The sequence below is a fragment of the Gossypium hirsutum genome, chromosome D05 (genome assembly GCF_007990345.1).
Source record: "Gossypium hirsutum isolate 1008001.06 chromosome D05, Gossypium_hirsutum_v2.1, whole genome shotgun sequence".
In the NCBI taxonomy this organism is placed as follows: domain Eukaryota; kingdom Viridiplantae; phylum Streptophyta; class Magnoliopsida; order Malvales; family Malvaceae; genus Gossypium; species Gossypium hirsutum.
In genome coordinates, this window is record NC_053441.1 from 2,595,330 (window position 1) to 2,734,184 (window position 138,855).

Genomic DNA, 138,855 nt, shown 5'->3' on the forward strand with positions numbered 1-138,855 from the left:
GTTAACTAATAAATAAATTTAAAATATGAATAATTCAAGCCTTGTAATGTAATATATATTATGATAAAACAATTGCACTTGAATTAATTAAATTAAGCCTAATTATCTATTTTTAGTTAAATTTCTTCTACATATATATATATCATTACTGTTGCCTTCAAAAGAACATTTACGTTATAAAATTGAAGATATCAACTTGACAAAAAAGATCTCTAATTTTGTTGCTCAAACTCGTATATGTACTGAATATATATTTAATTTTATATCTCCAACTTGCTTATAGTAAACTATTGACAGTGGACCATTTCCTTTCCCCATATAATTGTTTTTATATAATCCAGTTCTTAACACATAATTCCCAACACACAAGCCAAGAGTTGCCTTTTTCGTGAAAGAATTTTCTATATAGCTTCTCCATGTGCTTTGTCCGCCCTCTTCACCTCCGCCCTCAGTGTCCATCATGAGTCTAATATTTTACAAGTGCATTTTAAATTTATTGGATACCACTTTTATGATCTTTGAACAGTCAACAGTCCCGGAGATTCATTATAATTATATATAGTTAATTAAGTAGATATCACTAATTCCACATCAATTTAGTTAGAAATAATATAAATAAATCAATTTTACAAAATAAAATAATACATTAGTAGAGTTATATAAATAATTTATTTTTTCTTCTATTAGTTGACACAAACTTCACCATTTAAGGTTTCAAACTTCATTGATAATTATTTACATTTTTTATTTACCTTTAGCAATAATTATTATTTGTATTATTGCACATTTCAATTTATTTTTTTGTAATTATATCCGATTGTTTTTTTTTAATTTTCTTTATCCAACCGCTTATGTGAATAAGAACTTGAACAATGTAAATTACTTGTGATTGTATTAGTGTTACGAGACTAGAATTTTAGTCTCACAGACCATACAGCCTTAAGCGATTTTAAAAAAAATAATTCTAAGTTCGCTTAACTCTCACAAAATGAGAATTCTCGCAAAAATTTTCTAAGGCATTAAAATATAGCGAAAGCAAACTCGAACGAATGGGCAACGAAGAACAAAAGACCAAAGGAAAAATAGCACACACCAAATGTTTGCGTAAATACTCTCAAATATATTCACAACTATGAATGGAATGAATTGAAGTAATCACCCCAAACCCAACAAATAGATTGAGTTACATCCATGATCGAGATTAGAGTCTATCTACAATTGAAAGTCATAAGGGATTTAAATTTATACAATTTGATCCCTTTAGGGTTTACACTAATAACTCTAGATTTACGAGAGTATTTCATTGGGCTACCAAAACTTCAAGTAGATAAGCTTCTTCATGAGTTCTACAAGTCGAGTTACTTCAAGCGGGTCATGAGTTCCCATTTCATCAATTAAGCTCTATGGAACATCATTTGCACAATCGTCAGTGAACTTTAATGCGCAACCCATGACCTTAGTAATTAGTAATTAGTTAATATTTTTTTCCGCTTAAATGTGAGGCCTTTGCCAACTAGGCGATCACGTAGGGCATTTAATGAATGTTGTTTAGAGATTTAAAGGATATGTTGACGACCCGACCTCGTAATTTGATGAAACTCTTTACACATGCTTCACCAACTTCATAATTTAGCAATGAAACTTACTGAAGCACATCCCATTTCCATTTGAAAATAAATTACTAAGAACGCAATGCATTCAAATAGTACTATTATCAGTTTCCTTCACGTGTGGAACCCTAATCGGACAATTTCGATAAAGGACGAGACAAGAGACGGTTCCGTCCGGTAATGCAACAACAATATATTGAGAACGTTAATTTTCCATGGGCTTTTATATCATTAGGTTTCACCATTGTCAATATGTTGCAAATAAGTTGATTACATATACAATAATTAAATTTATTTAAAGGTTGAGTTATGTACAAATGATTAGACATGATCTAGATATATATTTTTTTTAAAAATAAGTTTAAAAAAAATCATCATATAAATCTAGATTGGGTAGCTAACCAAATTATTATTTAATAATAAAAATATATATATTTTAAACAAAAAGTTGGATCATTGGGTTGAGCCAAGAAAATGGGAGTTGAAAGAATGGAAAAGAGTGGACAAAAAATATTAACCAGATCGAAGAGTGAAGGAAGCATATTTAGACAAAATTCAGAATAAAAATTTGATTCCCACATATCTCTCTCTCTATAATATATCCATTGAATTAAGGTAGACAAATTCCAGGAATCTCTTAATATGCCTCAAGGGAAAAAAATGGAACTCGTGTCCTAATTCTCCACCATGTAATTACTAATTAGACACACCTACCTCTTATCACCATCATATCACATGTCAAACAGTTTTAGTTAAGACAGCTCAATGAAGCAGCTTTGGTTGGACCTTTTTTTTTTTCAATCCTAATTTCTTGGCAAAACATGGATGCAGTATAGAGATAAGAATCCTAAATAAATTGTGTCCACCACCGACTTTAAACCTGATTGGTATAAGTTCAATGCCTGGATCGGAGGCAGAACTGATTCAAGATGAAATTCTTATTAAATAAACAAATAAATCATAAAATCATTTTTAAGACATAACATTCAGTAAGTTCAGTAAGTTTGGAGTTTGGTTCCCCATGTTTATTTTGTTTTTAGACAACGACCTCAGAATTTCGTACAATATATTCATAATCCAGAGTCTTAGTCAGCTTGTATATAATCAAACCATGTTAATTAATATTACATTCATGGTGTAGGTTTAGGGTTATTTTATTTTTAGCCATTGAGCTCAATGAATTTCCTATAATATAGTATGCACCATGTTTATATAACCAAGTTATATTAAATACTAATATTTCAATTAAAATAAAATTTTATTAGAGCTCAAAAAGGTACAACTAATCAAAAGGTTAATAAAACATAAACAACAGGAACAAACTTATTACACCATAAAAAAGGGACTCCTTTTATATAGGACACACACCTAAGCATGATAAAAAAAGAAAATTTACACAAATTGGAAGATAAAATACAAATACTCTAACACAACCTTGCAGTAAATTTATAAGTAGTATATATTGTCAATTATAACAAGCCACTTTGTAAGTAGTATATAGATGGTCAAATATTTGCAATTTCCCAAAATGGGTTTGGGCTTCAGGCAGCAATGGACATATATAATTCTTCATGTTTGAAATGGGTTTCTATAGATATCAGATTCGAAATGGGTTAGACTTTAGATACGATTTTTGTAATTTAGGACTATTTTGATATAAATTGCTATTTAACACTACAAAAAGTTTGTCAAATACATATACTGACGGAAGGAAACCGTCGCTAAAAAAGTCTTATATCGAGGAATTTAATCTGTCATTATTGGTAATGATTTATACCGTCAAATAATGTATCTGTCAATATACCTTATTTCTATACTGACGGATTTTATAAGTACATTGGCAAACCTCATACTATAATGATGGATTTTTAAAAGCATGCTTGGTTTACTTTACTATCTTGACATAGTTAGGATAAATTGATGTTTATATTGCCATGATCTTAAGTTGTTAGAATTTAGTTTCATAAGTAAAATGATTGTGCAATAGTTTAGTATCTAATAGTATGTTTTAGGTGATAGTTACGTATCGTTTTTATACTAGAAATAGTACATTTTGGACCATTTGGTATGTAGGGTCTTGAGACACATTAGTTAAGTCTTGATATAATATGAACAAAAAAAAATTAAATTATACATTTCTGGGTAAATGTCTTGAGATTTGAAACTAGGCAAAACTTATTTAGATTCAATGTTTACTTGTCTCAAGGGACCATGGGATGCATGTCTAAACCATCAGTAAAGCAATGAATTAATTGTTGGGTAGCAATTGTTTGACATTGCCTTTACCAATGGAGTATTTTGTAGTATAAGGTGAAAGGAATTTATCAATGGATTGTTTCCTTCAGTAGAATTCTATACAGGCAATACTTTTCTCGACAATCAAAATTTTGTCAAGGTAAGCATTTTTCCTTCGATATCAAACTTAAGGTGTTATACTAATTGATTTTTTGATTATATTATCGATGAATTTGGCAGTCAATAAATGACATTGTTTTGTAGTGTAATAAACAATTTTTTTCTATTTAAATTTAATTATGAATTTAATATTAATATTTATATAACTTTTGAATTTATATTTTCTTATCAGTTGGATACTTAAGTCGCATATTATGAATTTTCCATATGTAGTCTTCAATGATTATATGTTTATAAATAATTTTTTCCTTGAAGTTGAAACTTGAAAGTCAAAAAGTGTTAATTTTCTATTAAACTAGTGAATTTGTTTGCCACTTGTATTGCAAGCTAAGCTACTATTAGCTATCCAAGAAAAAGCAGAGGAGCCGGTTTATAGCCCAATCCACGATCCAGTGCCCATATTTGGAAAACGGTGTCGTATTCACAATGGAAAATTCGAGGGAAAAAAATAAAATACTTTAGCAAACGCCGGTACTTAGGTTAGTTCAGTTGTATTAACCAAAACCGATGAGAGAAGTAGCCATTGCCATGGCTTCAACATCGCCGTTGTCTATCCTCTCCGGAGGCCCCCATGGTTCTCCACGTTTCCAACTGTCGAAGTCTCCTCAATTCTCTTCGCCGGCACCTCTCCGACTTTTCTCGGCCTCTCCATGGCTTCGCCTTCCTTCAAGGACTGCCGAATCAGTCATTTCTAATTAGTTCTCATCCATACACGCTTTCTTCGATGTTAAATTTCTTGGATTAATCGATCGATCAGGGAGGATGAGATCAAACGCGCTATTGCACCGATCACATTGAGCTTTCCAGGTACTTCGGCCGTGCCTTGCTCTTTATAAACTTAAGTTATAATTCAGTACAATGCAATAATTAAAATTTAATTATAATCTATTCAATTTTAGGCTTCTCTTATGTGTTTGCTATGAGAGAGTGCTACTGTAAGTTCTTACGTTAATTTTCATGTTTTACGCTTTTTCTTTGCTAAAATCACGTTTTTTTAGATGCTAGAGCTTATTGAATCTAGAAACTTTTGAAGTTGATAAACTTCCATTTTTACTGAATTAAGGACATTGCAGCTGGGAAATTGATTCTATTTGCACCTAGGTTACCTGCTGATTATGCTGATTGGATGGGGGATATAAAGCTACTGTCTTATTTCCGGATAAATATTCTATAGATGTTGTCGTGTTCATTATGCCAGGTGATAAGTGCTTCTTATGTTTACATTCTTGTTGGCAGGAAAGGTATATGGTTACAGGTTACTGGTTAGCATGACCTTCTATATTGATGAGATTGCTCAAATCTTGACAGAAACACTTGTTGTTCCTCTTACACAGGCTTAACTCTGATAGCAATAATTTCTCAAAACCTGCCAAGTTCAAGGTTTAACATTTCACCGACCATTCTATTCTCATTTGCCTCTTGCCTTTAGAACAGTGCGATATTATTTCTCAAATTCTGGTGTACTTTTGTATTGTCAGACTGAATTAGTGCACCGACTTTGATTCAATTTTTATGATGTTATGTAAACGTGCTGCATTGTTTATTTAGAGGCTTATATTGTTTTTTCCTCTTCTACTGTTTTTAGGGAATGTAAAATTTTGAGACAGATTTGACAAATTTGCATCCGATATTGACTGAGTGCTGTGTCTTCAAGTCTGACTTGGAGCTTACTCTTATTCAAGTTGCCAATGATGTAAGTTCTGAAGCTCATGTTGAGGTACTAATAATTATATTTCATTGCTTGAACAACAATTGTGTATATATGTTTTTGCGTGTATAAGCAAATGATTTCGGCTATAATATGTCATTCTACATGTTTTAGAAGTTACTTTTTGGCAATTTCGTTCTTTCTTTACATCTTCTTTTGCTTCACCTTCATTATTGATGTTGTAGCAGAACTGTTTCCTAAGTGTATTGCTAAATAGCGACAATTTAATCTTTACTTGCTATGTTCCATTCTGTGAGGTTATTAGAAAAACTAAAGCAGGCAAGAAAGAATATCAGTTTGAAAGTATGTTTCAATCACACCTACATGTTCATACACGTGCATTTGCAGTAGATGTGAAAATAGGAGTGCCTCAGTTTCTGATTATTTCTTGTCCAATACATGCAATGCATAATAACAGCACATTAATAGTTTTTTCGTGCCCATTTGTTCAGGATTTACCTTTTAAACTAAACATCCGAGAAAGGAAATCTAAGATAGCTGTCGTTGTTAGAGAATTCCGGTATAATGTATCATTAGGAAAACATTTTGAATGTCAAGAAGTGATGCTCAGTTTCTCATTCTGTATGATTTGAGACATATATTGCAGTTTATATTTTTGGAAGTTTCACTTGTTGTATGGTTAATACATGAGAGTGACTTTATCGATATGAGATTCCATCAAAATATTTATGTTTCTATTGTGCAATTGTCTTTTACATTATGGACATGCTGCATCTCCAAATGATAGGGTATTATTTTCAGCCATTTGTCTTTTCGTGATTGTAATTTACATTAGTCTCATCTGAACGAGAGAAACATGATCTCATTAGGTTTATGACTTGTGTCGTCACAAGGGTTCCAAATCACTGCATTCATGTTATTCTGATAGAAACTGCAGATATTAGAAGATAGAGACATGACCTTGCTCGAATTGGGACCTGAAGACAGTTTATGGATGTGAGACATTACATGCACATTCCCTGTGAGTACGTACATTATCTATTTTGCAACTTATTTCTATGCTTGCGTGTGGAATGCCTGATGGGGCTTTTACTTTTCAATTGATGCAGGTGAATGGGAAGTTTACTAATCACAAGCGATCAAAGCCTTTGTATATAACGTAACTAACTTTTCTACTTTCGGACGAATAATTGACGTATCAAGTTTTTCCTCTTATAAAAGAACCCATTTTGGGTTGCCTACTGAAAGGAAAGAACGAACCCTTTCAGTTTTTGTCGTTTTGATCTTTACCTTTTTTTTTTTACTTATTTGGTTCAGTTCTGTTTTTATTTACAAATTAAAATGTTGTAATTATTCAAATTGAAATGAAATGAATATTCCATTTCTAAAATAATAAAAAACCAGACAATATCATGAAAAGATAATTTCAAAACCTATTAAACCAGATTTGGACAAATGGAGTTTGGTTCGGATTTCTTTGTTTGATTGGAAATATGATCCTATTTGATTTTGGTTTAATTTTCTTTTTAAAAAATAGGAACCATTGCTCTTCAGTTATAAGTAAAACGACGCCGATTGATATCTTAGAAAAAATCTTTTTAGGAATTCTCGTACCTCTTAAAAAATAAACGGAGGCAGGGCACCACCAGCAAATATATAGACACATAGCAAGAATGCAAGCAAGCAAAAGCGCTCACCTTCCTCCCAAGCACAAGCAAAAAGCTCAAACGAAAGCCCTAATCTTCTCATCGCTTCTTCCTCCACAAAACCCTAATAACTGTCGTACAAAAGAACATGGGTCGCTGCAAAAGCACCAACACAACTCAAACCTCGACCAACTCTTCGAACAATTTCGAAGGAGCTAACATTCGCTTCCGAGACGCCGACGACAAGGAAATCGCCAGCAACAGCTCCAATCTCGATGATTCAATCGTCGCCGTTGACAAAGCTAGTGAAGATGTTTCCATGGGAGAGCCCGACGTTTCGTTTTTCGGTTGCGACGGCGAAGATGATAAAACCAGTGCTGATTATTACTTCGATTCTTACTCTCACTTCGGTATATTTTCTGCTTCTCATCCTCTTTTCCAAGATTCAATTTTGAAGATTTTTTACTGATTTTTCTTGTTGATTAGAAAACAATGAGAATGTGAGGATTTCTTAGTGTTGGCTTTCACATTTTTGTGAAGAAGGTTCGAATGTGAGAAGAAAGTTTCTATCTTTGCAAAAGTTAGAGCTTGTTGAGTTCAATAGTTTATTTATATGTAAGTAATTTGTGGTTCACTGGTTGCATGTTTATGGGGCTAGCATGTCGGTATTAGGTAGGGCATTGGGTTCGCTGATGTTTCAAGTCATACATTCTTGTATTTATCTCCAGTGAGCACTTTCCTCTAAATCTTTGACCCCTCTTTTGTGTATGTGCAGGTATTCATGAAGTAAGTGTGCAACAACTTGGACATTTGAATCTTGTTTCGTTTTTGTCGACTTATTTATGGAATAGTTCTGCTTCAGTCACCATTATTTTGTGATCTATTGGGTGCCGAATATCTGTGATTGGAGGGTTGGTTGTAATTTTTCTGTTTGTTTAAGCTCATACAGGAATTAATGCATCACAGTTACTATCCAAAAACTGTCTTCTTTTTTTAACTTAATCTTTTACTTAAATTTCTGGAAATGATTTCTGCGTTTGTTTTCTTGGTTTCAGTAGAAGAACTTGGTACGGTTGCATAACTTTTTCATTTCTTCTTTTTTTGTAAAATGTTTTTCCTCTGTGTTAACCTGCCATTCCTTGTATTTCAGGAAATGCTTAAAGATGTAGTGCGAACAAAGACATATCAAAATGTTATTTATCGGAATAAGTTTCTATTCCAGAACAAAGTAGTTCTTGACGTGGGAGCTGGGACTGGAATTTTGTCCCTGTTTTGTGCAAAAGCAGGGGCGGCACATGTTTATGCTGTATGACTTCCAGTTTACATCTTCCTTCTGTTTCTGTTTTATGTGTTGTTGATAATCTGTCTGACCAAATTCTTACACTCCTGGCATCTATCTCTTATTTGTCAAATGCTGTTCATATTTTTCCCTTTCCTAGGTTGAATGCTCCCATATGGCTGACATGGCTAAACAAATTGTTGAAACAAATGGCTTGTCTGATGGTGAAGTTTTTAAAATTGTTGTGTCTTCTTGTATTGCTTCCTCTCCTTTTTAGCGCATTGTTTACCAAAGAATTATTTGATTGTTACAGTTGTCACGGTCTTGAAAGGAAAGATTGAAGAAATTGAGCTTCCTGTTGCAAAAGTAGATATTATAATATCTGAGTGGATGGGTTACTTTTTATTGTTCGAGAATATGTTGAACACAGTGTTATATGCCCGTGATAAATGGCTTGTAAGTTGCTGCTATACTTGATACCATAAATATTTGTACTCAAAATATTTTCATGGTTGGAAATATGTTTTTGCACTTTTATCATGTAATAGGAAGTTCCTTGATGAATCATTTATGTGTATGCTATATTAACTGATATTCAATCTAGTATGGCTGTTATGGAGTAATGTTTATGGCTTTGACATGAGTTGTATAAAAAAGCAAGCTATGATGGAACCTCTTGTTGACACGGTTGACCAGAAACAAATTGCCACCTTCTCAAGGTGAGAAAATACACAAGCATATTCCTGTATGTATGTATATATCATTGGGTATCTATATATATAAACACTTACTGGAAATTATTTTACAAAATAATGTGTTTGGAGTACAACTGAATTATTTATTTTGGTTTTCTGGTTTCAGACAATGGATATTTCTAAGATGGTTCCTGGGGATGCTTCTTTCACTGCACCTTTCAAGCTTATTGCAGAGCGTGATGATTACATCCATGCTTTTGTTGCATATTTTGATGTTTCGTTTACCAAATGCCACAAATTGATGGGTTTCTCTACAGGTTTGTATCTACATCAAAATTCTCCATCCTTTGTCCTTTCCATTTTATCTACGAATAGAAATCAGCAAGCCAGCCTAGAAGAACTTTGCCTTGGCTAATGGCAAATACAAAATACAGGACCAAGATCGCGAGCTACCCATTGGAAGCAAACAGTCCTATATCTAGAGGATGTGTTAACCATCTGTGAAGGGGAGGCAATAATTGGGAGCATGACTGTTGCACCAAACAAGAAGAACCCCCGAGACGTTGATATAATGGTTAAATATTCATTGAGCGGACGACGTTGTGTGGTTTCGAGAGTTCAATTCTATAAGATGCGCTGATTTTGTTGCAGAGTATTTCATCACCAGTACTAGCTGTAGGAGACCTTGTTTGCATGTTTCATAAACGTTTCACCAACATTTTTTTAATTCCTTTTCTACTTTCTTTTTTCTCGAAAGGTTTTCCCTGAGAAAGAAAAACACATAAGATGCATGTACATTAACTCAATCCAACTGTTTTCTTCTCATTTATGCTTCATATTGAGTCTTGTGTTTTCTTATCATAGAGAATACGATAGACTTTTCTTCTCAAGATTTAGCCTTACAAAAAACGTTGAACAAAAACATATATCTTACAGTTGTGATGTTTACACAAGTTTAATCCAAATTTCTTGAATTAAAAAAAAGAAGTTTAATAACATTTCTCATGATCCCCACATCATATACTATATTATAAGGTAAAGTAAACAAATTGTAAAGTATATTTTATAAAAAAAAATTGTGGTATCATACAATTATGACGAGCGAACACTTTCGATACTTGTTAGTTCATCATTATAATATTAGTATAATTGTTGGGTTTTTTTTTATATTGGAAAAAATTTCTGTTTAAATCTCATTTTAAGTTTTTACTTTTAAAAAATCCATTTATAATTGAAATTTACTTTAACTCTTTTATTGGAAAAATCTATTTCTTATAACAATTTAATCTTTTATTCATATTATTTATAAATCCTTTTAATTTTTTTAAAAAGATTTAATAAAAATATATTTTAATTGTATCATATATATATAATATACCAAGGTACATACCTTATATTTGCACCAAGTGGCGCACTCTCAATTTTTTACATTTAATTCTATTTTTATTCTAAATTTTTTATCAATTTTTAAAAATTATTTTCATTTAATATATAAGTTTTAAACATAATTAAACGGTAAATATATTAAAAGATTGTCAATTAAAATGATTTAAAAAATAATAATTTTACAAAAAAATTATAATGATAATAATAATTTTTTTAAAAAAAAGAATGTAATAAATTGTCATTAATTCCTTTATACTTTAAATTTAAATTTGAAAAAGCTTTAAAAATTTTAAAAACAACCCTAAAGTTTTTAATAGATAATGATAATCATTATTTTTAAAATTAAATAATCAATTTTTTAAAAATTAGATAAATATTTAATTAATAAAAAACAATTAGATAATAATAAATTTTAAGTATATATTAGATTAGATTTTCATATTATATTAATATTCATTATCTTTTACTTTCAATAATCATAAATCAATCATAATTATCTTTTAATCATAATTACTCTTTTGTAACTATATAAATACTATTTTTCTTTAAAAAAAATGAACTTACAACTTTCATTTTGGGATGTAGACTTTTTTCTTCTTATAGCTTTGTTCTTTTATAGAACTATATAAAAAATTCAAAATATAGATTCTTTTTCAAAAACAAGATTTATTTCTTAAAAAAATATCAAATATATACTTAAACAAATTTATTTTGAATTTTTAAAATATAGTTTTAATCTTAAAATTTGAAGATCTAGAATTATCATTTATTTATTATTTTTAATCATTTTTATTTTGAATTATATTCTACCTTTAAAATTTTTTATATAATAATATGTATTGATTATCTCAATTAGTATATCCTAAAAGTAATTTTGTAAAGACACATTTTCTTTAATTACTATCAAAGTTTAAAATATAAAAATAAAAAACTAATATTATCAAGTTTTCATTTCCCATAATATTAAAATAAAAATATCTTAATTTTTATTTAAATTATTATTTTTTGACGTAAAAAGTATATAAATATTTATATAATCTTGATGTGTTTTAAATTATATATATTTTTATAAAAATTTTCATAAATAAATATGTATAACTAATCCGTGGGAAGTAAAAGTAATTGTTAAATATAATAATAAACCCGCATGGGACTAATACATATGTAAAGTCAAGATTGGTCAACATCAAGATTTAGTTTTAACCTCACAAAAGTTTAGTCGTTTAGTGACCAAGTACCTAACTTCAATCTGATACATTCTCCCCACCCCCCAAATAGTCAGATTTGAGGCGGGGGTGTCGGAGAGTCCCCTAAAAATGGCGGCTATAGTGGTGGTTTTTGACTTTGATCGGACGTTAATAGACGGGGACAGCGACAGTTGGGTGGTGACGGAGATGGGCCTCTCCGACCTCTTCCATCAACTCCGATCTACCTTTCCTTGGAATTCCCTCATGGTTTGTTTTGCATTTGATTTAAAACTTCCTTTTTCCAGTTTCCATTCCGTTTGCTTTTTCATAGTTACACTAAACACTTCATTTTAATCGTCGTTCACAGTTTTCGAGGTAAAACTAAATGTATTGATCACTAGGAATAAATTGGAGTGATAGGCTTTCTAAAATCCATGCTAATAAGTTTTTACTCTACTGTGAAATTTACCCGATTGCTTTGTATCAAATTTGCTATTTGTGTTTATTAAACACTAAGATATCATAATTTACTGTTAACTGTGATAAAGGTTTGTACTTTTTCTAAGTATTGCTGAAAAAGTGTATTAGAGGCTTTTCTCGTTTCTTGAACTTAATATTTGTTTTTTAAATTTAATTGTAGGATAGGATGATGAAGGAGCTTCATTCCCGAGGGGAAACTGCTGACGATATTGCAGAATGCTTGAAAAAGACTCCGGTACATCCAAGAATTGCTGCCGCCATTAAAGCCGCCCATGCTTTTGGGTAGTTATTTTTGGACATCCTTTTTCATGGTTTGTTCTTTGTCAAGCTCTAAGGTTAATGTTGGTTATATGGGGAATTTCAGATGCGACTTGAGGATACTTAGTGATGCAAATCAGTTTTTCATTGAGAAAATTTTGGAGTATCATGATCTGTTGGGTTGCTTCTCAAAGATCTATACAAATCCAACCTTCGTAGATGAAGAAGGAAGGCTTAGGATCTTCCCTTATCATGACTCTACCTTATCTCCACATGGGTGCAGCCTATGTCCTTCAAATTTGTGCAAGGTAAAAAAGTTCACTGATTGAGCATATTTATAGAAAAATTCATTAAGTTTTTACTTTATGTTGATTGAAAATTTGGTTGATTATCTGGAATATTAGTTTACGTGAAGCTTGAGGATTGTTGGTTCTGCATTTGCATTTTGTAGGCATGTAGTGGATATATTGCCTGTGGAGTTTCCTTTTCTGGTAATGTTCTTGATACTCCTAGTTTCAGGAAAGAATTAAAGGGGAATATATGGAATTGCTAAGATACATGCTCATTCTTCCTTGTTTATAATGCATCTGAATTTGTTGATGCAAAGTGTTTTCTGGGTAGTGGCCATGAAGTTTATGCACTTTCAATATTCTCCTACTCCCAGAAGTAAGCAAGATGCCAATGTGTATGCCTTGGAATTTGCCTGCAAAATATTGGATTGATTTATTCATGTCTAAGTTTGATTTTGTTGATTCGGGATTTGGTTGCTTAGGTAACATATTTTGTGGTTAAGCATAACTGATGTGGTTGACTTTTGCCAAGTCATCATCAATCTTCAAAGTACATTCCCCCAGAATCGTTTTAGTTTTGCATGCTGTAATCCATGTTCCACTAGTAAAAGGGAAAGAGTAACCCTAAAATATTTAAAGTTAAGTTTTCATCAGAATGCTACCTAATAGCTCAAAAGGCATTGTAGTTTAGTTTCTCAGTTACTGCTGCCTATATACTACGTTACAGGATCTAAGAGTTTGGGAATTAAATAGTCACTGTGTGGTTTCTATTGTAGGGTCAAGTACTTAACAATATCCAAGCTTCTGCTCCTGAAAGCGAAAGGCAGAATTTTATCTACCTGGGAGATGGGTCAGGTGATTACTGCCCAACTTTGAAGCTTGGAGACAAGGATTATGTGATGCCAAGGAAGAACTACCCTTTATGGAACTGTATTTTTAGTGACCGAGCTTTTGTCAAAGCAGAAGTTCGTGAATGGAGCAATGGTGAAGAGCTTGAAGGAATCTTGCTCCACCTCATTAACAGAATATCCTCAGAACGAAGCATCTTGTAACATTTTTTCTCAATTGAACTCATCTGATTGCAAGCTCCATATTTCAGTGTCTTCGCCCAAAGCCTTAAACCATGGAGGTGCTTATATTGCTTCTATACTTACAATTACACCATATGAATGCAGAATTCTTGTTTCATCCCTTAGGCTCAAAATTCTCTGGCGTTTACATTCATCACAACTTATTCTTGTCTCATTTCATATCGGATCAATGTTTGGAAATCACCTTCCAGGCTTAAGGTATATTGGTGGATAACTGAGAACCTTAGTTTGCATAAAATTATTAGATCAGGCAGACATATTCTATAAGAATCTGTTCTGATTCAGTCGTTTATCATTATTCCTGAATTCTAATAATGTTGTTAGATGACATGTTAAAGATTATAAAGAATCAATTTGGGAAATATCATGGACTATATATACATGGTTTTCATAGAATTCATCCTTCCCTCTTCATCTCTATAGAAACTTGCAATCCTACTTCTGTATTTATTATTATTATTACAAATAAGAAGAGAAAGAGGCATTTTAGTTTTTTTTTATCATTTTCAAGAAAATATCGTAATTTGAGAATACAAAGTATAGGTCGCAGCCGTCGGGTCTTTAAAAACGACTGCATGAATTATTTCAGCTGCTTTCATTGATATTAAAAGAAACAGAAAAGGTATCAGGAGAATAGGCGCATTTCATTCCACAGTCACTCACCAATGGCCAGTGGCCACCAAACAAGTTGGAACCAATTTAAAAAGAAAAAACCAACAGCCAAGATTGACTATAAAAGAGCCAGTATAATTCCGGAATTAAATATCAGCAGGTCCACAAAACTCGTTAGTCAATTACCTTCCCTTCCCTTCCCTTCGCACAACTGGAATCTAATTTATACTGTACCAAACCACACCAAACCGAAGGAGCCATTACATGTGCTCCTCTGAATCTGAGGCTCTGAAATGACGGTTGTCTCACAACATATAAAACTCAACTCAGTACTGACCCCCATCAGATAGTTTTTCCCTTTTCTTCTGTCTTTTCCTTTCCCACCCATGCTGTTCTTTTAATAACTAACCATCTTCTTTTACGAAAAATATCACTCTTTTTTCACTCTATCTGCTTAAAATGGCAAACAAGTGAGGAGAAAGAGATATGGGTTTGTTCTTTGATGGGATCATAGAGTCCATGCCTTTGTTTGCAAAGGAATTGGTTGCTGGAGGTGTTGCCGGTGGCCTTGCAAAGACCGCTGTTGCTCCACTTGAGCGTGTCAAGATTTTGTTTCAGGTATTCCTTTTTCGATGCTTCACAGTTTGTGCTCGATTTATTGCTTCTTGATTTACTTTGTGTAACTATTTGCTCTTAGCCGCGATTGTACTTGTTGGACTCTTTGGTTCTTCTTTGCTGTTTTTTTATTTGGTTTTTTGTTTTCTTTCTTATATGAATTGGCATCCATAATTGATTTTCGAGCTTACAATAACTTGTTGGTTTTGTCAATGCAATGAAGTTTTGTTGCTAAAAACAATGTTGGCTTTGAGATTATTTAATTTTGATATTTTGATAGCCTTCTTCATTCTAGGAATAACAAAGTGATATGTAATTTATTAAAGTAAGAATGTAGATTTCAGTATTGTGCCGCCAACTTCCAGGGGACTGCAACATTTGGATATTCACCGTGCATTTGCAGATGAACTTATAATTCGTTGTTCTGTTCCAGACTAGAAAAGCAGAATTTCGCAGCATAGGCTTCTTTGGATCCTTCGAAAAGATTGCTAAAACAGAAGGCATCAAGGGTTTCTACAGGTGGATATCCAATTCATTAGCTTTTTTACTTAAGGATTTCCCCGAAATATATCTTTAATTGCTTACTAAGTTTATGAGATGACTATAGAGGAAACGGTGCTAGTATCGCTCGAATTGTTCCCTATGCAGCACTTCACTATATGGCTTACGAACAATACCGTAGATGGATCATCAAGCGATTTCCTGACATTGGAAGAGGCCCTGCACTTGATTTTGTTGCTGGATCATTTGCTGGAGGAACTGCTGTGCTTTTTACTTATCCTCTCGATTTGGTTCGGACTAAATTAGCTTATCAGGTAAATAGCGAAATAATCTAGAGGCTCCGAGGAGGTTCGGGGGCAGTCAGTGTCGACACTCACTCAGCTTGGCTCCTTCTTTCTGAGATTTTCTGTTTGTCTGACCAAGTTGCATTTGCTAGAGCAGGTTGTTGGTCCACCAGAGATTAATGTCGTGGGAGTCGTTAACAGAGAACAAGTTTACAGAGGAATTCTTGATTGTTTTTCCAAGACTTACAAAGTGTCAGGGCTCAGAGGTCTCTATCGGGGTGTCGGTATGGATTTCAAAACTAATCATGCTGCGGTTAACTTGTGTGTTGGTGGTTACATTATCATGGGGTTTTCTTATTCATATGTGAGGATAATTTTCAGCTCCATCGCTTTACGGAATCTTCCCGTATGCTGGTTTGAAGTTTTACTTCTATGAAGAGATGAAGCGTCAAGTCCCTCATGAGCAGAGGAAAAACATAATGGTGAATCTAGTATGTGGATCTGTAGCTGGTCTGTTGGGCCAAACTTTCACATATCCTCTTGATGTCGTGAGGAGGCAAATGCAGGTATTTTACTTGGACTCAAATCCATCAAAGGAAAAGTGATCAAACCAGGAATTTTAATGTAATGAATGAGAATTGTGTTGTTAGGTCCAAAGGGTATTGGCATCTAATAGTCCTGAGTTGAAAGGAACAATGGAAACACTTATTATGATTGCTAAAAGTCAAGGCTGGAAGCAATTGTTTTCAGGGCTGAGCATCAACTACCTGAAGGTATGAAAAGAATGTCATGCATTTTTATCTATCATTTCTTGTTAAACTAATCTCTGTATGTTTTCTCCAGGTTGTACCATCTGTGGCAATTGGTTTTACAGTTTACGACATCATGAAATCAAGCCTGAGAGTTCCATCCCATGATGAAGCTGTGATAGAAGTGGTAACAAATAAAAGAAATACCCGAACATCACCTCTTCGGTCATAATAATAAGTAATATCTGTCTCATTGATTGTTCGAGTGGCCATGAAGGAGCTTCACTTCACCTTTAAAGCTCTTATGTTATAATATGGATATCAAGTCAGGCCATCTAAGTTGTACATTCCATTCTTTTAAGCTGTATGTTAGCCTTAGAGCAGCTTACAGATAAGTTTTCATGCCAAGAGACTCGAATTTTATTCATATATTTGAAATCGATTCGGAATGGATGCGGGTCAACTTATCTTTTAGGTTCCCGGTGTTGGGTTTTGGAGCTTTGTATTATAGCTTGTTGCATGTACTTGCATGAGAACCTGTCCAAGAGGCTCTGGTTTGCTTCATAGATGTTTGATCTAATATTTTTCTGATATTATATACGTTAGTCAAAGTGAAATTGCTATTAGTTTAATCTCATTTAATAACATATTTGTTAGTTTTATCCTTTTGTGTTGCCTTTTTTGACTGCTAAAATAACCATGTTGGTTTATTGAAGATGTTTGTTATTCGGATTTATTTAATCCTATTTGATATTTGTATTCTCACACACACGCATATATATATATAAACTTAAAAATGACCATTTCAGGGTAGATGCGTATTTATAGTTGATGCTGATCTGTTCATGCATACTTATTGAAATCGAACGCATACCTTTGGTTTCTGGATTAATTGTTGAAATCATACGTTCAAAGAAAATCAATGCAAACATGGTCCTTTTTGGAAAAAAAAAAAAAAACCCAGTCATGGTTTCCATGGCAAGCCGTTTTTCATTGGTTGAAATAAAGCCAATAATAGCATCCTGCATGATAGAGGTGGCATTTAATGAAATATATCGAATAGAGGTGGCGTTTAATGAAATAAATCGAATGAAAGAATTTCGAGTTAGTCGAGTTGATAAGTGATATTTTATCTTATTAATTCAATTTGAATTTTTTTAAATCGAATCAACTGAAAATGAAAATTGAGTCAAATAATTTAGTGTGATAAACTTGATTTGCTAATTTACTTATTTAAGATCTCAAATTTATTATTTTAATTTTTAAAAAATAATATATATAAATATAACATTTTTATTTCTTTGATTTTTTTATATTTGTTTACAAAATTTGAAAGTTTGTTATATAAATATTTTGAAAATTGTTTTGACTTTTTAGTTTTATCCATTTTTGAAATTAACAGGAAATCAATAAAGTTATTTCAAATTATAAAATTAAAATTGAATTGAACTCAAAAAATCAAATTACTTATTAAATTAATTTTAAAAAAATGGAAGAAATTCGATAATCAAATTTCTTTAAAAATTTTCAAGTTGGTGTTTTTCTTTTTTTCAGGCATACAAGTGCAACCCACTTTCTTCCTCCTTTTTCCCTTTAAAGAGCTACTTATCATTTGCTGCCCTACTACTGTCTCTTTTATACTACTGTTCCTTCATTTACACTAAACCATTTTAAATATAATCCGAAAGAGGAAAAAAGAAACGAATATGCTAAAATTTATAAATGAATTATTGAAATGTAAAAATTACATGAAGATGGCATTTTTCTTCACGTAAATGAAAACCCAATGCTTCAAAATCAGTGACATTAAATTATTTGAAGAAACAAAGACATGAAAGTGGTTTGCACATTAGACATTCAACAATGGCCTGCAGTTCTTGATTTTAGAATTTAGATTATATATGATGTATGATGTAATCTCACCCTTCTTTAGTTTCTTTAGATTATTATTGTCAAGTATTGGAAGTAAGTGATAAAAGAAGCAAAGTGCATGCATCCTATGTTATTAGCTAGTGCTTCATGTCCTTCAATTGAAAGCAACATTTGTGGTGCCTATGTCACTGCAATTATTGCATTTTTTTCCCACTTTCTAATTACTACTTCATTTTCTTCCTTTTTTTTTTCTTTAAACCATCACAATTTGTTTGAATTTATTTTTGGTAATTAAATAAGTTTCTATCTTAGCAATTTATATATTTATTTATGATGAGTTAGTCCAAAATGGGAAAACAAAGGCGGATTTGGAGATTCCATTTGCAAGTTGATTATGATTTTTAAGCAATCAAATCCATGAAATATTGACATATATATACCTTTTCTTAGCAATTGGATGATTGGGAGCATCTTATCAACATCCAAAAACTTTAATACATTATGAGACATGCAATGATTCTTTTATATGTAGAAATACAAAATAGATTTATTTATCATATTCAAATTATGTTAGGATAAAAATTGATTTGAGAAAGTTGTAATTTCATTCGATTTATGGATAGATTTAATTAGAAGACTTCAAAATTAAAAACACATTAAAAGCTAAGACAAAGGTTATAAAAAGACATTATTATAAGTGATAACGACAAGCACAATACATGTTTAATTATCAAAAATTAAAATTAACTCAATATAAAATATAACAAGCGAACCCAAATTAGAATACAAAATAATCTAAAGGAGAATATACACATGATATTTTGTGTATGATGAAACTCAAATATCAACGACTTTTAACAACACAATAAAAAAAAATCGACTTTTAGTGTAATAATAAATAAAAGAAGAAAAGATGATGTTGTGATAGAGATTGGTTTGATTATTGTAAGTTGATTTGGTAAAGGAGAAATGCAAGTAGGCTAAGATAGCTATAAACTAACACATTTATTATTAGGTATATTTGGATTGTGATTAAAGACAGTTCCACCCTGAAATTTGATTTTAAGAATCTACATCCAACGTATAATTAATGTATTTAATACCTAAAACAACATCAAAACCTCAAATTTTGGTTTGGGGGGGAATATTCTATTGTTTCACTTCCAAATATTCAGCTTCAGCGCCACTTATCTGTCCAATACAACCTAATAAATTTCAATTCAAGTCTCAACAACATACACTCTCTTCTACCGCGTCCTAATTATATCATTACTCCTCCTTTTCTAAATATTAAGTTTTATTAAAGAATGCATTTCTCATTTTACATCTCTAAATTATAGATTTTATATCAATAAGGTCATTCTGTTATTAAAATCGTTAATTTAACCATTGAATGAGACCTCCGTGACATAATTTAAATTTAAAATTTTAAAAAATGAATATTGTAAAAGTGAATTTAAAAATCTTGGGTTTTTATTTTATTTTATTTTTAAAGAATTCATAAAAACGATTCTTCACTCTCTCTTCTTTTCTTTTTTTAGTTTTTAATTTTAAAAATTATCTTTAAAATTTTTATTAATGGTTAAAACTCAATTGATATAATATGTAAACCGTGCCTAGAAAATTGGAAAAGATATATTGTGAGTTGTCAAACAGTTTGATATTTGTTTTTTTATTATTATTACTAATTTATTTATTGATTTGTCTGCCATCAATTTCTTTGAACCATAGTTTTTTAAAGTAAGAAGAAGAATTAGGTTAGAGTTTCTTTTAATATAATAAATGGAATAGTTAATTTATTAGCCGCCCAGTAAGCACGTCAGGTAAGTCCCCAAGTAAACGACAAATGGGAAAGGTTTGAATTTTGCTAATCAATTATTTCAACTATTTGAAAAAAGAATGTGAATTTATATCCTTTTTCAATAAATAACGAATTTTAAAAATTATATATTAAAATATTTGAGATAAATTTCAAAAATATAAATGAAATTTAGTTTAATATACAATTTCACATATGAAATTTTGATTTGATCCAATTCTCATAAATTATTAGCACAATTATTGATTTAGCATCATTTTATGTTTATATATTGCATACATAAATATTTATATTTATCTAATATTTAAAATAAATTCATATTTATATTTCCTAAGTCATTTGGTGAAAATAATTATCGAAAATCTCATTAAACATTTTCAAAGCATTTCAAAGACTTTCCTCTTGATCTCTATGATTTTAAATGTGTTTTAATTTATCTAATATTTTTGAGTCAATCCAAAATGTTATTAAGTGTTTTAAATTCATTTATACAAGTCTAGGAAGTTGTATCGATACTTGGAGAAAGTTCTACCGATAGAAACAAGTTAGAAAGAACCCCAAGCATTCCTCCATACTTCTACCAATACTTAAGGGGACTTCTACCGCTAAAAGTCCACTTCTACCCATACATCTTGTGAGTTGTATCGATACAAGTCTATCTGCAATGCTTCCAACAACTATAAACAATCACAAAATTTTCCCTTGTTCTATATACAATAAGGAGCACTTAAGATACAAGAGATGAACATCCAATCATAGAGATCAAGAGAAAAGTCTTCAATTCTTTATTTGCTTCATTTTTCTCTTGTACATAGATTCATCAAGAGCTTACTGTAATACATTTCCATCTTTGTATTTAGAGTTTCAATTTGCAAACACACACCAACTAGAGGTTCATTGTTAGTTTGCTAATCTTCTCTTTGTTGTGAAGTGCATATTTAAGGTTTTTGTGGTATAAAATCTTAAGTAGATTGTAAAAGGTTTTCAACTTAGCCATAAAAGCTAGAGGGTTTTAATTAAGTCATAAAAATTAGGGAATTGAGAAATCCTTGGTTGAGGTATACTAATGTAGTGGAGGTAGTCAGTTGGGGCCAAACCACTATAAATCGAATTGTCCAAGCTTTTCTTCCATTTTTTATTTATTTATAGAAGTTTGTAGAAAATTTTATAATACCAATCCACTCCTCTCTTGATATTTTCGGGCCTAACAATATTTTTCTTTAAATGAGTATAGTTGGACCAAAATTAAAATTTTATCTATACATTAAATTACAATCAAAGTTTCATGTGTATAATTGCACTAAATTTAAAGTTCATATATAAAATTGCAGTTCATGTATATTTTTGAGATTTGTCTCAAAAGATTTTTGTTAAATGAAATTATTTTATGAGAAATAAAAAATATATATCCAGTAATTCATTTTTATTTCAAAGTTTTGGTTTTTTTTATATTTAGGGTTAAATATAAAATTGGTACTTGAACTTGTCCACTTCTCCCAGATTGGTACTCGAACTTTTTTTTCGTCCACTATATTGATACCCAAGTCTAATTGATGTGATTCCGAGATCAAACACTAAGTCAAATTTTGATGGGCTGATGAATGATGTTAATGGGCCTAATCATCATGGTCCAACCATGCATGGAACGTCCAAAGCATTGCTCGATCCTTTGCAAATGCCAATTGGACCAATTACAAGGACCCGAGCAAAATAATTCAAGGAGGCTCTTAATGGGTTGATGCGTGGACTCTGGATCAAGCCCAAGACAATCTTGTTCAAATTGGGTCGAGCCCAAATCCTATTCTAGTTCACTATTCCAAGGTTTGAGTAACTTTGCAAGTAAAGTGAATTAGGTTCAATATAACTTTGGTTCATTATCCTGCAAGTACTTCAGGTCAAGGTTTCCACCCATTTGTTCCTAAATCAAGACAATCCTTAAAATAATTGTGAATTTCTCTTACTATCGAATACGGGTCTCATCGATTTATTTTTGAGGTTCTATTCAGGTTCGAGAAATTGCATCACTAATGTCGTTAGTTTTTTGCTAATGTGGTAGCGCTAGCCACTCGTGTGCCGCCTCGTGCGTACCCTCTTTGTCCATCTTTTTATTTTTATTTTCTTTCTCATTTCCCCATTTTCTTTTCTTCTTTTTCTTTTTCCTACCTTAGACACCGGCCAACCTCCTCCGGTGAACTCTCCAACCAACGACGACCACCGTCTGACCTTCTTTTATCTACTTTTGTCTGTTAATACTATTAATGAGACTAACGTTGTGCTGAAACTGAAGCTTGCTTGGAGATCTTAGGATTTGAGTTTTAAGGGGGAAATGAAAGGTGTTGGTGAATAAGAAAAAAAAGAACGAATCTAAATAAGAAGAAAAAGCAAGAAAATTTAAAGGTATAAGGTTTTGAGAAATGGGTTAAACGACACCAAAGGTCGTCTCTTTCACCTTTCTTCTTCTTCTTCTTTGCTTCTTTGTTGTGTTCTTTTTTTTTTCTTGATATTCCACCAAAATAGAGATACAAATAAATATTCTATGGGGATTGCAAACAGGTAAAAATCGGAATGAAAAAGGGGGGAGAAAGTGAAAATTTTCACATTGCATAATGCATACATATTCGCCAAAAGAAAATGAAAGCTTTTATTTTCTCTCTCTATTTCTCTCCACTTCATCTAAATATTGAATAGGTACATATGTTTGCCCCACTTCAAATTGGGAATTGGGTATTTTTCATTGTTTTTGTTGGTTGTGCAACTAATACTCTTTCCCCCCATAATTTCCCTTGTGTCTCATAGTTGAACTGGATAATTTTTAATCATAGAAAATTTTATTTTCATTTTTGGTCAGTCTCTTGAGTTACCCATAATTGCAATATTTCTGTTGTTTTCTGAGCTTTTTTTTTATGTTATTCTTGTCAGACATGGTAAAGTATAGGAGAAAGCTTGATAATCTCTGGTTCTAGATAGTGAACTATTGAAAGGAGAGTTTAGCTCTATCTGATTTTACAATGTCAATTCCCCTTTCTTCATATCCCACACTTCCAACATTATACACTCTTTCCATTTGTATATTTTTTTTATCTCTCTCTTTCACCATTTTGGTGCCTTCTATTCACCTAATCAAATAAAGAAGGTCGGACAACGATCGTTGTTGGTAGGAGAGCTCACTGGAGGAGGTCGAATGGTGGCCAACTGTGTAGAAGCAAGGAGTTATAGTAGGAAAAAGAAAAAGAAGAAAAGAAAAGAGGGGAAATGAGAAAGAAAATAAAAAGAAAAAGAGGGCCAAAGAGGACACGACACGTGGCGGTGCACAAGTGGCCAACATTGCCACGTCAGCAAAAAAGTAACGGCATTAGACTCGGGTACTAATGTAGTTGAAGAAAAAAAAGTCTGGGTATCAATTTGAGACAAAAAAAACTATAAGTGCCAATCTGGGAGAAGTGGACATGTTCAAGTAAAAAGTTTATATTTAACCCTTATATTTATTTAATTTATAAATAAAAAAATTGTAACACCCCTAACCCTTATTCGTTACCAGAACAGGGTTACAGAGCATTACTGAACTTTACAAATTAAATACGAACATTTCTCAACCTTTGTTACACATATTAAGAATCAATAATATAACACTCATATTGTCCCTTAGATGGACTTTAGAGGCCCAATATTCACTTTAGAAGTGAATCGGGATTAAACCGGGTACTCAAGGAATTTTTCCCAAAATTTTAAAAATTTTCTTAGAAGCAGGGGACACATGTCCGTGTCTCTGCCCGTGTGGACGAAAATAGGTCATTTTAAGGCCACTTTTCTCACCCATTTTGACATTAACCTGCACTCAACATTCACATACACCAATATATCCCAATCAAGCAATCAACACAAGCTAAAACATGTTCTCAATATGATTAACATCACAAATATTTCTTTTACTTTTACCTACCTATTTAACTCATATAATTGATTTATCAAATTCTACTACTAATTACATGCATACAAACATTTAATATTCACAACCACAATTCAAACTATTTCATTGTCAAACCAACCCTATACATGCCATATAAACCAAAATTTACATTGCAAAAACTACCGGAATAAACTGGATAGTGTAGCTTGATGTGTTGATCCGATCTTCCAACTACACGTTAATCTACAAGAACATTAAACAATACGAGTAAGTTTAATGAAGCTTAGTAAGTTCAATAGATTAAACATTGATCTTATCGAACTTAATATAATATAATAAATTAAATTGTAAATAAATCATACATTTTTCCCTGTCAAATACAATATAATCAATAAACACACTTCCTTCAGGTTAATATCAATAATAATCTATAAATCTTTCAATTCAATCACATAAGTCTCTTACTATTTTTTACTGAATCAAAGAACGGCTTACGGATATGAGTACATCGTTCTTTTTGTGCCATAGTCCAACTATGGTCTTACACATGCATTGTCATGGCCCTGCCATGATTTACATTTGTAGTGTCATAACCCAGTTATGGTCTTATCATTAAAATGCCATAGCCCAGCTATGGTCTTACACATGTATCTATACTGCCATAGTCCAACCATAGTCTTACGTTCAAGGTGTCATAACTCAGTTATGGTCTTTTCATTAAAATGCCATAGCTCAACTATGGTCTTACATTTAAACATTGCCATGGTCCAACCATTGTCTACTCATTCTTTTCCACGGAACGATCGTACTTAATCCTGCGTTCTACTCATTTTAAACATTCAATTCAATTTTCATACTTTTACAATAATCTTAATTTCAACAACAAAATATAAAAAAATATATATTATACCATTCCTAAATTAACACATAATCATGAAAGTTTAACCATATGAACTTACTTGGGTTGGATTGTAAAATTGGTAATAGTTTAGAGACTACTCGACTAATTTCCCTTTTTCTCGTTGATCTACGAGCTCTTGATCTAGAATGTAAAATTTTTCATTCATTAGCATATATATCAATTTCATTCCCCTTCACAATTTATACCTCTCAAATTTCTAAATTACACAATTACCCCAACTTTTAGAATTTTTGCAATTTAGTCTCTCACCAATTAACTTATCAAATGAGATAATTTTTCTCAATTAACATTTTATCTAAATATTATAAGCTATTAAACAGCCCTTAATAAATATACTTTAATACCAAACCCTAAGATTTAATCTTTTTCACAATTTGGTCCTAAAATCAATTTCTATTGAAATAACTTGATAAAATCTTCATATAACAAAATTAAATTTTCAGATATATGTTAATTCATAATAAAAATCTAGCACTCATCAATGGTAACTTTCAAAATTACCCATAGAATCAAAAACTAATGAATTAGATAGTTGGACCTAATTGTAAAAGTCACAAAAGCATAAAAATTTCAAGAGAAAAGTAAGAGTTAAACTTACATGAAGTAAAAATATAAAAATCAGCTTAAGAAGCTCTCTAATGGCTGTTTTTGGCTGAGAATTGAAGAAGAATTACTTAGAAATCTTTAGATTTCTTTTTATTTAAGCTTAATTTTACCAAATTTACAATTTTGCCCTTAAATCACCTAATTCCAAGATTTTTTCTGCTTATGCCGCCTCAGCCATTCCTTGGGTGTCTAATTGCCCTTTTAGTCCTCCCTTATTTACCATTTATGCTATTTAATTAGTTAGCAAGTTTTGCACCATTTTCAATTTAGTCCTTTTTAATTAATTAATTATTGAAACGATAAAATTTTCTAACAAAACTTTAATAATACCTTAATGACACTCCATAAATATTTATAAAAATATTTACAACTTGGTTTATAAAATTGAGGTCTCGATACCTCGTTTTCAAAACCAATTATTCTAACAAATATTTCTAAAGTATAATTCACTAATTCATAAGCCTTCCTAAATTCACAATCGACTCATAAACAGTATATAATAAAATTTACGAGCTCACTTGTCAGATTTAGTAGTCTTGAACCACTATTTCCGACACCACTGAAAATTTAGGTTGTTACAACTCTCCCCCTTTAGGAAATTTCGTCCTGGAAATTTGTTACCTGAGAATAAGTTCGGATACTGTGATCTCATCGATTCTTCTGTTTCCCAAGTAGCCTCCTCCGAACCATGACAGTGCCATAATTCTTTAACTAATGGTACTTGTTTATTCCGTATTTCTTTAACCTCTCGAGCCAAAACTTTATCAGTTCTTTCGAGTACGTCATATCCGGTTGTAGCTCAATTTTACTATGAGGAATCACATGTGAAGGATCTGATTTGTACCGTCTCAACATCGATACGTGAAACATGTTATGAATTTTCTCAAGTTCCAGAGGCAAAGCTAACCGATAAGCCACAGGGCCAATTCTTTCAACAATCTCATACGGTCCGATAAATCTTGGGCTCAGTTTCCCTTTTCTACCAAACCGCAATACTTTATTCCACAGTGAAACTTTTAAGAATACTCGACCACCCACATCAAATTCCATTTCTCTTCTTTTCAAATCTACATATGACTTCTGACGGTTAGAAACAGTCTTCAAACTATCCCGGGTGATTTGAAATTTATTTTCAATTTCTCGGATTAAGTCAACTCCTACTAGCTTGGATTCACTCAATTCAGACCAATACAGCGGAGTCTTACATTTTCTTCCATAAAGAGCTTCAAATGGTGTCGTTTTTATGTGGATTGATAACTGTTGTTATATGCAAATTCAGCTAACGGTAAATACCTTTCCCAACTATCTCCAAACTCGAGTATGCAACACCTCAACATGTATTCCAAAATCTGAATCACTCGTTCTGGCTGCCCGTCAGTCTGAGGGTGAAACGTAGTGCTGAAATTTAGCTTTGTACCTAGAGCTTCTTGCAATTTACTCTAAAATCTCGATGTAAACCTCAGATCCCAATCTGAAATAATGGATGTGGGAACCCTATGTAACTTCACAATATCTGATATATACAATTCCGCTAACTTTTCAAGCGAAAAGTCTGTTCTGACCGGGATAAAATGTGTCGATTTAGTCAATTTATCAACAATCACCCAGATTGAATCTTTCTTTCTCGGAGTCACATGTAATCCAAGTACAAAATCCATTGTGACATGCTCCCATTTCAACTCAAGAATCATGACAGGTTATAACAAACATGTTGGTACATGATGTTCTGCTTTGACTTGTTGACAAATCAGACACTTTGCCACAAACTCACAAATCTCTCGTTTCATGCCCGGCCACCAATACATTCTTTTCAAATCACAATACATTTGTGTACTACTCGGATGAATGAAATACATGCTACTGTGAGCTTTAGAAAGAATGTCATTTTTCAAATCTGAATTATTCGGAACACAAATTCTATTACGATAACGCAACATACCATTATCATCAATGGTATACTCTGAACTCAACTTGTCCCGAACCATTTGTCGTTTCAACACCAATTTTGGATCATTATCTTACAACTCCCGAATTCATTGAAGGAACATAGGTTTCGTTCTCAATTCTGCTAATATAGAACCGTCTTTATTAAGAGACAAATGAGCATTCATCGCTCGAAGTGCAAACAATGATGACTTTCGACTAAGTGCATCTGCAACCACATTAGCCTTTCCCGAGTGGTAGTCAATAACCAGGTCATAATGTTTTAGTATCTCTAACCACCGTCTCTATCTCAAATTCAACTCTTTCTGAGTCATCAATTATTTCAAACTTTTGAGATCTGTAAACACATAATATTTCTCGGCGTATAAATAGTGTCTCTAGATTTTCAAAGTAAACACAATTGTAGCCAACTCAAGATCATGTGTAGGATAATTCTTCTCATGCAGTTTTAACTGCCGAGAAGCATAGGTCACTACTTTTCCCGACTGTATCAGTACACAACCCAATCCATTTAAAGACACATCATTGTAAACAACATACGGTACACTCGATTCTGGCTGAGTCAAGATCGGAGCTCCTGTTAGCATTTTCTTCAACTGATCAAAACTCTGTTGACACTCATCAGACCAAACAAATTGTACATTTTTCTGTCGTAATCGAGTCATCGGTGAAGCAATCATTGAAAAGTTCTTGACAAATCGGCGGTAATATCCTACTAAACTCAGAAAACTTCGCACTTCTGTTATATTCTTTGGAGTTTTCCAATTCACCACTGCAAATACTTTACTTGGGTCCACTCGAATCCCTTCGGCTGATACAATATGACCCAGAAATCTGACCTCATGAAGCCAGAATTCACATTTATTAAACTTTGCATACAATTGTTTTTCTCTCAAAATCTGCAAGTTCTCAAGTGTTGTACATGCTCGGATTTTGTCTTGGAATAGATCAGTATATCATCAATAAACACAACCACAAATCTATCCAAGTAAGGTTGAAAAATTTGATTCATTAGATCCATAAAAGTAGCAAGAGCATTGGTCAAACCAAATGGCATTACCAAAAACTCATAGTGACCATACCGAGTTCTGAAAGCACTCTTCAGCACATCACACTCTTTAACCTTCAACTGATAATACCCGGATCTGAGATCTATCTTCGAAAATACTACAACACCTTTCAGCTGGTCAAACAAATCGTCAATATGAGGCAAAATATATTTATTTTTAATTGTGGCCTTGTTCAACTGTCCATAGTCTATACACAGTCTCAAAGAACCATATTTATTTTTCACAAATAAGACAGGTGCACCCCAAGGAGACATACTCGGTCTGATGAACCCTTTGTCCAATAACTCTTGCAACTGTGTCTTTAATTCCTTTAACTCAGCTGATGCCATACGGTATGGTGTTATAGATATAGGAACTGTTCCCGAAATTACATCAATTATAATTCAACTTCACGATCAGGTGGTAAACTCGACAACTCCTCAGGAAACACATTAACAAACTCATTAACAATTAGTAACTGTTCTAGCTTCGATTTAGAATCCTGGGTATCAAGAATATAAGCTAAAAATGCCTTATTACCTTTCTGCATTAGTTTCTGAGCTGAAAAAGCTTAAATAATTCTAATAATTTCTTTTGGATTCTCAAACTTAACAGTAATCATTTCACCTGTCTGATATTTCAGATCAATCCATTTTTCTCTACAATTTACTATAGCATCATGCTTTACCAACCAATCCATTCCCAAAATAACATCAAATTCCTGAAAAGGTAGCAACATCAAATCAACATGGAATTCACAGCCTTTTACTTTCAGTGGACAATTTCGACACACTAAATTTTAAAGATTCTTTTCCACGGAACCATGATCTACTCATTCTTTTCCACGGAACGATCATACTCAATCCTACGTTCTACTCATTTTAAACATTCAATTCAATTTTCATACTTTTATAATAATCTTAACTTCAACAAAAAAAATATAAATAAATATATTACACCATTCCTAAATTAACACATAATCATGAAAGTTTAACCATATGAACTTACTTGGGTTGGATTGTAAAATTGGTAATAATTTAGAGACTACTCGACTAATTTTCCTTTTTCTCGTTGATCTACGAGCTCTTGATCTAGAATGTAAAATGTTTCATTCATTAGCATATATTTCAATTTCAATCCACTTCACAATTTATACCCCTCAAATTTCTAAATTACATAATTACCCCAATTTTTACAATTTTTCAATTCAGTCCCTCACCAACTAACTTATCAAATGAGATAAATTTTCTCAATTAATACTTTATCTAAATATTATAAGCTATTACACAGCCCTTAATAAACAGACTTTAATAACAAACCCTAAGATTTAATCTTTTTCAGAATTTGGTCCTAAAATAAATTTCTATTGAAATTACTTGATAAAATCTTCATATAACAAAATTATAACTTCAAATCCATGTTTATTCATCATAAAAATCCAGCACTCATCAATGGTAACTTTCAAAATTACCCATAGAATCAAAAACTAATGAATTAGATAGTTGGACCTAATTTTAAAAGTCTCAAAAATATAAAAATTTCGAGAAAAGTAAGAATTAAACTTACATGAAGTAAAAATATAAAAAAAAAACAGCTTAAGAAGCTCTCTAATGGCTATTTTTGACTGAGAATTGAAGAAGAATTGCCTAGAAATCTTTAGATTTCTTTTTATTTAAGCTTAATTTTATCAAATTTACAATTTTGCCCTTAAATCACTTAATTCCAAGATTTTTTCTGCTTATACCGCCTCAGCCATTCCTTGGGTATCTAATTTCCCTTTTAGTCCTCCCTTATTTACCATTTATGCTATTTAATCACTTTAGCAAGTTTTGCACTCTTTTTAATTTAGTTATTTTTAATTAATTAACTATCGAAACGTTAAAATTTTCTAACGAAACTTTAATAATATCTTAATGAGACTCCGTAAATATTTATAAAAAAAATTTAGAGCTCAGTTTATAAAATCAAGGTCACAATACCTTGTTTTCAAAACTAATTAATCTAACAAATATTTCTAAAGCATAATTCACTATAATTCATAAGCCTTCCTAAATTCACAATCGACTCATAAATAGTATATAATAAAATTTACGAGCTCACTTGTTGAATTTAGTGGTCTCGAACTACTGTTTCCGGCACCACTAAAAATTTGGGTTGTTACAAAAATGTCCTTTTATTTTCTTTCTTTTTACAAAAGTCAAATATTGTTTCATAATTCTAATTTTTCATTATAATGAAATAAATGAAAAATGTTTGATAATAAAAAAATAGTCGAATTGACATTGACAATTTTTTATTTTTAGAATTAATTCACAATAACATTAAGCATATAAATTATTTATTTTTTATGCGAGAGAAACAAATACCACATATATTTATTAATTCGTTTAATTATCATACTCTGTTGGCAGCAAGGGTTTTATTTATCATTGAAATTCCTTATTAATTTATGTTGGTTCAAAGTTTGAAACACCTGATTTTCTAAGATATTTCTTATCCCTTTCTTTCTCAAGTCCACACCTCCAAACTATTGGAGGACCTTCGTCTTCCCCTTTCTTTCTCTCGTATTTCTTTTCATTATTGTCTTCATGTTTTGTTAGTTTATAGGAATGAACACACACTATGTATTTTGTTAGAGTCAGCAATTAGAGAGAAATTATATGTATATGTATGTGTATCGATGTATATAAATTATTTAATTTAATATTGACCTAAATATCACTCTCGACTCAAATAAGATTAGATTTAGATCATAAAATGGAAGAGAATACCTATGGTTATCAGTGAAGAGGAGTAGACAAGGGCAAGGCATGACCCCTTAAAATGAAGAATTACAGCTTTAGACCTCAAAATACATAAAATCCTAAATTAATATATGATAAAATAATAGTTCCGAGATGTTAGAATTTCAAGTTAATTCTTTTGGATACAAGAATTTCAAGTTAATTCTTTTGGATACAAATCAATACAATGACGAAATTACAAATTAACTTAATCTCATCCCAAATTTTGTTTTTTTATTTACCCCTATCTATATATATGTTTGTAAAAAATTGTATATGAACTATTATTAAGCTAAGCCGGAAGTTCAATTTTGATTTATTTATTTTGTTATCTTGAATGCGAATCTCAACATATTCTGATTTAATTTTCAAAAAACATTACCGCATATATGTATATATCATGCTTGCTACATTGTCCATGGATGAAAAAAAAGGAAAAGAAAAGATGCGGAGCATGAGATAATATAAAAAACAGAAGAAATCTATTAGGAGAAGTGTGGTATTGTATTTTTCATTTGTTTGGAACCCCAAGTAGGAAAAAAAAAATCCAACAATAAACTATGTCCATCCAATCACCTTCTCTAGGTATGCCTCCATTTTCATAAACCCCACACCTACTCCATCATCATATATACCTCCCAACATATCTCTTATTTAATTCTTCTTCTTCTCTCTCTCTCTCTCTCTCTCTTTCTGTTTTTCCTTTTTTTTTCCTGTCTCTGATCTCTGTGTCTGTTTGAGGTTGTTATTTTTGGGTGTGCTTGGTTTGTTTGAGCTTTGTCTGGACAGAAATGGGCAGGAAATGCTCACATTGTGGAAACATAGGCCATAATTCAAGGACCTGCACCACTTTTAGAGGGTCTAGTGTTGTGGGAGGACTTAGGCTTTTCGGTGTTCAACTTGGCATCTCTTCATCATCATCAGACAGTCTGAAGAAGAGTATTAGCATGGATTGCTTATCGTCTTCAGCCTCTCCTTCATCCCCCTCTCCTTCATCTTCTTTGTCTTCTCCTAGAATCTCCATGGATGAACTTTCTGATAAAACTACTTCCAATATTGGTTATCTATCTGATGGTCTCATGACCCCATCTCATGAAAGAAAGAAAGGTTTGTTTCTTTTTATCAAACAAACTCATTAAAATAGAACCATACTATTCATATCAGGTTGTGTTTGGTAAGATTGTTTTTCCTTAGAAAAATAAATAACCAGAATTGTTTGGATTGGTCAGGAGTTCCATGGACAGAGCAGGAACATCGAGTATTTTTAGTAGGGTTGGAGAAGCTAGGGAAAGGAGACTGGAGAGGCATCTCTAAAAACTTCGTGACTACAAGAACTCCAACCCAAGTTGCAAGCCATGCTCAAAAGTATTTTCTTCGACAGTCAACTCTCAACAAAAAGAAGCGCCGTTCCAGCTTGTTTGACATGGTATATACAATATATAATTATATAATTATCATATCCATAGTTATGGTCCTTCAGTTTACATCCTAATTAAAAATCTAACCAGAGACATCCCATGAACATGACAGGTTAGAAGCAGTAGCATGGTTGCACCTCATGTTAATACCTCTAACTCCCAGCATCATCATCATCTCATGTTCGATAAGTTGCAGTACGGATGCATTGATTCTCAGACAAAAACATCAAATGCAACAGCAGAATCCATGTCTTCAAATCTGGTGCCCGATTTGGAGCTCAAACTTGCCGCCCCAAGACCGGGTTTAGAAAAAAACAATAAGTCATCCCCGACAACCCTCCTTATCAGATCTATTAGCGTTACTTGACACCTTCTGCTAAGAACAAAACTGAAATGAGTAACCATGTAGTTCATGTTCAGACTGATTAAAATGAAGCCACCTAATACTAGTGACTAGTAGCATTATTTATGGTAAATTTCCATATTAGTAAATATTTTCTCAAAATGATCAATTATTATTCCTTTAATATTATCCAATTTAGACAACCAGTTTTGTGGCGATACATTATGGTTTTTTTTTTCTTCTTTTGGATAATCAAGGTATTCTCTGACTTTTGTCTAGAGGTGATGCATGTTATAACAGGGCGGTAATATTATTATTAGTAGAAGCTCGGCTTAATTCATTAATTTGTCCATTATTGCTGGCGATTATATATAATCAGTTATTCCTATGGGCCTAAGCCTAATTTTCCCACGGTTTTTAGTATGGGAAATAGCATCATACTGATATATAAAAATTAAATTAAGTCACCATCTTCATCAGTTCCTCATCGAAAAACCCAGAATTTCCTTCTTCTTCTTCTTTTTTTCTTTCTTTTTCAATGCATGTTAAATTGGCCAAATCAAACTACCTTTATGTTCAATCTATGATTGGCAATGGTGACAACTTTATCGCTTCATTTTTTGGTGCTAGCTGTGTAAACAACGACAGTTGTGGAAAAGAACCAAACTGATTGATCATCATGGAAGATAAACCTCTCTTTTTTGAAAATTAATGGAATCCCAGCATGTGGGCTTTATCAAAATTGACCAAATTAAAACGAGGAAAACCCATGTTATTAAACTTTTAATTGAAAAATCTACATTTAATACCAGGCCTCTGCTTTGACAGGAAAGATTTGTAACTTGTGTGTTTTTTTTCTAAACAGCTGCTGACCCAGATCCTTCTTCTGGTCTTTTACAAATTTATGAACAAATGTTAATAAATAGGCTGCACTTTTTCAAGAAAGGTGTATTTGTGGCACATAACATAACTGACATTGGTGGATAAATACATAAGAAAAGACAACGTATATCTTGTCCCAGCAGGTAATGATCTGGGACCATTTGCTATATTGGCTTCATCATAGATTGAAATTTCACCTATAAAGAAAAAAACATTAATCTGGAATTACCAATAATTAGTAAAAGATAGACCCAAAGAAACCCAACTTACAAATTGGGAAAGGAAAATGAAATTTTGACTGCTGACTTTTTCTTTTCTGAAAGTCATAATTTTAATCTTTTGAAAGTTCAATGAATATATTTACCTTTTTATAGTGTTTTTCTTAATTCAACCTACCAAGTATTTTTTTTAATATCTTGGAATTTTATATTCATGTACATTGAATTGGTGGCGGTACATACATGCATGCATTATCATCACTTGAAATGACTCCAACAAAATCTATACAATGTTTATATATATACAAAGAAAGAGATTGTGTGACTAGGAAATTGGCACACCTTCGATTCAAGGCAAATTTGGACTCCACCCTTTTTTATGAAGATAAGGAAATGAAGCTTGTCCACCACATGCTTCCAATGATCTACAATAACAGTACCGGCATTGAATTTTGTTACCAAAATATTTTGTTTTGTATTAAAATATTAATAAATTCCAAATTGGGTATCGAATATATAAGTGTACGTGACAATTGGAATAATATAATGATTAGTATTGCAGTGGAAGGGGACGTACCATATTCGGTTCGTAAAATTTTGGTTAATAATATAATTCCAAATCACTGTTTATTTTATTACCATAATGTAGTAAAATAGTTATCCTCACTTAGCTGTTGTTTCATAAATTAAAATATTAAATATTAAATTTAAGCTATATAATCGGTTTAGTATGTTTTTTAAATTAAGTAGAAAATATAATTAGATTGTTTGATAAATGTATTTTTTAAAATTTTAAAATTAAAATATTTAAAGATGATGTTAAAAAAGAATTGAAAAAACTTCACAACCTATTTATCATTTTCCACACTTTTTTATTGAAAAAAATTTCTAATATGCTTAAAAAACTCAAATCATGGAAATATTAATTTTCAGTTTATTTAATATTTTAAATGGATCATTAAACAAGAGGTTCAACTCTTAGATAATCCTAAGCTATGTAAATTTAATTAAAATATTGTAAATTTGGGGGATTAATTATAATTTAAGGATATCTTATGAATTAACCCTAAAAGAGGGGAGTAAGATCCACTCAAAACACTAGTGTACGTCTGTGTCTGTATGAATAAGATGGATTGGTTTGTCCAAAATTGAAAAATTCATATGAAATTCATTTTTCGTAATTATTATATAAATTTTTAAGACAGTGACCTTTCAACAAACAGACATGTTTTTATTTACTATCTGTAACATCAATGAGGTGTTAAGTTCTGTTATCTGAAAAGTGGAAACCTAATATTAATGGTATTAATAATTATAAATAAAATTGGAAGAAGAAAACATAATTAATTATAATTATAATCACTAGTGATCCATGCAGTTGAATGCAGCAATCCCATTCCTTACATCTATAATTTATAATTACTAGTAAAAAGTAAATAAATAAGCACACGGTAAATGTTGGGGTTTGAGGTTTTACCAAGTGGTTTTGTTTTTATTTTACCTGAGAGTGAAAGGAGAGAGCTGATAAAGAAGGAAAAGAAAAAAAAATGATAAAAATTAGTTTTGTGTTATTCTTAAGTTAATAATTGATATCATTTATATTTTAAATATTGATGGTTTTATGTGGTGTTTATTTTATTTTTCATGTTACACTCTAAGTTTTTTATCCATTCAATTTAATTATTTAAAAATATTTAAATAATTATTTATTTTTATTTTTAAAGTGCATTAAAAATTAAAAATAAATTTATTGTGATTTTAAATTTAAATTTAAATTAAATGATTTGTTTAAAGAGGCTATTTAGAATCTGTAGCCAATATGCATAGAATTTCTTTTATCACCCTTAAGTCAGTCTAATATATCTAAAATAATAGATCCATGGATTAACTCACAAGTCAGGTATCCAATTTTAAACCATTATTTTAAGTTTAACTTTTATAATTAACAAAATATCATAGATATCTTTTTTCATAGAAAAAACATCATACATATTAATAAAAAAATTGTTAATAAAAATTTAAAGAAAAGAAGCTAAAAACCTAATCTCCGATGACGGCGCAAAAAAAAGTAAATGAAGAATGGTGAAGGTATACTAAACTCAATAAACAATAAACAACTAGTTTTAAACTAAATCTTTTTTTTCATATAAAACTCTTAATTAGCTTAAAAATTATTTAAAATTCCGAATAAATAAATAATAAAATAATAAAACTTAATAAATTCAATATTGAGCTCATATATAATAAAAATTAAGCATGAAATTCGAACCCAATATGATTTAAACTCGAATAAAAAACCCGAAAATCATAAATTTCATAATAATCCTGTTTAGAAATTCTTCTTGCGCGGTCTTCACTAAGATGGTTATAATTTGAGTTTCCGAACTCGAAATTGAGTGATTTAAAGTGCATTTCGAAACTAAGAGATAATTCTTCAAACTCTATGCAGACATCTAAGCCAATAAATGTCTGGATCCCGTAAAAAAACTCGTCACAAGTTGACTAATTTTTTTAGCTTGAAAATTGATAACTTGGTTGAATTGACTTTAATAAATTCCACCTATTCTATGAATGTATCCTTCCTCCTTTCGTTGAAAAGATTCATTTTCACATATTGTCTTTAATCGAATATTGATTTGATTTGCTTGGCCTTTGATCTTGTTATTGGACTTTAAATTAACGTAAATCCACCACATCTATGGATCTGAAATTAGGCCTTGAGACTCGCATAATGTATAGAGCGTCTTAGAACTTAAGGTAGAATGTTAGTGACGGGACGAACGTTCGGCTTTGGGATGATGCATGGGATGGTAATCTTGGGCCGTTTCGAAACTTAGCCTTGAGGTTAAATGATCGTTTGGAGAATGCAAGGATGCGTGATATGTCGATATATGCATGGTGACCGTTGATCTGAGGGAAGTTTGGTCGACTGTTAGATTTAGATACTTTGTTCCGGATAGGGTCACTACCAACACAGAGTGCATTAGCAGGGCCTGATACATGTTGGAATGACAACTCTCTAGGTCTTTTCACAATTCGAGGGGAATATAGCAGGTTGTTAGGTACTTTAGCTAGTGCTGGGAGTTGGCAGTGGAAAATGGTCTGGAAAAGTGCCTTACTTCCAAGGGTACGGTTTTTCTTATGGTTGGTAATGAGGGAGAGGATCTTGTGCAAAACTGAACTATTTCAAATAGGGCTCTGCGACAATAGCGGCTGTGCTGTGTGTGGTGCACAGCTTGAAAGCATCATTCACGTCCTCCGAGACTGCGGGGTGGTTAAAGGGATGTGGGAGCGATTATTAGTAGCAACGCAACAACGTGCTTTCTTTTCTAGAGAATTATCGGACTGGTTATTGTCTAACTTACGGGTAGGACAGGATCATATGCATGAAAGGGTTGAGTGGAACGTGCTGTTTGGAGTGGTTGCTGGCAGATATGGAAGAATAAGAACTTATTATTCTTGCGATGTCCTTGTTATGCAGATTTGGGCGATTTACATTGGCTTGGACCTGGCCTAAAATAAAGGGCATAGAAAAGTGCTGTTGGAGAGTGGCTGTTTACAGGCCGTCCAGGTGGTGAACAACAGGAATTCTCGAGTCTGTTCTGTTGTAGTAGTTAGGAATGTTTGGAGGCTGCTGGAGCGAGATTGGCAAGTACAAGTGTTGCATGTAGGAGATGACATGACCACCCGTTTCTTTGATATTGTTAGAATTGTGTGACCCAAATTCTAAGAGATTGCTTGCAAGTCAAGTTAAACAAAAATATATTTTCTTTCTAGAAGATTTAGTATTTATTAGTATAATATATTTAGCATTTATTAGTATAGTTTATTTGACTTACTAATTTAGCCTATAAATAGGCTCCTTTACAATCTTAGAATTATGAGACACCCATTAGATTAGAACTCATAACACATTCAGAGAATTTTGTGTTTACGTTTGAGGGTTCTTTGTTTTTCGGGTTTTCGGGGTTTAGTTTTTATCTCCATCTTTTGTACTCTTCATTCTTTTGGCATTATAGTAAAATTATCTTTGCCCGTGGTTTTTATCCTCTTTTGAGGGGTTTTTCCACGTTAAATTTGTGTGTTCATCTTCTCAATTTCTTCTACTATTTTTACTTGTTCGTTGCTTATTCGGGACGATCCTAACAAGTGGTATCAGAGCTAGTTTAACTTTCATAGATCAGCCCGGTCAGAGATGGCAGCAACAAGGTTTGAAATTGAGAAGTTCGATGGTGAGACAAATTTCAATCTGTGGCAAGTTCGGATGATGGCAATTCTAGTTCAAAATGGCTTGAAAAAGGTTGTTACAGGGAAAAAGCCTGAGAATCTAAATCAAACAGAATGGGAAGAGCTTGATGAAAAGGCCTTTTCTGCAATCCAGTTGTGCCTCGCGAATACAGTATTGCAGGAGGTATTGATGGAGAAGACCTCATTCGCCTTGTGGAAAAGGTTAGAAACTCTTTATGCAACTAAGTTTCTGGCTAACCGTTTAGTGTTGAAACAACGTCTATTTACGTTTCGCATGAACGAAGGTGAGCTTCTTAAAGATCACATCAGTCAATTCATTACTCTTTTAAATGATTTAAAGAACGTTGAGGTTCATATTGACGATGAAGATCAAGCTATGCTATTATTGTGCTCTTTACCCTCTTCATACAAGTCTTTCAGGGAGACCCTGATTTATGGCAGAGACAAACTCTCGTTCGAAGATGTGAAGGGTCATTTGTTGAGTAGAGACAAACTCGACAATGAGTTTGATTTGAATAGCAAAGCAGATAGACAAGCTTCTGTTTTGGTAGCATCAAAGAAACGAGACAAAAGGTGTCGCTATTGCAAAAAGTTAGGTCACGTCAAAGCAGATTGTTATAAACTGCGAAATAAAAGAGCTGCTGAGAGTAACGAGGAAGATGTAGTTGGTGCTAATTTGGTCGATGAAGGCGGTGATGATTTCTTGTTAGTGTCAACGAGCGATAACTCCAAGCTTACGTCTGAGTGGATCCTAGATTCAGGATGTTCTTTCCACATGTGTCCCAATAGAGAATGGTTCTCCACATACAGTTCAGTTGAAGGTGGAGTTGTGCACATGGGAAACGATTCATCTAGTAAAATAATCGGTATTGGTACTGTTAAAATTAGGATACACGATGGGACGATTAGGACACTCTCAGATGTCAGGTATGTACCTGATTTACGAAAGAATCTCATCTCCTTGAGTATTTTAGACTTGAAAGGATGCAGAATCAACATCGAGTCGAGCGACATTAAAGTATCTCGTGGAGCTCTCGTTTTGTTAAAAGGTAAAAGAACCGGCAGTCTTTATATTCTGGAAGGTTCTACAGTGACCGGTGAAATCGGACGTCCCTCGTCCGTTACGGAGTCAAAGTCAACTCATTTGAAGCGGAGGCAACTTGGTCATAGGAGGGAAAAAGGTATGACCGTTTCGTTGAAGAGAGGTTCTCTTTTGGATGCAGGTTTTGAAAAGTTAGGGCACTGTATTCGTGAAAATCAGACCCGGGTTAGTTTTGATTTGGCAGTGCACAAGTCGAAGGCTAGAAGTCTTCCAGCTTCTAAGCATAGATTCGACTCAGTTAATTCCCTGCATAGTTCAAGATAGGCCCGTGGCGGGTTTTGGCAAAGATGGCATTGAAAGAATTCGTGTCAATGTGAAGATTGTTAGAATTGTGTGACCCAAATTCTAAGAGATTGCTTGCAAGTCAAGTTAAACAAAAATATATTTTCTTTCTAGAAGATTTAGTATTTATTAGTATAATATATTTAGCATTTATTAGTATAGTTTATTTGACTTACTAATTTAGCCTATAAATAGGCTCCTTTACAATCTTAGAATTATGAGACACCCATTAGATTAGAACTCATAACACATTCAGAGAATTTTGTGTTTACGTTTGAGGGTTCTTTGTTTTTCGGGTTTTCGGGGTTTAGTTTTTATTTCCATCTTTTGTACTCTTCATTCTTTTGCCATTATAGTAAAATTATCTTTGCCCGTGGTTTTTATCCTCTTTTGAGGGGTTTTTCCACGTTAAATTTGTGTGTTCATCTTCTCAATTTCTTCTACTATTTTTACTTGTTCGTTGCTTATTCGGGACGATCCTAACAGATATCCTACTTGAGTGCACTCGACATCGGCTTCAACTAGATATTGTGGGACTACAGAGCCAACAAAATGGCTCTTGCACTGTATTGCCAATACAATAGGTTTAACTAATTTCACCTACAGGTAACAGGCAACCCTCAACGCAACCTCAATACCTAGCACAAGAACCATCTCCACCATTATTACCGCACTTCTTTTGGAATATTCTCTTACTTTTTCCATCACATCGTATTGAAGGGCATTCCAATAACTCACTTTTGTTTTTTATAAAACCCGACGATACTGCCATTATTTTTCTTATGGGAATGAAATACTCTCTTTGTTAAAGGGTTGTGAAAAGCAATTTAAAAAAGGGATTGCACTACTAAAGTGATTTTATTGGTAATATATATTTGATTATGCTACATTTCACTATGTGAGAAATATTTTTAATATTGCGTAGATTACAGTGTGCTGCAATATTTAAGAGAAGCCCAAAGGTCGGGCCATTAGTCCAATTATTCATCTAAATTTCAAGTTTGGGCTAAACATGGGTTTCTATTAAAGCCCGAAATTGGTTTTATCCGGTTTTAAGATTAATACATATGGGACTTTGCATATTTTACATAAACTTAATGGGGTTGGCGGATTCAAAAAATTCTTTTTTGAGGCTGAAGTTAAATTGTATATTTTTATAATAGTAAAAATATAATTTTATTATTTTAATAGTTTATATCTTTATAATTTTTAAAAGTTTAAATTAATTTTTTATCATTTTGGGGGGATAAAGTACAGAATTTAAGTAATATGTAGGATAACTTCTAAACTTAGTGTGAGTTTGAATAGACGATACATTTAGTTTATTTTTTTGTCTCATGCTACAGTATCGTTACAATATCTAATCTTATTATTACTGTTATTTTTACACTAACCGCAGGTAAACGTACCACCCATCCAAACCCATCCTTATTTTAATCTATATATTCTATAGTGAATGTTTAATCTTCAAATCCCCTACCATTTTCATAAATATTGAATACAATCATTTTTGCATCACCTAGCACTATCCTATTTTAATTTAAACATAATTAAAAAAAAAGTCAAACACAAAATGTTTTACCCTTTCAATAGTTATATGCGTTTTTATAATTCTACCCTTCTAATATTTATATTTGTGATCTTAAAAACTACTATCAACTCCATGAATATTAGAAACATCCATTTTCCTGAGCTCTAGTCTGTCCCCTGTCTTAATTTAAATATAAAATATTTTTATTTTTTTAATAGTTATATATGATGCATTTTTATAATTTACCTTCTAATAATTATATATGTGTAAGTGTAAAATGGTAATTTCGTATAGTTGGACGGGCCAAACAATTACTATACTCTTTCTATGCCCATACTTCAAAAGAAAAAAAAATCCATTCTGCCTCACCTCACCCTATCTTATCACACCCAACATCCACTTTTCAGAAAGAAAAAAACTCGATCTATCTAGTGAGGATTGATTCGAAATAAATTGGATCGTTCGAGTTTTGTTATTCCTATTTTCAGTTAATGTGCTTTCTTCTCGTTTTAAATTTAATCGCCCCATTTTAATTATAAAAATTTGATCTCTATTCTCTTTTAACATAATAATTAAAAATTTTAATTGATAAAACCGTAAAAGAATTTCAAAATAAAAAAAATACTTATATGGCTAATATTACACGCATAAAAAGCTAAATAAGCAAATAGAATTATTGAATTTGGAGTTGTATGATTTCAACTCTCAATATGAGCTTGATTTTAGAGAAGCAAATTAAAATTTAAAATATATATATTGTTTGCATGAATTTTGCATTGTTCTAAATTGGTCAAACAAGTAAATATCTTTTTATATTAAAAATACTAATAATTTAATTTAACAAAAGTTCTTTGATAATTTATGAATTGTTTAATAATTAAAAAAGATAGAGAAAAAAAATTGGAATGTGGGAGTAGAACTGGGAGTGAGAGCAGACCTTGCTACTTTTTAGTAAGTAATATTGACTAAACCAGTGAACCGATAAAAAAAAAAGGGGTCCAAAACAGCCCAAAAAACCCAATCTTCTAAGATTCAGACTTATTCAGATATTCTGCTCTCCTTTCTCCAAACTCCTTTGCTCTCATCCTTAAACAATTATGGGATTAGCTAATTACATAACAGCGGTTCTCAATTTCGCAGCCTTCCTTTGCTCCATCCCCATCATTGCAGCCGGCATCTGGTTCGCCCAAAAGCCTGACAACGTTTGCATCCACCTTTTTCGGTGGCCTGTCATTGTCCTTGGCTTCCTCATCCTCCTTGTCTCCCTTGCTGGTTTTGTCGGCGCCTGCTTCTACAAGAAGACTCTCTTGGCCTTCTATCTTTGCTGTATGGCCATCCTCATTGCTCTCCTCCTCATCTTGTTGGTCTTTGCTTTCGTAGTTACTAGGCCTGATGGCAGCTACGATGTGCCTGGAAAGGGTTACAAGGAGTACAGGGTTGATGGCTACTCCAGCTGGCTTAGAAACCGCATAGTTGACTCCAAGAGCTGGAATAAGATCAGGGCTTGCCTAGCTGACACTGATGTTTGTCCTAAGCTAAATCAACAATACATCACCGTTGATCAATTCTTTGCCGCTCATCTCTCTCCTCTTCAGGCAAGTCCACTCTCTGCTTTTTTTTTTTAGATCTTTTTGTTTCAATTGTGGGTTATGCCCATTCTTATCTCAATTATCGTGATCCTTTTATGGAAATATAAGTACCCTTCTAGAGAATTCATACGAGGACTCTTGTTTTCCAGACAACCAAACTGGTCTTTAGATTTTCATTCCCTCACCGTAAGAACATAGGATAAGTATCCCATAAATATGTCCACTTTTAACTGTTGATTGAACAGTTTCCAAACAATGAACACTGAACTCTGTAATTAAACTTAGAAGCAAAGATATGCCCACAAGATTATCTATACGCATGTTTTGATATCTTCATAGTAGATGAATGGATTTTTTACCTAAATAATATTAAAAAATTATATATACTGAAATAATATGTTCTAAAAATGATGTACTAAACTAGTACATTTAAAGGGATGGAAAGTGGTGCATAGGCAGCACCACCCTAGATTCTGACATAATGGGTTATGGTGTTTATCTGATATGCAGCACACCTAGCATTTTCTCCCCTTTCTCTCTTATCCAACTCAATTTTAAAATATCAGTGCCGGCTCTTTTGTTCTGTTATTTTTTTTTTAAATTGATACTTTAAAGTTGAACAAGATGAGGAAGTGGGGTGGGAAAAATGCTAGGTGTGCCGCCTATTAGATAGGCACTACCAGTGTCGCCTATCAAGTGCCGCCTATCACTTTGGCACCACTACTAAAATATTATATATATATTAACTAAATTATGTTAGAATTCAGGGTGGTGCCATTTATGCACCACTCTCCACCCATTTGAATATACCATTTTAGTATATAATTTTTGGAACATGTCATTTCAGTATCTTTTTAATATTATTTAGATTAAAAACCCTACATCAATTCATAGTTTGATAATGCATCCTTTTTTCTGAACTGTGGGAGCAGCTGGGGAAAACAAATTGTTAGATGAAAAAGTTTTCATTTAGTGGGTCGGAGAAGGTAGTGTCAATGGAGTAATAAGTGCCTAACAGACGAATTATTAATATGAAATCATGGGATTTTGACGCTATTAAAAGTTCACCTTTTTAAAAATAATAATAATATGAAATTTATAGTAGCTAGTTTTGGCAATATATCCATACACACTGACTGATCATGTTTGCGATCCAGTGTATATTTACTTTCTGATTAGTTTAAAGTTCTGTTTGGCAGTCAGGATGTTGTAAGCCTCCTACAGCCTGTGGCTACAATTTTGTGAACCCAACTGTGTGGACGAACCCGACGAACCCAACTGGGGACCCTGACTGCTATCTGTGGAGCAATGACCAGACCCAACTCTGCTATAACTGCAAATCGTGCAGAGCTGGTCTGTTGGGGAACTTGAGGAGTGAATGGAGGAAAGTGAACATAATTCTCATAGTGGCAGTGGTGGTACTGATATGCGTCTATGTAATTGCCTGCAGTGCTTTGAAGAATGCTCAAACGGAGGACCTTTTCCGTCGCTACAAACAGGGTTGGATTTAATAAATCTTTCAAAACCCTCCCCGCTTTGTAATTTTTCCATTGCAATTTGCTTGCTTTTACTTTCATCTTTTTTGTTGAATGCATCTGTTAGTCAATAATGTCTGTGTATATATTCCAATTCTCAGGGTTTTTATTTTTTTAAATCTAGAAAATGTAAACAAAGGGATTTTATATGATAAAAGTATCGTAGAGGTCATTGCTGATGAAATAACCGGATAATAAAATATGACGTGTTACGTGTACATCATGTTAATGCATAAGAATAAATTTTTAATAGCTGAAATAGATAGAAATTTTAACAGATACTAATTTACAATCTGATTCTAATAAATAAGCTTCCACAATATTTTTACCAATTTTATACTTTTGCTTTCCTTCAAAAAATTGCAAAAAATATATATTAAAAATTTGGGAACTCATTGATTTGAGGAACTTTCTCATAATCTTCAGCCTGAGTAAACAATACATAGGATCTAGCGTCTAGGACAGCCTGGAGATAGGACTGATATTATTTGTTTCTTGTAAAAGCTAAAAAGTTAAAATTAGGGTGTATTTTAAAATGAATGATATGTCCATATGAAGGCACATGGGTTTACATCAATGCAGCATAAAGGCTACTCTCATATTTACAGCCTTTGAGGCTTGTTGACGATAGGCCTATTCCGGTTATATCAGATGACATATTTACATGCAGAATCAACACACAGGATTAGGAATATGATTCTATTCTGCAAAATGAAAAGAGCTTCAAGGTGAAGTTGAATAACCTGTTATAAAGATTCAAATCCACCAGCTTAATGGAAAATATGACCCCAACAACTGCGGTTTCTCTTTTACCAAATAATAAGAACTAACATAAAAACCAAGGCATGGGTTTCTTGACTGACAAAAATATATATACTTTTACTTCCTTCTTTTTGGTTTATTGACTTTTTCCATATTTTAGCTTTATAAAATTATAAGCAGCAGAGATTTGTTCCTTCCTCGACCCTTCCGCAAGTGCTAATATAACATGGGACGTACGTTAGCATTTTGCACATGTACAATATGATCAACAACTTTACTAGTAACTTCAATTGATTGGTGTGTTCTAAGGTAGGTGAGAATTATTTGGTAAATATTTTTGACGTTGCTAAACAGTGAAATGGTAGGTAAATTGTAATATACCTTTGGTTGGATTTTTAATGTTTTTTGGTGACTAATTGACAAATGTAAGAATTTTCAAACCCAAATTGTTTTGTTTGATTCTTGCTTTGGGTTTTAAATAAATATTGACTGTGCACGTCACTCTCACAACTCTTTGAACACAACTAATATACCAACCGGAACTATATGACCTAACACAATTGCTTCAATTTTCAGTAGTCAAATGCTTTTCTTAATATAACCAATTGCAAGGATTTGTTTTAACATTAATCCAAATCATTTAATTTTTTTTTAATATTAGTTAGGTCAATGATATATTTATAAGAGAAATTTAATTAAAAAATGCTACTATATCAAAATTACTATACTAATAATTTATTTTTTTAAAGAGCACTAGTCACTACTATCAACAATGAATACTTTAATTACGACAAAAAAAATACTTTTATTTTTCATTATTTTAAAAAAATTATCGCTTAAACATACATATTTTTTCATCGAGGCACGATGAGGCTAAAGTTAAATAAAATGTAACCAAATTACTTGGGTGTTCACACATGCAAACAACAAATTATTTAGAAAAAAGGAGTTATAGTAATAATTTTTTTTAAAGTACTGTAGTAAACAATTAATTACTGTTTTCATGACAACCATAAGCCAATTCAACTATAAATAACCTCCACTCACGGCTTCCCTTCCCTCCCCTTCTTCCTCATTTTAACGACCTCTCATCGTTCTCATCCCTAAATCACCCAAACCGGTCCGCCCTCTCTGTAAACGGGTTAACCCGTTAACGTGTCTCTCAAAATGGATCGACCCAGATTCGTGATCGAGTCCGCCGAAGCCGAACAAATGGCCAAACAATCGGGCCAAACCGTGCTCCAACTCCTCCCGTCGTTGGTCAAATCCGCCCAGACCTTGGCTCGCCCGCCAATCTCGAACTACCACGTCGGAGCAGTCGGAATGGGACCCTCTGGTCGGATCTTTTTCGGGGTCAATCTTGAATTCCCGGGTCTCCCCCTCAACCAGTCCGTCCACGCCGAGCAATTCCTCATCACCAACCTTTCCCTCAATGCGGAACCACGTCTTAGATACCTGGCTGTTTCCGCCGCCCCTTGCGGCCATTGCCGCCAATTCCTCCAAGAGCTCCGTGGCGCCTCCGATGTCAAGATCCTCATAACTTCGTCCGAGGACGAAAAAGAAAACAAAATAAACAATAATTGTAATGATAAAGACCAAGAATTTACTCCGTTGTCCCATTTCTTACCTCACAGGTTCGGCCCAGACGATTTGCTAGAAAAAGACGTTCCTCTTCTCCTCGAGCCTCATCGAAACGGCTTGTCCTTTTGCAACGATTTATGCAACGGCAAAATCAACGGTGTCGATGATTTAAAACATGCGGCTGTTGATGCGGCCAATATGTCACACGCGCCTTACAGCGGCTGTCCATCTGGGATGGCGTTGCTGGATGTTGAAGGGAAGATATACAAAGGGTCTTACATGGAATCAGCAGCTTATAATCCGAGTTTGCCACCGGCTCAGGCGGCGCTCGTCGCTTACGTGGCTGGCGGTGGCGGAGGCGGGTACGAGAGGATTGTTGGGGCGGTTCTTGTGGAGAAAGCGGATGCTGTTATTAAACAAGAACATACTTCAAGGCTGCTTTTGCAGTGCATTTCGCCAAAGTGTGAGTTCAAAGTGTTCCATTGTACAAAAACTTGTTAAAAGATTTCAGTTCTTAATAATGTAAGCTATATCTAAGCATGATATGGATTATTGACGAAGAAGAAACGGAATCGGTTTAGGAAACCAAGTCCAACCATGAAAACGGAATCAGCCATTTAATAAGAAGTTTTAATCTTTTGTGAAGATGCATTGTAATATCTGCTGCAACTTCAAATTATTGTCTCTGTTTTATCTTTTGTCGTGTTCATGGATTTGGATGAGATGCTTGAGCTTTTAATAAATGAAAACCGAAAATGAGAGGCAGCTAAGCTGATATGATTGATGATCCTTTTAAAAGTTCAAGGATGGGGCAAAGATTCCTCTGTTCTTTTGGAGTGGACTTGATATCATTGTATGGAAGTGGAAAGGGGTCCATTTTCCAGCTGTAGTTTAATTTTGTGTTTTGTGGTTGGTGGATGAAATTCACCATTTTCATCTTCTTTTGAGACAGTTTTTCAATCTGTGACGACATGCATGTAGTTGGAAACTGTTGTTAATGGCCCATCAAACATCCATGGTCTTGAATTTTGTAATCAGAAAGTGGGATATTTGTACAAGATACTGCAGAGTGTGGTTGAATTAAATGGCAATGTTGAAATTGTGAATATAATGATGGATCAGAAACAAAGTTGATAGTTCTTAACCACCAAAAGTGCCGATTCTTATGTTTGGCTTTGTCTGAATATTGTTGCTCTTAATGAAGGGAGAGGAGCAAAAAAAAAAGGTAGAGAAAGTACAAACTCTTCCAACAATAAATTGAGGGTTCACACCAGAAAGGCAAAGCCAACTAGAAGAGAACAAAAAGCATTATAGTTTTCCTTCAAAGTTAGCCACATATATTCACAGCAATTCTTCCCTCTTTTTTTTTATATAATTTATTATATTTGATCTCCTTGCTAGGTTTCATTGCTGTCAGGCAAGTGCCAGCCAGCACGGTAAACTTTCAGATTTTAAGTAGATTTAATAACTCCAAATTCGTGAAAGATCAGATCCAGGCGTCCGTTTTTGCTGTGTATATATAAATAAAACAAGTTGGGTAGCCTACACCCCTGTACCAAAAACAAATACTAATCCAACAGAGACATGTGAATCTGATTTCCAATTGAATTTCGAGGTTACATTACATGTATAAGGGGCAGAATAAGACTGAAAAAGAATGCAGCTAGCTAAGAATTTCTACCTAGTATATTCTTTTCTACTTATAAAAATGGAACATACAGAAATATTTTGATACTGCAGAGGCAAATATCATGGCAATCAGCATACTATGTAACGAAACACGTACGTGTTTAGTTTGATGCTGCAGGCTTTTCGAAAGGAGCTGATACAGATTCAGTATTCAAGTCTCCAACTCCCTTAAATGGACTAGCGTTGTCTCACGGTTGTCTGTGCATTTCAATAGCATCCTTAAGTTTTTTAAACTGCAGATGATATGGAAACGAAGCAGATATAGTTAAGACGATGAAGATTGAGTAGGTAATAAGTTTACGTAGGATGTTCTCTGATAATTGATGTAGTTGCATAAGAAAGTCGATCATCTATCCATGCCAGTTCCGGACCATTTTACTTCTAATGTGTTTCAAGAAAGTTAAGATTCTAGTAGTGAACTGATAGTCGATAGGCACAGAAGGGTTAAAAGGCATACCTTGACAAGCGAACACGAAAATGATTCGAGTTGTCCATGCGCCCCACGGTAGAAATGGAAATAAGGAAGCACCTTAACATTCAAACTTTTACACATAGCCTTATTCTCATCAAAATCGACTTTGAGGAACAAAATTTCAGGGTGTTCTTGGGCAGTTTTGCAGAGCTGCCATATTCATAACAAGGCAACATCATAAGAACTCACTCATTCAGAAACAACATAGGCTACTTCAAAAGGGGCAAAACATAAATACTTGAGATATTAGAGAAAATATGAAATATTGTAAAGCAAGAAAGACATGAATTTACCTTGGGAAATAAAGCTCTGCAAGAAGCACACCAAGTTCCATAAAACTCAACAATAACTAATCTATCTCCAGCTTCATTTAAGGCAGTCGTAAATTCTTGAGTAGAGTGAATGTCAATCATATTCGGCCCTGCATTTTTCTCCCACCATTTGGGTTTGCTTGTTTCAGTCATAGTTGCATGCACCTGCAAAACAATAACTTGTCCATCTCAATGGTTTCTACATATAAAACAAGTGACCAAAAGATATAAAACCAACGGGGTTTTCATACTACAAATACAAAGTTCAAATGAAACGGAGCATCAGTTTTCACACAAAACTGCATAAACAAATGGGTAATCATAATTTCATAATATAACTAATAAAATTTAAAAACCAAGAATAGAAAATGCAAACCCCATTACCTTGAAAGACAGCAAATGCTTAGTGGAAGTCAAAGGAAGAGGAGAAACGCCGGCAAAAGAAGAAAGATTACAGATTTTCCTATCAAAATTAAATTTGGGTGAAAGAGAAAAAGCCGCTTGTGGAGAGTTCAAGGTGGTGGATGCATAGGAGGAAGTGAGAAACGATGAACAATGAAACGAGGACGCCGACAATCTAATAGCATCTGCCATCTACTCTAGTCTCTAGAGATTCGAGAGATATTGTTATGCTTTTGGTGGGATTTAAGCATTGATTTAAATAGGCGAAAGTAAAAAAGGATTGGAGTTGGAGAAAGTGGAAGGTCAAACTTCGATACACATACAAGAAAAGGCAAAGGGAAAAACATCTTCTAAAATTTTGTTTGTTTCGGAATCTTGGACCTGTTAGCCGGTTACCCAATTATAAGACAAATTAAGAAATTAGGCTAATTTACAATTCTTTTACAGTTTTATTCTTGGGATCAAAAATGTTATGGCAACGAAAATTTTGTTTTTCCAAAAAAAGTTCTAAATTTATCAATTTTTCCATTTGAGAACTGAAGGGAGAAGATTCTGAAGTGTAAAAGCGGAACAGTAGGATGGAAATTCCCCTCTGATAAACAGAAACTGCCAAAAGCAAGACCAGCAAAGGCTTGTCATTTATTTATCATCCGACCTACCAAAATTGATCAACCAAAAATTGTTTCTTTCTCCTCCATCCCATGAACATTCAAAGTTCACTTTTGTAAAAACTATAAAAACAAACCAATTTAGAGTCTCTTAAACCTGAAATGGACATCTTTGAACACATAATTTGCAAAGCATCGACGAAACCAGTTATTGGAACGCGTGGAACACTACTTTTCTTTGGAAGATTCAGGAAAGATTCAACGCTTTGTGAGGCCAGAATTAATTGCACAAATATCTTTTTGCTTTTAAACGTGACAAAAAAAAATTCTGGGTTTTTGTTCTCCAAGATACACGTGTACGTCCAGAACAGGGACCGAAGTCAATTTTTTTTAAAAAAATCGAAATTAAATCGTAATTTTTATCATTTTTAATTTTTTTTAAAAACTTCCATGGTGGGGACCTGCCACCCCTAGCTACGCCTCTGGTCGGGAGTTGCCAGTTTGTGCAATGTTGTCAACAGCGTTTGCTGGGAAAATAAAAAGTTTGGCACCAGCAGATCCCTCTCCCTTTCAACCCTGCTTTAAATCCTACTATTATTGTTATAATAAATAGTTGATTTTTTATTTCACAAAGAAGCTATATGAATCTTATGATGCAAATTAGCCCATAACATTTTCTCTGCAGACAAGACAAAGCATGTATTTAATAGAAACATCTATGTTTTAATATCTAAGGTGGGGGACAGAAGCATAGATAAATGCTAGAATAATTTGCTCTTGGCCAATGTACTGTATTTTTCTATAATTTTAAAACATCATAATAGAACCAAAATGGTAAGATGAGTTTCAGATGACATGGTACAGCTCAGATACAAGAAAAAATTGGAGTCAAGGAACAAGAGATGTAAAGTACAAACATCTGAATGGATCCTATTTCACTAAACATCCTTCTTCTGCACCGTCTCGTTATGTATGAACTCGTCGATAAACGGATAATCATCTGGCTTTTGCAGTTATCATCTTGCTAAATTGTACTGCATATACTTCAGCAGCTAAGATCACTCAAAACATGTGTAGGACATAATTTTTACTGTCTAGGTAAAAGAATAGATACAGGAAATGCTGAAGACCCATTGTTGGGAGCACCATGTAGACTGAGAATTGAAGTTACCAAGTTATATATCTCAACATTCTCAAAAGACGGCACTTTCTTCCCCCTGCCAAATTGAGGACCATGACCAATAAAAATGCTCCTCATGGAGAAAATTGCGTTGTCATATCCATGTGATCCTCCACACTCTTTTCGCTTACTCCTTTTCTGTTCCACCTTAAAGCTCTCCTCGATCAGCCCGATTATGGGAGGAATTCGGTCACTTGCGGCATAATGTAGCCGACTAGGTAGCTCTTCCTTAAGGTAAACCTTCAAATACTTGCCATTCTCAATCTTCCCAGATTCCAGTCCTTCATTCATCTTTGCTACAACATCCGATGCTGATTGACCCGGAGGTGGATGAATAGCGAGCAACGGACTATAAGACCAAACCCATTCAGCCGGAATTTCGATCCAAGGTGCCAAATCATCAAGGAAAATCAGCTTTTTATCACATGTACCAACCATTCCATGGTCTCCAACCATAATTATAGTAACATCCTCAAAAATCCCTCTTTTCTCCAAACCATCAATCAACCTCCCAATCATTCTATCGATTCTAGCAACAGCCTCTGTGATCTCGGGATCATCAGGTCCAACATGGTGACCTTGATGATCAGGATCCTCAAAATACAATGTCATGAACACAGGGATCTCACTACTAGGCAAGTCAAAATAACTTAAAACAGTATCCACTCTATCCTCAAAAGCAACAGAAGCATTATATTTCATACACAACTCTTCAGGACAATCCCAAGAGCCCATTTTCACCTCGCTTCCAGGCCAAAAATAGGTAGCAGCCTTTAATCCGTGATTGACCACAGTCTCCCAAAGTGGCTCACCTAACCACCACTTGGGTTCATGACTAGCCATATGGAAAAACTCACCAGTTTTGGGATCCAAAAAATGGTTATTTATAATACCATGATGTGCAGGATAAAGACCAGTAACAATGGAGTAATGATTAGGAAAAGTAAGAGAAGGGAAAACAGGAATCAAACCCATCTCAGCTTCAGTCCCGTTTTGAATCAAACGGTGGATGTTTGGTGTTGGGGTCTTGAATTGGTACCCAAATCGAAACCCATCGGATGAAACCAAAAGAACCACCGGTTTTTCCAGTTTCTTCAAAGGACGAGAGAATTTGTTCTCTGTAGAAGAAGAAGAAGAAGAAGAAGAAGAATAAAAGAGGAAAGCAAAAGCGAGGGCCGCCGAAAGAGCAATGCAAGTGAGGAGTATCAAAGCGATGAAGATGATGGAAGTGCGGCGGTTTGAAGGGGATGATTTTACCTCCGAGTCTAAAGAAGAATCAGTGTCGAAAGCAAGTAGAGCCGTAGATTGACTTGAGGGATCTTCTTCTTGGGTCGGTATTGGAATCGGCTTTGTTTGAGCCAATGAATCGGAACCCATCATCTCTTTCTTTTTTTTCCTTCTCCACAATCAAGGCCTCATAAAGGAACGAGAGAAATCAAGAAATTTGAGAAAGTATAATGATAAAGTGGGGGTGTTTCACCGATAGTTGGTTGGCAAATCGCCCAAAGAAGTCTTCGTTGGGAAGGTGAGTTGGACCAATCGCCAATAGAGTCCACCTGAAGATAAAATCAAAGAGGCTTTAATTCTACTTCAGTCTTTTACAAACGAACCACTGCCGCGTTTCTTTATTGAGAATATTCTAATAAATCCATGAAGGATCAGACGGTCACCATTACTTTAAGTTCAGCAGTGCGGCTGTAACGCAGCGTGGGTCTAATAATACTATATCGTCGGTGTTTCAGTAATACGCTGTCGTTTATCACGTCAATTTCCAATATCCTAGTAGCTCAAAAGAAAAAAAGGTGGGCTTGTTGTTTTCAAACCTAAAAGGTACATTTGTAGTTTTAAAGTGAGAATAGAAACATATATAATATTAAAAAAAATAATTTAATTATTTTATACCATATTTTAAATGGTTAAAGGTTTGTATTTATATATGAATAAAAAAATAGATTTAAAAAATATAAACATATTTTTGTAAATTTATGATTAGACTTTGTATAATTCGTTTCTTCTTTTAATTTTATTTTCTTGAGCTATACGTGTTATTACTCAAATAGGTAAATTTCAATGCAAGCATCAAAATGGTTCGAGTGAATCAAAATATTTATTTTTTATTAGGGAAATATAGCAGATCATGGACTGAGATATTAAAACATTTTTAATTAAATAACCTATTTTATTCATTGGAATATTTAATTTTATAAGTTTGTTTCAAGCTTTTAAATTTTGAAATTTACTTGACAAATTTTTTACTCCAAATGGGCCCTCTCGTAGCCATTAATACGGGGGGATTCCTTAGAAGATAAGAGCCTGCCGTTCATTAATTTAAAGGCGTAGCCTTTCCTCCCTCTAAACTGGCCCACCAATGCCAGTTCTATTTTGTCTCACATTTTCCTTTTTAATTTTGTTATTTTTTATTAGATAGGAGTATTATTTTTTCTATGCATTTTAAGGTAAACTAAACCCAAGATTATTAAATTATTAGTACATTTTTATTTTAGTCATTTAAATTCAAAAAATCATAAAATGAATATTAAATTATTCGAAAGTTTTTTTAAGCCACAAGTTATTAAGGTTTCTTTTTTTTTTAACTCAAGCTAGCAAGCTCCAAATGATGATTTGAAGATTGGTACGATGTATCAGTACCTATCGACGAGTGGAAGAGCATACCTTAGATCCAAGTCAATCTGACAGACAGTGTTGAAGATCGTAAAAAAAGTTGTTTGAATTTTTATTCGCAGATTCATAATACTCAAAACTATTTTGTGAAAAAAAAAACTTAACTGTAAAATAGAAGGGGAATAAGAGTTTTCGATTAATGCAACTATGCGAATAGAGAAAACCATACAACAACAATTTGAACAGCCCGACGACTTAAATAAAATCAAGTGACCGAACTAAACTTGCTAATAATTTAATGACCTTGGTTAGAGTTTTCCTTACATATTAATGCATGAATTAGAAACAATTTAATTTTACTTAGTTGTTTTTAGCTCAACAATTTAATTTTACTTAATTTTACTTAGTTGGTTAGATTTTTTTACTTTAAGTTGTAGAGTTTTTTTTTTTTACTAGAGTTTCACTCGTCATTTTAATATTGTTTAAACTAATTGTTCTATTTGTTATGAAAAACTATTTTAATGCTTGTATAATAATTAAGCTTTTTCTTTTGTGTTTATTCAGTAAATAACGAGCCCGTATTTGATTTACAAAACATAATCTAAATTATTAAATTTATTAAATTACATTTTTTTAATTGTTCATGTCCATTTTATAGTCTATGTTGGGAGTTCGTAGCTACTCCTCTCAACAATATTATCTCCAAGAGAAAATTTAAATTGCATTTTTGAAATATAAAAAATTTATCTAAGATCATATTTACACTATTCGTATAAACAAAACAAATTCAAATGGTCAAAAGAGTTCAAATCTAAACCATGAGGTATGATGTGGTGGTTACTTACCTCATCCCTTAACCATGTGGTCGGGAGTTCGGTCCTAACTCACGAGAATGGAGCACATCTCATTAGGGGTGAGCGTTCGATCGAATTGAGTGAAAAAAATTTAGAGAAAATCAAGTTGACGATTCCTATTTTATCATCCTAATTTGATTTGAAAATTTTTCAATTTGGGTCAAACAAAATGAAATTTGAGTTGGGTCGAGTCAAGTAAAATTATTCGAGTTAAATTAAAAAACTAAACATGTCAAATTAAAATATTATTACAGCATAACTAATTTCGGGTTAGAACAAATAAATTTGAAACCATATATATTTGAAAAAAATTCAAAATAAAATAATATTCTGGATAATGTTCTAACTCAATTTTGTGAAATCTCAAGTCACAAAATTAGTGTTAGGAAAAGTAACATTTTCTATTCCAAAGATACAGAAGATAATATTCGTAATCAAATTAACCAACTTTTTGGCTTTCAAGAAGTCCGAAATCTTGGCATTTATTTAGGTGTTCCTCTTTTACACGAAAGGATTTCCAAAAGTACCTTAAGCTTTATTGTGGATAAAGTGAGGAATAAATTACAGAGTTGGGACGCTAGGAATTTATCCATTGCTGGTAGAATCACTTTGGCCCAATCAGTGCTTCTTTCTATTCCTAATTATTTCATGCAGTCCTTGATGATTCCGAAAGGTGTTTGTGCGGACATTGAAAGATTGGTCAGGCAGTTCATTTGGGGTAATACTGATGGGCATCCCAAAATGTCTTTGGTGGGCTGGAGTTCTATTTGCCAACCAAAGGTCTCGGGGAGGCCTTGGATTCTGACATTTGGAAGATCAAAATTCATCTTTTCTTATGAAGATTGGACTTAATCTTGTTTCTAAAAGTAATGCACTTTGGGTTCGTGTTCTTCGTGCCAAATATGGTTGGAAAGATCAATTCCCAGATTCTATCAACAGAAACCAATGTTCTTTTCTATGGAGGGCACTTTCTAAGATATGGCCACTTCTTCGAGAAAATATTGCATGGTCTATTGGAGATGGTGCTAGTGCTCGATGTTGGAAAGATCCTTGGATTCCAGGTATGGGCCCTTTAATTTCAAAAATTCCTCCTTTTGCTAACCTTGATTTGGATTGTTGTGTTAGGGAGATGGTCAATCCTGATGGTAGCTGGAATTTGGATTTATTTCGTGCCTGGGTGCCTGAAGTTATAATAAATAGAATCGTTAGCATTCCTCCTCCTCACCCTAACTCTGGATCGGATAGGATTATTTGGGCTCAGTCTGCGTCTGGTGTCTTCTCGGTTCGTAGTGCTTATTGGTATTTGAAAGAGAATTCTTGGAATCCCCAGGAGGATTACTGGAAGATTGTTTGGAAATATCGAGGTCCTCAGAGAGTAAGAGTCTTCCTTTGGCTTGCTTTCAAACAAAAACTTCTTACAAATTCGGAACAAGCTAGAAGGGGAATCAATCATTGTAGCTCCTGTTCTATTTGTGGTCGTGACATTGAAGATTTGGTGCATGTTCTCAGAGATTGTCCTTCCGCGCAAGATGTGTGGCGGCTTGTGATTCCTGATCAGTTAAAACAAAGGTTTTTTTTTCTGTTTCTTTTCAGGATTGGCTTATTCTTAACCTTTGTTTTCATGAAAGATTGCAAGATTATGGTCTCATGTGGTCATGCCTGTTTGGTTTAGTCGCTTGGCGTATATGGAAGAATAGAAACCTGTTCATCTTCCAACATATATCTTGGACAGCAATTGAAGTGGTGCAAGTCTCTAGCTGTTGGGTTCGACACTACTCTTATACCATACTGAAGATCACTCTAAGAGCAAGTAGGGCTCTTCCTTGATGGTCAATTCAGCTGACAATTGGGTGTTTTTATTCACTGATGGAGTTGTAGCCAGAGACTCTGGTTATGCTGCAACAGGAGGTGTGGCTAGGGACCGAGATGGAAATTGGTTAGTGGGTTTTAACTGATTCCTTGGTATGTGTTCTCCGTTCGAAGCTGAAGTTTGGGCTATTCTTGATGGGATCCTCATTTTACTTAATAAGGGCTATAAACGAATCACTATTATGACGGATAATCTTGAAGTCGCCCAAATCTTGACTGATATGGATTTGGAAGATTCAGGGATCACTGTGCTCCAAAGAACTCTTCGTATTTTGCATTCAGAAGGGGAGTGGAGGATAAAGCATATTCCAAGAAATCAAAATTTGGTAGCAGATCGTCTTGCTAAACTCAGTTTGAGTTGGAAATCAAGCTTACAAATTATTGATGAGACTCCTAAGGATCTTTTAGATTTATTACAAGTTGATAAAACGAATGGTCGCTTTATGTAACTGATGTTTCTCATTTTACCAAAAAAAAAGATACTTTAGTATGATAAACTTATTTAGATCCTAAAATTATTGTTTTAGAAAATTTAAAAATCTAACTTCCTTTGTATGTTTTTAGATTTTTTTAAATTTTATATATTTTTAAATACAAATTTTTTTAAATTTCTATAAATATTTTGAATTTTTAAAAATTATTTTGAATTTTTTATAATTTTTGTTTAGAGAGACTAATTTGCTTATTTTCAAAATTGACAGGGACAAAGGGGTATTTACACCAATATGTTATTTGAATTATAAAATTCAACTCGACTCGAATTCGAAACTCGAATTACTTATTCGAGTTGACTCGAATAACTTGAAAGTTTTTTTTTCTTCCAATTTATTGAATCGAATTGAGTTTTGCTTACCCTTACATTTCATAGCCAACCAATTACCTTTTTGGAGAGCACTTACGATGAGGGGACTACTAAAAAAAAGTTAAAATCTAAATCCACCCTAAAATTTATTGCGTATAATATTAAACCTAAAGTTCAAACATAAATTATACAATGTATAAGATGAATGCAAATATAATTATATATAAAATTTATTTTAAATAATTCTAAACAAAACACATGTTGCGAAATTTAAGTTTATTAATAATTTACTGAATCTAAATACTCATACTTAAAATTTTAATTTTAATAACAAAATCAAAACTTTATTAACTGAGTAATGATGTTTTAGGGAATTAGCTGAATAATGTTGAATATTCTACTTTTGGTTATTAATTAGCTAAATAATGTTAAATATGAGTTAATTGAATGGCTAAATTTATAATGAAATGTAAATATATAAAGAGACGTCAATATTATGAGAGTTTCTCGAGAATGGTTATTACATTCTAACTAATGTGTTGTCATTACATTCGCTTCCTATTACCAAAACAAAATTATATTAGGTGATGGGCATTGAAACAACTTAAGTAGCTACTACCTACAAATTAAAATTTTTTAAATCTTGCAATAAAATCTTTGTCCTTTGCTATTATTATATATCCACATAAATGTTCTAATATCACAACTAAAGTTGTACCAATTGTGGAATATTTATCTAATTTTTTCATATAAAAGCATATCAACAATCAAAATCTTCCATCTGGGGGACAAATGCAGTCATTTATTATTGTTGTCGTGGCACTACACTTGATACTATTAGTAATCAGACATGAATAAAAGACACTGTCAAAGACAAAATTACATTCTTCTAGGCGACTTTCGATCAGAAAAATAAAAAATAAAAGCTGTAAACCCTAGCTACCCTTTGATTCATCACCATCATAAAATGTGAAAGCCCAAAAACTAGTGAAAAACAGTTGCTAATTACTTCTACTGAAAACCCTAGGATTTTAAAACGCTGAAAAAAGAAAAAGAAAATGCATATGTTATGACGTATAAAACATGATAGATTGAAATGAAAGAAAAGAAAATGTCAGCGGTGAAACGCTGTTGTTCACGTGACTCCAATAGGCGGCGTTTTCAAACAAAATGCCATTAACATTATTAATAAGCCCTTATCCATAAACGAGAAAATGAACAAGAGACAAATCAAAGCATAGAATTTTATTAAGTTCACGACATAATATATATAGAATAAGAAGTAGAAGAACAAGAGCTCCATAATTATGGTTACCAACCTGTTCAAATTCACCTGATAATCAAAGCTCTAAAGTTCTACATGCATTTTGCTTTTCTAATCTCTTTTTCTTTATTTTAACAAATTACTTTTTGTTCACACTCAATGACAATTCTAGTTTCAAACATTTATGACCTTAGTTAGCTACTACACTCCCAACACTAATTATTTAAACCTAGAAAACAACAATATATAAGGCTAAGGTGGTGGGGAGAAATTTCAACCATGAACAAGACCATACGATAAGGCCATGAGTAGGATCGCGGCCTCTTTCTCGTCCTGAGGAAAAACTCCATGAAAAGCTGAATTCTTGCTCAATATTATCCTTAAATCTTCGAAACACAGCTTCTTTCTACTTTGAGATTGAGAATTAAGTTTGCATTTTTTGTTCTTCAAATGTGGAAAACCTTCGTTGCTTGATCTCTTCGCCTTAAGTTGAACCTCACTTTTCATACTTGGCGGTGTCTCAGCTGCAACAACGATGCCTGCCGCCGCTGCACCCCTTCTTGCTTTTCTTTGACGAATTCCACAGGCGTTGCAAAGGGACTGCAGCCAGATAGACCAAAGTGAAAAAGATCAATGAAATATCTTTAAAAGAAATTGAGTGGCAATTGCCTTTGTGCTCTTTACGTTTGACTTTAGAGCAAGGGTTTGGATTAAAAAGAAGAAGAAGACTGGAAATTTAAGTACCTTGGGGCCCCGAGGTCCACTCCTCCAGAGAGGAGTCTTAGTAGTGTTGCAATCAGCACAAACCCTAATTGTGCTGTTGTTGTTGTCCGGAGAAGATGATGGTTGTTTCTGCTCCTGATGATCTTCGGATTTCGGTGTAGGGCTATTTGATAAATTGGTGTGATCGGAGCTCATCATCCTCATCTTTGAAGGCATCCACTTAGCAGAATCATGACTTTGATGATGAGTTTCAACCCTTTCTTCCTTTTTCCATATAGATAACCTGAGCTCACAGTCACTCCTCAATGGTCCATCTTGTGGAACATGTATTTTTTCCTGTATATCATATACATATATATATATAAATATGCAAGTAATCAATAATTATTTCCCCTAAAAAGTCACCCAAAGAAAACCCTAGGTTATGAAAGAAAGATAAACAGGAAGTGGTGATTATATATATACCTGATCTTGTTGATCATCATGGAACTGCTGGGGTAGGCTCTGATAGAAAGCTGCTTGCTGGTGTTGAACAGTTGGGCTGAAGGAAAAAGGACAAGTAAGTGAAGTAGAAGGCGACGAAGAAGAAGATGATGATGATGATGAAGAAGAAGGTTGAGATATTAAGTTGAAAAGCTGGTGGTGTTGGTGTTGATCATCTTCGTTTAGGTCAATAGGAAAAGGATAAAGAGATGAATAACAATTACTAGAAGTCATGGGGAAAGATGGAGCAATCGAAGTGACGGTGTTGGCTTCGTCCACTAAAGGTGGAGGATCTATGTTTTAGATAATAAGGAAGGAAGAGATCGGATCGGTGATGAATGATAGAGATTAATAATAATATTATTAATAATTAAAAAAATAAAAAAGAGGCAAAAGAGGGCCTACACCATCGAGTGGTAATTCACTTATAAAGGGGAAATAAGAGGTTCACGTGCCTTCATGAACAATATGATACCCAAATGAACAAGTTAAAAAGGGTACAAAGCAAAATGTGAAGTCTTGATCTTGAATGCTATGCTAGTGTACTGCTCCATCTTATTCAAAAAGAAAAGAAACCCTATCTGCAGATTTAACCCCACTTGTAATAATTCCAAAACCACAAGATAGGCTTGATTTCATTGCAGCCACACATATTAATCATACACTTATCGAAATTTCTCATCTCCACATACTTGTCTTTTTTGCAAAGTTATGTACCACTTATAATTTATGATTGAAATTAATCTGGTGATTTAAGCACCAAATTTTATTAGCATCAACACGTCAACTTGATGAAATTATCAAAACGCAGATTTATAGACTGGTTTGCTTCACTTTACCATTTATATATAGTTTCTTACAAGAAAAGAAAGAAAACAGCATCAAGAGCTAGCTAGTAAGAAGACAGATAATTTTTTTTTCCTTCTCTGTTCATAATAAGAAGAAGGCAAATAGTCAATCAGTATGTATCCTCATACATATAAATATATACAGAAAGTATATATTTCTAATTAGGGTATAATAGGTATACACAAAGTATATATCCTCGTTCTCATACATATATGTATGTCACCTCCTTAGTCTTGCCAAAAACCATTGAATGCTTTAAGCAGGCAAGAGACAAATGCAGCACCCCACATCTTTACCATCATGCTACATGCATCCACATATATATATATATCTTTTACTAAACTTACTGGCTGCCTCATGTTTTTATCGTTGCATATAGCTAAGAACCGTTAAGATATCCGTAGTTGGGTAGATATTATTTTAGGGGACAAAAGGAGAAGAGAAAAAGCATATAATATAAGTAAATTTTAAGATTTTTTATATACAGTAATATTTCGTCCAAAAAATATATATAGTAATATTTTATCTGATGAATTAATAAGGAAATTTATAAGGCCATAGTCCGTAAACTTATGGACTGTCCTCAACCATGGGTTTAGGGTTTTTGGATTATCATTTATGATTTTAGGGTTTAAAATTTTAATGTCTAAACTTTAGAGTTTAAGAACGTTAAATTATTTTTTAAAATATCTTAAATTTAAAATAATAATTACAATTATTATAATAATCTGACGGCTGACATTTGTCTGTAACTATACAACTGTGAGTTAAGTCTCACCCAATTAAAAATGAAAAATAAAGAATATACCGAAAACAAACTAGATTAAATTAAAATGAATTTCTTTCTTCCCTATCAAATGTTATCTTGGTTATTCTGTCCATTTTTCTATTTTCTTCTCTAAAAATATGTTTTAGCATTTAATTTCAACTAAATTAAATTAAAAGGAATAATATCCTTCTTTTCGTCTGAGTTATGTCGGCTACTATATTTAATACAATATTTTAATTTCTGTGACTTTAAACAGCGTTTTAATTTTTATTCCTTTAATAAATTAGATTTTTCATGTTTGAAAATTGAAACAACTCTGCTTGGAAGTGCTTTGACATCACTGAATTTACACTAACAAAATGCTACTATTCAGTATTCACTGTGTGGGTAGGCTGAAAATAAAAAATTCTGAACGTATACCATTGGCCATGAAAAAGGAGGAGGTGAAAAAAATAATTGAAAAGGCTGAGCCAGGAAAGGAACAACACAAACGAAAAAGATGGTTGCTAAAAAGCTACATGCACGAGACACGGATTAGCTATCCTTACTCTCCATTATTCAAGATTTTGAGTTTTTTTTTTTAATGTAAATGTAGTTAATAGGTTAATGTATACCATGTAATATAAGAAAGAATTAAATTAAAAAAAAAGAGTAAATATTTTTAAAATTTTAATAATTGTGCAAATGAAATCTTTTGTTTAGAATTGAAATGTAATTGGAAAAATTAATTTTCAAGATATTTTTTATACAGTAAATGTTAACCATGTTACAATTTGGACTTATTTGATTCTTTTTAATAGCAAAGAGATTAAATTGTTCCATTCAATAATAGAGAGACTAATTTGATCCAATCCCTATAATACAGGGACCTCCCAAGTACTTCAAGTACCTCTTTTTAATTGGTATACCCCTTTTATGAAAATTGAAATTTTAATCTTCTTACTTTAATTTATCAAAATTTAACCACTATATGCATGTTATGATAATTAAGAAGTTTGTCCAATTGTTTTTGAAGTAAGTGAATATTAAATGTTGGATTTTGCTAATTTGTTGTATATAAATTGTTGAAGAACTTCAAGTCAATAATTTTTCTTTTTTTGGTATAATCGGGTGGGGTGGTATTCAGGTAAAGCCCTCCTATAAATGATAACTCTAAAATTCGAACAACATCAAAATACTTAAGGAAGGAAGTTCATTGCTATTTATTCCAACCATTTGTTGGTTCAATCCAACAATTCAATAGTAATGTTTCAGAGTGTTGTTTAATTGGGATAAATCTTAAAATTATAAATGAATTTTAGTTTAATTTGTAATATTTTTATACATGAAATTACGATTTACTCAAGTTCTCACAAAATATTAACACAATCAACGATGTAGCATTATATTATGTTTATATATTACATACACAAATAATTATATTTATCTAATATAAAAATAAATTGATATATTTATTTTTTACATATGTATGACTGAATCAGATTTAATATTTTATTTATACATGTGAATCACAATAAAATAATTTTATATATAATTACTCCAAGTTAAAATTTATATATTAAATTATACCTTAAATTAAAATTTATTTATAATTTTAAGATTCACTGACTTTTCATGAATTAAATGACGGATTTTTCAATTTTTTTAAGCAGAGGAATAAAGTTGACAATGATTTTTTATTAACAAATATGTAAATTTCAGTGATTTATCTCTCCCTTAATATTTGTCAAATCAATCTAAGCAAATCACATATATAAAAATAATGACTGTGCGAAAATTTGTATGTAATAAAATTTTAAATTATATATAGAAATTAATCATGATTTTGGTTGGAATGATATGTATTTTTAAATTTTATATTAAAATATAATAATATATTTATATTTAAAAATAATTAAATTAAAATGCTTTACTCAATCATATTGTAATAAAGGCATTTATTAGTCAGTCTCTCTCGTGTGGATATACTAATAATCAAATTAATAACATTTTGTCGAGTAATCTTTATTTTCCATTAGCAAATAAGACCTTTCTTTTTTTATGTTTTGAAGTGCAGCAAATAAGAAGAGTTGATGAATAAATTTTGTTCTTCAACTTGGAGTCTTGGTGTTGGATCCGTGTGGTGGGATTGGAGCCGAGGTAAACCAAGTCTTGGGGTGTGTGGGAGAAATGATAGCATTGCTCTCAAGGTAAACCAATTTAATTTTTTCTTTCTTTGATAATATTATTGATTATTCCGTTGTTGCGTTATTAATTATTAGTGGACAGTGTTTTTCTATGATGAGGAAGGAGGCTACGTAGGCGGGTGGGATAATCAATCTCATAAGATTTGGTTGGAGGTGAAGGATGGAGACTCGATGAAAAATTATATAAGATGAGGATGAATTGGTGTCAGGTAAGGGAAGGTATGTCCAACCATGGGTTGTTGTCAATGATCGGCAAAGGGGCCATTGCCCCTTAAAGGCCTTCATGTCACTGTTCCTTAATGCCAAATTTAGGTCCCAACATCCTCATCCCCATCCCCCTCTCATTTCTCTAGATAAGTTATGGTGCCACCGCCTGCTATTTTTTTCATCGCCAATTTTAATACCATTTTTATCTCTATATGCAATCTTTCTTTGTTTTTATTTTCGGTTAATATTATTTTTAAATTTTCATATTATTGAGACACTGTAAGCTTATCTATAGATGTAATCCAGAATAAATATTTTGTGAACTTATATTCCTCCATAAACAATGGGGTTCGGGGCATTGGGTTACTAGAATTGGCCCATTTGATGATCAGCCACTGCATTTCACATCATCCAAGCTGGCTATTGGGCAACATTTATTAAAGTTTATTCTCTTTTCCATTTCAACGTTTTCTTTCAATAATATCATTTTAAAGTTTAAAGTTACGTCTCTTTTTATCAGTGTGCAATTTGCTGATAAAATTTTCAATATTTAATATAAGATAAATCTCTTCTATTTAAAAGAGTTGAATGGAACTACTGTGGCATAAATAACATGGTCGAATATATGTAGGGGTGAGCATTCGATCGAATCGAATCTAAAATTTTCGAGTTAATCGAGTTTTCGAATCTCATTTTATCATCCTAACTTTATTTGAAGTTTTCTCGAATCGAGTCGAGTGAGATGGAATTCGAATCGAATCGAATATATTTGTTCGAGTTAAATTTTAAAAAATAATTTTGGGTCCTTGTAACCACTGTCACCCATCATAATAAAATTTGTTCACCTTAATCAAATTTTTTATTAACTTTCATCACCTCATAATTTATTTATTAATTTTTTATATATTGGTTAGCTTTTTTGCTTGCTTAGTTGTTTCAATTATCTTCAAATTCTTGTCACTATGTATTTTGAAATTAAAAAATATATTAAATGTAAAAATATGATTTTTTAATAAAAGTTATTTTAAAAATAAAATGTGAAATTGATACCAATATAAAATTTTAACACGAATATTTTATGGCATAATTAATAATTCAATTTTAATATAAATATTCAATATGACTAAACAATTCAATAATATAAATAATATAAAATGTAAAATGTAAAATTTAATTTAATAATATAAATAGTATATATAAATAAAATTATTACTATTTATGTTTAGTGATTTTTTTGGATAATTTTGATTTTTTATTTGAGAGTAAAGGGTGATAAGTAAAAGTTTAGGGGGAAAATAAAAAGTTTTGGGGAATAAAAGTTTGAGGGAAAGTAAATAGGGGGAGTAAAAATTTGGAGGGAAAATATTAAAAAAAAAAAATTGGAGGGGGGAGGGGTTGGGGTAGATAGGAGGTGAGATGGGAAGGGAATAAAGTTTTAGGGAAAAAGTGGGAGGGAGTAAAAATTTTGGGGGAAAATAAAAGATTTTGAGGGTTTTTGGGAGTAAAATTTTGAGAAAAAGTAATTGGGACAGTAAAATTTTAGTGGAAAATGGATTTGGGTAGATTGGGGGGTTGGGAGGGGAGTAAAAGTTTTGGGGGAAAGTGGGAATGAGTAAAAGTTTTGAGGGAAAAGTAAAAAAGTTTGGGAGTTTAGGGTAAAAATGTAAAATATTATAATTTGATATTCAAATTATTCGAGTTATTCGAATTCGAAAACTCAACTCGATTCGAATTCAAAATTTGAAAAAAAATTCGAGTTGATTCGAATAACTCGATTAACTCAAATAACTCGATTCATTTAACTCGAAATTTAATTTTTTTTCGAGTTAGAATTTAGTTTTGCATGCATGCATATGATGATAATATTTCTGCTACAATAGGGGCAAGAAGAACAGTTTAATTTATCTATAATTAGTCGGAAGCCATTGAAGAGATTGGGATAAATCCATAAAAAAAAATTGAGTGTTAGTGTGAGTAAACTCCGCCCGTAGTCACATCAGTGGGGAAATATCTTGAGGTACTTAGGTTTATTTTTGATAGAAAATTAGCGTGGTGGGTCACATTGAATAAGTGTAAAATCTTGTTGATTTGATGGGTACAGATTAAAAAATGGAAAGAAAAGCTCGTCGCTGGTGATTGATAAGATAACCTACGCTATTATTATTACTTGCCTTAACTACGTAATTAGCCCTTAAATTTGGTACCCCTTTTTAAATTACTACTTAAATTTTTTTTTCCTAAATAACATTTTGATAATTTGTTGTGTCATTATTAAGTTCAAGACATGTAGCAAGTATGAGATTACGACATGTGCCTGATATCATTATTTGAAATTATAAAAATAAGACAAAAGTAAAAAAAATTCCCATTTTTTACAGCGAATAAGTTAAAACAACTCATCATTATCTTCATCTCACCATTATATTTAAAAAAATGAAATCTTGAAAAATAAAAGTAAAAAAACTCAACTTTTAACAACAAAACCCTTTTTTTTCCTTTTTAATATCAAAGAAAAACAACTCATCATTATCTTCATCTCATCCTTGTCAAATCATCATCCACATCTGCATCTCATCAACAATCAATTTCTTTTCTCGCATCAATTAAAATTTTAAACTATATCAATTTATTTCCATTAATTCCAGTCCAACATTATGCATGAATTAGTATATGAATAATATTAAAATTATAAACTTTTTAAATTTTTACTGTTATAGTAATAGCAATATTGTTTAACATTTACAAATATTTATATGAGTATTTTTTAAAAATATTTTTATAAGACATTTATTTGACCCTTTTTTTAATATTTTCCCTATTTATGTATATTAATATTTTTTTAAAAATCGATAAGTCTAAAACTAGTAAACTGAAACAGATTAATATTGATATTGATACTTATATACTTACTTTGGTTTAAACAAAAAAAATTGGTACTGTTTTGTATGGTGGAAAACGGGAAATAACCTTGGATAGAGGCTAAGACTGTTTGCTTCCCCATCAGTATAAGTGACGAGAAATAAAAAAAAAAAAAAACTGTGAAAAGCAAACTCAAAATATGAAAATTATGAAGGTATGAAAGAAAATTGATGGTATGCGATGGGTTTGATGTTTGGTGTTTCAAAAATGCATAGGTTAGTGTTGTTGAGAACAAAATGGGAGGATCGATATTTGAAGGATACTTATAGATATTTCGAAAAATTAACAAGTTTGGGTTTTAATATATAAAAAAATGAATTTGGTATGAAGAAATATTACTTTTTCTAGATACTTTTTAAAATTTAAATTGGTAAACCCTACTTAAGAAAATTTATTTGTTTAAAATATTCTAAAATTTTAGTTGATACTGTAATGACAGAATTAGAAGAAAAGAATGTAATTGGCCTAGATAAAAATTGCCATGGTTTTCCACTTTATCTTAATGCTTTCTTGTCGTTAAGGGACATCAAATTTATCATGCTGTACTTGGGAAAGTACTGGACAAATTAAGATTTAACAAATTTCTCTTTTGGATTAAAACTTAAATATGAAGATAGACAAGTTTGATTTGAATTACATCACTTTAGGATATGTTTTTAATAAACTTACGTCTTTGTGTGACATATGGACGCATTGCATACATGGATTTTATTTGTGACAAATACAAGATTTATTTATTCATTAAATTGATCTACAAAAGTTGACAAGCTCATATTCCACTTATTTAAAACGGACTGTTATACTTCATGATTGGTGTGAATATTGAGCATCAAATCTTTTCATAAAAAAAATTATTTTTCATTTATGCACTATGAATATTAGTTTGCTCTTCAAATATATATATATATATATAGGACTTTACTGTTTAGGCAAGGAGATCTTGCTACTATTCACACAAATCTATACACATCAAAACGAAAGGTTTTTTTTTTTAATTTCAAAATTAAGTAAATTAGTTATTTAAAAGTTTAGATAAATGTTGCGATATAAATTTATTAAATTAGAACTAAATTGACAAATGTATAAATTTTTAAGGTTAAACTTATTATTATATCAATAAAAACAGATTAATTACTTTAAATTTTTTTAGAAAGGCTAATCTCCTTAATTTCAAAATTGAGAGTGCGGGAGAGATTTCTTTTAATTCAAATAAATAAACCGTTGTCCAAACATAGTCTCTAAGATGTAGGAAATGATGATGGTAATTAAATAAATTCTTCGTGTTCTTTCTGTTATTTAGTACGCATTCATCTGAAATGTTACGTGCAAAGTCACAATATATATAGTGGAGAGAGAGAAAAATGCACCGTCAATCTCACATTCTCACCATGGGGGGAAAAAAATAAGTCCAATGGCAGTGTCATTGACTTTGAGCAAGTAAAAAAAAACAAAGCAACCGTGATCAATGCTTGTTATCACAGAGGGTGTTTCCTTCTGAAACTTATTACCAGCAATGTCCCACACCGGCAAAAAATGGGAAAATCATGGACATTTTGTTTTCTACCGGTTGTTACCTCACTGTTTTAAAATATTGCTGGACCCTATACACTCATTATAAAGACAAAACCCAACAATCAATCCAGTGGGGGGGTATTGGAACACTTGTTAAGATCAGTGAAAACATAACTTAAAAATGGAACATTTCACACGCTCTAAAACGAGTTGATTATCAGCTAACCCTAATGAATTCTTTTCTTTTTTTCTGTGAGCATGGCAACGAAGGAAAGCCCTCGAAAGAAGCCTATAATCCCTATAAGTAGCTCTCTAGATTCCTTCTTCCCATAAATTTAAGTTAAAAGCTTTGTGCTATGTTATCATCACAAGGAGACCTTTATAAAGTGAAAATTGTGTTTGAGATGCCAACATGATAACTTACTTAATTCAGACAAATATCCAACTTGGAGAATCATTGGGTCTCTTAAGGATAGAAAAGTTTATCATTTGAGAAGGAATAAAGTACACAGCTCCCTCCTTTTTTGTGTCATTGTAATATAAGATTTTCCAAGTAATAAACAGGATTCCTTTTGATTAAAAAAAGAAATAAAAAATTTGGCGACTCTTAATCCACAAGAAAGAAAAACAAAAGTTATATTGTCTTGAAGTGGACAATGATGAGTCCTGGAATTTCAAACATCAAAGTGATTCAATTCATCATTCAAACGGAATAACCAGAAAGTATTGAGACAATGTCTGGAATGGATCGTACGTACGGTTTTCCCAAGCTTATTCTGACTTGAAATTTTTCTGAAATTTTTTATCAGCCTGGGTATGTTAAAACCACAAGAAAAAAGGAAACCTTTTTTTTTTTTTTTACTTTGAACTTGTTTGAGGATATTATGGTCTGTCATGTCTGAAGATTACTTGTTAGAACGACAAAAGGAACAAGAAAGGAAGTTAAAATTGAATTGAGTTGTTGTTTAGCTATGTTAAAACTTACAAAGCTGGGATTGGCCACGGGTTAGTTAAAAATGATTGCTTTTTTGTTCAACCACGGTTCAATCTTTAGGCTCCACGTTTCATTTTGACAGTTTTCATTGAAATGATTACTATGATCAATAATATCTTTAGTAGCTTTTCAAGAGAAACGGATATTGTCTATTTTTTAATGATTTTATGTGAATCATTATATTCTAAAGATTTTCATTTTTAATTAGGTTTTGGAAAAAGATAGATTGAAATATAAATGTTATTTCTGTCACATTAGTAATTTTATTTTAAATAAAAAAAAGTTGATATCACGTAGAATTATTTTAAAAATGATACAAATAATATTTTATATTATCCTACCCCAGCTTTTCAAATGAAGAAAAACTAATTTTTATATATTTTAAAATCTTGAGTACGAAACATGAAAATCCGAAGACTGCTTAAAAGACAACCTCAAAAAAAAAGCAACAAGTTAAATTAATTAATTAATCTTTAAATAATGGGTTGTTTTTCTCCATGAGAGGGCCGCAATCTAACAGTGAAAAAAAAAGTTGAAAGCATCGGATTCAAAGTGAGAGAAATATGAAACTTTAGTAATTGATAATTGCAAAGAATTATGAAACTGGGGGAGGGGTGATCATCAGAATTATGAAGAAGAAAGGGGGGATGATAATGATGAGTACGAAGCAAAAGAAGAGGGGGTCCTATTAAAGAAAGTAATTAGTATATTAGTAGGAAGATAGATGGGTTAAAATGGGGCAGTGGGTTTGGTGGGTGGGTTGGGAAATGGAGATTCTCATTTGTTTGTTTATGAACCAGACAAGGACTTGATGACAGAGGAGGGCTCTGTGATATGCACAATGATCAAAGGGTGATTGAAGCCCACAAGAGGCAAAAAGAGACAGCAAGTGGGCCATTCCCAAGTTTTTTTATTTCTTTGGGCGAGAGAGAGAGAGAGAGCCTGGCAAAATCTCTCATAACCCACAATAATGGAGTCTCAATGAATAGTTTTACTGATTTGACTATACAGTGCTTGCAGTTTTTCTGGGTGCTCTCACTCAACTTAAAATATCAATCATCCCCAAAGCTAAAGAAACCATCACTAGATTTGCTTTTGTTGTTGTTGTTTGTTTACAGATTTGGCTTCTTCAATTCAATTCTCCGTATAAATATAGATATAGGTGAAGTGCATCACGAGATGGAGGTCAAATAATTTGGGAGTGGTGGACCCAAGGGGCATCAACGGGATGGAGAAGAGAAGAGAAATAACCCCAGACAGAAAAATCTGTGGTGTTTTTTAAGCTGATATTGTATGTCCATGGACTGTCATTTTCTATGTCTATCAAACAAAGAGGGTGTAGGCCGTAGGCCGTAGGCCACTGGTGCAGTCTAGTAAGTGAGGCTGAGCTAACTGTCTTTCTGTATGTCTGCACTGTCACGTGTGCCTGGAGTTGGAACCATGAGATGAAACCCGAATGAAATAGGTTCCCCTCCCCCACCAATACCCCCAAACCTATCAGATGGCAATAAGCATCTCTTGATTCTGTCTGATTTTTTAGGATATTTTTTTTGGTAAGAAAATGGTGACGGACTTTAACTCAGATTCAGAACTGCACGGTTTTGATACATGAATGAAGCTGTCCTATTATTACTACATCAACAGCCAGGTCATTCATTGTCCCTTTCTGATCGCCATAACATCGCTCATATAGTGGTCATAATTTAAATCCTGAATACAGCTTTATTTGATGGCATTAACCTTTGTTTGGATATTAATAACATAGAGAGAAAGGCAGAAAAGAAGCCTTATATTTAAGAGAGATTCCTAGCTGAAAAGAGCCGGGTTTGGCGGATCCTGTCCAGTGACCAAAAGCCAAAGCAATCAGCTGAGAGGTGGGGATCCAAAGCTTTTTTTCTCTCTTTTGTTCTTTTAACTCCCAACTATCACACAACAACAATGCCAATCTTAAAATTGTTTTGCTTTGAATATCAAAGCAAGATTATATATATATACACACACACGAAAAGGAAATCCCTGGGGCACTCACAAAAACAAAGAGAATACCTATAGAAAATTGAAAAGAAGCTTCTTTAATTCATGCCATACATCTAAAAATGTCCCCATCTATATCTTCCCATTAAACCCCCTCCCTTTTTTTTCTTTTCTCTTTTCTCTTTTGCTCTCATTCACTCTTCGCTTTACTTTAAAGAAAGAGAAAACAAAGATGGTTTTATATAGATAGAATATGAGAAGGATTTAGGAAAATAGAGTATTTCAAAAATAAATTAAATTGCTAAGTCTAAATCCCAACACAACGATAATGTTTGAGAAGCCTATTGGCTTCCCTAAGACCACTGAAATAAGCTCCATGGGTTGTAGAATAGTGGGTTCTGTGTGTAGCCTCCCCAGCAAACAATATTTGAAGCGGATGGTGGTCTGAGTCAGTGCTCCCAAGCTTTGGTAAGGGTTCAGCCATTGTGTCTAAATCAGCACCGCTTGATCCAACAGCCACGTAGCTGTAAGATCCCAAGAATAATGGATCACTGCCCCATTTGCTCTTCAAAACCTTACCAAATCTCACTCCATTGTCATCACAGCTCTCCACATTCCCATTGCAGAATTCAGGGGAATTATACTGGTCTTCCTTCTTGTGTTTTGATACTGGTAATAAACCAGATACTGTTGCTGAAACTCCATTTATAATCTCTTCATCGCTAAGTGTTTCAAGCTCAAGTGCTTCTTTACCTGCAAACCAGGATAGGAGGACGCTTGAATTGTTATAAATAGGAGACAGTGAAGCTGTCCTCCTCATCCACCCTGGGATCTTTTCATGCCTTAACTCGGATTCTGGGGGATGGAAAACAATTTGCAAGGAAGGAAACTTCTCTTTATCATTGGCCGGTCGATTACCATTTGGACTCCATTGAAGGAACAGCTTGTTAACAACACCATATCCAAGTCTTGATATAGCCTCTGTCTTGAAAGGAGGAAGGGGAGGATTGAACATGCCTGAATCTTGACCAGTTCCAGATTTTAAGACCCCTAATGAAACTGTGACTATCACATGATCTGCTAACATAAAAGATCCATCACAAAACTCAATCTTCACTGGTCTGGAATCATAGCCGTTTGGAACTTGTATAGATTTATGACCCTCAGGTTGCCATTCGATTCTTGTGACTTTGCGGCCTAATTGGATTACGCCAGGAGGAAGAACAGATGCAAGATGTTCAATTATGCTCAAATAGCCTTTAGAAATGGTGATTTCTTCACCAGGAAACATACGGTACTCGCTTTCTGCCTCGTAATCTAGATTGAACAGATCACCGGCAGAAGTATAAGTTCTCTGGGTGTTTTCATGCATGGCAAAAACGGCTTCTTCAAGCAATTTTCTGCTCCATTTACCATATCCGTTCAGCTCCTCACGGTCCTTGCAAGAATCCCAGTAAGCACCAAGGCCTCGTCTAAGAAACGCACCGACACTCTGGTTACCAAAGCCACCATTGCTCGTACAATCTTTCAAGGCTGCTTTAGCTGCAAAATTGTAGTAACAAGCATCTCCTCCGCTGCCTGCACTGTCTTCAGTCAGCTTCCCTTGAGCGAAATCCATCAGGTTTTTGAAAAGGGTGGATATGGGGTCAACGATGGAGGCATTTAGCTCGAACCCACCTTCAGCAATAGTCTTTGGCTCACCCGAGAACCCATCCATACACTCCCATGGCTTATCAGACTCAAGTGCATGGATTTCCCGAGCAATTTGATGTACCGGGCTGCCTCCTATACCATGGATCCAAGTAGCACCCATCTCAATTCTGTCACCACAAAACTCCGAAGTGTTGATTCTGCCACCAATTCTATCACCACCTTCAACAACAACAAGCTCAAACAAATGGTCAGAGCCAGTGGAAGTATAGAGCTTGTTAGCTGCAGTAAGACCGGCCATCCCAGCTCCAATTATCACAATTCTTGGCTTCTTTGCCATTCTAGTTTCCACCTCAACTAGCAGCAGAAAAGATACAAAAGGAAACAACAATTTGAACAAGATTTCGACAAAAGAAAGAACACAGAGTGTGAGGAGTGAAAGAGTGAAGAAGAACTGTGAGGTTATATTGAGTTACTGATAAGGAATTTATAAGGGAGCTTATACTGTATACTGTATAATGTATTATAGTCAGTGACTTTTTCTTTTAAATTTTCTCACATTATTTAATATGTCTAATAAAGACAGGGCTCTACTTTTTATTGAACTCTACATGCTACAAATATAGATTATACCTTAACTGACCACTCACTCTTCAAATCCTCTACTAGTCTTCCTCAATCACACTACTGTTTATATCTCACCATTTTTCACCCCTTGACTTTGCCATAATTTCAAGAATATTAGCAGTAGCATTAATTACTCTACATTAGAAAATGAATAATATATAGAACAGAGAGAGAGAGAGGAGATATTATGGGAGTTGTGGGAAAGGACAATAAAAGGTTGACAGTGCCTTTCACCAACCTCACATGTAAACTAGGGTTGAGAACGGCCCACCAACCGAGCCTAGTTCTTAAGGCCATAATTTAGTAATCATACACATGAAATAACAATTTATAATCACCCTTTCCTTGCCTTTTGTTCCCCTCATATTCGTTTCTTAATACGATATATATAAAGATTTTGGTAGTACAAATATTTATTACATACTTGATCGTGAAGTATTCGATTCTTACATCAGCTTCTTCTGCCCTCCATTTCTGTCTGCATCCCAAAAGTTATATATCATTGGAGAATGATTCTTTATTGCACACAAACTATCTTAAATGAAGGTATAATAGGAAGAAAAACATTGCTTATTTGATAATATTATTGTACATTCAATCTTTGTTGTAATCATCATTATTGAATTTTTTAATTGGTTTAACCATAAATCTTTAATGTGAAGAAAATATATTTATTTTTAATATTAATAAATAAAGTTGAGTGAATTTAAGATTCGAATCTCAATCCTAATTTAATTTTTATGTTGTTGTCTTTGAATACAACAAGGATATATGAATGGACAAGTGGGACATTGATTAGTGTTTGGAATCATACGGCGGATTTATAACAAGAAAACATCAGAGATCACTTAAAACAGTGAAGAGGATTGTTATGAACAGATAGATGTTCGAAGTGGTGCCACAGGCAAAAAATGTGGCATGCCTTGCCTGGGATTTATCGACTGATTTGAAGCCCTTTTCAACTTTTATCTACTAATAATCCTTTTCTTAAAAGAAAACAGTAAATAAATCTTTCATGGAACAATTAAAGATTCTTCGATTTAGATAGAAATTGAGCTCTCTTCGCTTATCTTGTCATTTCTAGCTCCATCCCACGTTGTTTAAAACAAAGTACTAATGTAATGTTAAAATGCTTTTTATTAACATCACTTGACTTTGACGTGTTCATCCCCCATCACTTTACTTCCTTTTATTCCACTAATCAGTATTTTCTTTTTAACTTAATTACCATTTTTATTACATAATAAGGTTTAATTGTATTGCCCTTTAACAAAAAGAGTTCAGATTCAAATTTTAGAGACAATATTGTAAAGAGAAATAACTATAAATCTTGAAATTGTGAATCATGTTCGGGGCTTGTAATCCGGGATAATCAGGGGTTAGTCATGGGCAGTGGAGTGGTGGTAAACAACCATGCGGCGGATGCCTTAGCATGTCTCCAAGCGCTGGATTTTTCGATAGAAATGGGTTTTCGGGAGGTGATACTGGAGGGGGATTCAAGAACAATAGTAAGTAAAGATCCAAAAAGGGACCCAAGATAAATCTGAGATTGGGACCTATATTGAGGAAATTAAAATGAAGGCCCCAATTTTCAATTCTATTTCTTTTTAGCACACAAATCGGGAATCAAATGCAGTTGCTCATAAGCTTGCACAAATAGGTTTCAACTTTGAAAGCCCTCAATTTTGGGTAGAGAACGTACCTGGAGAAGCAACGGATCTGGTAGAACGGGACTAGCGGTGGATGTTTGATTCTGGTTTGTCTGCAGCAGTGTATTGATCTATCAGAAGAACAAAATTTTGTAGAAAGGCGATTGATGCTAAGTTTTGTTCTCGGGGGAAACTGGATAAGTTTTCTCTGTTGTATTTTGACTAGCCCTTCCATTTTGATCGAGGCTCTTCATTTAATTTTCTTGTCTTTAAGAGTTATAATAAGAAGCCTTGATATTTTACTCAAAAAAAAAGCTATGAAAATTGAAAAGATTACTCTTCATGAGTAGTAAAATAAACCTAAAGAAATTACAAAATTTCAATGCACAAATGAATGGACCAATAACCAAGGTATATCCTTATTTGGATTAGAATAAATGATGAAATTTAAATCAAAATAAAATCTGAATTGAGATTCCATTAAATCAGGATCTTATCGACATAAAATTAAAGATCATGTATAAAATAAAAAACCCGACATGTGCCAAATATGTACAAATCTTGAAATATTTAGAGGGTTTGATATATTATTTTTGTTTTGAATTTGGCATGGTCTAATGATGTGAGATAAAGGAACCATGAAATCTTTTAAGAGGCAGTGAAGATAAACACTTTCAAGACAGTTTAATTACCTGACCCATCATTTATTATTTTGTTTATGATAGATATCTATATTATTTATTAATCAAATTTCAACTCAATTGTAAAATTATTAAAATTTTATTTTATTTTAATTATATTTTGATAAATTTTAAGAAAATATATACTTATCATTTTAACCAAAATCATATTGAATCTTTATATTATTTTAAAAAAAATTGATACCTAAATAACCTAATAAAAAAATGATACGTTCATTCTCCCTAATCTCTCATATCTTAATTAAAAAAAAACAAAATTAAATTGATGTTAAACATGAATATGCGTGGAGGTGTGGCTCAAACTTTCATTAAAGGTGGTGTGGATGGATATCTTAAGTATCAAATCTATTCTAAAATGAAAAATCAAATGCAAATAAAGGTAAGTGATGATTAAACAGCGGTTTTAATCACTGTTTTTTTTTTTGTTTGTTTGTTAGTTTTATTAACATACAAAATTGTATGAAATAAGAGTAGAGTCGAAGAGTGTGAACTGTACAAGTTACTAATTAAATGAAGAAATAAACTCCGGTGTATAGAGAGAACTTCACCGTTTAAGAAGTAACCATAAAAACAGTAGAATCCATTTCTATTTACCCTTTATTTTAGTTAATATGCTTTTTTTTTTTTTTGATACCTAGTATCTTAATGCATGGGTCAAAACTCAAAAACTTATAAGGGCATGCATATTAATTGTGGGAAAGAACATGCATCGCTATCAAGGCTTAAAACAAAGACAAGTCAAAATTGTACGAGTTCTCCAATACATATATTTATTTTCCACATCGTCTCTCGTGACCAAAACTATTTTTATTTTTTAAAAAAATGGACCCAAAATCGTATGGGGGGCATAGCGTCACGTGCATTTGAAGGTGAAATCCCCAAAAGAACCCAGTGCTTAATAAGGAAGTTAAAACTTTAAAAGACCATATGTAATTTACTTTTGCAAAGAGAGTCTTCTTTTTTTGATTTGATGGGTAAAAAGCATATCAAAATTATTATTTCCCAATGGGTTTTGCTTTTTCTTTGTGCGTCTCATTTACATCATCTCTTCACTTTTCTTTTTTTTATCAAATGTAAATTAAGTTTAGATTTGACAATTTATCAATTTGTTTGTCCAACCAATCATTAAACAGGGCATTATTGTATTTAATACACTTTGTGAAGCATAATTAAGAAATGTGATTAGGGTTAAAGTCTTGTAAGTTGAAGCTAGAGAGTTATCTTGAGCCACGAACTGTCCCTAGTCTTTCTTCATTTCAGCTTCTTGAGATGGGATTTACTCCCTGTGTCCGAATATCATATATTTGGAGTTGCAGTAAAAATATCTCTTTACTTCTTGCATAATTTGGTTCTTTTAAATAAATCAATGATACATAAGTTCAATTGATAAAATACCAAAGTTAACTTTCAATGTTTTCATATTTGATCAAATTGGTTATAATTCTAAAAAAATCACCTGTATAAAATTTATATAAATAGATAGAATGTGAGGCTTTGAGGGCTAAACTTTATTATTACATCAATTAAAATGATGTCATGTAATAATAATCTTTTAAAATGAATAGAAAGAGGCTAAAAGTCTTAGGTATTCAAAGAGAAAAGACATGTGATGGATGAAATACTAAATATATTTCTTCATTTTAATTACCAAATGAAGTGTATTTCCAATTTTCCATCACTCACCATCACCATCACATTTTTCTTTCCTATTATTTTGTGTTGAGGTTTTACAACTCTCTCCTCGATGTGAGATAAGAGAGAAGATTATGAAAGATGAACCTCACCATAGAGTTGTAAGGTCCATATTATATGAAATTGAGTTATCATCCTACCAAATCCCCATTTCCATACTTTTGGGGTATTATTCTAGACCTAAATTAATTTCATATAAAAAGGTAACACTTGGTTAATAGCTAAGTAATCATATATGCTTTTATATTTTGCTCTTCATCCCCCTGAAGGAAAACACTTTCAAAGTTCAGAAATAGTTCAACTAAAAACGGGCTTCTAACTGATTGATGTAATCATTTTCAAGATGTAACATCTAATATATTTGAAATTCAATTATCTATAAAATCCATGTTTTTTTCCATTCCCAAACGCTGGATCAATCCTTGAATTTAATAGTAAGGTTGTTTAACAGTGTTCGTTGATTAGACCAAGCAAAGGGTCTCTAAATCTACAATCGCTACAAAGGAGCCTCAAAAGGCATAACATTAGGGCTACTCAATCTCTCTCATGCCTTTGTCGCGCACGAAATGACATGGGACTTGAATTTCTCCAGCTCAGCTAAAACCTCCTCTTCTGGCCTATAGATCAGATCACTCATGCGCCATATCTGCATCATTTCATTCACATTTTTATTCTTTCTTCAAATAACACTTGGAAGGAAATCACTAAATGGGGCGGTTGGCTTTCAATAAATCAATGTTAAAATGTGCCACAAGTCCCTCTACTTTTTGAAAATTAAGAATTTAGTCCCTATACTTCTATTTCATGAAACTTAACCCCTCTACTTTTCAGATTTCAAAATTGAAGTCCAACTAGCAACACTGTTAAATTTGTTACTGTGACATTTTTTAAATAAAAAAAATACTCACTTGATAACCATGTAATTAAAAAAAATGACTTTGTAATTAACTTGAATTTAACAACAAATTTTAATAGTGTTAACAATTAAACCTGAATTTTGAAATCTGAAAAGCAATAAGGACTAAATTCCATGAAATAGAGTACAGGAACTAAATTCCTAATTTTTGAAAAGTACAGGGAGTTGTGGCACATTTTAACCATAAATGAACCCCGATGGTGATTCTAATCCCATGGCTACCGTGCTATGACTTCCTTTTTCTTGAAATATCGGTATCTAACACCAGTGTTCAATATAATTCAGGTATGGGGTATGGGAGATGGCCCTCCAAATACACAAAAAATATAAAACATACCCACGTCAGACATATACCCACATCCAACACTTACACCCACCATACGCGAACATGTTTTTGCAGTATTGGCAGGCCATGAAATCTCCAGAACATTTTTATAAAACTTTCTTGCAACGGATGCATTGCTTTTGACTTACCTGTGTCCCATGCTTATATCAATCTTCACAATCACACTGCTTACTTGAACTGTTTTGACTTTCAAGGGGAAGGAAAAGCATTGCATTTCTGACAAAGAACATTTTACATTGGAAACTAGTAAATATACCTGCAATGTCCCTCCTCCACCAGTTGTATCACAGTCATCAGACACACTAACAACAGTCCATGGATCAGATGCATTCCAATGGAAGTCAACAACTTTGTCCCTATATGAAGAGGTTATGACATCAGATCAAACAAAATCCGAAGGTTGCATCATTTTCAACTTGGAAACATTTATTAGGTAAGGCCAAATTCCGTGGAAAAACAATCAGGTATATCGTCTTTGACATGCAATACCAACTTCTTAGAAACCAGAACTTAGCCATGCCTCAAGACTAAGTTTCATGACTCCTCAAATTAGCTAGGAAACACATCACCGTACCCAGGATGTTGGAGTATAAACCTCCTATCAGGTGGAACATTAAAATTTCCCATTACGGACTCTTAAGAGCATCAAAACATAAGGTGTTAAAAGCTTTAATGCATACACAACTGTAAGAAATACATGTTTGTTTGTTTTTTTTAATAGAAAAAAATAAATGTTGAATCAGCTAAATGCATGCAAGATCATTACAAAAACCAGTTTCATGGTGTGCAAATTTAAAAGGATAGAGATAACACTATAAGCAAATAAAAAGAATAAAGAAAAATATAAAATGTATATTGAGGATGAGATTAAGACATAGATGGCATGGTTCAAAATAATAGTCCAAACATATGATATATCACAAACTGAAAAACAGTTACAAACCTGTGTCCAGCGTGCTGGAAAAACAGTCCCGCAGGAGCACTAGGAGATCTTGAAGCACGTTCCACCTTCTTGCCAACCTAAAACATGATGAGCAATTGAAACCAACCACTATATTACACAGTAGAAAGTACAGCTAGAACAAGCTAAATAAGCAAGCATGTTTTCACTGCCATCATTTTACAGATATATCTACTCCTACAAAGATATGAACCACAGTTGTCAACTTACAAACCACATCATCCTTTATTTGATGAGAGTTCAATTTCCTAAGTTGACAGTGAAAATCTAAAAATATTCCCAAACTGAAAACTGTCATGCAAACTTAAAAAACGTAGCCAGCTAACAGATGCCCCATGTTCAACATATATGCCTGGCCTTGTGTCACATTTGTTACATCATGCAAAGGCAATTAACAGGAGAAGATCAAGTAATCACACCTTGTCATAGTCCCAAATGTTCAAGAGCCCATCCTCAGCAGAACTGCCAAATACAGATGATTTGTCTGGAGACCACTGGACCATGAGATATATAAATTTGGTAAGAACAAATACATCATAACGTTAGAATCACATTTGGAAAAAATAGGAATTAAGAATGCTAAACGATCAGGTTTGACACCTGCACGCATAGAACAGCAGCTTTATGACCCTCAAACTTGTAAATGGGTGATCCAATTCCATTAGAAGTAAGATTTCTTCGATCAAACATACGTACAGTATGATCTGCAGACCTGAGAGATCAATAAAAGAAAATAAATAACATGTTATCTTTTACCCCTCAGTACAAAAAATGAAGCACCACCACACTCCTAGTGCATCAGAGTTTGATGCTAAAAATAAAGTGCAAAACTGAAAGGAACTTGGGATGGAGATATACCCAGTCAGGATAAGATTGTCATCATGGGGGTTCCAATCAACACAATGGAGATCAGCATTATGTGCCTTTTCAACCTGGGAAGAATAAACCAACAATTTAGCTTATCATCAGAAGCATCACTATATTAAAAATTAAAAATTACAAACAAGACAACATTAAGAAGATGATAATAAAAAGCATGAGAAACATAAAGCTTTAGTTATTACACCTAGAGGAATTCATAAGTGGAGAAAGAAGCTAAAGGGTTGGCTTTGATATATCAAATGAAACCACTTTAAATGATATAGAACAGACAATGGTCAACAATGAAGTCCCAGACAGGAGGGACAGCAATGTATAACTAGAATCAGAAAACAGCGAACAGAACTTTCAACAAGTTTCTGCAAAGGATTTGAAGGAGTGGCATTGTATTCCAGCTGAACCCATATATAAAAGATGTGAAAAGCAGGTATGAAAAAGACAACTACAGGGGAAAAGGGAGAATCAAGCAGTTATTATTACCACCATTAGAGATGCAAATATTAATAGGAAAATTACCTTGACAGTGGGGCCAGTGCCAACTCGTGCATCCCATAGTATGAGGCAGGAATCATCACCTACACTACAAAACTCTTGTGCACTACAGAACATATAAGAGACGTCTCAGATTTTTGGGCCATAGATCGTCAAAAGTATCAACTCAAAAGCCAAGACTACAGTGGAAAACAAGCCACTGAAAAAATCCATTTAAATAAACTTGCTTTTACAAGAAAAATTTATGAACTTGATAAGCATATACAATAAAGAATTAAATGACTTAGATTTTATAATAGAGAAAGAAGCTACCTTGATGGACAGAATGTAACATCTTCAACTGTATCCTCATGCCCACAGAAGACACCACGAGGACCTAAAGAAGGCCCATCAGCAGCTTTGTCATTACCTTCCCCAGGCTTGTTTTGTTTGATGATTGATCCGCCAGATCCAGGAGATTTAGTAGGGTCTGTAGCCATTGTTGTTATGTGGTCCTGGATGCTCCACAAAACCACTGATTTGTCCTTCCCTGTCATAAAAGTTCCCGTCACTATGAAGAAATGCCAATCACATAAAACGAAATTCACTTTTCTGAGCCAGTTTTAAAAAACCCAAATCATCCCTTTCAGGACTCAAAATAATGAGGAGAAAGGGCATATTTAGCTCTCAAACTAAATAACTTGAGTAATGATGAACTCACATCATCTTATATGGACATATAGATCATGGTTTCCATGAGAGTTCAGTACTAAACACATTAATAATAGCATTAATCCTAGGCAAGCAAGTTAATTGAAAGATGAAACTTCACAACCTCCAGAGAGCACATAAGGCTCAGTTGGACACATTGCAAGAGCAAATTCAGCATTATCTTGATGCCCAGTCAAAATCTGCCGAAAAGGAAAAACAAGTCAGCAGTGAAAAGGGTTTATTCAGCTCCATCCCTCTGTGCCGCCCCATACATAAGTACACACAAGTAGAACTGAATGGGTTGTTTTTCTTGAAACAAATTTACCAAATCTGGGCGAGAATGGGTTGCTCCAAGAACCGCATGGCGGTTGGGTTGAGCCTCGACATCCCAAATAAGAACCTAAAATTAACGAAGTCACGTGTCAACCAGACTTTTAACATCTATCCTCAAAAGAAAACCAGAAAGAAATATGGACTCCAAATAATTTAATAAAACAGAAATAAAAAGAGTGTTACATCAGGACTATCAGTGTGAGTTGCCACAATCCTAGAGCTCTGTGGAAGTTCCCTGATTCTGTTGACCTGCAAGATAATATTTGGCCATCTCAAAAAAATAAACTATATCAACAAGAAAAACAAAGAAAACAGGTAAATGAGTATTATAAGATTTTGATGTTATACATGCAAAACAGGGAATTTAATCAAGCAGAAAATCTTTTTCTCACAGATGTCATTCATCAGAAGCATAACTTATATTTTAACGCACCAACTCAAAAAGAAGAATTAAATTGTGAAATCTAATACTATATCACTTTACAGAAAGATAGCTGAGTTCCAACAAAATGGTCAGTGGATGGATATGTCATCACACAACTATAAATGAAGTCATAAACATGTCTTTTCTGGAACGACAAGATTCATACTTCTCCAGGATGTATGATGGTTTTGTACTTCTTCACAAATGGTGAGCGTGCTTCTTCATTAAACTGAAAAAACATGAAGCAACCATGTAAATAATGAGAAGAAAGCTACTTGCACCAGTATTTTAAGTGCATAACAAGGAAAAGAATCCCTTGAAGATGAGGTACCTGAGATATGTGCTCAGCAGCAGCAACCCTAGGTTTGACAACTTCACAATTAGCAATCACAAGAGTATTCGGAACACTACCATCAGTCTGTCATTATAACATAAGACAATAACCAAAAGAAAACATGTCAAAATAGATGACAATAAAAATATGTCCCATGAAAAATTGATATTAATAAAATAATTCAACCACAAACTCATCATATGCTTCATCATTGTTCTACTAAGCTTTCTTTCAAATTCCATTTGCTCAAAGAGTTCTTACATGATGCATCTCTTTGCTTTAACCAGCAACAGAAAAATAGAGACTCCTTTCATTCAGTTCATAATTTCTATCCAAGCTTGTTAAAGCACTCCAAAAAGATATATATATATATTCTGAGAAGGAAAATACTTGCCTGTTCAGAGAGGTAGAGACGCTGCCGATTCTTGTAAGTAGCTTGCTCAAGCTGTGGTCCCCAGCTGTTCAAGACCAAATTAAGCTTATCATCAAGGAAAATGAAAGGAAAAAAAAAAGGATTAACTTGCAACAATCTAACACAAATTGAAGCAAAAAAAAAGGTTCGGTGCTCGCTCCTCAACAACAAGAAACGATTAATGCCAGCCATCTAACAATTAAAACAAAACGATAAATAAAATAAATACGGAATTCAAAAAATGAAAGCAGATCATCAGCTCAGCAGAAGCACACTAGGGTTCAGCATAAGAAAATGAAGATCTTTAGAATCAATCATAATAACTCAATTAAACCCAAAATGAAAAAGGAAATATTATTTTAGCTACAGAACCCTAAACCCAATATTTTGTAACGAAAATACAGAAGTAACCCTAAAACCCTAAAAAGGTCCTGGATGTACCGGCAAGAAAGAGAAGGCCAAACGAGATTGTGATTAGCAAGCCAGTCATAAAGAACAGGAACCAAAGACTTCCACTGAGTGTACTTCTCATCAACGCTAGGTTGGTGAGCTTTCTTTCCCTCTTTCATTTTACTAGCACTTTGTTGTTGCTGCTGTTCTTTCTCTTCCTTTGGCTTTGGTTTTCGACCTCTCTTCTTAGGACCTTGTTGTTGCTGTTGTTGGGGTTGAGGAGACTCCATTTTTTTAGATTGGGAATTTTGCTGATACTTTTAAAAAAGAAAAAGGAAGAAGAGAAAAAAAATTACAGCGATTGTTTTCCAGGGACCCGCCACTGGTACTGTAATGGGGATCGGAAGAGTGACAAAAACAAAATATAGGAAAATCTGGTTGAGTGAGGCATGAGGGTTTCGTTCAACCACGCCTACGCTCTTTAGAAATGAAGTGAGGGTCACGCGCCAAGAGGCGTTACTGTGATGCTGAGCATCTTAGGGACGTGAGATTCACTGCCATTTATATTTAGCACTGGTCGGATTGGCTTTCCAACGTTTTAGCTGAGATATCGGGAACTAACAGTATGTAAGACCGGCCAATGTCTCGAAGTGGCTTTACATTTGGTGAATGATGGGTGCTCGTCAGCTGGCCTGAAATTTCGTTCGCTGTAATAAAAGATTATTATTTTACAAAATAAAGTTGTAATTAAATTGAATAAATATAATATTAATTTAATTAGATGAATATAATAAAATTATAATAGTATTGTTGTGTTTGATTCAAAAGAATTAATGTGATAAAAACATAAGAAAAATGTTCAAATAACAAATATAGCCTTCAATAATTTTTTTAAATGAAAATTTTACAAATCTCCCATATCTTGACATACATTGTTTTTTTAATTTTTACTTTTATTTTTGTAAAATATAAAAAATGTAAAAATAATTAAATGACAAAATTTTCATTATTTCAATATATTACAGATTATGAGAACGAAATAGGAAAACTGGTGACCCAAGAAGCAAAGAAAGGAAAAAAGATAAGACCTTTAGGCATTGGTTAACAATGACAAAGCTTGGTTGTTCACTTCTTTGGCCTTCAAAATGAAAAACTGAGTCTTCAACTAAATAGGAAACAATTAAAAAAATTCAAACATAATTGCCAATTAAGAAATAAGAGATGACAACGGAAAGGAAATTAGTATGAAGGATTTCGTTGGGACAATGTTTACAAACAGAAAACAAGATGCTGGTGGAACATAAACAATGGTTAAACGACTTCGGCGAAGAGATAAAATGCTAGAGACAAATCAAGATATAAGTACCCAATAATGGAGGGAGCTTTCTTCTTCGATTTTGTTTCTCTGTAATAAGAACAACCCATAATTGATTTCTTTGATATGGAACAAAATGCTGCATCATGGCAACAGTTCAGGCTTTAAATTTCTGCTGGTAAAAACGATGTGTTTTGCCTTTAGTTAAATGGTGCGTAGGAAGAAGTTTAAACGCGTCGTTTTGAGTCAAGTCTGTTAAGTGAAACAATGCGGATTATTGGTAGCAATTTTGACAGCTGCCATTCTGTTATTTGGTCCATTCTTCGTCCCTATTCGAGCACTAATCTGGCCTCAAAGGATGGTTATGAAATGACGGACATGAATTTCTAATCCTTCTCTCATCTTTCACTCCTGAAATTCTACTGCTCTTTCTTCTATCTCTTCAAATCCCTATCTTCTTCCTTGATTCAAGAGTTGGAGGAAATGGTGAACAAAGGTGGGAGGAGATTTTGGATTAAAAAAGAACGAGAAAATAATTACGAGATGCATTGAATAAACAATTCAAGACCCGATCCTCTGAATGGGTATGCAGAGCCCGCATGGAAAAATTGATTCGAAAGTCAAATTTCAACCAAACAAATTCATGTGAACCAAACATAACGTAAATAGTTTTGTCAATCTTCCTCCGATTAGCTTTAGGAACCCTTGTAGTTTGTCCTGTGTTATTTTTTTTTGTTTTGTTTTGTTTTCTTATTAAGGTTAAATATTGAAACCATTTCGGCACCTATTGGTTGATATCTGATACCATGAAGCACAAAAATCCAAGGATTTGTGCACGACTCTTCGGATCAAACTATTGTTTGAGTCGATGTGGAATGAGGTTACTGCAAATTGAACCAGTGTGCAACTTAAACAATGTGATGCAACTACGACTCCTATAAATTTGGGCATGCACCAAGAAAACCCAAGAGATATCAAAATATTCTCATAGAAGCACTCTTTATCTGATTAATAACAAAAAAAAAAAAGAGTCTATAGGTAACAAGGTCGAAGCCATGATCCTCCATTCAACACCATTCTGCTCAGCAAATTTTTAAAATGGTTGAAAAAATATATGAAAATCAGACATAAACGCCGGCTGAAAGTAGCAAAAACAGTGACCCGAATCCCTGCAAGGATATCCAGAATCAAGCATCAGCCATGCACAAAAACAACTAGATGAATTAATGAGAAAATCCAACCACAATAGATAGAAAAAGATAAACCAGGAAGACAGATGCCACTCCCCCGGTTGTGAGCTCCTTTGCAAGACTGCGATTTCGTTTGGAAGAAGTTGCTTCGTAGCTGCATATTTTGAGCAAAAAGAAAATTTCCATGAGAATTTAACTTAAAAGTTTTTACAATCATTAAGCAGCAGTATAAGCAAATTTAAGGCTTTTTCGAGAAAACAAATAAAATGCAAGGAAGCTAGTGATAATTGAAATGTACCATTGCTACAATTTAGTGAAAATAGAGCTCTAAGATCTAACTCCAAGATCCAATGATTTCAAATTCTTTACTCTCTAGCGAAAAATAAAATTTTGACTCGAGTAAGTTTTAAGGTAACATTAGTACAGTGAAATGAGGAAGTACTAACTATAAGATCCAACCCAAATGAAATTGTGTGGTTAAAAGGATACAACACACACGAAGCAATTTTAAAGCAAAACCAAGCGCAAGCAGATTTAATCAGTACGGTTCAATGAAATGAGGACTCAAAGTACTAACTATAAGATCCAACCCAAATGAAATTGCGTAGTCACAAAATGCCAACATCCACTCTAAAACCAGGAAAATAAAGAAACTAAAATAGTAAAATCAACAAAAGCATGGTGAACAATGAAAGCTTTACTATAACAAACTAGATCAGCTCAGATACAGTTTTAGTCATGCAAAAAGTTGGTGTATAATTCTAGGCCTTGGAGTATAAAAATTCAAACTTGAAAATACCACAACCAAATCAGGGAAACCAGATACTCATTGAGACAAGTATTTCAGAAACCCAAAAGGACCCAAAGCAAACATGGAATGCCGGGCTCCAATTGATAATTCATTAATTCTACAAATCAAATGTAAATAAAAGTGAAATGTAGTTCTCCACCCGACGGGAAATGACAATTGTATTCTATCCTCCTATTTAAGGATTAGGGAGGGGTTTTAGGCATTGTATCAAAAAATTGAAAAAATTTCCAGAGGTCTTATCAATCTATGAACATATCAGTTATAAATTATTAATAAAAATCCAGATCTAGTCATAAAATTTTCAAAACATATAGGGGAAAACCCGAAAATTAAGTCCCAATTTTAATCTAATAAGGAAAACAAAAATGAAATTTGTTATAGTAAAAGAGGGAATAAATGTTGCGAAGGAGAACAGATGAAGGTTTTTACATGAAGAAGGAAGCAGTGAGGACAAGACCAATGGCGAGCATGAAGACGGCTAGGGTTGGATACCACGCATCAGGCACGGGACTAGTTATTGCTTTTGCAGGAGGTGCCTGAGAAAAAAAAACATAAATCAAACTCAAAGAAACAATTGAAAACCCTAGAAGTGCTTTGATTTTATTTAATAGGGGTTTACCATGGCGATCTTTGTCTCTTCGCTTCGAGTTCTGGAATTTAATCGAATAAGAGTGAAAATAATGAGCGACTAAGAGGTTTCTGAGTTTTATTAGACTATGAAGCCTGCAAGTCTTCGCTTGTATTGAAACTTAGAATTCCCTACATCGCGGCGCATCAAATGTTTATGTTCTCATTCTTGGCGTGTTTTGCATCGTTGATCTGATGATATATATTTTTTTAAGTTTTATAATAATAAAAAGGGTAAATTACACAGATAGTCACCCAACTATAAAAAATTATTTTAGGCACCTAAAATAAAAAAATTTACAATTTAAGCAACCACGTTATATAGTTAGGTCATTTTAGTTATTACCGTTAAAATCACAAATAACAAGCTGATTTGGTAGTTAAAAAATCAGTATAATAACAAATTTAGCCTTCAATTTTTACATATTATATCAATTTAGTCATAAATTTAAAAATTAACCCTTAAAATTTACAAATAAGCTCAATTTGATCCTAATTCTAAAACAAAATATATAAAAACACATAAATATTTTCAAAAATAGAAAAAAATTGTTGAAAATAAATAATAATATATAAAAATTAAAATATTGTTGACAATAAATTGTTATTTAGTGCATTATATTTTTCAAATAAAAATTAATTTAAAATATTAAATATGGACAAATCGGGTTAGACTCAAGTTTATATTTCTTCATTTGGGTCAAACTTGAACAAAAAAATTAATTAATTTTTTGAGTCGGGCCAAGCTTAAAAATGAAAATAAATACCTTGCATGAAGCTGACCCGTTTACGAGCACCTCTAAAAATCACTTAAAAAGAAAATTATAGTGGAGATTGAAGGAAATTCACCTTGTTGGACAAAGGGTCGTACAATGGTAGCGAAAATTATAGTGGAGATTGAAGGAAATTCACCTTGTTGGACAAAGGGTCGTACAATGGTAGCAGTGAGGTTAAGGAAAGAGTGAGCAAGAGAAAGGGGTGAGAGTTGACTAACCTAGGTGAGAAAATGAGTGAGTATTCGCGCCTTGAGGTAAGAGAAGGCTTAAATAAGTTGATCTTGAACTATATGTAGCAGCACTTGATTGACTAGTTTATCATTTTTAAGCTTCTTATCAAGTAGGTGACTGAAGTTGTTAGATATATAGGTGCCAAACAATAATTATCTCATCGAAGTGATTTACCAAGTTCTGCCGAAACAGTGTTTGTGACGGAGATGACATGTCCCATTGGAGGAGGTAGTCCGTTGGTGGCAAAGGAGGTCAATGTTCTCGCAATTTAATGCTAAAATAAAATCATGATTTAACACTTAGCTTAAAACTTTTTGACATTTAGCTCTGACTGTCCAGCTCTCGAATCAAGGATTTCACTAGTTTTAGAAAGATACTATAGAGTTATTATGCTCACCATCTGTTAATATTAAATAAATAAATTACTAATATTTACTAATACATACCTACATATGTCAATACCATAGTTTGATAACCCTCACCCCAAAGAAATTAAGTTATATATTATTGGTTATGATCCTCAAGCCAACTTTGGTAATAAAAAAACCCTGAAATGTAACTTACACAAAAAAAACATGTTTCCAAACATTCAAAACAGCAATGGCCAGTGTATGCAGTTTCCATTAGCCTCTCTTTTTTTTTTTAAGGTCCCTTCTATTACATTCTTATTAAGAACATGGCTGAAATTAGCTTGAAATTTTACTCGGCATGAACAGTACCTGGGAACACTAGTCTTGCTGTAAAGTTTCCTTTAAATAATTCAAAACTACTGATGCTAACTCAGTTTGATATGAAGTATAATTATGATTGGCACCTTCTACGATGTGTAACTTGTGGTTCGGTATGATCTTGGCGAACTCCAAGGCATCTCCGACAGGGATTATTTCATCGGCAGATCCATGGACCGTCAACACCCTGCACATAATCACTTGATGATTTTTTTTTTCAAGAAAGTCTAATACAGATGAATATGATTCAGTCTCACCTGCATTCTCTGGGGATTTTAAGACATGCTTCGTGCATGTCTAAACTTAAGCGCTCCATCAAACTTTCCTTAGTCACACGATACTCAACACCTGCAGACATAAAATCTCAAATACTTGATCAATGTGAAACGAATCTGTAATTGACTAATCAAAGCAAAAGGGTGGAATCCACTCTATTAGTCGTTGATGAGGCAATATAGGTGCACTATATGTTAGAAAGGTGGAACTCATTCGAGCAAAGGAAGAAAAGATTTCCGTTGGAAAACAACGGTGAGGAATGGGGAACTCTTCGAGCAAAAAAAACTGTTACCTTTCTTATTCTTAATATCAACAAATCCATCTTGAATTCTGTCCATAAAGTCTTTCCCAAAGCGTTCTTCAATGCCTTTCTTCAGATCATAGCGGCCAGAGACGTTGACGACAGTGTGGATATCATGATACTTAGAGGCATAGAGAAGCACAACATCGCCTCCTGCATTCATCTTATTTTAGTTATACAGAACTTGCAAGAGTGTATATATGAAAACTCGTTAGTCAACTATTGACTCAAACATTGTAAATGGGTTGCTAATTAAATCTTAAGCCTCATTAATCTAACACGGAAAGAACATGCACTTCATCATATATAAGACAGCTCCTCCAAGACTCGGCATTCTTTTTCTCTATCCAGGTGTGAGTTCAACAATCAATGAGCAAAACACCTAGGCAATCCACTCACCTTTGCTATGCCCAAGAATCGCATATACTATGCGGTTTGCCTCGCAGAAGTGCTGGATAACGGAATGCAAATCATCGGCTTCTTTCGAGTAGTTACCAAACTCAAATGACCCTTCACTTTCTCTGAAATGTGGAAAGTCACAAGTAATTATGTGAAAAGCAGCAAAATTATGTAAATAGTCAGGACTCCGATGACTGACATAGGAAAAAGTTAGGCCACTGGACAATCGAATCGAAGCATACTTAGAAATCATATTCTCAAAACTATGTACATATACAGTAATTCTAGTTCTGCAAGTACAGTAAATAAATGTACAACTGACTCATCAACAAAATGGTAAACTAAAGACCAAGAAAATCATCCCTTCCATTATATAAGTTATAGTACCCTATCTAAGTGGTTCGGATTAGGGTATGAGGGTATAGGACACGGGTATATTCGATTTTTCCAAGTTTTTTCATGTATTTATCCAACTTACCCGTTTCCAGCAAAGTCAAAACGAAAGGCACTGATTCCTTCTTTCTCTAAAGCAACAGCAAGGTTGACCATAGTACGATCAGCCTGTAGCACAAGCAGGTTTTATGAATGGGACTTGAACCCCGAAATATGAGTGCTGCTACATACAGAGATATCAAAATTTCAACAATAATTAAACACCTAAAGCTTATTTGTTCTTAATTGATATGATCTTCCCAATACTTGATTAAAGTCAAAACACAGAAATATGAAAAAGTTTGAGCAAGAATATACCAACCTTGGTGGATCTGAAACCATGGCATAAGATCACAATTTCTTTAGACCCAGTTTCATGTAACAATCCAACAAGCTTTTCTCCATGCTTGTTTGGAATTATAACTCTCTGCTGCTCAATCACTGAAAATATAACAAAAAGGGTCAATCCCCAATAATCAATTAACTTTAAAAAAGAAAAAAGAAAAAAGAGTTAAAGGTGACCTGGATTTTGAGAAGAGTGAGAATGAGTCATCCTCAAGCTCAAGGTTGTTGCTGGTGTGATAGAGTAACGGACCTGGTGAAGAGGGAATTTAGAAAAGAGAGAGTTTGAGAATTTTGACAAATTGAAGGTAACTGAGTGAAAATTACAAGCAAGAGTTTCCATATGCTTTTACGTGTTCAATGTAGTGGTAACAGGCCAGGACAAGGAATTGAAAGAGGTATCCTATGCTATTATTGTGGATGGGATGAACTTGGGTTCTAAACTCCATTAAAACCTTACAAAAACTAGACCCTAAACTTAGCCTTAGACTGGCTATGGGTTAAGGTAAATAGAGGCCCCATAAGCTTGGGTCTGATACCTTTGATATTTGGTAGTATACGATCGAATCACGTTCAAATAGGTAGGTCAGTCATAAAAGGCTTACAAAACACAGGGTGATGTATTAAATAAGATGAGCAATTGATAATCCATAGTTTAAACTTCCTCATCTTCCTTTTCTTTCTAAATCGCACCTTCAATTTCAACTAGTCAAATTGTTTCAGTATGTTTCTTCTATTTGCCTCTAATAAGCAAATTGCTGTAAAGAGAAAAAATAGTCTCCAAACTTTTTATTTTTTATTTTTTTTTGTTATGGTCTAAATTCTGAATAGTTGTTGTTTATATATTAAGGATATGTTTAATTTTGCTTCTAAGAAACACTTTTAGGATAAAAAAAGTATTCTTAAACAAGCTACTTTTTTTAGAGAAGAAGTACTTTTTTGAGAAGCTGAAAATTTTAATTTTTTTCTACAAATATTTTTTTCTAATTTCTTCTTCTCATTGCTGCCCATTTTAGCAATTTATTGACAAATACAGGAGGTGGTGGAAAGGACATAATAGTGCTTTTTAAATTCCAATGCCATTCCCTCCAACTCAAAACCACTTAAATCAAAGTATATTAAAAAACAGTCTAATTTGATTGAATTAACATATTAAAATTACACATTTTGAACAAAAAACAAAAGTACAAGGAGTCGATGGTTTATTTAGTTTCCTGATATTAAAATTTTCAAATCTCAATCATAAAAAAACTAAAAATAGCCAAAAAAGAAAAATTGTTAACATCCATAGAGGACTTAAAAAAGGAAATAAACGCATTCACATTCATGAAATATAAATGTCCGCATTCATGCATGCCTATTGACCAATGTTTGTAAATAAATCATTAATTTAGGCTGTTTCGCAAAGCAGAAACTAAGCTGTGATGCTGTCTCCGGTTCACTGATTGCAGCGTTAATTATTATTGGAATAAAGAAAATGGGAGAGAGTCTCAATCTGAATCGAAGCTGTTGACAGAGACTTACCACCAACAGTTTTTGAATTTTCTTTTTGCTAGTCGTTTAGGGTTGTAATCGAAGCTCAAGGTTTCGGGTATGCAGTCGTTGGGACGAATTCAACTCCACCAAATATTGTGACCATATGAATTTCATTTTTTTTAATTTTTAATATTTATAAAAAATATTAAATTATTTATTGACGTGACATATAACATAAACAATGTCATATAGATTATCATACAAACATTAATAATTAAATTTAATTAAAAATTAAAAAAACTATAAATATTTATATCTAAATTAAACATGGTACTCTTATTCTTGATTGGTCGTATATTTACGATTACCTAAAAGATTAATCATATTCATCCAATGCTAAATTTATAAAAAGGCCATTTTCGACCAAATAATTATTCCACAGACCAGATGTGCAAGTTTTTGTGGCCTGAAAGATGTGGAATGTATATATTTCTTTTATCTATAAAGTAACGAAGGATTTGTGTTTAAACTTTAAATTAATTGAGATCTATTAATGAACCTTTTATTTTTCTTTTTTAGGCTTGGATTTTTTTCCTTTTTAATTCAACATCACTTGATTTAATTCGAAACTATTTTATTGATAAAAAATTATTTAAATTTAATTATAAATTTTAAAACTAGTTTAATATATTAAAATTTTATAAAATAAAAAATGATTCGATTGAGTTCAAATCAAGTTAGACTCTAGTAAAAATATTTATGAGTAAACTAAGTTAATAGCTGGATTTAAAGAAAAAATAGTCTCAAGCCTCAACCTAATTAAATGGCCCATTTCACTATTTAATTTTATATGAATAAAAAATATGATTTTTTTAATATTTTTTACCTAAACCCAATGGAAAGCAAGGCAGACCAAGTAAAGATTGTGGTCTATGAACATCTTTTAGGGAGCAAGTTTTGTCAAAAATCTAAAATATAGTAAAGATAAACACCAAATATGGCAGGAAGTGGATCTGAAGCTTTGGACTGAGCATGCGCTTGACCAAGTGTTACGCACCTTAACATCAATCTGATTTGCCCCTATATTTACTATTTTATAATAATTATGTGCCTTTTTAGTGTAGTTGTTAAGAATCGGCCATCAAAATAGATGTTAGAAGAAGAGGACGATCACCAGACTTTTTCAACATGTTAGGTTCCAACTTACAATCTTCTTAAATGCCAAAGATTTGGCCCCTTCATATGTCATATTATTATATTTAAACAATTTTATTTGAAGGACCATATATCTATACTTTCATATTGCATTAAATATATATAATAATTAAGGATATTTTAAAAAGAATAAATTTTTAAAAGAAAATATTTATTAATTCATTTCATAAATGATATCATATTATTTAGGAAAATTAAATAGGTGGCGAAGAACAAGTTTTGTCAACACGATAAAGGGTTCGACTTTAGCTTCAATAGAATATTAGGACACATTAAAAATTAGTTATGTCACAACTTAAGCACAACATATTTGAAATGATTGTAAGTATTTAACATGATAATAAAATTAACTTTAGATGATCCAAAGCCGCAAGTAAAATCCACAAAAAAATCGAAAATCTCCTTAACTAAATAAGCTAACAATAAAATTATTCCTAAAATCATTTATAAAACATGTATAAGCTAGAATTATTAAACAATAATAAATAAGTCCTTCCTTCCCTCCTTGACTTATTTCAAACCAGTTATGGCGAGGGAAGACTTTGAAGATTGACCCATTTACTTTTCTTCTCTATTCTTTTTTTTAAAATTGCTCTTGGTTGGCTGCTGAATCTGTGTGTCATTTTATTAGCATGATTGAAATGTATAAGTATGGATCAATTTGAATCAGTTCTCTATCCTAAATACTTTTCCAAGTTCTCACTTCACCAGACAAGTCTTTCGGTTCCCATTCGTTTAATTTTTCCCATGCCATGTGTGAATCCCCTCTGTCACCGTTCATTTTATGAGAGGCTGAGACACCAACTCTCTTTTTCCTCTTAAAATACCACGATTCCTTCTCCACTGGTTGTTCATCATCTCACCAGCCCAGTTTCTCAGAAATGACTCAAACAAGCATTCAAGATGATATGAGATCCAAAACGGATCTCTTACTACTATTTTGTTAGGCGGAAAGAATAAAAAAAACTTTATAAACTTTTTTTAAACCTCCCACATGGATGCTGTCTTCCTCCTCGATGGAGCAGCTCGTTCTGGTTTTCTTCAATTTCTCATGCAGTCGACTGGATGCACATACATTTGCCTATGGTCCTACTCTTCCTCCTTGCATCAACCAAAGTATCTTTCTCCACCTCTCTCTAAAATTTCTTTCATATAGCACTATGAAGACATGATTTATGATTTGGGTAACTGATATATTTTGGATTTTAACAGCTGTTTAATTGGTTCGGATGGATGGTATAACGAACAAAACAGTACCCAACCCGGAGCTTTGGTGCTGTTCCTCGAATATCGACGATTAACATTCCCTCTTGAAAATAACCAGTAGGCCAAAAATATTGCTACCCGTTTTCTTTTTGTTATTGTATATTAACTTTCGCCATTAATATGTGGGTTTCGCGCGCTGCAGAGGTCTCGTTCCAGGATTTGCTTTCAGGAATTATAGGCCATACATCGAGCTCGGAGAACTGGAGCTTCAAAGCCGAGCATCCCATCAGACACAGCGACAATTTTATCGGGTAAAATTAGATCAACTCGAAATTTAACATTAAAAAGAAACAAACATGTGTGTATATATAATGGTAATCTAACTCACCTTTTTGTCTTTATTACAGGAAGCAAGAATTAAGGTAGGTTCAGTTTGCAGTCAAAGCTTATGGCGCCGTCGATCTTCATAATCTAATAATAGTTAATATAAATCCTCCTGACGTCGGCTTATTTTCGTCTGTTTTGTACAGACAGCTGTTTTCATGGGATGCAAGAGTGGCGAGATTGAGTTAGGTTCACCCAATGCAGTTAATGTAAGATAAACTAATACTAATATACTATCCAAATAATATAATTTAATCTGTGATTCAATATAAAATATAGTTTGTCACTCAACTTATTCATTATCTGTTGTTTAATAGCTTAACATGGAGATGGAGATGAGAACTTTTTTCCCCGAAGACTTTTCAAGGCAATCTTTGGTGGCTGTAAGCGAACCCACTGATCCCAACAACCCTTCTTCTTCTTCATCTTCGTTGAGGTCACTATCCCCCGATCGTCCAGATTCTTATCTTATTTTCACTGTCCCAAATGCTTCTCGGCCCCAAGTTCCTACCGGAAGTGAAACAACACCCTTTTTACTGCAAGCCAAACCGGCTTCTTCCTCAATGTATGATCCACACCAACAAGCCATGCAGCAAGCCTTATCTGAGATGCGAAGCAATATAAATTTACCGTCATTAGAGAGCGAAAATGCAGCCATGACTAGAGCCATTCTTGCTGTTTTAACCTCTCCCTCTTCGTCTTCCTCTTCAACATCCCAATATCATTCCCAACAAAGCCATAACTTACCTCCCAGTTACCAGCCAAACTCCAAAGCTACTGCGTTTAAACGTTACGGATCTCCGTTAGGGACTCCGACAACAACAGCGGCGAGGGCAAGTTTACGAGCCCAAAGCATGTTGAAACGAGCCATTTTGTTCTACAGAAGATTCAAGTTAGTGAGGAGTGAACAACAGCCGCGAAGCTGCGCCCCCACCGTCCATCAATTGCACCATATGTTATCGGAACGTAAAAGGAGAGAAAAGCTCAATGAAAGTTTCGATGCATTGCGATCCCTTCTTCCTCCTGGTACCAAGGTAAACCATATCAAATCTTCATATTAAAAACCATATCAATGGTTTAATTATATAAAAGCTGTAACAAATTTGTCGGTGTCGGTGGAATTGTAGAAAGACAGAGTATCAGTACTGGCAAGTACGAGGGAGTACTTGACGTCATTGAAATCTCAAATTATGGAGCTCAATAGACAAAACCAGTTATTAGAAGCAGCTCAGGCTTCTGCGACTTCTTCCGACGAAGCTAATGGTTCATCAAACGAGAGATTAACTATTCGGATTATACCCGTACCGGAATCAACATCAGAACAAAGAATCATTGAGCTGAGAGTCAGTGTTGGAGGAGAAGTGTCCATAGTGGATATCTTAATCCAGTTGCTACAATTCTTGAAGCTCGATCGAAATATAAGCTTAATGTCTACTGAGGCTAACACACGAACAGCAGAATTAGGCTCAATTAATCATGTTAACTTGAGATTTAGAATTGAGGTAATGAAGCTTTTTCAATTGTAAATCAATTGATGTTTATTAAAATTTTAATTAATACTGTTTTTTTAAATGATACTTTTTAGGGCGATGACTGGGATGAATCCACCTTCCAGGAAGCAGTGAGAAGGATATTAGCTGACCTGGCACAGTGATCTAATTAATCAAACCCAATTAATTCATACTACACTTTTTTTTAATCATACTACATAAATTTTATGGCAAATTAAGCCCTTCCTATAATTTTAAAATCTTAACTATTTAATGTAGACTATTTTAAAGTGTATGATTTTAAAAATATTATTATTATTATTTTGAGGAGAGCTAGGTATTTTAGATGATGGCGTGGTCCGTCATCAGTTGTTAATTTGAGCGACAAAATAATTAGTGATGATGTAATATATATAATCGTGTCGTCCAATTTTGACTGCAATTTTACTCAAGTTGAAGCAGAGTCCACGAAAGCAACACATTTTTGTTCTTTATTGTTGTTGGAAAAAAAATGTTATTGGCGGCTGATTTGGTGTAGAAATTTTGGTGTTATTTTTGGAATTACATTTTTCAAGACCAATTAAGATGAGATATATGTAAAGTAGTGTGCCTAATTATTTGGGGCAATAATTGAACGTTTGTTACGCCGACAAATTTAGAATCAAGAACTTCATTTATTAAGACTTTAGAGACGGCGGTTCTGACTTTCATTTTCTTTGGAATGGAAATTGAACAAGCTGTGTAATTTCGGCTTGGAACATGCTTACGATGTCTTGTCCTTTTCTTTCTTTCTTTCTTTTTTTTTTCCTCTTTTCTCTTTTAACCTCCTATTGCCAGAGTCAGGTTTTTTACTAAATTATTATAAAAAATAAAAAATAATCAAAATCTTATAATTTTTTTATTTATCAAAATATTATAATTTTTTTATTTATCAAAATATACTAAAAAAACAAAAACCTGTAAAAAAAATCTGTGGCGGCACCAATGGTGCCAAAGGACTAAAATGTAACTATCTGTAGTTTCAAGGACCTGAATGTAAATTTATCATTTTAAATTTTGAAAGTGAATTGCTGCCTCTGTGAGGCGCACTAAAATTAAAATGTGGCTAATTGCCTTCCAAGTCCTCTTTATTTATTATTTTCTTTTTATTCCCCTTTAACTCACTTTTTTATTTAATAAACAAGCCATCAATCTATTTTTATAGTTAAATAAGCTCTTAATCTATGATTTTTACTCATAAAAGTCCTTTATTTTATTATTAAAGTAAATATATTTTACCTAAAGTAAAGCTATTTAAAAAAGTATAAACTAATTCGCATTTTATGTATTATTTTAGTAATTTGATGAGAATAGTTTATTTAAAAAATTTACTAAATTTGATGAGAATAGTTTATAATTATAATTTATTTTTTCTATTTGGGTTAGGGTGATCAGTTTTATTTTTACTTTTGGTTTTTCAATAAGGCATGTCTGGTATTTCTATTAATTTTTTAATTAAATCTAATATTAGTTAAGTGATAATTAAGATACTTAGAATTCTAATTAAGTAATAACTCTATTTTAATTTAATAAACTATTCTCATCAAATTACTTAATAACTCTATTTTAATTTAATAAACTATTCTCATCAAATTACCAAAATAGAGTTTATTAAATTAGAGTTTATTAAATGAGAATAGTTTATTAAATTAAAATAGAGTTATTACTTAATTAGAATTCTAAGTATCTTAATTATCACTTAACTAATTAGAATTTATTACTTAATTAAAATAAAGAGGGCTTAGAAGGTAATTAGCCACATTTCAATTTTAGTGTGCCCCACACTCACAGCGGCAGCAATTCACTATCAAAATTCAAAATACATTTTAGTCCTTTGGCACCATTGGTGCCGCCACAAGTTTTTTTTTGCAGGTTTTTATTTTTTATTTTGTATATTTTGGTAAATAAAAAATTTATATTATTTTGGTAAATAAAAAAAGTTATAATATTTTAGTTATTTTTTTATAATAATTTAGTAAAAAACCTGCCGGAGCCGAACGCACACAGTGTTTAGACAGCTACCGCCAAGTGAGCTAGTATTTGTTGGAGTGCGTTTCATATAATTTACTGGTGTTTGCCACATTTTAAAAAAAATTAATTTGAAAATTTTGGTTTTTGAAAATTGTTATGAAAAGGATTGATTGGTTAATTTCAAGTTTTTGGTATTTTTATAAATAATTATTGTTGAAAATTAAAATGTCTATTTTTTTTGGAAATTAAAATGTTTCTTTTTAGATATTATGTTAAATATTAAAAATTAAATTAATTTAGGTAATATTTAAATAATTATAGATGAAATAAGAAACATATTCTTTTTGGTGTAAAAAAAATAAAAATAAACATTACATTAATTTAAAGCAAATGAAATCTCCAATGACACTGCTTCAAATAAAATCAAGCCTTCATCTTTATCAAAAGTCATTTTGGTAATGTAGTCAATATCTTTATTCTCTTCTCTAGGAACATAATTTAGAAACCATTGTCCAATACTCGTCAACAGTTGATGAATGCACATGATTAAAGCAGCGTTCGAGGAATTCCTGAGCGAGTCTTGAATAACTATCACAATCTCTATGCTGTCTATCTGGATCAACACTATCTAATAATTTCGACTTTGTAAAATGAACAAACCATCTTAGATTCCCCATAATTTTGCATCAAAGACTGAGCACTTCCCTAAACATATGTTGAAGCCTAACATCGATTTACCTTCATGATCTCGCAAGACTCCTTCAAAAGTAGCATTATTAGTTTCCATCTTAACGGCACCATTTGTATTTAGTTGGACCCATGATTCTTTCCAAGGAATCGCCATCCTTTCCGGTTGGCTTTTAGGCATACTTCTATTTTGCACTAATCTATAATAAGAAATATAAATTTTAAGTACTTTCTAAGTAATTAATAAATGGGAACTATATAAATGATCATCCAATTATAAAAAAATTTTATTCTAAATCACCCGACTTTAAAAAGTTACAAAATAATCATAAAACTTTTTTTTTTAAAATTTCAAAACCGTTAAATACTTAACAATTAATTGACGTAACTATTAAATTAATGATTTGTTGTTTCAACATTTTAATTTTAATATACATCAAATTCATTTCATATAATCATTAAAAAAATTATTAACCCATATCAGCTCAAAAATAATGAGCTAAAATGAACAAAAACTAAAGAAGAAATAAAACATTAAAGACATAAAACTCAAATCAGTCATCATAATAAGGATTTAACAGCTCTAGCCATTTATAGTAGGCTATAGCAGCACGCAAAATAACGACACTTAAGTAACTTAGAACCACACTAACAAGCTATCAATAGATCACTATTAGCAGCAACTTACAAACCACATTCTTCATTATTTGTTATGTCCTTGTTTTCAACTCAGTTAAAAGACAAGCAACTAAATCATTCAGAAAAGTGCATACTCCAAGTTTTGACTTGAGGCTGGTAAATTGATCCTCAAATGATGGCTTAATAAATAGATTTGCAACCTGATGTTGAGCAGACACATGATTGATTTGCAATTCTCCACAAGCCACCTTTTCTTGTATGAAATGCATATCCAATTCAACGTGCTTCATCCTAGCATGAAGAACTCGATTAGCAGAGATCTAGACTGCCCCCATATTATCATACCAGATGGTTGGTGTTCCAATTATTGGTTCTCTAAGCTCAGGCAATAAGGAAACAGCCACGTAATGTCAGCAACAACATTTGCAGGTATGAACAAAAGATTACGGGACAAATAAAATATAAATTTTATAGTCATCAAGCTCAGGCAATAAGGAAACAGCGAGCAACCACATGCTACTTCTTGGAGGACCAACCAACAAAGTTTCCTCCTAAATAAATGCAAAACCCTGAAGTAGATCTTCGATCATTAATAGAGTTACCCCAGTCAGAATCAGCAAAGGCTGTTAGGGTAAGTTGTGTAGCAGGTATGAACAAAAGATTACGGGACAAATAAAATATAAATTTTATAGTCATCTCGGAAATTTTAAAAAATTTTGTAGCATCGTATCCAAGCCCAATTGCCCCCAAAATAAAATATAATAAATTATAATTTCTATAATTATTCCAAAAAGTTAAAAATATTTTGACATACACAAATTCAAGTGCCTTGAAAATAAAATATGATAAATAATATTCTTTATTGTTATCTCGGAAAATTAAAAAAAATATCTTTTCAAAATCATGATGAAGCCGAAATTCCTAAAAGTGAAATATAATAAATAATAATTTTTACAGCTTTCCCAAAAATTAAAAAAAGAAATTGCAGTACCTTAGTGAAGCCCAAATGCCCCAAAATGAAATAATAATTTATAATTTTTATATTTATCCTGAAAAACTAAAAATATTTTTGTAATAAAATATCCTAAAAATAAAATATAATAAATAATATTTTTACTATTTTTCAAGAAAATTAAAAAAAATATTTTTGCATAAAAGTAAGTAAAAATTTAAAATATATATTTAATGTCCAAGTTTAATTAAATTTGGATAATCATTTGTCTAAATTTATTTTAGATGAGTTCAAAACTAAAACTAAGAATAAAAATTAAAAAATATTAATAATTATTTAAAGTTCTAAAAAATTGAATAATTTTACAAAAATAATATTCGTATATTCGAATATTATATATAAAAGTTTCCTATAATTTTTATTAATATTTTATTAATAATAATTTATATAAAAAATTATAATATAAAAATTATTAATTCAAATTTTCAATGATTTTTTTAAATTTGACATTTAAGTTCAAATAAAATTATAAAATCTAAAATAATTTTAAAAACGTCATAAAAGTATATTTATTTAGGGGTTATAAAATATTTAATAGCATTCATTAGGTAATAAATTATGAAATGTTACTTTAATTTATATATAACTGAAATGTTAGAAATTATCATGTTGATTAATATTAATTAAATTGATTTTAACTTCCAATAAAAACTGAAAAGGTTTAAGAAATTTATTTTTAAAAAAAAAACTCTTCTTCAAAATATTACTCATTCATATTCATAATAAAGGCATTAATTATCTTACAATAATTTTATTTATTGTACTAAAATTCATATTTAAACTATTATCTATTTTTAAAATATATATATATTCGCTAAATAGAAAAATAATTCCAAGACAATTTGGCACACCCCCTTAGAGAAAAACATATGAACTTAAAATGAAGTTAGATGAATCTAAATTATTTGGTACCTAATTTCTCCTGATTCAACAATTACGATGGCTAGCCATTTTTATGAATATTTTGTTTGGTAAATTATTTCCAACAAAAGAAAATATAAACCTTTTCTAGCTTTAAAATACGAATAAAAATAAACAATAAAAGCATAATGCAAATCAATAATAATGAATTGACGAAATATCAAAAAGAAAATGTAAATGGATCTCAAATATCTAAAATAAAATACATTAGGATATTATTTTGATTTCATTCAATACCCTTCAAATTCAGTTACCCCAATTTTTCTTCTTTCTGGATTTTGGACACAAGTCAAATTCGTAGGATATTGAAGAAGCTACAAACCAGGCCAAGCTTAACAAAAGACCAAGAATCTGACAAAGTTCTTTAGTCATTTTATTCAAATAATAAAATCAGTTGAGCATTGTGCTAGCACAGCAATACAGAATGTTTTTGCTTCTTGCTATTGGTATTAAAAAAAGCAAATAGCCAATGCATAATCAAACAAAAAATCAATTAAGGCTGGAACATGGCAAGAGATCAAAAAAATAATAATTATAATCAGACTGAGAATAAATACTAAAATAGGCATACTCGAGAGTTTTAAAGGAAAATTCACGTAAAAGAAAATTCTTTAACACATTTCAACTAACAGACCAGGGTTCCTATCAAACCCACAGACCAGACCCAATAAAAAAGGGAAAAAGGATTTTCTCCAAACCAATCATGCATGGAATGACGTAAAAAAATTGTAAAAATAAATATAACCCACCAAAACTGCAAACCCCACACTCCCCCCACCTTGTCTTCCAATCAAACATCTCTATATAGTGTGCAGCCATTACAATCTACTGCTGCTTGCATTCTGGAGGCCTCTCACCTTGCTGCCCATCTCCTTGTGCTCTTCCATTCCTCTACACAAGTAGAAGGCACAAATTATTAGGTATAGTTTCAATACGAGGGCTAAAGTATAGGGACCTAAATGATGCGTTATCTGGTTATACCTTATGTGCAGATGATGACTGCAGCGATATTTTCAAGCAATTTAACATGGAACGAATGACAAACTATTATTCAATTTCTCAAAGAACAAATGTGCATATACATATAAGATGCAACAAAAATTTATCTCACGACCATACCTTCTTTTTAGTCTTAGTTTCTTCTTCTTCTTCTTCATCGTCATCGTCATCATCGTCATCCTCCTCATCTTCATCGTCATCATCTTCCTCAATTTCATCTTCATCCTCATCATCCAACTCAAGCTCATCTCCCTGAATAGCCTCTCCCGTAAACCATGACACAGCATGTGGAATAATCTTGTCTCGAATTGTTGACCTACACAAATTAGCAGATGGTATAACGAAAATAGTATTTCAAGTAATGAAATCAACAATTAGAATGACTTATGAATAAAAGCTCATATAAAGCATGCGGAGCAGTTCAAACTGAAAAACAAGGCTAAGAGTAAGATGAAAAGAGAATGCACCCAATGTCATAATCCTGTTCCATTTGATTTTGTAGCTCCTCAGCCTGCACAACAAAGTTAAAAAAAAAAAATTGAGAGCACAACTAATTAATCATCAAAGTCTAAACAGATATGGTGAAGTTAGCCCTACAGCATCTTCATCGATGTCTTCATCATCATCAGGAACTTGAGGAGGATTGAAGAAGTTGAAGAAACTTTCACAATCTTCAGTTTTAGTGATTTGCTTGGCATTCTTTGAACCCTTCTTAGGCTTCTTTTTAAGGAGCTTTTGTGTTAAGCATTTTCCTGGATACCATTCAATCTCCGTCCTACAAATTAAGTTAATATTCAATTAAACAAAGTAAGAAGCATGTAAGCAGATAATTCAAAAAGAAATTTCCAAAATAAGAGTGTATGTATTTACCCAATAGCTTTCTCTAGTATAGGTTCATCTTCATCAATCATGTGATATGTCTTTGTCAACACGGTATTTTTGAAATACAGATTAGTATCAAAGTAAAACTCAAGCTTGAATCCTTTGGGTTCCTCTATCCTATACCACTTAATATCCCTGAGGTATTTGAGAGCCCCTTCATCACGCTCGGTGATCTAATTCCAAACACGAGAAGTAAAATGAGATTCCAACAAGAAAAATGTATCAAGATGGCAATTACAAATGGATAACACCAACCTCTTCAGAAAGCACTTCATTATTTTTCATTGCATTAAGCCAAAAATCAGGTACTCCTTTCTCTGCATAAATCATAATTGCATAAACATTCATACACATGGAAAGGAAGGATCCAAACGAGAAAAAAGGTAGGGCACAATTATAAAATAAGATCATACCTTCGGCAGCTTTATCCTCTCCTTGGTCCATGGCAGCTTCATCAGTAGTTCCATTGGCTTCACCAACACCATTCACAATATCATATCGCTACAAACATAAGATGATCAACCAGTCAGGAAATAAATAACAGTAACTGATAAAGAAAAAAAGACATACAGAAACAAAATTGAAAAGGCCAACCTTGGCATATAAGGGCTGATATAGTTTCTGGTATTTAGCTTCAAGTGCTGCTCTCTCCTCAAAAAACTTAGCCTCTAACTCATCATGCTGGCCCTGTTAAAGAAATTAAAAGAACCCAAACCATCAAAATCGTAACTCAAATAAATTAAAATTAGATTACAACAATCAATACAAGAAAGATAAGAATAGTAGCTATACATCAAGAACATACAACTTTCTGCTCTATCAAAATATTGAATTAAAACTTGCACATAACCATAAAAATCAGATGACACTCAAGTTTCTTAAGGACGGAAGCAAATCCGGCCGCAAGTCCCATTGGTGCGGAAAAACAAATTGAACCATGTGTAATAATATTCTAATAGTTCAGGTCACAGTTACAATAACAATAAGTTGAGCAAGTGAGAACATGCCTGGATCTCTCTGAGAACTTCCACACGCTTCTTGACATCCGGAGATAGTCTTTCCAGCATCTCGGTGTGGTGTCGAGAAAGATTCTGAAGTTTATTCTACAAATCACAACATCAAAAGTCAAGAACACTAAAAATATATAAAATCTTTCTTAAAAAAGAAAATAAAAATGTCGGCAGGCACCGACCTTGAGATCGTTTAGGAGATCAGCTCGAGCTAACTCGTTAATAACTGCAAAAAGAAGGAGAAGAAGAAGAAGAAGAATATAGATAACAAGTAAGTGAAGCGAAAAAAGAACTAAGTAGTAGAAGTAGAACTTTAGAAGAGAAATAAATTACCACCGCCGAGATCGGACATGTTAACGTTAGCACTCGTGGATGAATTTCCAGAAATTGAAAGGGGAAGAGCAAGCTAAAACCTTAGATAAAACCCTAGATTGAAAGGGGTGGGGCGAAAGGGTGTTTTGAAAGGGTTTGAGTGGGAGGCTTATAATAAAACTGTTGCCTCACTTCAAATCCTTTCCCCGTAATTAAAACCTAAACTCCCATCCCTTTTATTGTTGAGCCCGCGGTTTATTTTATTGTTTTTAGATTTTTAAAAATTTATTAACAAGTATATTCTTTTTATCTGGAAAATCTATAAAGGTTAAATTCTATTATTAGTCCTTAGACTGTGTATAAGTTGTATATTTAGTCTCTATATTCTAATTTAGTATTTTTAATCTCTTTTTTTCAAATTTTAATCTTGACGAAACGGTAACTGTTAAATTCTATTTTCTAAAATCTGATGCTACAAACATATTTTCATGTGTAATATCATGTTAGCTTGCTATTTTCACATATTACTTACATAAAAAAAGTCAGTTAATAGCAATGTTGTTTGAATCGGACCGGATTAGGAACTAATCGAGGTAACGGTTTAGAGAGTGGTTTTGAATCGATTAGATCGAAAATTGTTACAAACTGGTTGAACCGACTAAAAACTGAATGAATTTGCAGTTGAATCGAGTTTTTAAATTTTTATTAATTTTTTAATTAAATTAATTGAACCGGTCAGATCGACAAACCGGTGGCTTGATCGATTCGAGCATCGATTTGGTTTAAAAAATATTGGTTAATAGATTTAACATATGTTGTTCTGCGTCAAGAGTGAAATATCAATTTTTGAAAAGTATAAATAGTAAGAATGGTCCAATTGAAGAACATAAACTAAATATATAACTTAGCACGTTGTGTAAGACTAATAACACGATTTAATCAATGCTACTTTTTGGATTGGGATTGAAATCTTAAAATTGAAAAAGTACAAAGGTTAAAATTAACTAATTTGAGAAGTTAAACGATAAAATTTGACTGCATTGAATCCACAATTTAGACAAAATATGGATACTAATATTAGAATTTGACCATCTATAAGACTAAAAAGAATGTTGCATTATACGTGCATATTCGGAAGAAAATCGAGGCATGAGAATATTTCAAAATTACCTTACTTGTAAAATATACTTCCTCTCATGCCATAAAAAATATCATATCCTTATTATTATTTTATCATTTTGCCATACACCGCTAACTAAGTGATATAAAAAATAAAAAGGATAATCATATTTGATATTTATACTTTTATAAATTATTTAATGTAATATTTGTACTTTAAAAATGTTCAATATGACATTTGAATTATCAATGTATTTAGTATGGTACATTTATTTTCATAAAATGTTCAATTCAATAGTTATACTTTAAAAATCTCCATTAAAGTAACACTATCAACGTGTTTTATTGTGGTACCTGATACTGACATTATTAGTGAATCGCTAAATTAATTAATAAAAATTGGACACGTATGTAAACTCATATGAAGATTATCAAACGTAACCAAACTAATATCATTAGGAAAAAATTGATAATATCTCGTAATTTGAATAATATCTTATTCCTTCCTCAAAGGGAATAATGGTATTAAGTTTTCATAAAAAGATATGCTACCTTAAGTACACTTAATTTGTGAGCTGTGAGTTTGCTAACCTTACCTTCATTCATATACTTAGTACAAGTTTTAAAAGCTCAATTAAGCTTTGTATTCATACAAAATAGTAAACAATGAATGAGTACGAATAAAAAATTTCATTCCATTTTTCTTCTAGCGCATGTATTTCATATCAAACATAAATTTAACCAATTTACAAGGGTTAAACCTGTAATTTACATATTTATCTGTAAACGGAGATATCAAGTAATTTTCAAAACTTAAAAGGTTCAAGTGTTAAAACCAAACATTTGGGCGGTAAACGTCTTATCATTATTTGATATGAAGCATGCTGATACACCCAATAAGTAATAAGCAATTATACTACTCGAGCAGCAAGCACCTTATTCTGCAAATATCATGCAGGAAAATCCACATGAGATAAACGACTACAATAGAGAAAACAAGAAACCTAGCAATAATTTCAACATGGTTGGTTCAGTATTGTAAAGGGAATTCAAGATCCAAAATAGTTGTCATTGGATCACATTTAATTGAACTAATCTTGTACGCAGGGCCAGGCCACTGGAAATAAGCTGGCAGTTTCTGCAAATGGCAAATGTTATTTTTCAGACAAAAATTTACAATCATCCAATATAATCCACCTTTTCATTTTTCTCAACTTTTAGATATTGCAGAGTGAGGAGTCTTAGGGATAATATTAACTTTTCATGCAGAGTTTGACTCATCAACAGCCTCATATTCGCCACTTTTTTCTTGGTTGCCAGCAATTGGTTTCTCTTCGTTTAAAACACGACCGGTCATAGGATCAACGGGACGCGTGTCACGTGGTCCACCCTTGCGTCCCATTGCCACCATGGGTGGCGGAGGCAATACTCCAGCTCGGAAAAGGATGCGTTGCACCGGCTCTGAAGGCTGTGCCCCAACTGATAACCAATACCTGTAAAAAAACAATGACATTATAAATTTTTATTGATTGCAGAGCACAAAAACAGGTCTATTATATTGGGTGGTTTCACTGCCAATTACAGAAGTTGCTAAGCTTATGCACTAAAAGTAATTCATCGCATTCTCCGGAACAATAAAAAAAGTTAGTACTACTGTGGGATTCCCCCCCCCCCTCCTCCTTTCTACAAAACTTAACATATTGAGCAACCAAGGGATACAACATTCAATTACAGGAATCCAAGGACCTACAGGAAGCACTTAATGTCTCAACTAATATAAACAAAAATGTTGACTTGTAACTTGTTCTGCTTTCTAAAATCTGAATATTCCATGAACTATTTTTATGTTAAATCGAGTTAACTCTAGCTGAACTGAATTGCATCCTCCTTTGAGCAACTCCTCAAGATAGTTCTTACAGCTTCTAGGACTCTCCTTTGGTATAAAAATGCATTAATGATGAAGCAAATATAAGAGCTGCAAGCTTCCATTCACACTAATTAGTAATTACGTAGCACATCCTCTTCAAGTGTTCATATCATTTTTTTTAAAATATAATGATTTGATTCCCATATTCTGCCATCCTTGATTGCCTGCCAACTTCCAACCAGAAAGCATTTCTTCTTCACAGCTCGTTAATCCTTTCACTCTATTACCTTATAACAATAATGTATACATTCAGAAGATTTTCTTTATAAATCACATCAGTAAGCTCCCTCTTATCCTTTAACTATCAAGGTCAGAGCCAGACAACCAAAGAAATAAACCCTACGTTGTTTCTACTCAACAAAAATTTGAAAAACACTACTCACTATAGCAATCTTGAAACTGAATCCATGGCGTTTGTAATCCACCACAAGACCTCACAAATTTAGAAATTCACAATGAAAGATACTTCTAATTCTCGACAATGTGATAAACCCAAAAGGTAATATCTCCAAATGGGAAAATATATATATGATGAGAAGTAGAGAATAGAGTGAAAGAATGAAGCTTACTTGACTCTTTCAAAGTTAAGACCCATTCGTTTACCTCCGTCTTGGCCTGTACAAAAGAAACAGATGAAATAGAAATTTATTATTAGCAGTTACGCTAATTCAATCAGCTGTCCTTTGATTTCAAGGGTAAAAAATAATGGTGATCAAAGATTAATAAGCGGAGAAAGAGGAAGAAGACCTGGCAAAGGATTGTAGTAACCAAGGACCTCGAGATGCTTCCCATCTCTTGGGGATCTGCTATTGGCAGCCATCACCCTATAAAATGGCTTGTTCTTACATCCGAACCTAGACAATCGAATCCTCACTACCATTTTTCTTCTTTCACATAGTCTCTTAGCTTCTTACCGATATGATTCGATAACCAGTTCAACAAACACTGCTGCTTTGCTAGGGTTTTGGATTTTGTTGTTCTTTTTTTTTTTTTTAATTATTTACTTCCCAAAGTAAAACGGTTCGAAGCGTCTAACTCTAACGCACCCAACGGCGTCGTTTCAGTGACAGCGTATTAACGCTAGCGCTTCGTGAACCTTGGAGGAAAAGCCTTGAAATGGCGGTCCCGCATTAACTTCGAAGGACAAAAACAGAAAATATGTTTAAATTTAAAAAAGGATAAAAAAGAAAAAAAACCCTTTAGTAGGGTTTTAAGTCCGCAAAAATAACTGTGAGAGAGGGAATTTAGAAGTTAATTTTTGGCGGAAAAGATGGAAGAACCGCAAGAGGCAGGCGTAGGAGATCCCTTTTCGTTCCCTCCTCATCGCCGATCGCATCTCAGGAGCGTAACTTACCGTAATCTTGTTCGACTCATGTCCCTTTGTTACGGCGATTCTCCACTAGCCACTGCCCCTCCCATTATTCCTCTTCCACAAACACCTGGTAATGTATTTATTTGAATTCTTCAGATTTTCTTTTACTTCTTTTTAAGAAAATAATAATAAAAGAGGCTGAGTTGAATTTAAAGTAAATCTGTTTTTGTTACCACGCCGATAAAGCAATTAGAATTTGTTTTCATTTGATTTTTGGGAATTGATCATTCACTCCGTTCTTCTTTTAGATAAATACAATCCTGCTTTCTTAAGTAAATACACTAACTTCCTTCAATATTTAGGTTCAGTAACTTTGTTGTTCTTATTTTTTATGTTCTTTGTTTTTGTTGAAGATAATGGTGGTAACCGAGGTGAACAAGGTGGAGATGATGTCAGGGAGCCTGGCGAGTCGATTGTCTCAGATGGTAGGGAGCCTGTAAGTATGGTGGCTAATGGAGGTTCTGAAGGTGCTGTTTTCCGGGACAAGGGCTTGAATGACACACAAATGGTAATAGATGAAATTGAGCAGATAATGGGGATGGACGATGGTCAGGATTTATTTGATCAAAATGATATGATGGTTAATAGTAGCATGGAAGGCAACAGTTTTCAGGATGGAGAGATTGGTCGGGAACAAATGCTAATGGCTGATTTAGAAAATATCATGAAAGGCAATGAAGATTGTCATCAGATTAGTAACTGCTCAGCCGCAACATTGGGCCAGAATCAGGGTGATAATTGTCCGGGCATATTGTTGAATAATCAAGATGAACATAATGATTGTCCACCTGTTGTTATGGAATCTGGAACAGTTGGTCAGACACAAGTAGACATGGAAGGTGGTAATCAAAAGAATATCGACCCCTTTGGAATCTCTTCAAATAAGAGTTTGGCAATTGAAGTATCAAAATTGAGTGGGAAAGTCAAAGACCAAAGTTCATCGTTGAAGACTAACTTGATGCATGAGAAAAATGAAATTCAGCAAAAAGAGATGGAATTGGAGAACATAATCCCCTCCAATGAGGGAACGTGTTCTCCTGGTCCAGTGGTTGAAAAAGGAGAACTTGAAGAGGGAGAAATTTTTGGTGAGAGTCTGCTTGTGAATGAGTCAATTGATATACTCTTAGATGATGCTGTAGTATCAGAAAAAAAGGTAGATGGTGCTGTGGTATCAGGAAAAAAGGTGGAGGAGACGCTAATTTCTGGAGGCACCTTTGATGACAAACACCCTTATTGCAATGAAGAAAGCACCGTTAATGATGGAACTTCTGAGTTTACTTTCGTTAATACAACTGTTGCTCCAATTGAAAACAAAGTTACACCCGGGGAATTTAAAGGAAGTGAGACAGGTCAGATGGTGTATGAACTAGGAATGATGCAAAGAAAGGAATGTAGTGGAAAGATTCAGAAGCAAATTGGACACAAAAATACAGTCATTGAAACTAAATTGAAGGTATGGCTCTAACCTGCAATTTTTTTTTCCGTTTAGGGACCATCTGCAATTATGAACTTGTTTAGTTACGTTTGGTAACATCTGTCATTGCCATCCTCTTTCTGAGCTTGCCTTTTCATGTGAGGTTTCTCTATGATATGAAGATGGTGCCATTTTATTTTCTTTGAAATGACTTTCAAAGATCTTCAACATTTTACCTCTTCTTAATTTGAATAAATCAAGAATGGCTCCTATCATCAACTTAAGAATTTGACATACAGGATGTTAGGTCATGATTTTACAGCTATTTTTTGCTACAACATGACAATGCTTTTCATAGCTTCCTCCTTTGTATCGCTTTCTCACCATTCTTTACCATTGACCAATGCCAAATCTTAAAGATCTAGAACAGTTCCAACTGATAAATAGTTTATCAAAAGTAAAACAGTAAACTATGTTCACTTCTTTGTCTTTCTCTCTTCTTTTCACACACATGCTCTCACAAATGCACATATGAGCAACTGCATTTTCGTGCACCAAAAGACATGAAATGAGTTCAAGAGTCTGCCAGAAATCTTTGTGTGGAAGGTATATGAGGGCGTATGAACTAGGTTATTTACAATTATGTTGTCAAAATAGTATTGGTCTGAGAGTTCTGACATGTGACAAGTACAATTTCTCCTATTTTTTGCAGAAGGATGTTGGTCTCAGCAATAAGAAAAAGCAAATTCTGAATCCTGCACAGAAGAAAGAAAAGAAAAAGGTACTTCAGTTTGCTATTTTGTATTTTTGAACTTTTAAATAGACTCTTATTAGCTAACTTTACAGCTCATGGTTCAAGTTAATTTCTCCGAAGATCAAATCTGCACTTTTTAGTCATATAAGAATTAGCTTTCATGTTTTCCTTACATTCTCTCAATGCTCTTCAAAGGTATAAATGATTCACTTATTATGGTTCTGTTCTGCAGAAGAATAAACGAAAGAAAAGAGCAGAGAAAAACCGGCAGCTTGGTGTTAAAAGGTTGAAACTGCAGACAGTTCTGAAACCAAAAACTGTAACATATTGTCGCCATTATCTGAAAGGAAGATGTCATGAGGTTATACTTCTACTTCTTTAACTAATTTTCTCAAACATGTTTTCTATGTTGCTATGGTATTAAGTGGCCTAAATATCATTTTTCCACACAGGGTGAGAAGTGCAAATTTTCACATGATACAGTACCTTTGACAAAATCTCAGGTATAGTCATCACTCATTTGGCTTGGTTACCTTGTTTATATTATGCAAGTAGCTGCATTCTGTTATAATTCATTGTTTTCTTGGTACCTGTTTGTTAGATTTTTTTTGTTATAGATTGACTTATAGATTGTTGCTATTACTAATTACTATTGGCAACAACTTTTGTAGTTCTATTCATTTTGCATCTTTCTAGTTAAGAATCTGTAAAAAAAAATTTTACAGCTGATAGGAACACAAGTTGCATAGATTTTTATGTCCTTAGTTTGAATAATTGAATTTTAATTCTCTCTCTCTCTCTCTCTCTAGCTTTGCTTGTCTTACAATGTTTTTGATTCCATTTTTGCAGCCTTGCAGTCATTTTGCACGTCAGTCATGCATGAAGGGAGATGATTGTCCATTTGATCACCAGCTCTCCAAGTATCCCTGTATCAATTATACGACTAAAGGTTCCTGCAGCAGAGGTGATGATTGTTTGTTTTCACACAAGGTAACCTTATTTCTCAAAAGAAACAGCACTAGATTTTCAATTATTTGATTTTGGATGGGTAATAATGACTTTGTTTTCATCTCAGAAGCCACTGGAGGGAGATGTTGCATCTTTGACCGTTGCTCCTGATCTTCCACTGAAGTCATCATTGCAGAGTGATTCTGATGTAGGACTGAATATCAGCAGAGCTCCACCTAAGAATGCTAATGCCTTGTCCTATTCTCTAGGAGGTTTTTCTGACAAAAGCAAAAAACAAATTGTGGCAGATACTCCCTCTAAAACACCTAATCTTGCTTGCAAAGGCGTAAACTCTCTTTTTGTTTCAAAATCATCTATCGCTGAATCAATTCAACTTAATCAAGGCAGCTCATCTCAAAAGATGAATGAAAGTGGAAGAGTTGGAAGTCAAAGTAATCAAAGGATGTTAGGCGTCCGTGGTCCTGCTTCAAAGCCATCTGTGGCAGAATCAAGTAAATTTATCCTAGGTAGCTCATCTCTGAAGATGAATGGAAGTGGCAGACTTGGGATTCAGGGCCACCAAAGTGAATCACACAAAATTCAGAATGGGAATGATAGTCCAAAGAAAAAGCCAGAAATGGTACCAAGGGGTATAAATTTTCTATCGTTTGGAAAATCTTCTTTAGAAGATTCCACTAGGAAAGTTAGTTTGGCGAATGGGGCAGATGGATATAAGCAACAACCCAGTGATATTGAAGGTGGTGGAGGTAAATTCAGCAGTCAGCTTACCCCAAGTACATCAAGTACAGATAAAAAGAAAAGTCATCCAGCAGTGGTGCCACCGGGAATAAATCTCACTCTGGGAAAACTGGTTAGCTCTGGAAGTAGTACATCATCTAGCTTGCCTAACTGTTCAGATAATGTTAACAATGGATCGCTTCCAAAGATTAATTATATAGCTGGTGAACAGCGCAACTCAAGTGCAATGTCATATAAGTTGCCGGTTTCTCCACAAACTTCAGGTCAATCCTCAGAGTGGTTAGCACATAAAAGCACTCCAAATGCTCGGGAAGCACTCATTTCTACTCTAGCAGTGGCAAAAAAGTTTGATGATGTCAAGGGTAAATCTGTTCATGGAAGTCAACAGTTGTCTGACAAACAATTCAACTCCAATGCAAACCCATGGAAGATGCCAGCTTCCCTGCTCACTACAGGTCAATCATCAGAGAAGATAACACCTAAAAGCACACCAAATTCATCTCAGAAGGCTCTGATGTCTACTCTAGCTTTTGCAACAATGTTTGAGTTTGGAATGAAGAAAAATCAGTCTGCTATTAGAACTGCAGTTAATAGTGAAACAGGGGATAGCAGAACAGGTGAAGGAACAAAAACTGACACAGCAAAAACTTCGAAGCTTTTGGACATTTTGTCTAGTGTTGGCAGCAAAATAAAGTAGAAATGAATACCAACTTTATAATGGTTAATATCGCAGTAGCATTTGATTTGAAAACGGGTTTTGATTTTGGGGTTTGGGGTGGGCAGGATATTGCACAGGTGAATGAGAATTGATTAAAGCTGTAAAGAGGCATTTCGGGTTAGTGTCATCTGTATATCTGTTATTATAGACATTCATTTCAGTTATTAATTGACAGGGTTGAGGCCAACTGTTGAGCATACATTATTCATGGCATAGGCAGGTTGTCATCGCCCTGGCTTTACCAATTGACGGAGGTGAAATCCTTACTTTTCCCAAGAAATTCATTAGTCGACATCTTCTCATTCCATATTATAAAATCAGGCTAGTAGTAATGTTGTCAGGTATACTATCCAGCTATCCAACGAGTTTAAATCCAGCATGGAGCAGCCTTTAAGAATCTCAAGTTTTGAGCAAAATATCTGCGGCTGCAGACTTGCAGTAGGGTTTCTCTTATCATCTCCCCGCCATTACTTTTTCATGAGAAAGATTGGTATTCTCCTTTTTAGTGATTTTATGTTGGCTTTAAGCTAGTGGTGTGCAGCCCTCAAGACCTTTACATTTTCCGACTACTGGCTTGAACCAAAAGAAGCATCGTTGATGAGCTTGTGAGTGCAGATCTCTTTACAAATTTTGCCGGCTAAATTTAGTTTTGGATTCGATGAAAATGGTTAAACGTTTGCATGTTGTTGTTGTCTCTGGTTCAGGAACCGAAATTTAAAATTGGTCTCTGCCACTTCGTAATTACTTAGTTTTGAAATGATTCTAAATATTGGTGTATACAGGAATCTACCATGGGGGGAATAACCCATGGGTCAGGAAAGGTGAAATCTAGACTTGGCCGGGCTGAGCTTGGAATAGATTTGACATTTGAGTCCAGTTTGGATTATTGTTTAATGAATAAAAATATTTTTAAAATAAATTATTTATCAATAATTATTTTGGGCCTTTTGGGTTTTTAATGCTGGGTTTTGGATGCGTAAACTTTTTTGTTAATTAAACCGTCTGGTCTAAATCCGCCTTATAATCAGGTGTAGTGCAGCCCATTGCCTTTAATTTTGGAACAAAGTCCGCATTCATTTTATAAGCATTAATTTGTTAAAATTATCCGTGAATTAGATCGGTGGAAAGTGACATCAGAATCATCTACGGTCAACAAATATTTATAATGATAGGTGAATGGTTCCTCAAGCTCGGGCACCATGATTCGAGAGTGACATGGCAATGGTATTGGGAGGTATGAATTACAGATAGGGCAAAGGCAGGCGCAGAGGTAGACCCAAAAAACGATGATGGATGACACACTTGACTTTGAAAGCATCAATCATGAATCCACTGTCGTTGCTTCAATTCAATGCCTTTACATCTCGGCCGTAGTTAGATGAAATAAAAGCATTTGAAGGAAAGTGAACAAATTAATTTTATAATTTGATTAAGCTCCGTTATGTAATTAATTGCCATACCCGTAGATGATCAAATAAGCACATCACCTCAATTTTGTTCTTGTTGATTAGTTGTGAAAGCCTAAAGTTGATCGTGTATTGTTTCAATGATGATGCCTCAATGTCGCTTACCTTTAAGCTGGAAAGCTGAATCAGCAAATAGGCACCAATATATGTCTAATCAGCATAGCCTTGGTATGAATGCTTGCACAACTTTGCACTTGGTTTCAAACTGGATTAATTACAGTTGCTTCCACCTTTAATTTTTGTATTCTATTACTTTAAAAAGGAATTTATCCTCTTGTCTATCATATTAAATATGGTGACAGCACCCTAAAAAAGATATGGTCACATTATTGTTTTAGGTCATTAAAGTTCCATGCGACCCGGGCATATTTTAATTAGGTTGTGATATTCGGTCATTGTTGCATAATTCAATTATAATCGAGTTTATTTATCGGATTAGATTAATTCATCTAATTTATTGATCATTAAAATTAGTATTTGGTTTGTGCATTCCATTTCTTAGAAAAAGAAGAGTGCCCAAGGTGTAAGAGAGAAATGAATGATGTTTGAGTTTGGATAATATGAGGGCTCCGCCCTGCACTGTTTGGCGTATACTATCCTTCCTGCCAATTTGCTAATGTGTTTTAACTATCAAACAACGTGAGTTGTTTGGACTTAGACTACCATTCATTGTATTTGTTGATATAGTTACAACTTAGTTTTTGACTGACCTGAAATGTGGAACAAAACAACAAAAACACTCTTCCATCAATATCGATTAAAGACCAATCCCTTTGGCTTTTAGACACGAAAACAAATTAAAGAGATGCCTATCCATCCGCATCGGTTGGATGGATAAATGAACCAGTTTTTAAAACAACAAAAGCATGTTAATCAATTGAAGTAAACAAGTCTACAAGTTTATCTTGTAGGTAGAATTCTTTTAGATTATAGTAATTTTTTAGTTTATCTTATGGATATGTAAAAAGTTAATTAATAAAATATGTTGCAAGTAAATAAGAGGAGCAGATTAAGCCACGATCTTACTCTTTATTTTTCCTTTGCTAAAAAGGTCCAAACAATAAATGAAATGCCCAGCAAATCTGACACTCGGTCTTCGGTGCCACTTGTACGGCACCATCGTAACTGGTAGTTCTGAAATCTGAATGTGATGTTGCTAAGGTTTTCGGCTTTTGCCTCCACACCGCATCACTCCATGACGTGGCACCATTCTATCGGTTGAATCCCACCTCATTGTCCCAACACAATGACTCCTTTTTTCCCAAAACGACATCGTTGGACCGACACGTGGCGACCATGCAGGGGGATAACCGAATGCTTGTCGTACTGTAACCGCAAGATCCTGTCCATACAACGGCTAGGAGATGCGATTGCACGGTAAAGATTTTCATCACAGAAAAAGAAAAGAACAAGGAGCTCACCGTTTGCTTTCCCTGCACCCACGTGCCACCGTCTTATTGAAGGGGAATAATTGTAAATAAACCAAAATAAAAGGGTTTAGATTAGGTGGAGACAATGAAAGGATAGCTACAAATGGCAAAAAAGTGAGAAAAGCAAATGAAACGTGGCGACTTATCCTTATGCTTTGGAGTTTAGAGTTAGACAGCCGATATCAGTGTCGTTAATTTCATTTGTTGCTGCCGTATCCACCTTAAAAACCCCTCTAAAAAAAATAAATTGTACTTCTTCAAAAACAAAACGAAACGGTAAACATGGTGGTGCCTGACAATGGAGGCGGAGAAGGGTTATGTTTGAGTTACTCGACGGCGTTTTCGAAGAAAATGGGTGACGAGATTACTCAAATAGAGTCAAATAATATTCTAGTGAAGGAAGAGCCAATAGCTGAAACTAGCGGAGAAGAAGATAATCAAGAGGCTTTGTTGATCAAAGCAGTTAAAGAGGAAGAAGAGGATGATAATGATGATGAAACCGGTGTCGTTGATGATATGATGAACGGTGGGGATTGTAACAACGTCAGCAATAATGGGTCGTCTTCTTCCAGTTCATCTGTTGATTTGCCGAAACCTATGGAAGGATTGAACGAGTCGGGTCCTCCTCCGTTTTTGAAGAAAACATATGAGATGGTAGAGGATCCGGTAACCGACCCGATTGTTTCCTGGAGCATTAACCGCAATAGCTTCATCGTTTGGGATTCTTATAAGTTCTCAGAAGATCTCCTTCCTAAATATTTCAAGCACAAGAACTTCTCCAGTTTCATCCGCCAACTCAACACTTATGTAAGCACTTTTAACCCTTTTTTTATATATCAAAATTTCACTGGGCCTTTAAAATTTTTTTTTTTTTTTAACATTGAGTATATTCTTTTCTGGGATGTTTTAGGGGTTTAGAAAGATTGACTCAGATAGATGGGAATTTGCAAATGAGGAGTTTCAAAGAGGAAAGAAGCATTTGCTGAAAACCATTAAGAGAAGAAGTAGATATAATAGGCAACAACAAGGTGGAGTGAATTGTGCTAATAATTCAACTAGTAATATTGGTTTAGAAGCTGAAGTTGAGATATTGAAGAAAGATCGGAGTATACTGCAACTGGAAGTCTTGAAACTGAGACAACAACAAGAAGAATCAAATCATCAGCTGAGTGCTGTTCATGAGCGGATTCGTTTTGCTGAGTGTAGGCAACAACAAATGTGCAATTTCATTGCTAAAATAGCAAAGTATCCCAGTTTTATTCATCGATTGACTAAGAAAAGGAAGCAGCAAAATATAGAGATTGATGAAGGGGAGTTTAGCTTTAGCAAGAAAGGGAAGTTTCTTGAGACGCAAGTCACAAAGTGCTTGCCTGAGGCTATGGGGATGACTGACCTAAGTGTCAAGTGCAGGAACCAAGTTAATGAAGAGAGATTGAAATCAATACAAGCTGCTGAGATCTCAAAGCTTTTGCCTGATTATACGGAGAAGAACAACAACCAAACCCTTCACGATGAAAAGAGCAGTGAACCAGCGATGTCTTCTGTTTATGATGTTATGTCCGAAAATCTACTAGGGGAAAGCTCAGGTGTTGAGAATGCAAGAAATGAAGAGCTATCATCAGTGAATGATTCCAAGATCTATCTTGAGTTAGAGGATTTAATCAGCTGGAAGCAATGTAGCTGGGGTGGTTTTGCAAGTGAGTTGGTGGAGCAAACTGGCTGTGTCTAACCTAGAGATCCACTCCTTACCAAAACAAAAGTATATATACCTTATTTTATGTGTGCGTGTGTGTGTGTATGTTTTCATGGTTATAATATTATGTATCCGATGTCTTATTAGGCTGCTATTGATTGCAGGAAGGTGAATGGTTGCTTTGGTTGCTGCCTTTCTTTCTTCATCTTCATCGATATAAATGAACAAGGCTCTTCCATGATTATTTGTTGAAGGCAATTTGGAGCTGATGGCAACGAATGTTTCATTAATTATAAACCAGTTAGAGTGTCATAGAATGTTCATATATAGCTTTCTGTATTGTCCTTTTCTTTTTCTTTTTTTCCTTTTAAGGCTGTAAAAATTTCTACACTATACTCTGTAAATACAAACAATCTACTCTTTTTATCATCTACACTTGAAATTTTACCATATTCTGCGACTTCAGTTCAGGTTAAAATCATGGTGCTTACGTATGTGAATGGCAGGAATTCGTATCTTGATTCCATTTTTTAATTAAAAAAAGCAAAATTCATATTACTTGGCTATATGTAGTTTGAACCTAAAAGCTTTTTTGATCGTGATTATGGGATTCGGGCGTTTGTGGTGGTGGTTGAATTTTATTTGATCCTGGAATAATCATCAAAAGTAGGATGCAAGTTGAATTTTATTAATGTTCATGATTTGATTTGATGCTTGGCTAGAAGGCTCAAAGGACAATGATATGAGGTAAAAGTAATGCCACGCCAGTGATTGTGATTAACAGCGATTTTAGGTAAGATTTGCCTCATTGGGAAAGGAAAGAAAGTGGTTCAACAGATGACGCAATTTGTTTCCTACAGAAGCAAATTTGATATCCAATATTATTAAATAATCATAAATAGACCCCACTAACAGAAGCACCGGATTTTATCTACTTCAGCCTCCCCCAAGTGGATCGAGTACGGAGCCTCCAACCTACGGGCCATTCTTCCTCTTCAATAAGTAATTATAATTTTTGTGAAAAAATTATAAAATATGATTGATTTATTTAAAGTTTTCAATTAAGTTACTTTATTTTTAAAATCGTTAATGTATGATTTTTTTTGTAAAATTTTTTGTTTTTTTTCTTTTTTATAATTTAATTTTTTATTAAATAATTTTGAACGTCACAAATCTATAAATGAAAATTCAAATAATTTTTTTCTATAATCTTCAACGTTAGTCGTTAGATTAGCTTTGATCTAATGTATATTATTTTATTCGTAGAAGGATGTTGATTCATCGTACTGATTGTTAAATTGTCACTTGAAACTCACTAACGAGCTTTTAAAAAGAAAACTTAACAACTTAATGACTTAAATTAAAACTTTTGAAATTGAATAACCAAAGCGTAAACTTTTAGTCACATTAGGTGTAATTCACCCTAACTTTTTTTTATATATTTAAAAGCTTGGGTATCGCTTAAAGTCTAAAGTTTAGGTTTCAATTTAAGTAAATCTGTAAGTTGTTTTTATATTTAATTTGATTATTAATTAATCTGAATCCAATTAGTTATTGAATTAATTATTTAATTCAATGGTTGTAATCATCAGAGAAATTAGGTATATGCCATTTTTTAAACAAATTTAATAAATTAGGTCAGTATTTTTCAAATTTAGAAAAATAGATCGATTTTTGTGAGAGAAATTAAAAACGCTTGCATTTTTTTTTGTGAAAGAAAATGAAATAATACAAGCTAAATCATCAAAGGAGCGTCACAAATAATCTTAAGCCTGGACTTCTAGTGTGAACAATCTTGGCTAGGCTATCCGCAATTAGATTACTTTCACTACTCTAGCTTTTTAAGCGTCTAATGAATTCTTCTAATAATGGTAGAATTGGAGATTCCCGAATCATCTTCCATGATAGCTTTAATAGCTTCAATACTATGAGTTTGAATAAGGACCTTTTGTAAACACCTATCTACCGTAAGATTCAGCCCATCCAAAATCCCTCAGAGCTCTGCCTCCAAAACTAAACAATTACCCAAATATCTTGCGAACCCTTTAGTCCACTCTCCCTCCTACGTCAACTGAAAACACTTTCTGCAAGAGGCGCATTTTCAACTTCTCTCTTTTGCCACATAATTGTTTTAGCTTTTCTTTTAATTAAAAATTTTTATTAATTTTTAAAGGGATAAATATCAAAATTATAAATGAACTTTCATTTGATTTAGTTTTCACAAATCACTAACACCGTTATTGAATTAGCATTATTTTAGTTGATATATTGTATACACAAATAATATATTAATCCAATATAAAAATAAACATAGTTATTTATTTCTTTAGACGTGCACAATTGAATCAAAATCAATATTTCATATATATATATATAAACCCCAGATCAAGTTTAATAGGTATAACTGTACCAAATTAAAGTTCATGTATCAAATTACACATTGATATGAAGTTCATATATAAATTTATCATTTATCCCATTTTTAATCAAATCGTTTGAATAGATTGGGTTCAAGGTTGATATGGCAGACTCATTCTGCAGAAAGTATTTTCAGGTAAAATGGGATAGAAACACTTTCTGCAGAGGTGTTTTCAGTTTCTCTCTAAACCGGCCTAATTTAGTAAATTCATTTGTAAAATGTATCAAGTTTGAATTGAAAGAGAGCATTGGCCCGGTGGATGGAGTGAGTGAGGATGTTTTCAATCATTACCGTAAGGCCTTTTTTAATTCTGGGCTTTGGGAATTGTTTGGTTTCAGCAACTTGTAATCATCGGGGTGGGTATAGTCATAGATTTATTTTCCGACGCCCAAATTACTACTTCTATGGTTCCCAAAGGAGAATTACTTGTCAAAACATTAACAGAGTTTTACAATATTTTCTACTTTGTTCTTTATTTATTAAAATGTATTTCTAGTAGTAACCAAATCCTACTCTATAGGAGTTGGATGAATAATCTTTCAATGAGTGAAATAAAATCATCAATGTATGATTTTTAGTTTGGTATGAAACCCTGCCTTACATTGTTAAATCAATAAGTTCCCTATTCATATTGATTGGGTCAACATTAAATAATAACCAAAAAAGGAACTCAAATTTCGTCTTTTCATTTTCATTCAATGTTTCTCCTTTTTTTTTATTAAAACAAAATCCAAAAGCAGCTTTAGTTTATCAGCTAACACTCCCGTGGAGGCGGCTATTTGGATCATTCCAACTACAAAAATATTTTAGGGTAAATTACACTAACAATCACCCAATTTTAAGGTAGTTGACAAAATAATCACTCAGGTTTCAATTCAGTCACTCAACTTTCAAAAAATAACAAAACAGTCGCCACTAACCATTTTTCGTTACAGACCTAATAGAGCTACCATTTTCCATCCTCCTATCACTGCTCTCCCATCCCTCCCCTACTTCCTCACCATCCTTCTCCCTACTCTGATTCTCTCTCCATCTCCCCCTCTTCTCCACCGTCCCTCCTCCTATTCTGATTCTTTCCCTCTCCCCCACCATCCCTTTGTTATCCCTCTTCCCCTAATCCAAAAATAATTTTAATAAGAATTAACTCATACATTGTTTATAGAGATTTTTATATATTTTATAAATAGGTTCATAGAGTATAATAAGAAATTTAAACGGAATATTTGTCACTACTTCAATTTACTTATGTGGTTTAAAGACATTCACGACTGTGCGTTGAATAATTACTCAATTTTAATATATTCGTATATGGATTATATTTGGGATACTAACAATGTATTTTTTTTATTCTACAAATATCTTTAAAAAATATTCACTACATTTCTATAAAACATTTGTTAATATATTAACTTTGTCTGTGAAATCTAAAAACTCTAATAATGATATTTTAAATATTATTCTCTTGTATATTTATATTGTTTTGTATTATACTTAAATATATCATAGTTTATGCTGGCGGGCTAATTGTTTAGCAGTCAGAGTGGGGTTTACACAAAGTTTTGGTCTTGATGTTACAATAATTTGTATCATAAGTTAAGGATGTTCAAACGATTAACCGAATCGAACTAGTATTAATTAAATTTTTCAATGCTTTAAATGTTAACCAATCTGAATTTTTTCAAAAAAAAAACCGAACTATTAATAGCCTAATACATATAATACATAATATTATTTATTAAATTCAGTTAATTATTTGGTTTCGAACCGATTTAACCGTTAACCAAAATTTTAAAAAACCTTTAACCGACCACTGACAGAACTAAATCGATTAACCGAATTAAATCAATTCAGTCGATTAAATCGATTTTAACCAAAATTTAAAAACCCCAACCATAATTTCCTGGCCCCTTCCCCCTGTTATTAAAGTCCCGGCCCCAAACTCACCTAACAAATAAAAAGCATTTTAGGTTTATAATAATAAATTCAGAAGAAAACACATTTAACACTAAACTAAATAACAACAAATGACAAAATTCTTCGTACTAGGTGCAGTTTCGTAATCACTGTATCAATTTCTAAACCATAATGTTTATCGATAAAAAATCAGAGTATTAAAACAGCACTGAAAAAAAAATATCAGATTAGAATTTTTGTTTAATTTCAAGTTTTTTTTATTTACAAGACAAATTTCAAATAATAAACACGACTAATACAGCTCAAACTTGGGCCATACTTAAAATAGTGAATACATTAATCATCAAGTCATCACATAAATTATCTATTTTTAAACTAACAATTTCAAGCATTATTTATATGTATACACCCAGTACTTAATTGTAAATATAATTATCTGTCTAATGTTAACCAATCTGAATTTTTTCAAAAAAAAACCGAACTATTAATAGCCTAATACATATAATACATAATATTCCAGCATCTACTAAAGAATATATATAGGATTGTTTGACATAATAAATATTTAAGTACGTGTATCATTGTGAATTGAGTAATTAGATTCCAATCAAAATGTTTAGGACCATGGATAATGTACGTGAATAAGATATTCACTTAACGGTTGAGGTTATGAAATTTTTGTAATTTTTAATTCAATTTTCATTATAATTGTAGATATAATTTTAATTTTTTAAATAAATTATGAATAGTGTACATTATAAATTTAAGTTGAAATATCGTGAAATTTTAATTAGATTTATTTTTAAATATTCACATGTGTTCTTTATTTTATAGTTTCAATATAATTTTATTCGAATTGAGACAACATTTAGATAAAATTCTCTAAAAATACCAACTTCAAAATTGAAACTTAATTTAAATGTCTGGGATGAAGTTAGACTTCTATTTCTTCCACTTACTTGATTGTGAAATAGGCTTTTTATTGCAATAAAAAATATATCTAAATTAAAATAATAAAACTTTTTATTTATTATAAACAATTAAACTAAAAAGATTCACAAATAACGAAAGAATCTTATAATAAATAATTCCAATCCGAAAATTTGTTTATAGTAAATTGTATATTATAAGAATATAGTAAAATATTAAATAAATAAATACATTTAAAAAATAATAATTTTTTTTAAATTTTTTGTAAAATAAATACCAAATATTAAACCATTTTATATTACTTTAATATTTTTTTATAACATGTAATCATTTAATTCAACATGCCTAGTGCCCTAGCCTATGCAAAAGGCCCAGTATTGTTTTTCTTTTTTTTTTTCCCTGTAGAAAAAGCAAAAGGCCTAATCGATGACGCATAATTTTTTGGTCTAGTCTTTCGATGCTACATTTTTCTCGAGAATAATTTCGTGGCTGCTTCTTAAAGGCCCCCCCTCTCACTCAGCTGAAGGTTTTTTTTTTTTACTTTAATAATAAAAAATAATAATTATAAAAAGGAAACATACTGTAGATTATTATATAAATAATACAAGAATATAAATTGGAAATCTAATCAACAACTTGATCTAAAAATTTTAATTACACTAGCTGCCAACATTTGTTAAGTATTTAAAAGAAATTTATATTTTTTTTTGTGTTGTTTAACAATGTAATCACATCACTTAAAAAATACTTTTTTATCAAAAATGAATATCTCATATTTAGACAATTTTCGAGATTGATGTCACCGGACATATTAATAACACCTAAATTTATTGTAAAAGAAAATATTATTCATAAAAATAATCTACAGTATACTTTATTTTCGTAATTACTCCGGACTTATTAGTGACACCTAAATTTATTATAAAATAAAATATTATTTACAAAAATAATCCACAGTATACTTCATTTTCGTAATTATTCTTTTTATTACATATGTAGAAAAAACCCCCTCAGCTGAAAGTAACATTTTGTTTGATAATAAAGAGAGAATAATGTATAAGAAAAATAGACAAATAATACTTCAAATTCACAATTATTGTAATTGAATCAGTTTCTCAAATTAAATAATACGAAACTAAAAAATATTTCAGAAGATTCTTCTACCCTGGCCCCAAATTAATAGCCACTTGTTCACTGCATTTATAACACTAAGCTATAACGTTTTCTCTCTTTACATTGATCTTCAATGATGACTATTGATTTGGTAACACTAAGCTACAATAAATTTTTTTGATTGAAACTGTCATTTTCAAAAATTAATATTTTTTATTTTAAAAATGACATTTTTTAAAATATTAAGATTACAAAGGTTAAAATGAAAATCACATGTAAATGTGAAAAAACCACACGTGTTGCAAGTTTGCTCTATTTAACACGCGTCAAAGTCTATAAGCTATGAAGCCAAGACCACACAGTGATCGTGGAAACAGCGTTAGAAATGATAGTACAAAATTTGACATCCCTAATTTTAATTCATTCATGCTACAATAACTTCTAATATTATTTTAATATTATTAACATCAAATTATAGTACCAATATTACAATACTTCTCTTTTTTTACATTCTTTTTATTTTGTAAAATTTCATTTAAAATATGTTAGATTATGTTGTTGACTCTAATTAATCCTTATGTTTCTTTTATGCTATATATTATACATAATTTGGATTGTAAGTATAATTTTATTTGCATGTAAATATATATATATATTAGTAATTGAAGTGTAATAAAACTAAAAGGAAAAGAACAGTAGGACGAGAGGAAAAAAGCAAAGAAAAGGTAGTTCAAAAGGATGGGTAAATTGTGGAGTTCAAATCCCAATCAATTCAAAGACTCAAAAGGCGATCTTGATTTTTGACCAATGCATTTAGTTTGATTTTGACTGGCTTTTCAGAGTTTCCTAGCCATATAAAATTAATTTTGTTTACGGATAAGGAAAAATAATTAATTAAATAGGTTATGCAGGGATGAAACTTAGGTTTTGAGTTCGGGTTTGATATTTTTTATTTGGAATAGGTTGAGGTAAAAATTTAAGCTTGTTTTCAATCCAACCTCTAAAATCTTACATTGATCTCATCCAAACTTGGCTCGACTTTAGCTTATGATCAGGTTTAGTCAAAACCTCCTTTAGAGAAAAAAAGACCTCATAATGAGAGAGAAAAAGACCCGATTCCAATAACTTACTATACTATAATACATGTCTAAGCTCTAAAGATGATTTTAATAGTTTACCCTAAAATATGAAACAAATTTATAATAATATTTATTAGGTTTTAAATAAAAAGCTTTGTAATCATTTTTATTTAATTTTACATTTACTCACATTTTATATTTGTATTCAAAGATTATTGATATAAGCATAAATTTTCGGAAAAAGGAAAAGCATTATCCATTCTAACAAGCAAACTGCGTAGCAGCCATGCTAGTTGTTATCCTATTGTTTATGTTTTAATTAAACTTGCTGATCAATTAGTAGATACATTTAGTCAACGAGAATGTTCTGTTTGCTCATCAGACTGTCAATTGTAATTTAAAAAATGATTACATTTTAATCCTTTTCTAACATACCAAACTTCAGAATTTGTGAAATATATTTTGTTTAAATCCCACCAAAACTATTATCACATCACATCATCGCCCCATTAATGTTAGTTAAGATATAAATAAATATTATTTTTGAGCCATTACAATCCAACTTTAACAAAAAAATTATTTTCGCCGCTCTTTAATAGTTACCTTTTTTTTTCAAATTACTTCTAAAAAATTAAAAATATTAATTTTCTAAATGATTTTTAATTTTTAAATTTTAAAAAATTAATTAATTATTGAGGTGACAATAAGCGTGCATGTAATATTAGCAAGTAAATAAAAGTTAATTCTTTCTATCTATTTTAGAATAATTTAATAAATATTACAAATTTAATAACAAAAAGAAGTAAAAAATTAAATGAAAAGTTAAAATAATTTTTTTTGTAAAGTTGAAAGATTAAGGGTGAGTTTGGATGAGCGTTGTGTTTACCTGTAGTTAGTGTAAAAACAGCGGTGGCAGTGAGATTAAATACTATAGCGTGAGAGAAAAAGTAAGCTAAGCGCACCGAACCGCATCCAATCGGCCATCCAAACCCACCATAAGTAAATAATTATGTTTATTTTGAATGAAAATGATATTTAATTTAAAAGTAAAAATTTTCCCAAATTCAATAAACACGAAAAAAGAATTTGGTAAATTTAAATCTTTCAGAGGAAAACTTTGGGATTGGCAAGAAAATGAAGTCAAGAAAAGTGGTGGGGAAAAATGAATGCGTAGGTGATGGGTGACCGCAGCAATGGGCAAACAACAAGAACGGTGCAGATAGAAAATGGAAAAAGAAAAAAAGTTTGAAGCACAAGGCAAAAGGAAGGGGCGTGTATGACCAAACACTCGTTGACTGTCATTAAACACAAGAGAGACAACAAAGAAATCCCAGTGTGTTCAGATATTCCTGAAATAGTTTCCATGTATTTTTCATGGAAACTTTCCTTTTTTTACCCGCTTACTTTTCTTGACCAATTTCTCCTTTCTTAGTAATTCCTATATCTGTTATAAAATAAAAAAATTTCCAAATTCAATTTTTTTCCGATCTCTAGGTTCCAGGAAGGAAAGGAGGGAGTGACCTTTACAATTTTACTCCTTCGCAAATTTTTTCCTTAAAAAAATCCAACATTTCAAAGCTTTGAATTCATCAAACCCACGAGACTTTTAAAAACCGTTGAATAGACCCATCTATTTTCTAAATCCCATCTCAGTTTAGAGTTTCAAGATTTCAAGGGCTGACGTGCCCATTTTATTTGGTAGGATTGGTACGTATTTGAAGGTTTAGTTTGACTTCATTCCTCTTTTACTCATATATAAGAGAGAAGGCAGTCAGATTCTGGGAATCATATATTTTTATCAACTCCAAAGGGGTTTTATATTTTCCTTAGATATTTCATTTCTCTGAGAAAGAGAGGGAAAGGAACACATCTCAAGTCTTATTAAGGATTCAGGTAGGTTATATTTATCATGTAATTATTCTGATTTTTTTTTTATTTGTGTGAGCTGAGGTTCATGATTTAATGGAGTTTTAAATGCTCAGTTTATGTTTTTTCCCCCCTTCAATTATTGGAGTTAATCAGTTGCAAGTCGTGAGTGCTTTGTTTTTAACTTTATGTCTTTATCCTTTGTTTTTGGGTCCTCAACATACCTTTTTCTTTTAAGCATAAACAAGAAAGGTCATATCAATTCTCCAAAGTGAAACTTGTTGCTAATAAGTTTTTCTTGGGTGCATGTATTATCTTGTAATTTAATTAGTTTCACAAATCATGTTGTGCAGGTAGAGGATTATATTGTCTTGTAAGGAAAAAAAAAACAGAAAAAGAGGCTTATGGGATTATCGCTTTCCTTGTTACTCTCAGCCTGGCAACAAATTCTAAGTCACAGGTTCTTCGATTTGACTTACAATGTCGGTCTGAGTTCTAAAGATGTAGAGATGACGGTGAGAGTAAATAGCTTCAAGAGAACGGATTCGGACACCGTCACCACCACCAACTCAGCTATTGGGTCGGATAATAAGATTCAAAGGAAAAATTCAATAACATTGAAAACAAGCAAACCTGATCGTAATAACGTAGTGCTTGAGAAAACGTTGTCGTTCAAGGACCTGGTTCAAGACCAAAGGAAATCATTAGTTTCAAGTGGCTCGAATGGATTAATGCATAAACCAATGCCTACACTTTCACTGCCTGAACCAACGATTTTATTTTCACCCAGACCCGTTAGTGAGCTTGATGCGGCTGCTGTTAAGCTTCAAAAAGTGTATAAAAGCTATCGGACTCGAAGAAACCTTGCGGATTGTGCAGTGGTGGTTGAGGAGCTATGGTGGAAGGTATTAGACCTTGCAGAACTTAAGCAAAGTTCTGTTTCGTTCTTCGATGTTGAAAAACCTGAATCTGCTGTTTCACGATGGGCAAGAGCCAAGACAAGAGCTGCTAAGGTACTGTCTTTTTTACAACATAGTCGTGTTCATGTTGTAAATGCTTAATTAATGTCTTTGTTTAACCAACATTTATGATAGTTCTTCCTTATGAATTGCAGGTGGGAAAGGGTTTGTCCAAGGATGAAAAAGCTCAGAAATTAGCCCTTCGGCACTGGCTTGAAGCGGTAAGTTTTGCCTTGCTGGTTCCTTCAGTTAATTATCTCGACATAAATATATTGCAGAATATATGACCGGACCATTCAATGCATTTTTGGCAGATTGATCCAAGACATCGGTATGGGCATAACTTACACCTGTATTATGACGTTTGGTTCTCAAGTGAAAGCTCGCAGCCTTTCTTCTACTGGTAATTATTATATTTTATTCTTTAGCAGCCTTTGAGAATTTATCATCACATCTCTAAAAGTCAAAAAGAAAAAAGAAGAGGAACCTGTTAACGTTTTCTGATGACTATTATAATTTATTTTCTCAAAAGGTTGGATGTTGGAGATGGGAAAGAAGTAAATCTTGTCAAATGTCCAAGGAAAAAGTTACAACAGCAATGCATCACATATCTTGGACCAGTACGTTTTTTTATTTGTCAGCCTGTTATGTAATGAATTTTCAGTTTCAATAATTTAATGTTTGCTTACATGATTATCATTCATCATTTGCAGAAAGAAAGGGAAGGATATGAGGTAATAGTTGACCATGGGAAGCTTGTTTTTAGGCAAAGTGGGTTACCAGTGAATACAACAGCTGAATGCAAATGGATATTTGTCCTTAGCACAACTAGGTCCTTGTATGTGGGTCGAAAGGAAAAGGGTAAATTTCAACATTCTAGTTTTCTAGCCGGTGGTGCCACTACCGCAGCTGGAAGATTGGTCGCTCGTGATGGCGCTCTTGAGGTACAAAACCATATTCATTCACACAATGCAATTTCGTTTGCTCGTTTATGGTTTAATGTGTTTTGAGACCGACTTTTGTGTTTCTTCTTCTTGCTTTTTTCAGGCTATATGGCCATACAGTGGTCATTATCTACCTACGGAAGAAAATTTCTTGGAATTCATTAGCTTCCTTGAGGAAAATCATGTGAATCTCACTAATGTTAAGGTAAATTAATATTAATAATTACGAGTTAAGATTAGATCATGTGAATATTCATTAGCTGATGGGGTTTGCAATGTTTTGTTGATTACAGAGGTGTGCTATTGATGATGATAACTCTTACGGGCAAGCCCCACCTAAGGAACCAAAACCAGAACCAATGGTCGGTTCTAATGAAACCAAGAAAATTGATGTTGGGGATGAAGGTGACAGCATCAGGGGGGCGGAAACAAGCACTGATGAGCATCACCGTGATGAAAAGAGAAGCAGCACCAAGGCGCCAACACCACCAGTGTTCGCTAAGAGATTATCATGCAAGTGGACCACAGGGTTTGGACCCCGCATCGGGTGCGTGCGCGACTACCCCACTGATCTACAGTCAAAAGCACTTGAACAAGTTAACCTATCACCAAGGGTTACTCCTGGGTTCGTGAAGTTTGGCCCAATTCCATCACCAAGGCCCAGTCCAAGGATCCATCTTTCCCCAAGGATAGCAGGCATGGGACTGCCAAGTCCAAGGCCCGTTGCAACAACTAACTAAGCCAGTTCAGTTGAAGGAGGTGGGCTACTAGGTTGCATGACTTGGGTGGGGTGACAATAAGTTGGGTCAACGACTCGATGATAACTTGCCACCTCCTCTACGGCCCTGCTTGTGCCGACGGGAGAGTTGAAAATCAACGAGGAGAACAAACAAGTTGACTGGAAAAAAATATGTTTTTTCATTCTTTTCTTTTTTTTTTCTTTGTTCAACAGTGTAATTAAGCCAGGAAAATTTTAATCCTACTTCATTTTTTTCACTATAATAATTAATGGAAAGCTAATAAATCATTTTGAAATATGAAGGTATAATCATTATTTATTTTTATTAATGCCAACTATATATATGATTTGAGGAAAAATATCAAAACCAACGTAAATAAAAAATAAAAATTTGCATACAAAAATAGATGTGTGTGGACACTGGACAGACAGCAACTACAACATGCATAACTTACCTTTTGCAGAAAAAGAGAAGCAGAAGATCGTAGAAGGAAGGTACGGTCACAGTGAATAATCTAAATCACTGATCAGATCAAAACTGAGAATTCCAATTCCAATATATATATAAAATAAATAAGGTAAACACATAAAGAAAGTGCATTAATATATTGAGTAAACCCTAAAACGTTAGGCAGACAGAGTCAAAAACTTTCTCAATTCCCATCTCTCTCTAGCTGGTAGGGCTAGACAAAGTTAGTGATAGAGATGCAGGTGTGTGGAGGAGACCATTACGTTGTGCAGTAGGGACCAGTGGAAATGCAGGCAGTGGCTAGTATGAGTACGACACTGTTTGCTTGAATGCTGCTAGCCCACGATCATTTCAATCAAAAAGATGATGATGCATATGCAGTTTCTTGCCTTTTTATCCTTTTTACTGTGACTTATCATCCCATTGTTTTTCTTCAGTATAGTTTCATGCAGGAATGGCCCCCTTTGTTTCATGTTTTTTTTCCTCTCTGCTGCTTACAGAATCATTAGAATCAAGTTACTACGTATTTTTTTATTGATAAACCTTTTATGTTCTGTTTGTGATGTCTCACATTGGTGCAACGTTCTCTTCTCAACTCATGCCTGTAGAATCTGCAGATAAAGAGGGTTTATATTTTCTTTCACTTTATTTACTTTTGTTTCTCCATCATCACTGCGGCTTATATTGGAAATGTAAAGATGGTCTCAGCTGAATACTGCAGATCTAAAGCAATAAATGATGGCGTTCCCGGAGGGCTTTGCTTCAGATTTAACTGTCAGCCACCAATCATCGCTAATCCTTGCTCTTTTGTCCCTCCCCTTTGTTCAACAAATGAAATTAAATTATATGTACATATTACAGTGTTAATGTTTAAGGAAAACTCTTACGTGACTCTGCTAAAATGAATTACAATACAACCTACTTACTGACAAAGTGACAATTAGTTTTTTAAATTTAAATGCATAACTTATTTAAGGTAAAAGTACCAAAGAAATCCTTGTACTTGAGGAGGATTGCATTTTGGCCCTTCTACTGATAAAATGGCAAATTAGCCCTCTTTTAAAATTTATCTATTAAATTGAAATGGTTAATTACTAATTTGGTCCCTAAACTATAGCTAAAATATCATTTTATTTTTTTAAATTTTCCTTAACAATAATTCTATACATTTTTAAAAAATTAAAAATAAATATAAATTGTTAAAATATATATTGAAATATTTTTAAAAATAAAAAAATCTAAATATATATGCAAAAGAATTACCAAAAAAAATTAAACTCATAAACGATCGTCTTTTTGCAAGACCCGTGAGGTCCTTGCTCAAACCTCAATAATTGTTAAACCCAAAAACTTGTAAAGATTAAAACTTCTTAGGCATTAAACAATAAAATATTCTATTGGGAAAGTTTGTAATAATTAACAGGATACAAAAATGAGTAATCAAAATTTAATACCGGTGATTATACTCCATCAAGAGATACGAAAGCATAGAAACGTGGAAATGAGTATTGGCTAAAATAGAAGAAAGTAAAAATTAAATAATTTTGTACGTAACTTTTAGTTAGAAGCATGAATAATGAAGATTAAGCTGAATATTAAAGTGAGTAAACATAACTTTTAGTTGATTTTTTTTTTTTGCTTCAATCAAGCTTGGGAAATCATTTTTATTTTTTTAGGTTTTGTAAAGTAGGAAAAATAGTCTTGTAAAAACACAATGGTTTATGGTTTCGACTTGAAATTTTCATAAAATTTGTAAAGTTCTTTTTTGTAACTTTTACATAAATATTTTGTATTTTTAGAAATTATTTTATTTATGATTTTTATTTTTAAAATATATTTGAAGTAATTTATATTTATTTTTAATTTTTTTCTAAAAAATTACAAGTATTGTTAACAAAAAATTAACAATAATTAAAATAATAAGTTAAAGAGATCAAATTAATAATTAACTATTTAAATTAACATCCAAATCATTTAATAAATAAATTTTAACAAAAATAATAATTTATACTTTTCAAAATATATAAAAATTAATTTACTTATTTTTAAATACAAAATCCACTTTCCTCATACGTTTACCCTTATTTACTTGTTTAAATAAATAGACATCAGTGTACGATTGCTCGTTGCCTCTGTCCTTTGCGGAACAATAAATAAACAATATTTGTGTTAAGTTTTTAATCATTTACAAATTTACCAATCAATTACACAAATCATTTACTCAAACTAATTTTTTATTAAAATTTCTAATTGATTCTTAAAATTTTCTATTTTTATATTTTCAAAAATTAGTGTTTTTTATTAGTTTCTTGTTGTTTTTTAAATATTCTTTATTTTTTATAAGTTTCATAAAATTTCAGTGTTTTTTAATATTTTGTTATATTTGTATATATTGAGAATTGTTGGCTTGAGTGATAGAAAATCATTGTGAAATAATTAAAAAACAATTAAGTCATTAATCAAAATCCACATTCATCTTCTTCTACGTTATCATTTTCCATGTTAATTAAGATTTTATGTTAAGATTTGAACTGCTAATTTGTTATTATATGAGTAATTAATTTAGGAATAATTTTGTAACATTTAATAATAAATTTTAGGGATAAATCTTATAATTATATATGAATTTTGGTATAATTATATACGTAAAACTTTAATTGTGGCTTAAATTTATATTTAAAATTTTAATTTTAACTTAATCATACATATTTAAATAAATAAATGCATCAATCTACTTTTATATTAAATAAATATAATCATTTATGTATGTAATCTATAACCATAAAATGATATGACATCAATAATTATGTTAATAAATTATAAAAATTAGATAAAATTAAAATTTTATATATAAAATTATAACAAATTAAAATTTATATAAAACTTATATATTAAATTATAATTTATGTATAATTTTAATATTTTTTCCTAAATTTTGAAGCGGTGTTATGAGGTATCTTAGAAGTAAAACAGGTTTAAGGACATCTGCTCTACTGTCCCGGCAGCAGAGCAATAAACACTAAAATCCAAGCATAATTGACAATCCCATCATTCAATTTAAAAACTTTTAGCACTTAATCGTCTGATCGCTTGATCAGTATACGGAACTTGATTTGAAATTGACGACTCCATCTGCTTGTTTTAGTGGTCTCTAAAACTTTGTCTATTATTTACTTTGAATAAATTATTAAGGTTTTAATTTTTAACCTAAACTTTTTACATCTCACAAGCCTATTGTCTCATTCAGGTAATCCAATGAAAAAAACTGCTTATCCTTAATTTTGTACAATATTTTTACGGTCTACATTCCAAATACACCTCTCTTTTCTCTTTATTTATTTGAAGTTTTTGCTGTAGTTGAATCAGCGATCGAAGTAATGGACAACAGTCTCAAAGATACGAGACTCTGCGGTCTAGGCGGTAGGCATGCAGCCTAAGGATTTCTATTTTTAACTTACTTATTCCCAAGTTTTCATAGTGATGGCAACGCAAGGGAATTGGATCACGTCCACCGTTGACGGTGGGTTATCCGCTCGTCGGTATTTACTATTTGACACTCAAACTATTTTTTTATCTTATTTAATTTATTTCAAATGATAGTTCATTTAATCCGATTTATGATGCAAGACTAATCTATTCAAGCAGAGGTGATAGTTGTCTACACGGCTTCAGTAAGGCTGGCTTCATCGGGTATCGTGTTTGAACTCTGCGTCCCTGTTGCCATGTTTTGTTTAGTGCTTTTTGATCTGTTCATAGCCCTTCTCTGCTTTTTTCCTTTTGGGTATGGTTGTTGCTTTGGTTTACGACATGTAGCGTTGATCATCCTCTATATAAGGTTGTTTCTCTCCGTCTGGATGCTTACCTCTTCTGATTATGGAAATGAACAAAAAAACTCCTCTAATTGAAAGGAAAATGACTAGGCTCGACTTGATTTTTTCAAGTATTTTATTTTATTTTAAATTTGATAAATTAAAGCAGTAATAATTTATTTTTAATGATAAAAATACAAAGAAACATGAAGGCTTCCAATTATAGAAATATTTTTTTATGAAAACAATGAAACAATTTTCTATTGTTTTTTAATTTCAAACATTTTTATTTTTATCTTTCAAGAAATAACCTTTTTTTTTCTAAATCAAATGGAGCCATAATTGCTTTTTGCTTTTACGTTTATCACAACTTATTTATTTTTAGTAATTAGATTAAATAGAAAACAATGGGTTTTTTATATAGGTTTTGAATTTATACTCTCGTGCATAAATTTTAATAACAAATATTTTCAATTTTAATAATTTAACTAAAGTTTTAAAATAAAAAATATATGACTTTATTTAAAAATTTGTTAATTTACAAGGATTAATAGCATAATTTAAATTATATTTAAACTTAAAAAAAAGTTAAATCACTATTTAGGGTCTAAACTCAGTAAAAACTCCCACATATGGACTTAATTTTTTTTTCTAAGTTTATCTTTGAACTTGACATTTGTTCCTATATCGAACCCTAAATTTAGAATCGTTCTCATATTAAGATCTAAACTTCAAGGTTTTAAATAAAATATTAGGATTAACTTAAATAAAAAAATTATATCTTAAAATTAGGAACAATCGCTAGATTTCGACACTAATTTAGATAAAAAAAATTGTTAAAACTTATACTTGAGAATAGCTTATTTAACCCAACTTAAAACTTCGAAATTCTGCAAGTCAAAATGTAATTGTACCATTTCGTTTGTTTTGGTTTACTATATTGTATACACGAAATCTATGGTTAAATTAAATATACGTACCTGCAATAAGAATTTTGCACTGACCTTTTCTTTTCCTCAATAGGACAAAAAAATCAGAAAAAGGCTAAGAGAGTGTACAGGGAGCTGTCAATCTGATTTATAAGAAGGCAAAATATATAACTTGTCTGTAAAGCAAGACATCTGGGAGTGATAGATTTAATAACTTCTGTGTTGTTATTTGTGAGTGTTTTTTTTTTTTTTGAATAGTTTGCCATCTTGAAAACTGAGCACTGCCTCAAATACCCCCATCTCTCTCAAGTGTCTGAAATAGAGACTATCATCATCTCCTCATCATTTTGGGGGATCTCCTGAGAAAATGAAGCAAAGAATGTGCTGTCTTCTCATTGCTATTCTGCTGACTACATGCTGGATTCATGCATCATCAACCACGTCTTTAGAATCTCATGATTTTGTTCCTCGTCAACAAGGTTTGTCATTTAGTTGTCTGATTTACATCCTCTGGATAAAAAAGAAAAGAATAGAAGCTTTAAAAGTTCCTTGTTTTGGATCAAACAGCTACTGTTCCAGAGTTCCTTGGTTGCTAATCTTTGGTCCTTTTTTCCAAAGCTTCTCTTTAAACTTAACTTGTCAGTTCCTTGTTTTGGATCAAACAGGTACTGTTCCAGAGTTCTCAGGGGCAGTTAACTTTGAGCCTAAACAGGTTAATCATTAAAAGTTTCTTTTTATGTTATTTTCGAGTCTGGAATCCATGCTGTCTTGGGGTTACTTAAGTACTATTTATATAAATTTTTCAGGGCGGTGTTGAAATCGGCAATGGTGGAGTAGGTAATGAGCGAGAAGAAACATATAGGAGTAGAATGATGGGAAGACTTGGATCGAGGCCACCGAATTGCGAACGCAAGTGCGGAAGGTGCAGGCCATGTGTTGCCACTCAAATCCCAGCAACGACGGATAAACTGGGGATTCAGTACACCAATTATGAGCCTGAAGGATGGAAATGCAAATGTGGGTCCACTTTCTTCAACCCATAAATGCTACCCCGTTTCCATATAGCACTCTCTTTCTTTCTCTCTCTACATGATACATGGATGTATTGTCTCATTTTGTGTTTTATCCTCCTTAAATTGGAAGGGACTGGGTGCGGTGTTGATCTTTTACGGTACTGACTGCGACACATTAAAAAAAAGGTTTAAAATTTACAGTCAGTTTTTTGTTGTGAAAATGAATGTAAGGACTAGACGACTTAGCTAGCCAGCCATGTGGTGCAAGTTGAATTTTGAGTTGGACAGAGATTCTTCATTTTCACATTTTCATGGGCAATGGACGAATTTGAGCCCATGAACCATTGTTCAATTCGATTGTAGACATTATTTTAGACCTTTGTTTGAATTTTCCAGCTCCCTCAGGATTCGGAATCATAAGAATGTAAATCAGTTTTCTTTCTTTATCTCTCTCGTCCTTTTACTGTCGATTTTTCATTTTATAAGCATATGACCTTTTTTTTTTTTGCTTTATAATTAAATACATTAACATTTCAGCTTGTTTTTTATTTCTGAAAAATATTACTGCAGCGGTAGTTTTGAAATGAAAGGAATTTGAGTTTTTCACTTTAATAATATAAAAATAATAATTATAAAAATGGGCTTAGTTGTAGATTATTTAAAAGAATAGTATGTTTTGAACAGTAAAATACGATCACACAACATTATCCCCAAAAGTCCGCCATCATGAGCAAATGATTTTAAGTGAAAAAATTTTAGTTGGTATTACCACTCTAAGGGTTAATTCTTTACTACATTTGAAAAGTGCTTTTGAAAAATGCTCTTAAAAAAATGCTTTTAAAAAGTTTGGTTTAAAATTTGAGTATTTAGCATTACTGTCAACAAGTGCTTTTGAGAAATAAAATGTCCATTTTAGACATGTTATTATCAAGTAGCAAATATGCATTTAAATAATATTTAAATTAGTTAATATTATTATATTTTAGTAAGAATACAAAAAATTATTATAACTTGTTGTTAATATTTTAATATATGAAATATAAATTTTAAATATTT

The 138,855-nt window shown here is 32.7% G+C and overlaps 21 protein-coding genes across 40 annotated transcripts; 11 read left to right on the forward strand and 10 right to left on the reverse strand.

The window, feature by feature from the left end:
* The first annotated feature begins 4,513 nt into the window (after positions 1-4,513).
* On the forward strand, positions 4,514-10,150 carry LOC107907152 (protein arginine N-methyltransferase 1.1). 2 transcript variants are annotated; one of them, XM_041093118.1, is made up of 13 exons: positions 4,514-4,832; positions 4,925-4,960; positions 5,089-5,405; positions 5,611-5,718; positions 6,632-6,715; positions 6,804-7,750; positions 8,116-8,126; positions 8,491-8,646; positions 8,780-8,843; positions 8,933-9,075; positions 9,277-9,338; positions 9,481-9,631; positions 9,749-9,860. In XM_041093118.1, the coding sequence occupies exons 6-12, from the start codon at positions 7,489-7,491 to the stop codon at positions 9,614-9,616; spliced, it is 834 nt and encodes a 277-aa protein (XP_040949052.1). In that variant the 5' UTR covers positions 4,514-4,832; positions 4,925-4,960; positions 5,089-5,405; positions 5,611-5,718; positions 6,632-6,715; positions 6,804-7,488; the 3' UTR covers positions 9,617-9,631; positions 9,749-9,860. The 2 variants fall into 2 exon arrangements, with proteins under 2 accessions (XP_040949052.1, XP_040949051.1); XM_041093117.1 differs by lacking the exon at positions 9,277-9,338 and having other exon boundaries at positions 9,749-10,150.
* Positions 10,151-11,858: 1,708 nt separating this feature from the next.
* Positions 11,859-14,103, forward strand: LOC107907151 (thiamine phosphate phosphatase-like protein). The gene is made up of 4 exons (XM_016834400.2): positions 11,859-12,154; positions 12,528-12,649; positions 12,732-12,933; positions 13,692-14,103. The coding sequence occupies exons 1-4, from the start codon at positions 12,017-12,019 to the stop codon at positions 13,965-13,967; spliced, it is 738 nt and encodes a 245-aa protein (XP_016689889.1). The 5' UTR covers positions 11,859-12,016; the 3' UTR covers positions 13,968-14,103.
* A 218-nt stretch (positions 14,104-14,321) lies between these two features.
* Positions 14,322-17,428, forward strand: LOC107907150 (mitochondrial carrier protein CoAc2). Its single transcript, XM_016834399.2, has 7 exons — positions 14,322-15,236; positions 15,667-15,752; positions 15,841-16,048; positions 16,176-16,302; positions 16,400-16,584; positions 16,669-16,791; positions 16,862-17,428. The coding sequence occupies exons 1-7, from the start codon at positions 15,105-15,107 to the stop codon at positions 16,997-16,999; spliced, it is 999 nt and encodes a 332-aa protein (XP_016689888.1). The 5' UTR covers positions 14,322-15,104; the 3' UTR covers positions 17,000-17,428.
* A 10,786-nt stretch (positions 17,429-28,214) lies between these two features.
* On the reverse strand, positions 28,215-29,236 carry LOC107902832 (uncharacterized mitochondrial protein AtMg00860-like). Its single transcript, XM_016828946.1, has 2 exons — positions 29,164-29,236; positions 28,215-28,648 (listed from the first exon to the last, which is right to left on the reverse strand). The coding sequence occupies exons 1-2, from the start codon at positions 29,234-29,236 to the stop codon at positions 28,215-28,217; spliced, it is 507 nt and encodes a 168-aa protein (XP_016684435.1).
* Positions 29,237-32,087: 2,851 nt separating this feature from the next.
* Positions 32,088-33,650, forward strand: LOC107907149 (transcription factor MYBS3). The gene is made up of 3 exons (XM_016834398.2): positions 32,088-32,776; positions 32,899-33,095; positions 33,200-33,650. Exons 1-3 carry the CDS (start codon positions 32,461-32,463, stop codon positions 33,452-33,454), a joined length of 768 nt encoding a protein of 255 aa, XP_016689887.1. The 5' UTR covers positions 32,088-32,460; the 3' UTR covers positions 33,455-33,650.
* A 9,015-nt stretch (positions 33,651-42,665) lies between these two features.
* LOC107907147 (tetraspanin-2) lies at positions 42,666-44,936 on the forward strand. The gene is made up of 2 exons (XM_016834397.2): positions 42,666-43,288; positions 44,482-44,936. The coding sequence occupies exons 1-2, from the start codon at positions 42,791-42,793 to the stop codon at positions 44,791-44,793; spliced, it is 810 nt and encodes a 269-aa protein (XP_016689886.1). The 5' UTR covers positions 42,666-42,790; the 3' UTR covers positions 44,794-44,936.
* A 1,551-nt stretch (positions 44,937-46,487) lies between these two features.
* Positions 46,488-47,805, forward strand: LOC107907145 (cytidine deaminase 1). Its single transcript, XM_016834394.2, has one exon. The coding sequence runs from the start codon at positions 46,747-46,749 to the stop codon at positions 47,659-47,661; it is 915 nt and encodes a 304-aa protein (XP_016689883.1). The 5' UTR covers positions 46,488-46,746; the 3' UTR covers positions 47,662-47,805.
* A 924-nt stretch (positions 47,806-48,729) lies between these two features.
* Positions 48,730-50,733, reverse strand: LOC107907146 (thioredoxin-like 2-1, chloroplastic). The gene is made up of 4 exons (XM_016834396.2): positions 50,017-50,733; positions 49,615-49,797; positions 49,307-49,471; positions 48,730-49,082 (listed from the first exon to the last, which is right to left on the reverse strand). Exons 1-4 carry the CDS (start codon positions 50,224-50,226, stop codon positions 49,038-49,040), a joined length of 603 nt encoding a protein of 200 aa, XP_016689885.2. The 5' UTR covers positions 50,227-50,733; the 3' UTR covers positions 48,730-49,037.
* A 679-nt stretch (positions 50,734-51,412) lies between these two features.
* LOC107907144 (ectonucleotide pyrophosphatase/phosphodiesterase family member 1) lies at positions 51,413-53,510 on the reverse strand. Of its 2 annotated transcripts, XM_041093119.1 has the most exons (2): positions 53,080-53,502; positions 51,413-52,940 (listed from the first exon to the last, which is right to left on the reverse strand). In XM_041093119.1, the coding sequence occupies exon 2, from the start codon at positions 52,795-52,797 to the stop codon at positions 51,730-51,732; it is 1,068 nt and encodes a 355-aa protein (XP_040949053.1). In that variant the 5' UTR covers positions 52,798-52,940; positions 53,080-53,502; the 3' UTR covers positions 51,413-51,729. The 2 variants fall into 2 exon arrangements, with proteins under 2 accessions (XP_040949053.1, XP_016689882.2); XM_016834393.2 differs by having other exon boundaries at positions 51,413-53,510.
* A 5,687-nt stretch (positions 53,511-59,197) lies between these two features.
* On the reverse strand, positions 59,198-61,013 carry LOC107907143 (GATA transcription factor 21). The gene is made up of 3 exons (XM_016834392.2): positions 60,422-61,013; positions 59,978-60,292; positions 59,198-59,833 (listed from the first exon to the last, which is right to left on the reverse strand). The coding sequence occupies exons 1-3, from the start codon at positions 60,671-60,673 to the stop codon at positions 59,507-59,509; spliced, it is 894 nt and encodes a 297-aa protein (XP_016689881.1). The 5' UTR covers positions 60,674-61,013; the 3' UTR covers positions 59,198-59,506.
* A 10,913-nt stretch (positions 61,014-71,926) lies between these two features.
* On the reverse strand, positions 71,927-74,140 carry LOC107907142 (probable polyamine oxidase 5). Its single transcript, XM_016834391.2, has one exon. It carries the CDS (start codon positions 73,837-73,839, stop codon positions 72,157-72,159), a length of 1,683 nt encoding a protein of 560 aa, XP_016689880.2. The 5' UTR covers positions 73,840-74,140; the 3' UTR covers positions 71,927-72,156.
* Positions 74,141-78,540: 4,400 nt separating this feature from the next.
* On the reverse strand, positions 78,541-85,011 carry LOC107907141 (WD-40 repeat-containing protein MSI4). Its single transcript, XM_016834389.2, has 15 exons — positions 84,397-85,011; positions 83,938-84,001; positions 83,541-83,627; positions 83,376-83,438; positions 82,969-83,034; positions 82,778-82,852; positions 82,577-82,652; positions 82,075-82,291; positions 81,787-81,868; positions 81,250-81,323; positions 80,992-81,103; positions 80,811-80,885; positions 80,374-80,450; positions 79,687-79,786; positions 78,541-78,814 (listed from the first exon to the last, which is right to left on the reverse strand). Exons 1-15 carry the CDS (start codon positions 84,633-84,635, stop codon positions 78,713-78,715), a joined length of 1,509 nt encoding a protein of 502 aa, XP_016689878.2. The 5' UTR covers positions 84,636-85,011; the 3' UTR covers positions 78,541-78,712.
* A 1,567-nt stretch (positions 85,012-86,578) lies between these two features.
* LOC107907140 (transmembrane protein 258) lies at positions 86,579-88,475 on the reverse strand. Its single transcript, XM_016834388.2, has 4 exons — positions 88,281-88,475; positions 88,091-88,197; positions 86,926-87,004; positions 86,579-86,829 (listed from the first exon to the last, which is right to left on the reverse strand). The coding sequence occupies exons 1-4, from the start codon at positions 88,281-88,283 to the stop codon at positions 86,782-86,784; spliced, it is 237 nt and encodes a 78-aa protein (XP_016689877.1). The 5' UTR covers positions 88,284-88,475; the 3' UTR covers positions 86,579-86,781.
* Positions 88,476-89,787: 1,312 nt separating this feature from the next.
* LOC107907138 (uncharacterized) lies at positions 89,788-92,248 on the reverse strand. Its single transcript, XM_016834386.2, has 7 exons — positions 91,954-92,248; positions 91,754-91,872; positions 91,478-91,560; positions 91,000-91,121; positions 90,592-90,753; positions 90,281-90,371; positions 89,788-90,210 (listed from the first exon to the last, which is right to left on the reverse strand). Exons 1-7 carry the CDS (start codon positions 92,114-92,116, stop codon positions 90,024-90,026), a joined length of 927 nt encoding a protein of 308 aa, XP_016689875.1. The 5' UTR covers positions 92,117-92,248; the 3' UTR covers positions 89,788-90,023.
* A 2,873-nt stretch (positions 92,249-95,121) lies between these two features.
* LOC107907137 (putative transcription factor bHLH041) lies at positions 95,122-98,329 on the forward strand. Its single transcript, XM_016834385.2, has 8 exons — positions 95,122-95,580; positions 95,677-95,787; positions 95,873-95,981; positions 96,078-96,092; positions 96,201-96,263; positions 96,372-97,088; positions 97,182-97,556; positions 97,640-98,329. The coding sequence occupies exons 1-8, from the start codon at positions 95,459-95,461 to the stop codon at positions 97,706-97,708; spliced, it is 1,581 nt and encodes a 526-aa protein (XP_016689874.1). The 5' UTR covers positions 95,122-95,458; the 3' UTR covers positions 97,709-98,329.
* Positions 98,330-103,332: 5,003 nt separating this feature from the next.
* Positions 103,333-106,263, reverse strand: LOC107907136 (nucleosome assembly protein 1;2). Of its 2 annotated transcripts, XM_016834383.2 has the most exons (12): positions 106,038-106,263; positions 105,887-105,930; positions 105,702-105,797; positions 105,289-105,381; positions 105,108-105,195; positions 104,950-105,011; positions 104,683-104,867; positions 104,410-104,587; positions 104,280-104,323; positions 103,933-104,128; positions 103,795-103,812; positions 103,333-103,704 (listed from the first exon to the last, which is right to left on the reverse strand). In XM_016834383.2, exons 1-12 carry the CDS (start codon positions 106,054-106,056, stop codon positions 103,639-103,641), a joined length of 1,089 nt encoding a protein of 362 aa, XP_016689872.1. In that variant the 5' UTR covers positions 106,057-106,263; the 3' UTR covers positions 103,333-103,638. The 2 variants fall into 2 exon arrangements, with proteins under 2 accessions (XP_016689872.1, XP_016689873.1); XM_016834384.2 differs by lacking the exon at positions 103,795-103,812.
* A 1,883-nt stretch (positions 106,264-108,146) lies between these two features.
* LOC107907135 (30S ribosomal protein S16-2, chloroplastic/mitochondrial) lies at positions 108,147-110,068 on the reverse strand. Its single transcript, XM_016834382.2, has 4 exons — positions 109,810-110,068; positions 109,632-109,677; positions 108,394-108,628; positions 108,147-108,273 (listed from the first exon to the last, which is right to left on the reverse strand). The coding sequence occupies exons 1-3, from the start codon at positions 109,940-109,942 to the stop codon at positions 108,397-108,399; spliced, it is 411 nt and encodes a 136-aa protein (XP_016689871.1). The 5' UTR covers positions 109,943-110,068; the 3' UTR covers positions 108,147-108,273; positions 108,394-108,396.
* A 117-nt stretch (positions 110,069-110,185) lies between these two features.
* Positions 110,186-115,942, forward strand: LOC107907134 (uncharacterized). Of its 16 annotated transcripts, XR_005913598.1 has the most exons (10): positions 110,186-110,504; positions 110,788-111,887; positions 112,561-112,629; positions 112,835-112,963; positions 113,055-113,105; positions 113,452-113,592; positions 113,678-114,926; positions 115,203-115,281; positions 115,382-115,632; positions 115,810-115,942. XR_005913598.1 is itself a non-coding variant. In XM_016834378.2 (9 exons), exons 1-8 carry the CDS (start codon positions 110,333-110,335, stop codon positions 115,241-115,243), a joined length of 2,952 nt encoding a protein of 983 aa, XP_016689867.2. In that variant the 5' UTR covers positions 110,186-110,332; the 3' UTR covers positions 115,244-115,281; positions 115,357-115,942. The 16 variants fall into 16 exon arrangements, 6 of the variants coding, with proteins under 6 accessions (XP_016689867.2, XP_016689868.2, XP_016689869.2 ...); XR_005913595.1 differs by having other exon boundaries at positions 113,678-115,281; positions 115,369-115,632; XR_005913596.1 differs by having other exon boundaries at positions 113,678-115,104; positions 115,382-115,942.
* A 2,180-nt stretch (positions 115,943-118,122) lies between these two features.
* LOC107907133 (heat stress transcription factor A-7a-like) lies at positions 118,123-120,045 on the forward strand. Of its 2 annotated transcripts, XM_016834374.2 has the most exons (3): positions 118,123-118,730; positions 118,834-119,682; positions 119,781-120,045. In XM_016834374.2, the coding sequence occupies exons 1-2, from the start codon at positions 118,206-118,208 to the stop codon at positions 119,650-119,652; spliced, it is 1,344 nt and encodes a 447-aa protein (XP_016689863.1). In that variant the 5' UTR covers positions 118,123-118,205; the 3' UTR covers positions 119,653-119,682; positions 119,781-120,045.
* Positions 120,046-128,204: 8,159 nt separating this feature from the next.
* Positions 128,205-131,875, forward strand: LOC107907132 (IQ domain-containing protein IQM1). The gene is made up of 8 exons (XM_016834373.2): positions 128,205-128,964; positions 129,291-129,950; positions 130,052-130,117; positions 130,211-130,299; positions 130,429-130,516; positions 130,610-130,840; positions 130,944-131,045; positions 131,134-131,875. Exons 2-8 carry the CDS (start codon positions 129,342-129,344, stop codon positions 131,578-131,580), a joined length of 1,632 nt encoding a protein of 543 aa, XP_016689862.1. The 5' UTR covers positions 128,205-128,964; positions 129,291-129,341; the 3' UTR covers positions 131,581-131,875.
* Positions 131,876-136,500: 4,625 nt separating this feature from the next.
* Positions 136,501-138,245, forward strand: LOC107903285 (EPIDERMAL PATTERNING FACTOR-like protein 5). The gene is made up of 3 exons (XM_016829311.2): positions 136,501-137,265; positions 137,452-137,498; positions 137,593-138,245. The coding sequence occupies exons 1-3, from the start codon at positions 137,154-137,156 to the stop codon at positions 137,827-137,829; spliced, it is 396 nt and encodes a 131-aa protein (XP_016684800.1). The 5' UTR covers positions 136,501-137,153; the 3' UTR covers positions 137,830-138,245.
* Positions 138,246-138,855: the final 610 nt, after the last annotated feature.

Coding starts and splice junctions, on each gene's coding strand:
- LOC107907140 (XM_016834388.2), bottom strand. Junction 87,005..88,090: donor CTCACTGCTTCCTTCTTCAT/GTAAAAACCTTC, acceptor CAAAATATGCAG/CTACGAAGCAACTTCTTCCA. Junction 86,830..86,925: donor GAGTGGCATCTGTCTTCCTG/GTTTATCTTTTT, acceptor ATATCCTTGCAG/GGATTCGGGTCACTGTTTTT.
- LOC107907136 (XM_016834383.2), bottom strand. Junction 105,012..105,107: donor AGAGGATAAAGCTGCCGAAG/GTATGATCTTAT, acceptor TGATTTATGCAG/AGAAAGGAGTACCTGATTTT. Junction 104,868..104,949: donor ATGAAGTGCTTTCTGAAGAG/GTTGGTGTTATC, acceptor GTTTGGAATTAG/ATCACCGAGCGTGATGAAGG.
- LOC107907150 (XM_016834399.2), top strand. CDS start 15,105: ATGGGTTTGTTCTTTGATGGGATCATAGAGTCCATGCCTTTGTTTGCA. Junction 15,753..15,840: donor GGCATCAAGGGTTTCTACAG/GTGGATATCCAA, acceptor AGATGACTATAG/AGGAAACGGTGCTAGTATCG. Junction 16,585..16,668: donor TCGTGAGGAGGCAAATGCAG/GTATTTTACTTG, acceptor TTGTGTTGTTAG/GTCCAAAGGGTATTGGCATC.
- LOC107907137 (XM_016834385.2), top strand. CDS start 95,459: ATGGATGCTGTCTTCCTCCTCGATGGAGCAGCTCGTTCTGGTTTTCTT. Junction 95,788..95,872: donor TTCCCTCTTGAAAATAACCA/GTAGGCCAAAAA, acceptor CGCGCGCTGCAG/AGGTCTCGTTCCAGGATTTG. Junction 97,089..97,181: donor TTCTTCCTCCTGGTACCAAG/GTAAACCATATC, acceptor GTGGAATTGTAG/AAAGACAGAGTATCAGTACT.
- LOC107907143 (XM_016834392.2), bottom strand. CDS start 60,673: ATGACTTCTAGTAATTGTTATTCATCTCTTTATCCTTTTCCTATTGAC. Junction 60,293..60,421: donor ATGATGATCAACAAGATCAG/GTATATATATAA, acceptor TATGATATACAG/GAAAAAATACATGTTCCACA. Junction 59,834..59,977: donor GTGGACCTCGGGGCCCCAAG/GTACTTAAATTT, acceptor ATCTGGCTGCAG/TCCCTTTGCAACGCCTGTGG.
- LOC107907135 (XM_016834382.2), bottom strand. CDS start 109,942: ATGGTAGTGAGGATTCGATTGTCTAGGTTCGGATGTAAGAACAAGCCA. Junction 109,678..109,809: donor TTACTACAATCCTTTGCCAG/GTCTTCTTCCTC, acceptor TCTTTTGTACAG/GCCAAGACGGAGGTAAACGA. Junction 108,629..109,631: donor CTTAACTTTGAAAGAGTCAA/GTAAGCTTCATT, acceptor GTTTTTTTACAG/GTATTGGTTATCAGTTGGGG.
- LOC107907145 (XM_016834394.2), top strand. CDS start 46,747: ATGGATCGACCCAGATTCGTGATCGAGTCCGCCGAAGCCGAACAAATG.
- LOC107907146 (XM_016834396.2), bottom strand. CDS start 50,226: ATGGCAGATGCTATTAGATTGTCGGCGTCCTCGTTTCATTGTTCATCG. Junction 49,798..50,016: donor AGCATTTGCTGTCTTTCAAG/GTAATGGGGTTT, acceptor ATTGTTTTGCAG/GTGCATGCAACTATGACTGA. Junction 49,083..49,306: donor TTTCGTGTTCGCTTGTCAAG/GTATGCCTTTTA, acceptor TATCATCTGCAG/TTTAAAAAACTTAAGGATGC.
- LOC107907133 (XM_016834374.2), top strand. CDS start 118,206: ATGGTGGTGCCTGACAATGGAGGCGGAGAAGGGTTATGTTTGAGTTAC. Junction 118,731..118,833: donor TCCGCCAACTCAACACTTAT/GTAAGCACTTTT, acceptor GGGATGTTTTAG/GGGTTTAGAAAGATTGACTC.
- LOC107907147 (XM_016834397.2), top strand. CDS start 42,791: ATGGGATTAGCTAATTACATAACAGCGGTTCTCAATTTCGCAGCCTTC. Junction 43,289..44,481: donor CTCATCTCTCTCCTCTTCAG/GCAAGTCCACTC, acceptor TCTGTTTGGCAG/TCAGGATGTTGTAAGCCTCC.
- LOC107907138 (XM_016834386.2), bottom strand. CDS start 92,116: ATGGAAACTCTTGCTTGTAATTTTCACTCAGTTACCTTCAATTTGTCA. Junction 91,561..91,753: donor ATGGTTTCAGATCCACCAAG/GTTGGTATATTC, acceptor CTTGTGCTACAG/GCTGATCGTACTATGGTCAA. Junction 91,122..91,477: donor TTTGACTTTGCTGGAAACGG/GTAAGTTGGATA, acceptor TCCACATTTCAG/AGAAAGTGAAGGGTCATTTG.
- LOC107907149 (XM_016834398.2), top strand. CDS start 32,461: ATGGGCAGGAAATGCTCACATTGTGGAAACATAGGCCATAATTCAAGG. Junction 32,777..32,898: donor ATCTCATGAAAGAAAGAAAG/GTTTGTTTCTTT, acceptor TGGATTGGTCAG/GAGTTCCATGGACAGAGCAG. Junction 33,096..33,199: donor GTTCCAGCTTGTTTGACATG/GTATATACAATA, acceptor TGAACATGACAG/GTTAGAAGCAGTAGCATGGT.
- LOC107907132 (XM_016834373.2), top strand. CDS start 129,342: ATGGGATTATCGCTTTCCTTGTTACTCTCAGCCTGGCAACAAATTCTA. Junction 130,517..130,609: donor GCATCACATATCTTGGACCA/GTACGTTTTTTT, acceptor CATCATTTGCAG/AAAGAAAGGGAAGGATATGA. Junction 130,841..130,943: donor CTCGTGATGGCGCTCTTGAG/GTACAAAACCAT, acceptor TGCTTTTTTCAG/GCTATATGGCCATACAGTGG.
- LOC107907142 (XM_016834391.2), bottom strand. CDS start 73,839: ATGGCAAAGAAGCCAAGAATTGTGATAATTGGAGCTGGGATGGCCGGT.
- LOC107907141 (XM_016834389.2), bottom strand. CDS start 84,635: ATGGAGTCTCCTCAACCCCAACAACAGCAACAACAAGGTCCTAAGAAG. Junction 81,324..81,786: donor GCACTGGCCCCACTGTCAAG/GTAATTTTCCTA, acceptor TATTCTTCCCAG/GTTGAAAAGGCACATAATGC. Junction 80,886..80,991: donor CTGCTGTTCTATGCGTGCAG/GTGTCAAACCTG, acceptor CTCATGGTCCAG/TGGTCTCCAGACAAATCATC.
- LOC107907144 (XM_016834393.2), bottom strand. CDS start 53,202: ATGATGGGTTCCGATTCATTGGCTCAAACAAAGCCGATTCCAATACCG.
- LOC107903285 (XM_016829311.2), top strand. CDS start 137,154: ATGAAGCAAAGAATGTGCTGTCTTCTCATTGCTATTCTGCTGACTACA. Junction 137,266..137,451: donor TTTTGTTCCTCGTCAACAAG/GTTTGTCATTTA, acceptor TGGATCAAACAG/GTACTGTTCCAGAGTTCTCA. Junction 137,499..137,592: donor TTAACTTTGAGCCTAAACAG/GTTAATCATTAA, acceptor TAAATTTTTCAG/GGCGGTGTTGAAATCGGCAA.
- LOC107907152 (XM_041093117.1), top strand. CDS start 7,489: ATGGGTCGCTGCAAAAGCACCAACACAACTCAAACCTCGACCAACTCT. Junction 8,647..8,779: donor GGGCGGCACATGTTTATGCT/GTATGACTTCCA, acceptor TCCCTTTCCTAG/GTTGAATGCTCCCATATGGC. Junction 8,844..8,932: donor AACAAATGGCTTGTCTGATG/GTGAAGTTTTTA, acceptor TGATTGTTACAG/TTGTCACGGTCTTGAAAGGA.
- LOC107902832 (XM_016828946.1), bottom strand. CDS start 29,236: ATGGCATCAGCTGAGTTAAAGGAATTAAAGACACAGTTGCAAGAGTTA. Junction 28,649..29,163: donor CAAAGGGTTCATCAGACCGA/GTATGTCTCCTT, acceptor ATATTGTATCAG/CCGAAGGGATTCGAGTGGAC.
- LOC107907151 (XM_016834400.2), top strand. CDS start 12,017: ATGGCGGCTATAGTGGTGGTTTTTGACTTTGATCGGACGTTAATAGAC. Junction 12,650..12,731: donor AAAGCCGCCCATGCTTTTGG/GTAGTTATTTTT, acceptor GGGGAATTTCAG/ATGCGACTTGAGGATACTTA. Junction 12,934..13,691: donor GTCCTTCAAATTTGTGCAAG/GTAAAAAAGTTC, acceptor TTTCTATTGTAG/GGTCAAGTACTTAACAATAT.
- LOC107907134 (XM_041093120.1), top strand. CDS start 110,333: ATGGAAGAACCGCAAGAGGCAGGCGTAGGAGATCCCTTTTCGTTCCCT. Junction 110,505..110,787: donor TCCTCTTCCACAAACACCTG/GTAATGTATTTA, acceptor TTTTTGTTGAAG/ATAATGGTGGTAACCGAGGT. Junction 112,964..113,054: donor TGAAAGGAAGATGTCATGAG/GTTATACTTCTA, acceptor TTTTCCACACAG/GGTGAGAAGTGCAAATTTTC.